At 37.5% G+C, this 140,562-nt stretch overlaps 3 protein-coding genes and 1 long non-coding RNA gene across 6 annotated transcripts; 3 read left to right on the forward strand and 1 right to left on the reverse strand.

Annotated features, from left to right (window-relative positions):
- The first annotated feature begins 4,333 nt into the window (after window positions 1-4,333).
- Window positions 4,334-29,663, forward strand: LOC127976683 (E3 ubiquitin-protein ligase pellino homolog 2). The gene is made up of 6 exons (XM_052581285.1): window positions 4,334-4,691; window positions 11,625-11,754; window positions 23,114-23,215; window positions 23,726-23,923; window positions 24,183-24,371; window positions 26,826-29,663. Exons 1-6 carry the CDS (start codon window positions 4,615-4,617, stop codon window positions 27,414-27,416), a joined length of 1,287 nt encoding a protein of 428 aa, XP_052437245.1. The 5' UTR covers window positions 4,334-4,614; the 3' UTR covers window positions 27,417-29,663.
- Window positions 29,664-39,111: 9,448 nt separating this feature from the next.
- On the forward strand, window positions 39,112-69,347 carry tmem260 (transmembrane protein 260). 2 transcript variants are annotated; one of them, XM_052581286.1, is made up of 16 exons: window positions 39,112-39,697; window positions 44,377-44,408; window positions 46,462-46,613; window positions 58,070-58,247; window positions 58,361-58,474; window positions 58,764-58,943; window positions 59,086-59,126; window positions 60,135-60,221; window positions 61,127-61,235; window positions 61,331-61,503; window positions 63,757-63,928; window positions 64,032-64,171; window positions 65,927-66,103; window positions 67,946-67,999; window positions 68,099-68,183; window positions 68,865-69,347. In XM_052581286.1, exons 1-16 carry the CDS (start codon window positions 39,592-39,594, stop codon window positions 69,117-69,119), a joined length of 2,055 nt encoding a protein of 684 aa, XP_052437246.1. In that variant the 5' UTR covers window positions 39,112-39,591; the 3' UTR covers window positions 69,120-69,347. The 2 variants fall into 2 exon arrangements, with proteins under 2 accessions (XP_052437246.1, XP_052437247.1); XM_052581287.1 differs by having other exon boundaries at window positions 39,125-39,362.
- A 28,676-nt stretch (window positions 69,348-98,023) lies between these two features.
- On the reverse strand, window positions 98,024-103,147 carry otx2b (orthodenticle homeobox 2b). Of its 2 annotated transcripts, none has more exons than XM_052581288.1 (4): window positions 102,991-103,147; window positions 100,763-100,995; window positions 99,979-100,130; window positions 98,024-99,725 (listed from the first exon to the last, which is right to left on the reverse strand). In XM_052581288.1, exons 2-4 carry the CDS (start codon window positions 100,857-100,859, stop codon window positions 99,105-99,107), a joined length of 870 nt encoding a protein of 289 aa, XP_052437248.1. In that variant the 5' UTR covers window positions 100,860-100,995; window positions 102,991-103,147; the 3' UTR covers window positions 98,024-99,104. The 2 variants fall into 2 exon arrangements, with proteins under 2 accessions (XP_052437248.1, XP_052437249.1); XM_052581289.1 differs by lacking the exon at window positions 102,991-103,147 and adding an exon at window positions 102,804-102,967.
- A 403-nt stretch (window positions 103,148-103,550) lies between these two features.
- LOC127976686 (uncharacterized) lies at window positions 103,551-105,117 on the forward strand. The gene is made up of 2 exons (XR_008157908.1): window positions 103,551-103,979; window positions 104,737-105,117. It is a non-coding gene; the product is annotated as an uncharacterized LOC127976686 (long non-coding RNA).
- The last annotated feature ends 35,445 nt before the right edge of the window (window positions 105,118-140,562 follow it).

Raw genomic sequence — 140,562 nt, forward strand, 5'->3', positions numbered from 1 at the left:
ATTTTAGTTTTTCTGGAGTCTTTGATAAGTGGAAAGTTCAGAAAAACAGCACTGATTGATAAAAGTATTTTTTTGTAAAACTCTCGTCACTTAATGCATCCTTGCTGAATAAAAGTAATTTAAAATAATCCTACTGACCACCAAAAACCACTGCCAAAAGCTTTAAAGAGTGCTCTAAATCTTTATTTTTAAACATTTAGCTTTGTATAAATGACATTAGATGTTCTGTAATGAGTTGTACACTACAGCAGGGGGCAGTCATCATGTAATAAACGTCTTCCTAGCGGTCATCTGATGGGGATCTCTTTGGACAGAACTGATTAAAGCTGTGACACATTCCCATCATTTCTCATGATTCTCTATCAAAGACCAAAACAGACAAATAGTTATAACATGAAACTTCATTGCTTCTTTTTAAATTATAAATTATTGATAATTAGCATCTACTTAATCAGTCTCCTATCAGACAAACCAAGAAGGCCTATAATTATTTTTCTTATGGAACATAAAAAATGAGTTCTTTAGCAGAATGTCCAAGCTGCTCCTTTACAATTAAGAACCTGGTAACCGAGTGAAACGTGAGGGTGGTGCATTTTTATTTTTCAGGTGAACTGTCCCTTTAAATGAATCACGTGTGCTTAATGTCCACACGATGCTTTAAATTCAAAGTATCCTACATCACACATTTTCACTTTTGTGTTTCTTCACAAGGCTGCGATGATTTAGACTTTAATGAAGGGTGAAGATCAAATTAAAGGATAACAAGAAAACTTTTGTGAGGCTCTGAGGTCAGCAGACACATTCCAGCCATTCCCTCCTTGTGTCATACTACAGTCAGCTGAACATTTTACCATCACACACTCGCATGGAGGTTAAGTAAGGTGACAAGTAGTGTAGATAAACCCCATATACTGGTGTGTGGACTTCCCCTCATCTTTAGTGTCTTTCTGTCACGTTTGTGTGGACATCTTGATGCTACAGACACTCCAGAGCAGTGGTTTTCAATATGTGCGTTTGCAGAGTGGAAATAGCTGTGCATTGCAAATATTGGAGTGGTGGTGCTTATAAATTCAGTTATGATTTTTTTTTTTTTTTTTTACTGGAGTGCATGATCTAGAAATGTTTATTGCATACAAATAATACTTTATATGAACCATATTCAAATTGAAATATTATAGCAGGACATTAAAAGTAATGGAAAAGAAAAGGACAAAAACATCTAGATATCTAAATTACACATTTTACAAAAAGCGGCCCAGGTCGACATTGAGTATTTATTTAGGTGGATATTAAAAAAGTTTACTCCTATTGTGACCTTTCCAATCCATGGCGATATTATAATACACACTGTATTATACAATATCACAGTTTTCTCTGTTGCACATTGCGCTCTTTTTCAAATGTTTATTTTGCAAAGTATACGCTTGTGTAAAAGATATGGGCTTACTTGTATTAAATGTGCACTTGTAGTGTGTATAAGTACTTAAAAAGAGTACGCTTTCATGATTAAATAATGTCAAATTAACAGTTTTACTCTATTTCACTCTATGCTCTATTTTAAAGACAGCCGAATTATGAAATTATATATAAAATACACTTAGGTCCTACGTGAGGGGGCCAAAAAAATCACTCTGAAGTCGAACTAATTGCATTTTTGTTCAAATTATTTGTTAAAAGTATGCTAAAGTGTACTTCTTTTTTACAATGGCACATCCATACTGCAGATATAGTAAGGATAGTATGGAAATATATCCCATTTATGAGCATAACCATTGATCATCAAACAAGCTTTTCCTACTTTTGGTGTCCATGTTGGAAGTGGTGTAAAATATCACATGAAGACAGAGCGTGACATTACTCCTCTGACCTGAAGCAATAACTTACATGAGTCAACGTCCTCAAAGATCTTCTCGAAGCACTCACAGTCTGATAGACCTACTCAGGTTGAGTAATAGCAACATAATTTACTGACTCTGCTGTTGTATTGTGAGTTCAAACTGTTAGTCAAACACATTCCAAGTCTAACTGGTGACAATGAGTTCTTCAGCGCTTGGGATCTTTGTCTTAGGCCACTAAAAAGCACCTTAAAAGAAAGCAAGAAAGCATAACAACTCCCTGACAGTCACCCACAATATAAACTAGCATTTCAATGTTTTCATCCTGAGTATTGTTTATGCATTATGAAAGAAAACGAAATCATGATTCGGTCCAGGTTTTGACTCTTGTCTAAGTTGCACAATCATTCTCTCATGAGTCATACCTACTTATTTCTCTTTTGTTCATGCACTTATATTATTCTCATAGTACAAAGATGGAAACCAGACACATGCCTTTCAGGAACAGCAGCTCTTTGCATCTGCTCTCTATCAAGATGGAATGAGCAAGCCAGTCTTTGATCCTTCATCCAGGCTCGTGTGAGGAGGGGTGGAGGGTTTGAGAGGGGTTGACTTATTCATAAAAAAAACCCTCTGCCCATACGCAACACACATGCGCTCATAGGACGCTGTCAGCATTCTGGTGAAACTGAGAAATATTCATGTCATCGACACGGCATTGTTATTCATCAACATGTTTGTTTACTCAGAAGTGGCATAATGTAAGAACGATTTTTAACTTAATTCATAGAGGAACGTTTAAAATATGCACTAATGTTCAGCTATTTCTTTCAAAAGCATTTAAAAGTCTTCCTGACCCCAAACTTCTGAACAAGTCATAGAGACATTCTTAAATTCGTCTATGATTTTCGTGCTTACCATTTCTTCTATTTTCTTTGTACTTTATTGTATTTTTTTTTTTTTTTTTGCTATTTTATGGCCCTTTATGCATTGTTGTACTTCAGTAAACTCATGTTGTTTTAAATATTGCTACCGTATGTGGATAAATATGACAGTGGCATTTTAGAAAATCAGTATGGGGTGTAACTGGTGTCCAAATTAAATTTCAAAACATGACCAGTTAAAGTAAGTCAATAAATCACCGCCTTGGAATTATAAGGTTCTATCTGAGTTATTCACATATTTTTATTCTGTGACAACTTTTTTACATAATTTCATGTTTTTTTTTTTTGTTTTTAGTTTTTGTAAATTGTGTACATTTTGGGCCTTTTTTATAGAACATGAACCATCATCATTCATGAGTGTTATGATTCATGATTAAAAATGCTATTAAAAAAAAAAGAAAAAAAGAAAAGAAAAGAGCTATATAAAATATAACAAATGTTCACTGAATAGTTATTTGGAGACCCCCAGAAATGGTCACAAGTGTATATAATTTACCTGATTTATATAACATTTTATTCTTAAACTATGTGGAATATTTTATGGCTGTTGACAGTATTTTGAGATTTATGTAGATATCCAATAAAAAAGATATGATCTTTCTGATATAAAGGGATATCCAAAAACCTCTCCAGTATGTCTAAATAAATAAATATATTTAATAAGTTATTATATATATTTTTTTGATTAGTGATTACATTTCAGAAAACTTGTAATAAAAAACAGTTGGCTGATTGTCCCATGATTAATCAACTGGGGAAGTTTTGTAGTATCTATGAGTTAAAACATTTACTGTTCACCTGTGGTGTCTTGCCTTTAGCATTTTTGGGTGTCCCAAAATGTTTCAAATACAGGTGTGAGAAATCTAAAATACTTATAACAGAAACTCAGTGCGTCTGTGAAGGCATGTGTATGGATGAAAAGCAAACTCCTAGCAAATGGCTCATTCATGTGGACTGAGCTGTTAGAACAGCATGATGTCTGTGATGGACCTGAAGGCATTGATTTACAACAGTTTACATTCTCAGACCCTACTGCCTAATTTACATGTTATGGCTGCACGTGGGCTTTTTGAAAGGCAAAATCATTTATTTGTAAAGGCAGCTCCCATTCAGATCATTACAAAAATGATAGCTGCAATTGAAGTGATAGTTTATTAAGACGTACTATGAAAGCCAAGGGGGACTAATGTTGTCAGGATCACAATGTTCTGCAAAATATCTTTTTTTGTGTTCTACAGAAAAAAAGAAAGCCATTGCACTTTAAATATATCTAAGTTTCTGCTTTTGTTTACATAGTTGAAGGTGCCGCCTCAGACCGCCGTTGTGTTGGATCGAGCCGTTAGAGGGGCGTTTTTCTTTAGCTTAAACAACTTGAAATATTACAGGATCAAACTGTCCATTACAGATTGTGCAGAGGCAACACGGTCTTGAAAAGTTTCCAAGTATAACCAAACAATAATGATCCTTCGAGAATATTCACTATAATATTTGGAAAGTTTCTTCGTGCGCGTCCCCCCGTAAAGTCGCTGTAAGTGAATGGTACGGTCCACCCCCTACTAGTACTGTTTTTCTAACAGCGGATGGAAACACTAAGTTACTCGCTGTTCCTATGATGAAATATGCCCGAGACATAAGGCTTTATTACTATCATCATTATTTCTTAAATCTCTCTCGGATGTAGGATTTCACGGACTTTTTCCTTTTCTGAAAACTCCAACTCAAGATCGGGAGCAGGTAAACGGGAAATATGGCAGTTAGGAGCGACCTTTGAAGTCTCTTCCCTTGTCGTCGCTGGATTGATCGTGTAATTGAGAGGGTGTTGTTTAAAAAGCCTCATGTTTTCACCGAGTCAAGAGGAGCACTGTGTGCCCACCAAAGAGCCAGTAAAGTACGGCGAACTGGTGGTTTTGGGGTGAGTTCCTACGCGCAGCTATTTTTCCTTATGTGTGTCCAATAATATTTTGACGAGTTCACGCGACTTTTGTTCTGTTATTTGCTGTTTCCTAGTTTCCTTTCATAATCTCACAGTAGAAACTCTGGAGCATATTTTTCGAGCCGCTTTTTAGTTTCTAACTGCGTTTTTGGAGTACGGAAATAGTTTGTTTACACACTTGATATCGGCGTGCCCGACCTCCCAGCTCTTCAAATTCACGCACTCACGTTACTGCACAAATTAAACACGTGCGCTGTCTGTAAGCTAGCACGAGCTAGTAAAATAAATAAATTTAGGCACTTATTATTTTTGTGCACGAAAAATAATCCTCCAAAGTGATTTCCCGATGTCTTCGAAACACGATTTTTAATTGCATTTTGCTCATCATGGGGGTGGATTGTGAAGCTGTGATTTGATGTAATCCTCAACGCTCGTATTTTGGCCTCATTGTTTGGGTTTTGATGGGACCTTCTCATCGGGATCGTTCATCATCTGTACGGGAAGTCATAACGAGATGAAGGGCGATGGAGGAATTCGGAAGCAGCCCACTAAAGTTATTTGTTCCCCCTCCTTTTCTGTGACTGGGCAAAGAGGCTGTCTCGTTTTTACAATACCCCCTCCTGGCTCTGCTGGGTTGTAAATCACATGTGTTCAGTGATCTAGAGCAAGGCTTTTCAAACCATTTCGGGAGCACTGCACATGTTGGCTGTCGACCTCATTAGTTAATGATGCTTTGGATGTGTCAGATAAAGGCAATCCAAAAGAAGCAGAATCCTGAACTTATATTGAAAGCATTACAATCAAAACCATCCAACACCGAGAGATGTTTAGCCTTAAGCAGAACTTCAAATATATATATATTTTAACCGATTAAAGCCTACTGTGTCATGTTTTCTACATGCATCTGTAAAGCTTTTAAATTATGAACATGATTTTATGTGTATATATATATATATATATATATATATATATATATATTAGAAAACTCAATGTTAAAATATATAATGCATGATAGATCAGGCTTTATTTCTCTGACATCACTGTTTTCATTGCATTGTTTTCCCTCCATGAAAACTACATAGCTTTGATTAATACATCTAAACACACCTTACTTAGACATATTATTGGGAGCTATAAAGTGACAACTGATATTTATGTGCATTTGAATGTTATAAAGATCTTATTTACATTACGAACTATCACAATTTCTATCAGCATCGTCACTAAATTAAATGCTTTTACTTCGTTTGGGTCTCTGAATATATTTGGTATTTCTTCCTCCTTAAACGTGAGCTCCATATTCCCACTGTGTATGAGCCATAAAAAAAGTTCCATTTCAAATTCCATTTAGATTTCTGATTATTCATATGGTTCAGGGGTACGCATGTTTTTGTTGGAGCAGCTCGTCTAAAAGCACAGAAAGCTTTGTTTTTCCCTCTGGAATTTCCTATGGTTTTTATTTTTATATAATCGTGGTTATACATAAGGGTCTCTGGTTAACAAGACTTGAAAAAAGTGTCATGTTTTCTTTCGTAACAAGTGTTGATTTCACTTTTGGTGGTAGTAGGTCCTTGTTTACCAACCGGTGTTTTAAAACACTGCAGCTTCATAATGCATTTAAAATGCATAATATCATGTAACCTTTTATAGAATAAAACTAAGTTTCTTAGAGTAATAATTTAAGGGTATTATTATAATATTTTTTTTAATGCAGAATATAATTTTAAACATGACAGATATACAGCCTTCGTAAGATTATCAAAGATATCGTAATTGTGAGTTCTGAGCACATGGATGACTGGGCGTCCAGATCTACAAGCATATCATCTCAAGTTCAAGGATTCTCACAAGTTTCCAATTTGTGAAGTTGTAAGTGGTGTGTGGATTTGAGCCCAGGTGATTTTTACCAGGAAGATTTGCTGAAAAGAAGACAAATTAGGTGATAGCCTAAATGAATAATTTTCATCTTTCTGAGTTCAGATTAGTGGTCGATATTAAGAAATATTAAATCATTTGACAATGGATTAAAAAATAAATGTGTAAAAGAATCCAACTTCTACTTTTAGATGACAGTATTTTTCGCAAATAAATATTTAATAAAAGTATAATATAAAGAGAAAGTAAACACAGTAACTATAAGGGCACTCAGTATTATGGGAAGTTTTTGTGCATTGGCAATCATATTTTTCAAATAAAGCCATGGTAACCCTCATTTAACATACAGCACACAGAGAAAATGACATGATATATCGGCCGATATATTGACCTTGGTGATTATTTCGGTCAACCACTAGTTCAGATGTAGTTGTTTAAGTTTATTCGGAATATATTTATTTTTTGTTATGGTTCCATATTATTTTGCCAAATTAAATGCAAGATGTTATCATAAATGTCCGACTCAAGGAATAAGCTTCCCAGGTGCACTTAAAAGGCAACATAATTACAGAATCTCATAAAAGTTAACTTTATTATAAGACACAAACTAGTGTTGTCACTGTACCAAAATTTCAGTATTCAGTACCAATACCAGTGAAAATCCACGGTTTCGGTACCAATTTCGGTACCAAAGCAAAAAACACAAAAATATGCTAATAAAAAAAAACACAACAATGCCTTTCTTTATACTTATTTACAATTGTGTTTAAAGTTTTTCTGCAAGTTATACAATTATGAAAAACAGTACACAAGTTTCACCCAAATTTAATTTGTCTTTTAATTAATTTAATTTAAACACACTTTATTTTTTGGTAAATAAAGGGAATTTGCTATTTAAATTAAAACATGGAAGAAATATTGTGTCACTTGGTACCGAAGTACCGGGTCTTTTGACAACACTAACGCAAGCCATCCCGTTTAACTAAAGCTTTATCAGCGGAAGTTTTAGTTAAGCAGTCTTAGTCTTTATATGTAAAGTGAGTAAAGCTTTATTATGCACCTGTCATAGTACAAAATTAATTGGATGATTTTTGGAATTTGAAGCTCAGCATGAGCCAAACAGATCTATTGTATATCCATTGTATGTTTAAAAAAAATAATTATGGTACCAACTTTCCACTGCCCTGATTCAGGGGGGTTGCCTGGCATTGGCTGCTGGCACACAGAGAGCCGAGGCTGAAAGAGGGTATTATTGATCTGGACACAGGCACATCTGAGCCTCCAGTCCTCCTCTCTCTGTTCATTGTTCTCATTAGACTGACTGAGCTTTTTGATGAGGCTTTGTGGGACACTACAACCCTCGAAAATGCACCTTTTGTAATGGTGTCTTTCCTCTGTGACTGATAGCTGTGATATGGAGATGGATCTCGCTGACTCTAAAGTTTCTGCCAACTCACTGAGATGGCCTTACAATCAGTGTCATTCAAACTCTGACCTCTGAAAGGAAGAGGCGATAAACCTAGAGCGTTGGATAGACGCTAGAGTTATGTAATTAAAATCTTAATTTAAAATGGATTTAATATTCATTTATTTCTTGATTTGTTTTTGTTGTATCATCCATTTCAGATAAATGTGTCCTTAAATGGCACAAACTGTAATTGGTCACTTTTCATACCAGTTAGACATCATCCTGGCTGAAACGGAAAGCTAAAGCAGCTGCCTATGAAGATTTCTTCTAAGGAAACGTTTCAGATAGACTTCCAAGGGACCGTGTCTAATGATCTAGAACAATTCAAATGAGCTTTAGTCACAGAAAAGCAAGCATTTAAGGACTTTTTCTTGGAGTCATGCATCAACTTTCAAATGAGATGCCATTCTTTCCATGAAACTGCTTGTGCAGGATTGTGGCATCTTTAAAATCTGACCAGATAATGACATCTCAGTAGACAGGATGTTATGTATTTAATGGTTCAGACATGCCATGATACTTTCTCTAATTGTTGCATGTCTAGACATCATCGATGGACAGGATGTTGGGGCGTCTCATAAGTGCTGACATCATGCACACTGCTGAGTGTGGATTAGCATTTTACTCTGAATCCTTGTTTTCATGAATGCTGTATGAAAAAGGATCCAGGACACTACCAGGAAAGTCTAATAGAGCAGAACAAAACTGCTGACTGCTTGTACCAGGATGGCATTAAGAGCTGGAGTCAATGAAAAGTCGTCTCTGTATTAAGATGTACATTTAGTCTAAGGTGCCTTAAGCACCATTGTGTGTATAATTGAGTAGCTTGATTAAATAATGTAATCGGTTTAATTAAAATGAGTGTCATTTATGATGCACAATTCTTTTTGTTGCGAATCCGTGATAGAGTTACGTTTTCAGTTTAGGTTTGCATGCATCATTAAAAGGGACCTGCCCAAGGGAAGTAACTTCATGAGAACTACACATGCTTTTATACAAGAGAACATTTACATGTTGAATCATGTTGCTCGTCACGGATGTGTTGGAGTAATTACATGAATGTATGAAAAAATGTATATTTAAATTCAGCCACAACACATCTAATTATTCTTATGAACTTAGTAATGTGGCTGGATGTTGTTAGATATACTGATTTCCTTTTATACACTGATATGGCCTGTTCACACAGAACACTCTTTGCGTCTCAAACGCTAAGGAATGGTTTTAAGTGCAATGCTGAAAATGCCGCCTCTTCCATGTTGCCGTCAAGTAAAGCTGCTATGTAACATGCGAAATCTCGCCATGTGTGACCTGTCTCCAAAGTCTTCTGATTGGTCCACTCTTTCGTAACTGAGTGGAGTTGCTTGTAAAAGTGTAAATTCTTTTAACTTGACACGGACTCTTAATGCTACAGTTGTTGTGAGACGCTGTTGAAGATGCGAGACACAAGCGTAGTGGTCATACACGTTTAGTCTTCTGTAGCTGGACCTTCATACTGACGGCAGAAGGCAAAGCAACCAGTCACTTTCTGTTTTGTTCCGTGTCATGTTTAGGGGTGTGGAAATGTCCCCACATTAACAAACCGGTGTGTAAAACACTTGGACATGTTTGAAAGATTCTATGCAGCATGTTTTTATAGAAAAACATTGCAAAAACAGCATTAAAGAATGAACGGCCCCATAATCTATTGACTTCTGGTATTTTCTGTGCTGATTTTGTTGGAAATCAGAAGTATTTTACTGAACAGTTTGTTGCTAGCATTTTTTTATAATAGCGTTTTTATATATATTAGGGCCGGGACTCGATAAAAAAAAAAAAATCTAATTAATTAGAGGCTTTGTAATTAATTAATCGAAATTAATCGCATTTTAATCGCAGATAAATATTTGATCTGAGAACAGTGCGAAGTAATTTTTTTTCACATGGATTGATAGTATACCATTGAATAATGACTGAATACATAAGCTTAAGCAACAAAATATTGTTTATTTTTGTTCAACCAAGTCTAGCAGACCAGTGCAATTTTTGCCATGAAGTGTAGCAATAGCATATTTAGAAACAATTTAGAAATAGTACATTTCAGAAATTCAGGAAGCTTATAGGTGCTGGAACCTTCTGTAAAGTGTTTTTTTAAGTAAAACACAATACTGTCAATCACATTCAGAACATTGGAAACACTGACTATTAGAAAACATCTCTCTGTTGCTTCAGAGGCCATAACATACTAAGTCCAACTCTCAATAACCTTGGCCAAAACAATAAAGAGTTCAACATAAACTGTTGAACCAACAAAATAATACATAGTTCAACATAAAGTGTAAAGTCCACGCTAGCTGCTATATGTTTTGGGTTGAGGTGATACTTGAGGCTCGATGTGCTGCGTGATATGCGAACGCTAGTTGGTGCTCCAGTATAATCGGTCCGCCGAAACGCATCCAGTGAGAAACGTTCCGCGGTGCAAAAATAAGTTATTAAAAATGCGGGAATTTTTTTGTGTAATTAATTAATCTTAGTTAACGCGTTATTTTTTGTGTAATTAACATATATAAAATGATACCTTGAAGTGGCAGCTCATGTGTTAAATGGAATGTGATTCCTTTTGTCCCCAAATTAATTCCTGCTTTGCTCACATTATGCTGCCAGTAGAAACCACTTGTGCTTTATTTGCATTCACACTCGTTCTCTTTAAAAGATTCAGACCTCAGTCGATTCATTTGTATCTGGACCCATTTTTTGTGGAAAACTGAAGGACAACATTTGGGTTTTTGTTAAAAAAAAAAAAAAAATATATATATATATATGCTTTTCGTTCCAAATGTAGTGACCTCCTGTAGTCCTGCAATGTTTGGTGACAGTACCGTCATGTTTTCTAAATTTGTATATAATAATTTGTGGCAGAAACATTTACAGGTACAGATGTGAAACCACAGTGAACCTGGAGCATTTTGTGTTCACAATAAAAGCAGCACTTCACTTCAGAGACGTGTACGAGATAACAAGAAAAACCTTTTTTGGTAATATTCTGCCCAATAAATGTATAGTTTATTCCGTGCAGCGTGGGGTGTGCGACGTGACAATTTTTGATCGTGGACGATAAAAATGTCTCCCTGATCTGCTTTTGAAGAATTATCGTAGTATAGTGCTACAGCGCACACACCGTCATGCAACTTGCAAAATAGTAAAACCAACATGGACAAAAGAATTGATTTGACATAGTGATATTTCTAATAAAAAAAAAAAAACGTGATATATTTTTTCTGTATCGCCCAACCCTAGTGCAGCGATTTTTCACTTGTATGTATCGGATAAATATTTCAGAGGCAGTTAAAGTTAATAAAATAAATTATAATTGAAAAGTGTAGTGTAGAAGTAATAGAGTATGTTTGCAGTTGTAATGATGACAGTAACACACAAAATATGTGTATGTGTAGTAGATGACAGAACATGTGAAGCACATCTGTGTGGCTTTCTGGTTCTGTGTTAGTCTGCTCATGTGACCGGGATCTTTTTCTTTTTTTAATCTTCCTCATCTAATGTTATCTAATTTTGGCATTTCTCTTCTTGAACAGGTACAATGGTTCACTCCCCAATGGAGACAGAGGGCGAAGGAAAAGCCGTTTTGCCCTTTACAAGAGAGCCAAAGCCAACGGTGTCAAACCCAGCACTGTACACATCCTTAACACGCCACAAGCCAGCAAGGTAATCTCATTACAGAAACCATAATTGGGAAACCTAATCTGTGAGATTTGCATTTCACCACTTCTCCGTGTCTCGTGAGCTGCCTTTTTTTGTTTGTTTGTTTTAATTTTGAATTTACACACATTTCACAGCCAGAATTCCTCTTCACATTATCTTTAAAAAACAAGATCGGAAACTGGGACACTGGGAATAAACTTGACTGTTGTACAGATGTGGGGATGGAGAACATTATGCTGTAGTAATGTATTATTATAAATAATTAGGGCTGCACGGTAAATTGAAATGGAATCGAGATCGCGATTGGACAGAAGCAGCGGTTGTCATGTGATGCACGGTGTTGTGATCCGAAGTAAATCTCCATCCGAAGGCCAGAGGGCGCTCTCCTGCTGAAACTCCAAATTTGCCTCGCATAAGAAAACCAGGAAATGGCTATCACTGCAGCTGAATAAACAGACGATTTCACTGTTTTTATTGATTCAGTGTGACTAAAAAACACTCAATTATGACAATGTTTTATCGGAGTTAATATTATTATCATTATAAGTTTCATTAAAATAAAGTATATTTATAATGCAATGTCTTTATCACCAATTAGAATACTATGAAATCTGTTGCGTGCCGCCTTCTGTGTAAGAAACCCCATCATCTCACAGAAGGATTTATTTCAAACACTCGACTGACGTTATGAAGTGAGTTTGGAGTAAAAATTTTATTAAATGTGGTATTTTCACGTGCTTTCAGATGGAGCAGCATTAAGAGCCGTAGTTCACTGAGAAGCTACGCAGTCAGCTGGCGTTATCGCAAACGATTTATTCGATTTCTTAATCGCGGAATAAAATCATCTATTACTTGTCTTTGAACTACGGCTCTGTGTAGTAAATGCTGCTCCGTCTGAAAGCACATGACGATGATTTCCTGCAGTTTACAGAACTGGCTTTACTGAAAAGATGCGCCTGACAATTGCATTCGATTGATCGTGCAGCCCTATAAATAATCTGACATTTATGACGTGGCCTGCCTTAACGTTACCCTTTTTAAGAGATTGCATTTCATTTTGTAACTTGCAGCAGGGGTGCGTCAACTCTGATTGTGTGCCATGGAGAAAGACTAACTTAAGGGACTGATTTTTGTTTAAAGCATGCAGTTCCCATTCAAGCGCATGATCAACACATGCTCTTCTGAAGCTTGTCAGAATCTACTTTATGCAACAGCAATACATGGAATTTAAAATTCTTTCACCAGACTTTCCAACTCCACATAGCAGAGAGTAGTAGAAGAGGAGTATGTTGGTTTCTTGCCCAGGTGTAAACTGTGCAATGCAGTGTTTGGTTAAGAAAGACCGCACTAGTTCTGATAGCATACCTGACCCCACCTTTCAAACGTCTGCTTGCTGCTGGGACATTCTTCAGGGATTTACAGGTTGGTACTAAACATGATGGGTGGGGTTGAGCTGTAAAAAGTTTATTGTCCTTCAGAGCAGCCTCCGCCAATAAACGAATCTGTGCTAATACTCTGAGCCTCCAGATGTTATTAAAATCCACAGAGACTGTCTTTCCCTCTGATACTTGAGAAGTTTAATGGGTGCTGGAGATCTGTTTGAACACATTTCAGCAGCCAGGCCACAACTTTCAAGTGCAGCCCACATTGTATCTATTAACAATGGTAGTATTTTGATCATAACTTCTGTCCCAGTGACTTTTCTTTTTTCTTTTTTTATTGTGATTGGTGGCTTCTCTGTGATGATTGATTGACTCTTGTTGTTCTGCCACTCTTAGTCAGCTGAAGGCAAACTATGATCAAAGGGATCTGCTCCGTTACTGTGTGTGACTTTAGTTCTGTTCAAAAACCTAGTGATTTGAAAAAAATATTTTTTTCAGACCCAGTCGTTCTCAGGGGAGCAGAGCTCATTACCAATTAAAGGGACGTGTAATAAAACGGGTACAAAGGGTGTTTTTTACATTGCAATTGAGAAATTTTAACTAAAGCATGTTATAGACTTTTCATAAAGACCCTAAAGAATAATTTGTGGAAAATGGGCATCTGGTGACCCCTTTAAGGCATACCTTTAATTGTAGATATGATATTATAGATATTTTTTTTGGTCCGGCTCCAAGACAGCATCTCATGTGTCCTTGATAGAAACAACTTTCTCAATAATTATGATTTTTTTCCACTGAGGTCATAATGTAACACAGTTACATTCAGTATCTTTAAAGGATACTTTTCACAAAAATGTTTAATCTAAAAAAAATAAAAAATGATGATGTGTTGTTGTGCTTTGAGTATAACAATTAATTGTTACTGTTAGCTTAGCAGTGTGCTGACATTTGTTTTATCAATTTTTCCATTTTGTGTAGCACTTTTTTTTTTTATTTTTTTTTTTTTTTTTTTTTTTTACAATTACTTTACAAATCAGTCACATCAGAAACCCCATTTTTGTTTTCATAATTAGCACAGACTTTAATCAGTCTAGTTTTCCCAGTTTTTAAAGCGGTTTGCAGAGGACAGCTCTACCAACTTGAAGGAGGTCACCTACAAGTGGGCAATTGTTCATTTTAATTGTTTAGGCCACGATCAACAGAGCAGAACCCTAAAGCTATGTTAGGTTGCAGGCTGAGAATAGCCATGGCATTGTGCCACCTTACATCCATGATCCTTCTTAACTCCTCAGTCTGTACCTGCCTGATTCTAGCAGGGCTCTGCTTTTCTCTCTCACACTGTCTGAAATGTAGTCCTCAATAGACTTGCCACTATCATAATTTACTCTGGTATCAGTGTTCAAACCGATATTGAAGTTGGTTGGATGTAGAGGTCTGCGCGGGACATTATATTCCATGCCAAGTTATATTTGCGATATATTCACTCTTTGTTCACCCACTGTCTGCTTGGAATAATTGTATTCCGGAAACAACCATTCCCGCTAAATTTAGATAGAATTCCAAAATCTCACATTTAAATTTCCACTGCTGAAAGAGAGCGAGGAAAATATAAAAATGTAGTCTGCGCAAAATGTGTATTTATTTTATTAGTCTAGTCAAGATACTAAATTAATGTAACATTTTGTGATCAACACAGTAAGAAAATGTCGCAGAGAAAAAAAAATATAGGTTGAAGGCTACAAAAAATGTATTTTGTCAAGATACAATTAGTTGTATCTTTCTTTGTAGTTTTCAGCAGAATAGCAAAATGTGTCACAGAGAAAATAAAATGTAGGCTAAGTTGTAAACAAATTTTAGCCTATTTGTTATTTTTATTCATCTTGTCAAAATACAAAATTAGTTAAACATTTTGCTGTTAACAAAGTAGGAAAAGCGTCACAGAGAATAAATACATAAATAGCCTACAACATCTGTCATTTAAAACGATAGGCTAAGCAAAATATGAAAGAAACAGAGTTGAACTTACTTCAAGGACAGCGTCACCACTTCGGGTGTGCATTATTTCTAATAATTCATAGGCCTGTTGTTAGTTATTCTTTACCTATTCAGTTTGTTACAATATTGATATAGGACCTGTTATTGTGACGTAAGTTTCTTTGATAATATTCCTCCCTATAAACCTATATGAACTTTTACAATGCCCCTCATACTGCAAATAATGGTATAACATGCCAAAACTATGTAACTCTTTCACAAAGCATAGATAAACATACAATCATAGTTTGAAACGTATTTCTTTGTGCATTGTGGATGCAATTTGGGAGTTGTAATTTTTTTATTTTTGGTCAGTTGTATTATACAACTGCTTGTGAGCTTTCATTTGGTCCCTCAGACCAGAATCCCTAAATGTTTTTCAGTCACACACTGTAATTTTCTATAGAACTGTGTTTAGTTATTTTTAAATGTAGGCTTGTTTTGTCATTTTAAAAAGGAAGAATGTGATATATTTGTAATATGTTTGTTTTACACAAAAACACAGGCTCCATAATTAAAGTACCATGAACGCAAGGAATGTTTTCTTCTCGCCATGAAACTAGCTGGCATGCTATATTTTTGGGGAGGTTTTGTTACTGTTGGCTGCTTATTATCCATCCGCAGTGCCTCGTCAGAGCTGAAAATAGCCCAGCGCACAGTCATATGTGAATCACGCTGCTCTTTGGGGTCACGGCGCTCTGAGGTGGAAGGCCTTTCATGGCTCCCGGCATGGGTCTGAAAGGGTTAACCCAAAAAAACGACCAGTTCTCCTCTCCAGCAGTGACACAAGTGCAGCTGCATCATTGTAATGTTAAAGTTGAACAAAGAACAGGCTCTGCGACTACTCACAGTGCGTCTACGAGCTCCTTTCAGATAATGGGTCACAAAACTATTTCAAGAACAATATGTGATTGTTCATGGATGTCTGAGAGGTTTCTGCAGAGGTTAGAGTTGTTGCCACTTGCATTGAAGGCTGTCCAGTGCTGATGGAGGGTACAGTTGAATTGGATCCTGTGGCTTGGGGTTGGTGGCCACTGCATCTCATCTCATCGTGTGTTTACAACAAATGCGATGCCCAAGCTGCTCCGGCGTCTCACAGATGGAGCTGCTTCATACACCATGTTGCTCAACGGGTGCGGCTCCACCAGGTCTATTGTTTGGGGGCTTTTCTGTAGCTTTTGTGGCCCACTGTAAAACAGGGGTGGGATGTGGGGGATGGATAGATGGACCCCCTGTTGATATCTGGCAGTGAGCGTGGAGAGCTGCCCACTCTTTGTTCCACTTTACTATGGACACAAATGCGCCACCAACAATAACGTCCCACATTTTAAACTGGAAGCTGGTCATACACGAACTATGTGTCTCGTCACAACAAAATCAAAATAGCTTTGGGACTATATTTGGATGAGATAGATAAAAATGATGCAGTACAGTGATATGCTGTAAAAAAAAAAAAAAAAAAGTGTATATATCCAGACTAGTATGTGTAAGGTCTCTGTTTCTAATGCTAAAATATAATTATTGTTGGTATTTAATGGATTATAAGACAGTCCCTCCAGAAAAACGCGATTATGAGATCGCTTGATTTAATGCATAATCAGCCAAAGGCCGCATATTTATGCGGGGTCGCATTTTTTCAAATACGCCGCTCTTTTGCAGCATAAAATTACCGATTTCAGAAAGCAAAATATGCGGGGCTAGCATGATTTCATAATCCCTGTATTTTCGTTGCAAAAAACTCCCATATATATTAGCAGAAAGTTGAAAAATGTTGCGTTTACTTCACACAAGTAAAGCGCCATTTTCCCCTATTGCCATGGGAACCTTATGAAGTGATATAATTACGTGACTTGAACATCATCTGCAAACCCCGTGGTGAAACCAGTGTGAAACTTGAAGCGCGCAAATCAATCTTATTTGCCAACAAAAATAAGCGCAAAAGAACACGCAAAGCAGTTTCCCGATTTGTTACATGACAGTGGAGCCGAATTATATTGCGAGAACTTGCGAAAACTGCGGTTTGATGAAATGGAGAAAAAAAGGTGATTCACCCAACACCCCCTTCCCACTAGGCAACTAACACTGTTGTAGTTTCATTCAGAAGTTAATTATATTAGTAGTATGTAAAATAATTTACGTTGCAGTAAGAGATTGCAACTTAAATATTCTGGATTTAGTATGCTCGCTTATCATAGGAAGTAGGGGTGTCACGATTTCGATTTTAAATCGAAATCGATCGAAATTAAGTCACAGTCTCGAACTTCGAATTAAAAAATGGAATCGTCGATGCTGCCACGCCCCCATGTTGTATGACGGCAAATCAATGACAGAAATAACCGAGCATTCAACTGATGCTGGCGCGCGCGCTATATGGCTTCTGTGAGAGGAAAACTGAATCTGATGCGAAGAAACGGGAGCCCGCGAGCTCCTTTCAAACTCTGGCATGCTCATTCCCCACATCCTCGTGCTCGATCATCTCACCTCTGCTCGCGCGAACACTTTTATTTTTGTCAGTCGTGGGGCGGGGCTTGCTGTTTTAGTTATCTCAAATGTCATTGGTTATTCCCCTTTTCCTAAAGTCAGTATTCGACGCCTGTTAGAAAATGAGTAATAATTCACTTGACTTGACCCATGACTTCATCAGTGGACCAGATACATGCGAGTAATCATTTCTTTTGCTTGTTTAATTTATTTTTGTCTTTAATGTAATTTAATGTATTGTTTTAGAGTAGATCTTTTGTAGATACTTGATTAACTGGAATTCTTCCTATTGCTAGTGATTGCAGTCTTGTAATAAGAGATACACATATTTTACAGACTGTAATGATGCACACACACACATACTGTACATACATACATAATATATAAATATATATATAAAAATCTAAATGAATGACAGTGAAGTGTTTAACAAGCGTTTTATCTTTAATCTTTTAAATAGATACGTCGTAATATTTGAAGGTTAGTTTAGTCATTTTTTATTGTTTTTGTTTGTTTTGTTATGAACTTGAATGTCATCTTTTGTGACTGCACTTACAAAAGAGAAACTGGATGGCAGTTTATTTTAAGTTTTCAATTGACTAAAGATATAAGTTATTGTTACATTATGTTGTTAATAAAAGTTTTAAATTTGACAGTGTAATGTGGTACATTGCAAACAAAGGTCAGATATTATATTACATAAAAGTCTAGTTTGAAAAATGACAATCTGTGCTTTAAAGAGAATAAATGTAAAAATCGAGAATCGAATCGAACCGTGACCTTAGAATCGAAAATGCAATCGAATCGAGGATTTGGAGAATCGTGACACCCCTAATAGGAAGTAATAAGAAATAACTCTTTACATTAAGGTAGTAGCCTAGTGAGAAAAAGGTGTTGGGGGAATCAACTTTTTTTCTCTTTTTCATCAAACCGCAGTTTTTGCAAGTTCACGCAATTTCATCTCAGAAATTGCAAAAATATCCCGCATATTCCATCGCATTTTTTAAGAAAACGTGCCGCAAAATCAAGGATTTTTGCCCGCAACAATCACAAAAATAATCTGCGTTTTTCTGGAGGGACTGATAAGATAGATCGCACAAAAGTTTAATCAAAAGCAAGTCTTTGGGAACAAATAGAAAAGTATTAAAATCAGTAACAACCGAGACCGTGGAAAAGTACATATAAAGAATGAATACAAGGAAGAATATTTCTGTTTATGAACCATAATTGTATTCATGAAGAATTTCTTTGCTAAATCAAAAATCTATATTTTCAAATACTGTGGATTTTTCCTCCATCACATTCTGTTTTGATGCACACTTGCTCCCTGTATTGTTTGAAGTTTAATGGTGATGTGCAACATATGCATGACTTGCAGTTTGTAAAATAGTAGTGTCAGTTGTAGTTTGTAGTGTTCCTGTGGCTCAAGTGGTAGAGCATTGTGTTAGCAGCACAAGGTTGTGGGTTCGATTCCCAGGGAACACCTTAGGTAAAAAATGTTAGCCTGAATGAACTAAGTCGCTTTGGATAAAAGCGTCTGCTAAATGCATACATTTTTAAAATGTAGAGGATAAGTTGAAAATGTAAGTATATGCACTGAAGAAAACCAATATAAAGGACATTAATTGGTGTACATTTGTAATCTGTCAGCACCTGACGTGGGCAACTAGTTCATCTTAAAGTCTACTTTATGAGTCTCTTTAAAGCATTTAAAAGCACTCCCAAGGCTGGGGGCAACTCACTCATTCATTTGTTCATTTTAATAAATATATATAATATTTTATTTAAACATTTTTAAGCTTGTACAAGTTTATGCTGGGACTTTAAAACATTCTTGATCAACTCAAACCGGTTGTTGAAATTTGATCTTTCACCCATTCATCCGTTAAAACATGGTTCGGAAGAAGTCTCCAATTTGTGGAAATGATCGTACTAATAAAGCACAAAATTAAGCGCATTTTTGAAAAATGATTTCAGTACTCATGTTTATGTACAAACATTAATTTGGATTTTGAGTGCTTTGTGTATATATTGGCTAGTTCTATAACAGACTCACCCAGCATGACGGTTTAGTCTGGGTTATTACAGGACATCTGTGGGGTGTGAAATTTTGGCTTTCCGCTTGCATATGTGAAATGTTTGTGACCTCCGCTGTTATTTAGAACAGTGTTATGTGCATGAGCGTTCACACAGTCCTGTGCTCGCCGTGTGAACAGACACTGAGTTTTAAACAGCATAATGCACTGGGCTATGTTTTACAGATACAAACCACCTTCTTCCTCTCTTGGCTGTGTTTTTCCATTGTTGCACACTAGTGTAGTAACCGTGACCCAGTTTCCACTCCCTCTTGAGCACACGTGATAGAGATGTGGGTAATTTGGAAATCACAGATTAGAGGAGAGAAAGGGTGAATTGGGAAGCGAGAAATAAGCACACTGGGAAATTGACTGCCTTTAAACACTGCAATGCTGTGGTTTGTCTCAAGCCACCATAATAGTGTTCACACACAATGTGTTTGTAGTGAACTCGATTTGTATTGCAATTCAGATCATGTATGCACACGACAGCTAATTTTATTACTTCATTTAGCAGAGCTGATATAGAGTAGTCCTCAAACTATACTCATGTGATGTTTCCTCTTCTTACACTCTTGACATGAATCATGTATGATTTATTTATAACAAGCTGCATATGACAGCTGTCTGAGTAATGAATGTTTGATGGGGCGTGTTTCACATAGACACTAAAACGCTCAAATTGCATGTTTGTTACAGTGGCATTTTAGTTTTGGACAAACTTTATATATATACAAAGGTCAGAGTTATTAGTAGTGCTGCTTTCTAACCTTTTCAAACTTCCGGGTTTAGTGGAGTAAAGGGCATATAATATCATGTGAGGCCATAGCAAATGTTATTGTTGCCTTCCTGTATTGTACATATTAATTAATTTCCAAATAGGAGAGATTGATTATGCCTTTAAGAAGATAGAAAGCTGAACCGGAGACAGTATATACTGCACGTATCTACCTGTAATTTGTGGTTGCTTGTTTTTTCTCATTACCCTTGCAGTCACTTCCTCTGCAGCCGTATTTAAAGGGATAGTTCACTCAAAAAAGAAAATTCTGTCATTAATTACGCTCATGTCGTTCCAAACCCATAAGACATTCATAGCAGAAATTATTATATTTTTGATGCATTCCGAGAGCTCTCTCACCCTCCCATAGACCGCAGGGATCCTTACACCATCAAGTCTCAGAAACATAGCAAGGAGTTTGTTAAAATAATTAATGTGACATCAGTGGTTCAACTGCTACGAGAATACTTATTGTGCACAAAGAAAACAAAAATAACGACTTTATTAAAAAATTAGTCTCCTCCGCGTCACCCTATAGAGCTATTTTGGAGAGTATCACATACATGAACAACATATGTACGCAGATCCCTGCAGTCTATGGGAGCGTGAGAGAGCTCTCGGAATATCTTAGGGTGCTTTCACACCTTCCTCATTTAGTTCGGTTGAATCATACCAGAGTTCGTTTCCCCCTTTGGTGCGGTTCGTTTGGGCAGGTGAGAAAGCAGACCAAACTGCAAAAAGTACTGATCATTTTTGGACTAAACCAGCTGCCGTAGTCCGCTGTGCTGTTCATTATGGGATGAGGAAGTGTTTGTTGACAGTTTGCACTTTAGCATGGCAGCTCGTGGACAAACTTGGAGTAGTGAGGAGGTGCGGAGCCTCATAGAAATTTGGTCAGATGACCACGAGCATGTCAGAGTTAAGAAGAATTAATGCACGCCTCCGCTTGAAGTTACGAGCGTGCCGTTTGCAGTGCATTAGAACGTTGTTTTCAAGCCGCATCCGCTCTTCATTATAGAAATGAGTGTTTGCATTTTGTGGTGTATACAAACAATGTAATCGATTATGGCCAGGGACAAAACCAGCCCGTGCAGTCATCTCTCCATAGTTGTGTTGTGTTGTATCAGTGTTGTTTGCTGGCTTTTCCTCTTATGTTGGAATTTTCCCGCACGTAAATTCTGACCAATCGAAAAGCAGTTTAGGAAATAAATCATGGCCAATGAGTGATGTGGACGTTGTCATGTGACTGCATTTTGGTTCATTTCAACTGGTTCGGACCAAAGCAATCAGTGTGGTCTGAAAAAGAACCAAAAAAGCTGAAAAATGCTACAATGTATAATTGTTTGCCCCTTGGTTCGGACCAAATGAACCGAATTAGAGATGTGAAAGCACCCTTAATTTGTGTTTCGTAAATGAACGGAGATCTTATGGGTTTGGAACGACATGAGGGTGAGTCATTAATGACACAAATTTCATTTATGGGCGAACTAACCGTTTAAAGCCCAATGTAAAGGTGTAAAGCAACAGTGAGTTCTTGTTAAGACTGCTAAACGGTTGTCAAAATGAGTACTTCTCATGCAGTATTAAATCTAAATTAATTATTAAAGCAAACAACTTTTATAGCTAATAAGTAATGGATCCCTCAGCTTACTTGGGTTATGAGCCAAAAATATGTTATATTATATATATAAATAATGTTTCTTTTTTTGCACATTTTCCTTTTACCAGATAAAATGACAGGGATGTCACGAGAACCGATACAATGGTACCAATTTGGTATAAACATTTTAAAATCCTGTTGGTATGCTTTTTTTTCTTTCTTGGTAGGATGCAACAGAGTAGCGACTAGCGAGTCTGTAGTTCTTCTGGAACCTGGAAGTGTTTCAGTCGGTCCTCGAAGGGTTAAGATTAAGAAGAAGAAAAAACGGCTAAAAAACCACACAGAAGAACCACACGTGGAAGACTGCGACGATATGTGAATATGATTGTGTGAGATTTAAATGAGCATGCAGCGCTGAAAACACGAGTGCTGCACATGATCACACACACACACACACACACACAAAGTTTGACCGCTTACCACTGGTTCATTTGTTGTGTATCCATCTGCAAATTATCCTTATCAACATTATTTGCTAATATTATTGGTTTAGATGTTTGTTAATGGTTTCAAAAAATATTTTCAGCCTGCCAGTGTCAGTGAATTTAAACTAATGCTTGCATTCAGAGTATAGATGTGTGTGTGTGTGTTATTTGAAGGCCAAGTGCCACTTATGTTGTGTTTTTGTCATTTGAAATAAGAGTTAATGTTTAAGTATTATTGCTATTTTTTTTTTCCTGTGGTATTGACTTCCACTCGTGGTATCAGTACTGCTAGATTGTTGGTATTGAGACTCTCTAGTAGCAACTTGGCAACAGCATTAAAATCACACTAAAAGCTTTAGGAACTACATATCAATGCCCTGGAATTGTGGCAGCGTGTTTTTCACCGGAAATCATCATTAATGTTTTCATAAAGTGTAAAAATCTAGTAATGTGTTTGAAAAGCGTCCTCTGTGTGCCACTGTAGCAGGAAATCCTTTCTGACAGATGCTTCTGTTGTGTTGTGACAGGCGGTCAACTGTAAGGGCCAGCACAGCATCTCCTACACGCTGTCCAGAAACCAGACGGTGGTGGTGGAGTACAGCCACGACAAAGACACAGACATGTTCCAGGTACCACTTTCAAATCTGAATGTCCACAGATGAGCCTAATTCAGTTTCTGCCTGTTGTCTTTCTCTATATTTTGAGGTCTGATTTCCACCAGAGCTGATCAAGATCCCTGATATGGGACCGTTTTATTGACTCCCCCAGTCACGTGCTCAAGTTTTTCTTTTATGGGGGGTGGGGGAGAGTTCATACGGATTGAAGCAAATAGGAAGAAAAGCAAAAACAGGAACCAGCAGCAACCCACAGGGACAAAACAGAAACTGTCTCTATGAAAAGGAAATCAAGTGGAGACCGTTGCATCTTTATTTCAGTACAAGTATTTATAAACAGGATTTAGTGCAGTGAGCACCTCTCTATTCTTGGGATTTTCCACCCCACTTTTAAAACAAGTCCCAGCACATGCATGACTGTTTTTCATCCTGTTTACTATTGTTTTCTCCTAAAACTGTCATGACATGGAATATAATTTATTATGTAGTTGGCTGAGAAACTTGAATTCTTCTTTTGTACGTCAGATTGGACGATCAACGGAGGGCCCTATTGACTTTGTGGTGACTGACACGGTGTCAGGCGGAGGGGACGGTGAGGACACACCCATCACTCAAAGCACCATCTCCCGCTTCGCCTGCCGGGTGGTGTGTGAACGTAACCCGCCCTACACCGCGCGCATCTACGCTGCAGGCTTCGATACATCCAAGAATATATTTCTGGGAGTAAGTGTGTTTTCTTGCCTGGTCTTGAAATGGAATCGTCACAAGTTCCAAGAGCCTTTATTAAGCTTTCGTTTATATATACTTGTGTATGTGGTGTCTGGGGAAGTATCCACTTCTGCTGATCCAGTGGAACTGATCTAAACTTACCTGGTAAATATAGGTGTGTCTGGCGAACTGGAATGAGTCACCCATGTGTAACTAAAAAGAGAGCGCAGCGCATTAATTTTTGTTTATGTATAGTAATTACGTCTCTCTGTAGGAGAAAGCAGCCAAATGGAAGAATCCAGATGGTCACATGGACGGCCTGACAACCAATGGTGTGCTAGTCATGCACCCGCGGGACGGGTTCACAGAGGAGTCCAAGCCTGGCGTGTGGAGGGAGATATCAGTGTGTGGAGATGTTTACACACTGAGAGAAACACGGTCCGCTCAAACTCGGGGAAAACTGGTTAGTACGTCAGCTGCATCTGCTCAGTGTAGCTCACAGTGAAGCCAATCATCAGCTCACTCACACTTCCTTCAAACTGCAGAACCATCAAGACTTCATTATCTGAACTGCTGATCAGAACTAGGGCTTCAGTCCAGGGTCAGGAAGTTTCTTGAATCTCGTTGAGGTTCCACTCTATATAGATGAAACATGACTAGTGTAGCAGTGAAGCTTCTGGGATGGCAGAAACCAAGAGAAAACATTACTGTCTCCAGCCGCGAGAGTGCTCCTGTAGTCTACACTGAAGACATAGAAGACATAAATTAATTCTTAGCAATGCATATTACTAATCAAAAATTAAGTTGTGATTCTATTTTGGGTAGGAAATTTACAAAATATCATGGAACATGATCTTTACTTTAATATTCTAATTATTTTTGGCATAAAAGAAAAATCAATAATTTTGACCCATAAAATGCTTTTTTAGCTACTGCTAAAAATCTATCCCAGTGATTTCAGGCTGGTTTTGTGGCCCAGGGTCACTTATAATACAAAGTAAAGTCTTATCAATGTGCAAGCATTTAAAAAATCTAAATATAAAAATGATTTTTAATATTCCAGATGCTGATGATTAAGTGTACTGTCGCAGTCTGTGAAAAAGTTTCATATTTACTTTTAACACTTTACTTAAATCCTTATAATAATTTTAATGCATTATGCACCTTATCCATTGTTCAATCTCATTGATAACTGTAACCACAGTTAATACATTATAACACTTACAAATTCCTTGTTAGACTATGCAGTTTAAATTTGGTCATTTATATTACTGAAAGGCACATTATGAATAGTTTTAATGCATCATACCCTTTAATAACCCTTTGTAATGTTTTTTTTTTTTAAGTGTGAAATGTTTGACAGCTAAAAAGAAGGCAAAGCAGTACTAGTTTGGCTACTTAGAACTGTGACACAAGCCCTAAAGTATGTTTGAGTCTTTGAACCTCTAGCTCCTTCTGGAGGACAAATGTGGCTTTGCATGTATTGTTACCACACCATACATTTCTGTTCCACAACAGCTGTTTCGCTAATAAACACTCTTCAAAAAAGGAAATATTAACATATTTAACCAAGTGTGGTTTAATGTACATCTCATTTAAACAAAAGTTTACAGTATTAGAAACTGAAAAACAACATCCATCCACTCATCAAACAGCTTGTCCTCCGTATGATTGCAGAGCCGGTGCTATGAGCGGTTTAGTGTCTCTAGTTCAGCTCTGCATGTATGTCATGAGGATTGTGGGGTAAACTGGACCCAGATGAAACCCACGGAGACACGGGGAGAACATGCAATCACAGATAGTGATTTTCCACTGACCGCGTTCTCAAGTCATTCTGTGCATTTGCACTGCAAGAAAGAGGGCTGTAAAGAAAAGAAGAAGAAAAAACACACAAACAGTGACCTGTACAGATGCATTTATGTAGGAAATCAACTTTATCAGTGAATAGTTAAGGTTGTTGTAACCAAATCAATGTAATGTGTCAGTGACTAGTTATTCAGACGCTATTGGCTACATGCTGCTAACAATTAAGGCAGACTATTACAGCCCATAGCTAATCTATAAACTGTGTAAATAAGACTTTGTGGCCAGCTCAGTGGAAAAATAATCTTAAAATGTCTTTCTGCCTTTCAGGTATTGTTGTTGTAAGGCAAACTGGGTTCAAAGGTCAAGACAGATGTGAGAGCAAGACTTTGTGTTTATTATTTCTGTAATGGGAGCAGTTAACCAGTTTACTGAAAAGCCGTTGAATTTAAAGGGATAGTTCACCCAGTATTAAACATTACCCCATGATTTACTCAACCTCAAGCCATCCTAGGTGTATATGACTTAATTCTTTCAGATAAATACAATCAAAAAAACATAAAGTGCTCTATACTGCTTCTTTTTTTTGGGGGGGGGGGGTTAATGAAGACATTCTGATGCAAATCGACTGCTTTGTGTAAGAAAAATATCCATATTTAAAACTTTCTAAACCGTAATCTCTGGATTCCTGCACTCTTATATTAAAATCCTCCGTCATTTTCCTTTTAAAAATCCTTGTTTTGTACTTCTAAGAGTTTACGCTGCGCCCACATCATCCGCAGGAACGCTACCATCTCGTGAACATGCGTACAACATTTGGCAGAAGCTAGAAATTACCATTTAGAAAGTTTTCAAATGTGGATATTTATCTTATACAAACGCCTCGTTCCCCTTTAGAAGGCCTCTATTAATCCTCTGGAGCCGTGTGGAACACTTATGATGGACAGATACACTTTTTTTTGGGCTTCAAAATCTTGACCACCCTTCCCTGTCACAAACCTGGACTTGTCATTTGTCCAAGGTGTTTTCCCGCCTAAGGCCTCCAGTTTTCCCGCAACCCAACATGGGACATATGTTTCGTAAAATGATTTTGCATTGTTTGTTTTCTGCTCAGGTGGAGAGTGAGAGTAACGTGCTCCAGGACGGCTCTCTGGTTGATCTGTGCGGAGCCACGTTACTCTGGCGCACAGCCGACGGTCTTTTCCACACCCCCACTCAGAAGCACCTGGAGGCGTTGCGCCAGGAGCTGAACGCAGCCCGGCCTCAGTGCCCCGTGGGACTCAACACCCTGGCCTTTCCCAGCATGCAACGCTGCAGCCGTGCCCTGGCCAGTGGCCCCACCCAAGAGGACAAGCAGCCCTGGGTCTATCTTGCTTGTGGCCACGTTCACGGCTACCACGACTGGGGCCACCGTTCTGAACGCGACCCCAATGCTCAAAGAGAGTGTCCCATGTGCAGAACCGTGGGCCCCTACGTGCCACTCTGGCTCGGATGCGAACCAGCCTTTTACGTCGATACCGGCGCACCAACGTACGCCTTCGTACCTTGCGGCCACGTGTGCTCTGAAAAGTCAGCCCGCTATTGGGCGGAGATTCCTTTACCGCACGGCACCCACGCTTTCCACGCCGCCTGCCCCTTCTGCACTACCCAACTCAATCTGACCCAAAAGTGGGCGAAGCTCATCTTTCAGGAGCCTGTAGACTGAGAGTCTGGAGGAGGCGGACAGTGGATTATCGCCTAAATGAAGCAGAATCCAGTATGCTGAAGGACAGTTCGTAGAAGCTGTGACCGCAAGCTGTGAAACTCCCCTTGACTTATTTCATCTACCGGCCTACAAGATGTCAATTCACACCAGCATTACCACATCACTCAGGAGATTGAATTCATTTCTACCCCTGGCTTTATACCCGAGGTGCTCTGTTTGGATCTTTTTTTGGTAATCAACCTTCCTGTGGAGTTCTGTTGCTTTAATAATCCTTCCGGTGCTTTCCAAAGAACGTTAGATTTGGAGCTAAACAGTGCAGGATGGTCGGCGCCCCAGGACCAGGACTGAACATCCATTATTTTAAGTAGTTCAATGTGTGGGAACTCCCAAAGGACAGGATCCCATATCCCAAACTCCACTGTAGGCTTCTATGGGGATCCACTTGTTGGAGCAGTGATCTGGGAAATGCAATACTAAATTGGTTGTTCCCAAAGATGAACAAAAAAAAAATTGTGATTTGTGTTTATACATTACATGAAGTGCTACCAAAACTCCTAAAGGAAAACTAATCGGACACAGTGGAAGCTTCATTTTGGATGGTGCATTATTGATTTCGAGTGATCTGTCAGTTTATCCTAGTCCTCCGTTCACCCACTTCAATGATCTCGAGTATTTGGAAACGAACACATTCTGCTTTCTTTCGGGTCTCAAAGGTTAAGGATTTTAAGGTATTTTTATTCATGTACCAGGGTAACCGGTAACAAGATTAACAAAGGATGTTGCCAAATATTTCTGGAACTGACTATAGAGTTAGTAATTTAAATAGTTCCTGGTGTTATTTTTTTTCCACTTCTTGAAAACTGTGTCCCAGATATTTTGGTACTGCTCATTGCTTGCCACTTGTTCATTTTTCCACATGTTGATATTGGTATACAATCAAAGTGGATGTGAAAATAGCTGACTTCTGCAGTCGGCGTCTAGACTTCTCCTAAATGTGGAAAATTCAATTGAAACGATGACGGTGAAGGTTTATGGTGTAAAGAAGCAGTGATCGCTTGATAACCATTTCTCATTACTCAAAATTCTTCCTATTTCAACTGTTTTAGAAGTTTGTTATGAGATTTTATTCCACTATTTTCCTAACCTTAATACAGAGATAGTTTCTTATGCCTAAAAATAATTTTTACGGGGATGTGAAGAAGATATTTTTGGCGTACTGAAGGGGTATTTTTTTTTAAACGCTTGCATTTACAGAGGCTTTTTACTCACTGAAAAGTATTTTACTACACAATAGCCCATGTACAGTTTGTTTAAAAACAGATACTAATATATTTATTCAAATATGTGCTTTACTGTGTGGTAGGTGTCTGTATGAATGTATCGGCCTGAACAGCAACATCTGCTCATCGCTCCTTTATAAGTGCACGCTGCATCTGGATGCTCAACCTGTGAACAGTCAAGAGTCAGATTTCTTTTATTGATGCTCAAGCCTTTGATCCTTTATCTGGTTATGCTCGTGTTTGCAGAATAACCCAATGTTCCTCCCGCACTCCATGTTAAATTCAGACCTAATATGAAATGTTAAAGGAACACTGTAAAATGAAACTGTATTTGTTAATGAAATGTTTTGTTCTCTCCTTTTTTTTAGATATACAAACAGTACCTGTGGTGTAAACACCTTATGTGTTTATACATGCATTTAGAGGATGTTCCCTAGTGTTTTCTTGAAACCTAACATATCATGGTAAAATGTTCACACCAAAAGCCAAATGAACTCTGGATGGGGAGGATATTTACTTAAGCGAAGCTACTGTTCATTAACAATAATGCCGATGCATGGCTCTTCCATGTGGAGTTAACTCAAATAAGGCCAATCTTTTTTTTTCTTAAAGCACCAAAAATTATTTTGTGAAAAAGCTACTTTTGTATTTTATGTTGAATTCCAGGGAGCACAATTCATGTTTAAACTATTGTATATTTCAGTTGTGCAACATTAGGTACAATAAACATGACACTACAGAGCGTTAGTGTTTTAATCGCAGCTTTGCAAGAATACAGTGTCCCAAAAATAAGCTTTTCACTACAAGTAGATAGTTTAACCCTTATGAAAGATCAACCTCTACACGAAAGAAACAACACTGATGTAATGCTTTTATACATGCACTCAATCTATTTGACATTTATGTATTGGATCATGCATAATACATCTGTTGCTTTTATTACTTCTGAGTCATTTACATTTTCTCTTTAATGTCCATTCAAAGCAGAATTGTTTTTCATGGGTCAAGCAGGAATAATCAAACTAACTCCTTTTGGTTCCACTTTGGAGCAACATGAATGTGTTTTTTCATTGTGTGAAATACAGTACATCACTTATCTGCAGTAATGTAAAAAAAAAATAATAATAATAGAATTTCTGAGTGGCTACCACGTTCCATACATACTTGCTAATGTTAATTTCAGGCCTATAAAGAGTGTGTGTGTGTGTGTGCTTCCTCCTGCGACTCTTTCTTCAGTTGCTCTTGCATTACATCATCAAACCCATTATAAAGCTGAAAGTTCAACATTTAGTTCTCAACAAAATTAACTTTTTTTTTTTTTGAAGATAATGTTCAAAAAATGAAACTGATCTGATGTTGTGAGAGATGAAAATAAATATTTGATAAAGATTATTAAAATTAAGATGATTAAACGCTAGCTTCGTCCGTGTCAGTCACTTTTTTTAGCTGTATGTAGTAATTATTCACAGCCGCAAGAGGGTGCTGTAATCATATTTAATGAACTTGAAATATTGACACTGAATATATTTTCATGATCTGCAGAAACAATATGAATGCATTTATTAATGAAGACAGCATTTAAGAGTACATCAATTAACTGAACGTTTGAACTTTAACATTTTTACTGCAAGTTTTAATTTTTTCCAATAATACATTTAAGAAAAGAGCAGTGCACCTTCATGAAGATATGCCATTCTGATTATAATAACCTTAACAACCTGAATCTGTGTTTTGAAACATACTAAACTACAAATAAATTACATGCTAATTTAAAATGCATAACATAAACATTTAACACCGGCGATAAAAAAGTACCCAATTGAACTACATTGTTTTAGCTGTTCATTTTTAAAGGCTCACCTGCAGCTGTGCATGCTTCCTCTGTTTAAAACTCCCTGTGAATCTGAAAAAATGACACTAAAATCATATAATGGCAGCCGCATTATCCATCAAACAGGGATGACATATTCGTCCCTTTCAAATGCGCTCTCTCTGCAAATAAGGGCATATAAAAGGATTTCGGTTTTGAGCATGCCATTTAGCTGCTCTGAAAGGGAAGATCAGTGGGATGCCATGACTGCTAATTAACATTTCCTCCTGTAGATGCTGGGGAGATGGGATGTGTCTCTACTCTGACAGTCAGCGTAGTAAAGGTGACAGAAAGCTCGTTGGGAAATCTCTGCTTGGCTTGCCCCCCATTTAAGAGGGTTTATTAAAAATGACATAACGTCTGCATTTGTGATGAAGCTTACGGCTTGTCTTTTGTGGTTCCTGTGGAGCGTTATTTTGTATTCTCAAGTGTGATGTAATATTATATGCCTGAAAGGCCACCTCACCACACATCGAATGCATGTCACAAACGGCGTAAATATGTGCACCTGTACTCTGTTCTCTCCTTATTTGAATGATGAAAATAAGATCAAGCCTAGCAGCTGGTCCCTTTCCTGTCTTTGCAGATGCAGTTCAGTAATAGTTTCTCCTGTGAGATCTGTGCATCCACCAAAACTGCTCGAGGCGTGATATGGAAAGCTTAAGCGAGGGCATATTGCACGATCGAGCTCAGAGAGAGAAAGAGAGAAGGTCTTTTTATTTGCTGCCTGCTGCTGTCTCCTTCAGGATGCCTGCCAGCTCAGACAGTCAACTGTTGAAGGATCAAAGCCGCAGAAAATCAAGACACGTCGCTCCGATCAGCAGTGTCAAGATTGTGACATCAAACCAAAATATGGAGAGCCGAGTCCTTTAGAAAAGGTGATTCCAGACAATATTAGCTCTCTTTATCAATCTTTTGTGTACTTCATCTGGAAATTGATGATAATTACTGTGCAGTGAAGTGATCTTGTTCAAATTTGTTATTGTTTACTGTATGTAACATGGATGTTGTAATGTTAGACCAAAGCACCGTTATTATTTTGAGAGCTCTAATTGAGAATGTGAAGCTTTTTTGTCCTCTATTAATTTGTTCAAACTTATTCAGTGATTTGAATGCACCTCTTCTACAACTGTCCTGATATCATAAAAAGTCAGAATAAAATTATTGAAAAGAAATGATTAAATATTATAAAATATATATAAATCAAAAAAAGTTTTTAATATTTTATATTGTACATACACAAAGTCATGTGGTCCAACCAATATTTAGAGAGCAAAAAAAAAAGGAAATTATATCATAGAGAAGACCCTGCAAGGTCAAGAAGTCTAAGGTTATAAAAATTGATTTACTCTTTAAAAAATAAAAAAATAAAAATTTTTTTTTTTTTTTTTTTAATGTATTTGAACTCCAATGTATTAAAAGTGTTAATATATATATATTTACTTTTTATTTACTGGTTACACCACAGAACATGTCATTGAATGTAACTTTTGGAAACCATATGTGACCCTGGGCCACAAAACCAAGTAGCATTTCTTAAAAATAGCCAAATATACATTGTATGGGTCAAAATTATAGATTATTATTTTATGCCAAAAATCATTAAGATCATGTTCCATGAAGATGTTTTGTAAATTTCCTATCATAAACATATCAAAACTTATTTTTTGATTAGTAATATGCATTGCTAAGATCTTCATTTGGACAACCTTAAAGGCGATTTTTTTTTTTGCACCCTCAGATTCCAGATTTTTAAATACCTTTTTTATCTTAATATTGCCCAATCCAATGCAAAGCTTGTTTATTAAGCTTTCAGATGATTCCCTGTATTTTATTTTATTAACCTTTATGACTGGTTTTGTGGTCCAAGGTCACATTTAAAAGCTTGTTAAAACCAAAACAATGAATAAAAAGAGTACAAGGCACACATTTGAGATTTTCTTTATCATGGACACATATTGATACTTTTGGATACACAGTCCTGACCACATGAGGTCTTCTGTGAAGCAGAAAAATATCCCGAGGGAACACTAATGGAGTTTCTATCATAATTTGGAACCAATCCTAAATGGGATAAAACAAGAATCCTCTCAGAATCAAATATGATCCTATTGGATGAACTGAAAATCCTAGTTTTCCATTTATTTTGTCAGAATGTCACTGTATGCAGCAGGAAGCTGGTTTGACCCATGAGCTTCCAGATTGTGACAGATTCCTTCAGGGGGTTTTAAGGGCTAGTGGCGGGTGTCTCGGTACGGAAGGTGTTGACTGTTAAACTCTCTTACTCCTGCGGGGGGAAACAGGTCCAAGCATGCTTCGTCTCTCTGTTCTCCCTGTCCAGCGACCCGGTGAACTGGCAAAGCGATATGTGCCACAGGTGACTGGAGGCTGGAGGCCAAATGATCAATAGGACACTACATTCGGCGGGGTTGGTGTACTTGATATTCACCTCTTTCCCCCAGCGCGAGACCCCGAGAGATGATATGCAGATCATCGCCTGTAAATAAGAGATAGTACACGCGCGCACGCGAACACAACAAGGCGCGCGTTTGTTTCCCCCGCGCTCCTAATTTAGTAAACTTGGCAGTCGTTTTTAATCTCCCGGCAAATTGAAGCGGTAGGGGATCGTGGCAAGTGTTGGATGCATGTTATTAATTCCTCGCTATTTCTGTCTAGCGCAATTAGTCACTGTTTGCCGCTGAAAAAGTCCCATTAATTATCTACGGCCTGTAAGCGGAGCTGCGCTCGTGGCTACTGTCTGAAGAGTCTGGTCCACATTCAGTGTCCTCACCTCTGAGAATGCTTAACGCTTTTAAAATACCTCTTTTATTGCGTTTAAACGCGTGATCTTTGCCTCGGTGTGAAAGAACGGCACGAGTCGTCTCAGTTTGTCTTCTGTTGTCATGATTGTTCACGAGCAGAAGGCGCAGAAGTCGCGTGCACCGCTGTTTCAGTAAAAACGCGTGTGACGTCAGATTAAAGGTCTGAACATAATAACAGAGTTTCATCTGTCATAGGAGCTGTTCCAGGTCATCTGAGAAAAAAATTAAGGTGATACTGGGACTTGTTGTGAGTCCAGTTGCAGAAATGCTTGTTTTTTCGATTATATCCCCGCTATGTTATTATCTATGGCTTTACTTGTTTCCTGGAGGCCCCCAAGGCCCCAACACTGCACATCTCTCATTTGTCTGACACACCCAATTCAGGTCTTGGAGTCTCTTCTAATGAGCTGATGATTTGAAACACTTCTTTACAGGAATATAAAGTGGTGGCCAAAATAATACACTAGTATTTTCATGTGGTTTATGTTTAAACGCACCTGCAAAGCTACAGTGTACTGTTAAAAGTTTTAGGCACTTGTGTAAAAATGCTGTAAAATGATGATGCTGTCAAAAAATAATGTTATAATACATTTTCTTTATAAAGTAACCTCTATTCACTACAATAAATCAACATTTGGTGTTGTCATCCTTTGTGTTTAAAACAGCTACTTGTGCATAGGTTTTCGGGTAGTTTTGCAGGTGGGTTTGTTGAAGCGTCTCGGAGACGTTGTCACAGTTCTTCTGGATCGAGTCTGTCTCTGTTCTGTTTCTTCACGTCTCTCCACACAGACTGATGATGATGAAGAGAGCACTGGCTGCTGTCGGACAAAAATCTCACTGGATTATTATTACAATTCATGGCAAAATGAATGTTTGGAAATGTAAACTGATATTTCACTACAGCAAAAGATAGAAATGACTGACTTAAAAACCATTTTTTAGCTGCTGAAAATATAGTGTTCTAGTAATTTTGGCTAGGCCTGTTGTAAAAATGTTGTAATTTTAAATGATTAATTAAAATAAGAATTATATAAAACAAAAAATATATCATTTTTACTTTGGCTGAATAGTTTTGTGTTTCAGAATTGCTTTACAGATTTAATTTGGCTGAAAACACAATAATTAATTGTGCAATAGTGTTGTGAAAAGTATTTTGGTCACACTTTACTTTAGGGACCGATTCTCACTAAACTCCTAATGTGTTGTTTATTAATAGTTATTAGTGTGGTTGTTAAGTTTAGGTCCTGGGTCAGGTTAAGGGATCTAAAATATGTTCATGCAGAATAAGCTTATAATATGTGCTTTATAAGTACTAATAAACAGCAAATATCCTAGTAATATGCATGCTAATAATAAGCAACTACTTAATAGTGAGAATTGGTCCCTAAACTAAAGTGTTACCAATATTTTACATGCTTGAACATCACTTGATATCCTTAATAATATACTGACCAAGCGTGTTTTCAATTTTATCTCAACAATACCAATTCAAGTTTGCTTCTGCAAAACCATATTTGGATCTTTTACATCTATTTATACAGTTTCTTCCTTTCTTGTCCAATGATGAAACAAGCAGTTAGTCAGAAAGGCAGTGTATTTATAGGTCGAGGGCTCAAACACAAACACATCAGCAGCACTGAGTCCTTCGTCATCCCCCTCCTCGCTTCCCCTCTCTCTCTAATTCACAGCTCTGTGGCAGCAGTGGCATGCTCAGCTCCACAAGAGGACAAATGACTTTAATTACAGAGTAATTGCCGAGCGTTGTGTTAATTAAATCTTGATCAGTTTAAGTAACTGGATTGCTCCCACATCGAGCCCATGCTGTTATGTGCTGTCTCACTCTCCATCGTGCACATCTTCAGTCTCTCACACACACACACACACACACACACACACACACTCTCCTCTACGTGTCTCTGTAACACAGCTCAAACCATTTTGGTGTTTCATTCTTTTCATTCATTTATCTCCATCGTTTTGGTTGGATTACATCAAAATTGGTTAAAACTCAGTTAATAATATATTAGGATTCATAAACTGAAAACATATATATTTTACAGCAGTTATTAATCCAGATGAATGTTATTTCATAAATATGCTATTATTCAATATACACAACCTTTTGAAAGTTTGAGATGCATGTTTTTGAAAGACGTTTCTAATGCTCACCGAGGTTGCATTCATTCTTCAAAACTGTAGTAAAAACTAATATTATTGGAATTGAAAATAACGGTTTTCTACTGTTATCTATTTTAAAATAAAATGTTTTTTTGTGATGACAAAGCTGAATTTTCAGCATGGTTACTTCGGTGTCACATGACACTTCAGAAATCATTCTAATATGCTGATTTAGTGCTCAAGAAGCATTTCTGATTATTATATGTTGAAAACAGTTATGTTGCTTATTTTTACGAGGGAAAAGCATTAACAATGGAAAAAAACAACAACTTAAAAATCTCTAGATGGTATATATCTTCACAATACACTCTTATTTTAATGCTTTCTCAATTAAGAAACCCTATTTTTTCCCCTGTAGGGTTTATTAAAGGGTTTGTTGCAATCGGCTGCAGGTCATTTGCGAAAATGCCATAACAAACATGATAGAAGCAGAATCAAGACTGTGGCATCTACTGCAATTTCAGATACATGCATTATCTTTAGGTTCCTGTTGCTTTGGCCAAATTGAATCCTCTTATTTTAATTGGCCGCCGTTAGGTGTTCTGCTCGAGGCATTTCCAAGCAGCCCTTGCTTTTGTTGTGTCTCATTCTCCAGGCCCCACCAACGAATATTAATCACAATTGTCCTAATCTCTGGGATTTTAATTGGAGTGCTTTGTAAACCACAAGGAGGTAAACAGAAGACAAAGGTGGCCTAAATGCACCTTGAATAGGTTGGTGTGCGCAAGGATCGCCTTTTTTGTTTCGTGTTGGCTTTCGAGAAACCGAAATCCCAATAAACTATATATCATCACATGCTTGTCTCAGAGATTGTAAAAAGCTTGTCTGATAGAGCTGCATGTTAATAAAACAGGGTGTAGTAACACACAGCACACACTACATGAGAGACGTATTGCATTTACCACTGCAATTAATCTGTTTCAGACCGAATCCTTTCATTGCTTTGCATATTTGTGTAGCGAACACAGAGGATCATGGGATTTCTCTCTACAGATTTTAAAGGGCTTTATTGAAAATCCACTTGTTTGCTAGGCTCTTGGGTTTAGATTAAAACAGACTGTCAGTGTACAGTAAGTAAGCAGATAGTAAGCAACAGGCTGGAGCTGAAACATATTGCAATGAGTGGCGGGTTTATCTGTGATTTAGGAAAACCTAATCCAGTTTTCACTGATGCACTGAGTGATTGAATTTATGTGCAGATGTTTATATGTGATGTGTTACCATTTAGCATGATGGCTTTGCTCTTAAAATACTGTGGTTTTCTGGTGTCTTCTCTGCACTGGCTGTAGTCAGCAGGCATTTCCCTAAAAAAACAAAAAACGTACTGTGTAATACTTGGCATAGTAACACTTACTACTCATTACAGTACAGTACTCAGTACTCAGTACAGTCCCTGCTACATTTGAACTATAGCTATTTTGCACATGTTGGTATATATGACTGTTAACATTTTCTGTATCATTGTTTACATTTTGCTAAATGTACATTCTTTGTGTGAATGTGTGCACATCAGTCTGAGAGCAATGTACAATGACAATAAAAAGCTATTCTATTCTATTTGTATTTTGTCGTTGACAACTAAATAAAGTGAATACTTTTTTATTTTTATTTCAATATCAATGATATAATAAAGTAATAAAACACACACACACACACATTTTAGAGATGTAAGTAAAGGGGCAAACTAAATTAAGGAAAAATATAACAGCATTGTTTACTAGTTACCAACGTTTACCTTGACAAAGGCTATTTTGTTTTGCCAAAACAAATTTTTTACTTTATATTAATGATATAAATCCTTTACATAATTTGTATACACTCTGTGATTGTGTAACATAGGGGATTTATAAATTTTTGGGGTGGTATTTTTCTGTATCTTTATCCTGTTAATATTGTAAATGAAGAAAAATGACTCATACTTGCATTAAACCTGGAAAACAAAGCCCTGAACTTCCAGAACAGCAGATTTATCCGTTACAGATTGATGCAGAATTAAGACGCACCAGGAATTACCCAGATTAACCTGTCAAAGAAAAAAAAGACTAAGCCTGCTCCTTTAACATTTCAACCCAAATGAATAATTCTCACATTCCTTGCATTTGAATTGCATGAATACTGCACTCTAATCAACTCTTAGTTTTTATCCTCTCTATATAAATATATCTAGCATAACTTTAGTACTGCAAATGGCTGGTAAAGTATCTACTATTTTTACGGCTCATGTAATTGCCATCAACATTTGTCTCTTTTATTTGGAGCCGTATATTGCAAAAAAATTGATTGTAAATTTAATTATGTGCATGCAATTTCTCGCTTTGCGGCTTAGAGAGAAAACTATATACATTAAAGTCTGCTTTTGTACATTGGTTTAAGATGACAGGGGTGTGTATTATTCAGGAACATTTCCATGTTATGATTTCACGTTCATTATACATATAAGCAATTTAAAATGTTTTGAAAGAGCAATCCATCAGTTTTGCTTTTTGGAAGCTGGCTTGTGTATGTGGAGGGCAGACTGTGTGTGTGTGTGTGTGTGTCAGGTAGGTGGTTGAACCGGTGATTAGACAGTAGGGACGGTAGTAAGGGGGGAGCGTGGAGGATTATGAACTCGGAGGTGCTGACACATCTCTGCCTCTCAGAGCTCTCAATTTAGTCAAGGATCAGACTCACTTTAGATGGTGGAGGATTAATGATCAGTCTAGCATGACATTTTTATGAGGGTAACCTTTCCTCTCGTCAGGCTCTGAAGGGTCTCGTACTACATCCACATCTCCGACTGCCACCAGAAGCACTTTTACTGCAACAAGCTGTACAGATTGTGCAGGACTAATCATTTCAGCTCTGAAGCCTGATTGAAGGCTCAGGAAAATAAAGAGAAAATAATCATTCAAGGTAGCTAATTAAAAGTGTGTGTAAGCATGCAGTCAGGGCAGATGTCTTATTTCATCTGACACTAATTCAAATAACCGACTGAAGTTTTGTCCAATGTATTTTAAATGTTTAATGATCCACATCAAGTTACCAGCTGCAGTTACTGTTATTAAACTAAAATAAAACAAATATATATATATATATATATATATATATATATATATATATATATATATATATATATGCCTTTTTTTGATAATGGTAACGATTAATAATGATTAATAGTAACAGAAACACTTTTTGTAAGAGTATATAGTAAAGAAATCATTAATCATAATCGTAGGCAGAGTTTACACATCACTAGATTATAAAGGGATTAAAACCTAAAACAACTTGCCTAACGTTACCTCACATAAAAAAATAAAATAAAGATAGCAGAAAAACACTATATTAACAAGTCTTCATAGTTAACTTATTAGCTTTTTTCCTCGGAAAGTAAGAAAGAAAAAAATAAAGACAATGAAAACGTATTTGAAAGCTTATATACAGTGTTTAATAGAGATCCCATATTTATTTGTTATGATTTAGCAATTTGCGCTATACAAAAGAACTACAGTAAATATGGTAATTTTGCCGGAAACTACGGTTACTATGGTAATTTTTTTTTAACCAGCACTTCAACAAATCCCGCCCAACCAGGAAGTGAAATCCAGCTCTTTCCTCGAGTCCAGGCGGAAAAAGTCAAAAGATCAACAGTGCAGATGTAGCTTGAATGCAGTCAGCGAGATGTTGTCACGATTGTGTCGCAGCGAAGACTAAATCGAGTTCTGCTGCGATATTAATATCCTTCATATTGGCGCAAACGCCGATGTTAAGAGCAGCATCTGCAATGCTATCGAAATAACTGCTGCCAAAGGGATAGCGGGTAACTTTATAACGATAACGTTGTTATTTTAAAACCTTACCTCGATGATACGGCTTCCGTTTATTGGTTACATCCGATAATAAACATGTAAGTTGTTTACCGGAATATTTTGAGGACGCGCCGTTTGCAAACGAGGCGCGCGAAACGAATGACTCTGGAGACACGTTGAACAAACGTGAAATATGCGTGAAATTTCAAATAGCTAACAGTAACATAGAAGAGGTGTGGAATGTCGTCGGAGAGGTTGAGTTGGACCCTGACGGGAGCGACGGTGGCGTGTGTTTTGGCGGTGTATGTGGCCTCTGCCCCGCGCGCGGTGTCCGGAGGAGACTCAGGTAGGACTGCAGTTAGTCACGTGGGTCTGTGTTTGTGTCACATGCAGCCTATCACAGAACAGCATATTGTAAGATCACACACACCACAAGACATGAAGCTTTTGCAAATATACACTGCATGAGAACTGTTGAGATTGTTATTAATCTTTCTGAACACCTGACTAAATCCAGCACCGCTAGAGGAACCCCAAAAATATTTGGAACTCAAGTCACACCTGATTTATACAGTATGAACATCATATTATAACAACAACAGATTAGACCAAGTGATGCTTATTTTAAAGTAGGATAGCATAAGCTAAACTTTTTGTTAGACACTAGATATTGGATATTTTCTGGATGTGAAATGTATTAAAAAAAAAAAAAAAAAAAAAAAAATATATATATATATATATATATATATATATATTTAAAGGATCATTTACAGATGCGATTATAATATTTTGGAATTATTCACTTCAGACATTATGAACTCAAGGGAAGGTTATCTACTGCTGGGTCAGACTGAAAGAGTGTCAGTCCTTCTCAAAGCTCTCAAGAGAACAGAAATGCTAATCTCTCTGGAATGACGTCAGAGCATTAAACAGGAGAGAGAGATGACTTCTGTACATGATGATATAAATGCTCTGCAGGATTGGAGAAAACATGAAGAGGATTGTGTTCGTGTCAGATGTAATGAATCATGTATAATGAAATAATGTAACTGTTTAGGCAGCTTTTTTATAATTTAGCAGTTTGTGATTAATTATTATATTAAGGTTTTTTTTCTGTTTTGTTAGTCCTCCTATCCTCCCATGTAATTTCTATTAGGAACAGTTATTTCATGCTTGCAATTTGTTTTAAGCAATCCCATTAATGCAAAGGTAGAGTTACTCTTGCAGACATAGTACTGCTAGGTTTTGTTTTTATTATCAGAATTAAGTAAAACAAAAAAAATCATAATGGGGATACAAATCTCCTAATATCATAATGAAGAAAAAACTTAATTAATTGTTTCATTTTTTAAAAGAAGGTTTTATAAGAAAGTTTTCCAAATGTTTTCTAACAATACATGGTTTCATATTTTACTATTATTTTTTTATAAAATGCTTAATAAAAATCTGTAAATGATAGCATAAAGAGGATGCCTGCAGACCCTCATGTTTGTATAATACAAGGTCAAGACGTTTCTTAAAATATCAAATAAAATATAAAAATTTGATATTTTAATAATTTTAAGGCATGGTTCAGGTTGTAAAATGTTCTGTGGCTCCTTAATAATTCATGAATAGGTTAATTAACTTTATAAAGTTAATAATTCATTATACTTATTTTCTTCCTTGAAATTGATAAATGGATAATAATGTTTACACATTATTAATATGTGAATACTCACATGTTTTCACATTGAAAGGAAAATATAATTCAGATTATTATTTATTTTAAAGGTAAATAATATAAAACCTTTCAAAAACCACAAGAACCCAACATGCATACAAAGTGCATTTGTAAGAACTTAGCACACGTGTTTTAAACTAGATTTTTATAAGACTCTTGCTTATCTTTGACGTGTACTCTTATTAACCCATAGACGCATTGCAGCACATTATTTTTTAAAAGATGCCCAATAGCAGCCATATTCAATAATGGGGAGACAAAAAGAAATGTTTTCTTCTGAGGAAGGGGGTGGGTGTGCAAACAACAAGCTGCTGTTCTGTGAGCTTTACAGCATGTGCACGGGCAGGGTGGCTTTTGGAGGCTTTTAGGGGGATGGGGGGCTGCAAGACGCTGTTTGGGGCTTACAGAGAGAGAGAAAAAAAATCAGCCAACCCCTTAAGCGTGGCGTTTCGGGACATTGCAGGATGCCGGCGTGATAGCGCCAGCTGAATGCTCGGCAGAAATTCTCCAGGTCTCCGTCTCGCAGTCCTAATCCCTTTAGGTGTGCTGCGCCCCGGAGAGGCTGAGCGGGCGCCCTGCGGGACCGCTGTTGTCTAGGAATGCGAGTGTGGAAATGATGAGGATTATGAGGGGAAAAAAGACGGCTGTGGGTGCCCGATGCTGTGCTATCACCGAGACGCTTCGCTGTCCTGCACTCAACTGCGTTTGCGCCACTTTCCACGTTTTGCCCTCCCTCTTTGAGACCAGGCTCTGTATAGGGGTCTAGAGACAGCACTGCAGTGTGTGAATGAAATTGGGAATGTATAACAGAGAAATTTTGATTACAGGGAGATCCACATGCTTTGAAATGCGGTAGACCTGGCTTCACCACGTGTGGATCTATTTCTATTCTAAACGAGAGTGTGAAAGCAGAGAAAATTCAACCGCTGAAGTATGAGGGGTCTGCACCTTCAGATAGAGGACTTCCAACATGACAACAAAAACAGACGACCACTAGTGATACGCAGAAAGTGCCAGCTAACAATTGCAAAATTTTCTGATGCACTGAACATTTCATATTGCATCAGAGAGCACAGATTATAGGATTTTACAGTGTTTAGGCAAGTATTGCATCAGGTAGCATTGCTTAGATTTATATAACAGGCCAAAAACATTTGGGATTAGTAGGCGAAAGGTCTTTTTGCCCATTCATTTCTGAACTGCAGTTTAAATACAATTTTTTTTTGGTTTGTAGATTTCTAGATTTTGATCAGTCCTACATTTTTGGCACCCTTAAAGCACTTTTCTCTCCCAAAACTCACTTATTTTTTATGTATGTCCTGTAATGAGCTGGATTACACATCATTTGTAGGCCTGGAAAAGGAATGGAAATGAATAACATTTCAACAAGTCAATAATATACACTGTCATTTAAAAGGCTGCATTTACTTGATCCAAAATACAGTTATATTATTAAATAGTATTACAATTTAAAATAATAATTGTTAATAATAGTTCGTTGTTGTTGTTGTTATTATTACCGTAATTCCTCAAATAAAAGCCGGGGCCTTTATTTACCTGAACTACAGAAGGTAACAGGCCTTTATTTCTAATTCCATCTGTTTGATAAATATTAGCACAGAATCAGTTCAGAATCAATCACCAAAAGAATCAGTTCGGTTCAGACGCGTTCTGTGTGTCAGTCTGCTTCACGCTGAATCACACATGTGCAGTATCATCAGCTCCTTGTTTCTCGAATCAAACACGTCTGACAGAAACAGTTCTCGGTTCAGTGTACTGATGATCCGAAAACCGATGCAACCGGTTCTTGACTCGAAAACGAGAAACGCTCCGGCGGTGGGCGTGTACGTTCGTTATCTGGCTCTGCTGCCTTTATTTAAGACAGGCATTTATTTGGCCCGGCATTTATTTGACTACCGGTTTTTATTTGAGGAATTATGGTATTATTATATTTTAATCTACAGTATTTAAAAATTTCTGATGGTAAAGCTGAATTTTCAGTATCATTACTCCAGTGTCACATGATCCTTCAGAAATCATTCTAATATTCTGATTTGCTGCTCAAGAAACATTCCTAATTTTTTTTATCAATGTTGAAAACCTTTATTATTTTGTGGATTTCAGATTTCATGTATTTACATTTTTTTGTTTACTATTTATTTATTTATTAGAAAGTTCAAAAGAACAGTTTATAAATCTTTTGTAACTTTATAAATGCCTTCTGTCACTTTGATCAATTAAATGCATTGTTGCTGAATAAAAGTTTAATGAATTAATTACATTTATCTTTTATTTAGAAGTGTTTTTTTTTTTTTTTGTGGCTGTCTCTTTAAATGCAAATGAGCTGCTGCTCTCCGCCCCTTTTTCCAGATTAGGGCTGTGCCTTTACAGGTCATACCTGCTGAAAAAACCCCATCTGTTTTGGTTCTGATGATTATCATTTTTATTGCACTGCAATCATGCGTATTAAACAATATGAGTTTAAACTTCTGATATACAGTTTTCTCAGTGTATATATAATGTAATATTATAATGAGATTGCTCCGTCACCAAGGAAGCGAAATCTGACGCGCTCGTTTTTTTCAGTTGCTTGTTGGAAAAGGCCAAAAGAAAGTTACTGGGATAACCTTTTTCACGTTTCCTTGGTTGGTAGACGGACAGGGACCTGACTATAGCACTTAAAACCTGGAAAAGTCAGAGTTTCATGATATTTCACCTAGTTTGATATTGTTAATAAACTACCATTAATGAATGCATTAACACATTTGATTACATGTATAGATATTCAAATTTTTATATTTTGGTTTGCCACTTGATGTGAATTCTAGGTCCTTAAGTCAAACCAGACAATATTTAGCCATATTTCATCTTCACCAACTGTATGCATCAATAATGTTGTGAGAGGAAACACACCGATGTTCTTAAGATCTCAGTCACTGGTAGGGTTTTAGAGGGAGCTTTTTGCATGCGTGTGGCTATGTGTTGAGGGACTCCGTGTACAGCACACAGCGATGGATGGGGCTCTGCGCGTGCACCTTGAGTATTGGAAGATGTGAATACATTAGCCTGTGTATGTGTGCGTCTGTCTGCTCGGGGATCAGGGGAGCCGTGTGCGATGGAAGAGAATGAGCGTGTCGCTTAGGAAATGTCACACTGGGAAGATTTTGCAGGTTTTGATCCAAGCAAATTAATGCAAAACCCAGTGCAAGTATTTGATTTGGGAAAACTTTCAGGAGCGGACTTGTCTCTTAATAATAATTATTGGGTTTACATTAATTTCCCTCTCTGTTTTTCTACCACAGGAGAGCTGATCACTGCTGCTTGTGAGCTGGGGGTAAGCATTAGCTGCATTGTTTAATCAATCCACTCATTAACTCTTATAAGCATTAAGGAAGTTTAATTAAGTATGGGGGGAGAAGAAAGATGATTAATTTACTTTTCAGGCCACAGGTTCTTTTATCCTCCCTTCTTTTCTGTGCACTTCTTTTTTAACTAACTTAGGACGAGAGAATGCTATAATTTGCAACCCTGTTCTTCAAATCCAATTAGACTGAATGGTTAGGCGATGGCTTTTGTAAGCTTCGCCTTATGTACGGTATAAGGCTTATTATACTCAACCCCTCTCCTTTTTGTGCATGCGTGTGTGCGCGTGTGTAAGCCGCAAAGAATGAACTAAATCGGGTTAACAGTTATAATAAGTTTTATTATTTAATAAAGTTTATTACGCCGCCGCGATCCTTTTAGGGAGGCTGTGTCGGTGTCACTACGCCAGTAATCTCTCCCTCTGTCCGTGTGGCCTGTCTGTCTGCGGCTTTCCCCAGGGTCAGAGGGCTCTCTTCGGGCCGCGGGCCCTCCCTTCCTGCTCCCTTGAGCTGTGGATCTTTTTTCCTTTAAACTCCTCTTCGCAGGACTGCCCCCTACCGCGTGTTCTGCCTTCTTCCGGCATGCCACACACGCTTCCAGACCCGGTGACGCCTCGGCGTGCCTTTCCATGCTGTTCGCATTTCAGCGGTGCAGGCATTTCAGCCACACGCGTCACACGTCACTTGCACTGTCACACACCTTGCTGGCACTTCCAAGTGTGCCCTTCGCGCCCCTGCCACCTGCTTACCATACTGTCTCTCTCTCTTTTTTTTGTCCTGTGTCTGTCCCCCCTCCCAGGCCTCTCTGTTCCTCTCTGCCTTGACCTCTCATGCTTGTCTTCAAGCTGTCTGTTCGTTCTGTATTACAGACATTTAGCAGTGTTTGGGGAAGCTATGTAGCTGATGTTAAGCTAAGTGGCTACCAATGCTAGTTGACCAAGTTCCTTTTAACCGATGCCTATTTAGTGTGCAAAATTACAAAATGCATTTTTTTTCCGAAATATGTTTTTGTTCATTCAATTTCCTTTTCATGTTAAATATAGTAAATTGAGAATACATGTTTGGAAATATGGAAATATGATTTATGATCCAGACAAAATCTTTTGTGTGCAAAATAGGCAGGTCACAAAACCCTGAGGAGAACCCTGGTGGCTAAGCAAATGACAAATGTCAGAATTGTGAGATATAAACATGCAGTTCATACATTTGCAAGATGTGAGGAAAAGCACATTTTAAAATGAGTTTAAAAAGCTGTGCAACTATTGACAACACTGACTGCAATGAAATACCCCCCCCCCATAAAGCTATGTGCAAAATGCATTTATGTTGCAACTATATTTTGTTTCCTAAAATTCTTTTTTCATCCTGGAGCTCTTTGCAGCTCCTTAAGGGGCCACAAACCCTAATTTGTAATCCCCTGGATTAGACAATGGATCTAGTTTCTCCTGGGTGTGTTTTTATTTGTCAATAATATATAGTTAAGTGAGTTTTAAGTTACTTTTAGTTAGTTACTTCACGACACTGACTTATCACAGTTCACCAAACCTGTCTTACAAGGACTTCAGCCTTACGAAATTGTTTGGAGGGATCAATTGACTGGGACCCTCTCTTCTGCTTTGATCTTGAACCTCACACAAGCTTTTACACATCCACTTGTCCACCGAGTTTCCAATCCATCCCTCAAACAACCTCTTCTCGGAGACGTTTCCTTGCTCTTCGCTCTAGTGTGCAGCGTTTCTCAGCCTGCTGTGCCTGTGTGTGTTATCAGGCCACTAGGAGTGAGACAGCCTTTAATAGCTCTAGTCCTTATCGCTCCTTAGGGGACTTAGTGCCTAATTGCTGGGAAGGCAAGGAGACAGGGAGGGGGAGGACAGTGTGATGCTGTAACCCACAAAAGTAAGGTCTGCCTTTGAAAGCTGAACTGTATGCTGATGGGTGGTGTGAGAAGGGGAGGGGAGATACTAGATTCTGTTGCTGTTATCAGAGTGTTTATGTGAGTGAGTTTACAGCTGTGTTTTCCCCCAGGTGGCCCATCCTCCAGGATACCCACTCTTCACCATGTTGTCCTCTCTGATGCTCTTGCTGCTGCCTCTCAGCTCTCCGGCACACAGTATCAATGTCCTGTGCGCTGTCTTTGGAGCCGGGGCCAGTGGAGCCCTCTGCTTCACTGTCTGCAGGTAGGCCACTATCAGACTATTAAACCAAATTTATAATATTCATTGCAAATTCTAAAGCATTCCAGGTTTACTTTTTTTTTTTTTAGCTTTTTTTAATGTAACATGTTCAATGTTATTTTATATTAATATTTTACTCATTACTTTAGTGAATAAATATATATATATATATATATATATATATATATATATATATATATATATATATATATATATTAGGGCTGCCCCCTAATAGTCGCTTAGTCATAGAAAAAAAGTCCACAGATAAGGATTTAAAAGCTGGTCTGTGTTAATACAGTACATCAGGCAGGACATACAAACGTTTGCCTATCAGTCAATGACCTCCAATATGGCTTATCTTCTGAAATGATTATTAGCAACAAGTATTGGCCGCTCAATCTAATGTTATCCTTGAAAAACATGCGCTATTCAAGTGTGTGGAAGCTGACCAGTAGCATGTTCACTGCAGGTCAGATGGAGGCGCTGGTGCGGTCACTTGTTTTTAAAATATTTCATCATTTCTGCCCATACAGATAAGAGTAATAGTTATTTTGAGTCTGTAAAGACTCTGTTTATTGGAGTGGGCTCATAATAACAACAAAACATTGCACTTTTGTAAAATAGTGAAAGAAAACAGGATGCGCTTTCTGCCATCTTGATCTGAACTTGAATGCTAAACTCTGTATACTTGCCTACATTCATTAATGTCTACTTTTAAATAGGGATGTGCACGGATAGTCGAACACTCGAATATTCGTTCTGCTTTAATTATTCGTTAAATAAAAGTGATATTCGAATTTCGCCAAAAAAAAAAAGTTCACAATAAAACCTAATTTGGTCACTTTCTGTGATTCTCCACGGCATATTTGAAGATATATGCAAGTAAAAAATAATTAATGAATGAATAAGGGGCCGTTCACATATTGCGCCTAAAAACGTGTGGAAAACGCTAGGCGAGCCGCTTTCACCTTCTTTCCAAAGCACTCGGGCAGAAGCGCTCCTGAGGCATCTGCCAATGACGCGCTCTCTCCATGAAGATGCAGAAATTTCAGGAAAGGATTGCAGCACAAAAAATCGCTTTCAGTAGCCCAGTTTCTTGCGGCATTCTGAAAAGTTGAGATGTTTTTAACTCGATGCTGTGGGGACGCGCCTGGAAAAAATGCTTCCATTATGAGCGTGCATACCGCGCGCCTACATTGGAAATGACGAACTTGAGCATGCAAAAGACGTGGTATGTGAACGACCCCTAAGAACTGCGGTCTTCTACAGTACTTCAAATATGCCGTGGAGAATCACAGAAAGTGACCGAATTCAAGAACATTGTTGCGGTATCTCTCAAGCAACGAATAAACACCACTAACTTGGAGAACGCAGTGAAAACTCCTCTTCTCGCGTCTGCCCTAGACCCCCGACACAAACATCTCAGGTTTTTCGATGAAAACATGAGAAGTAAGAAAAAAAACCTTTTTTGAACATTATCAGAACATTTTCCTTGATGCGGGTGGTGTGGATGCAGCCGCCGCCACCACCAAAGATGAAGAGGATGCAATGCCCACTCGTCGGAAAAGGCTGAGCCAGTTCTTCAGCGATGATTACAGAGAGTCCAGCCGAGACGAGTGGGAACAGTTCTTGCTGGAGACATGTATTCCACCAGATGAGGATCCCATTCAGTGGTGAAACGAAAACACGAAGCACTTCACAAAACTTATTCGCTTAGCACACCTTTATTTGTGAGTTCCGCCAACGTCTGTGCCGTCAGAGCGCGTTTTCTCCGCGGCCAGCCGTATTGTTAACCGACTAAGGAGCCGACTTTCCCCTGATCATGTTTACATGCCTGTGTTACTTAACAAGAACATGTAAAACAATAGAAAAAAAAAGAAAAAAAGATTTGCTGACAGTTTCACAGTTAAGTGTAGGCTACGTTCTACAATAGCCTAATTGCTGCAGGCTGCTTTAAGTTTTTTTTCGTTCACTTTTTTTTTTTTTTTTTTTTGGTTTAATCTGTACTTTTGTTTGTTTGCACGCAGTGTTAAAGGTTTTCAGCTACAAAACACAATGTGTAATGTTCAAGCTTATCGTGTGTAAGCTTGTTCAAAATGACGGAAACAATAAATGTTGCTGAAAAATAACGTCTGTCTCATTAAACTTAATTTAAATAAACGAATATTCGTTTTTTGTGAGCTCATATATTCGAATGTGATATTTGCGGAAAACGCCCATCTAATAGAAATTTGGTTCCCCCAGTGAACTAACTCCCTTATTTTGTGATTAGAGTAAGATGTTCTGACATTAACTGCCATCCTAGTCATGGAGTTCAGTCTGTAGAAAATTGGTCTAAACAGGCAGTAGTTGCTGCATGTATTTTAATGTCTACACGTGACATTTACCAACACATGCCCTCACTCAGCTGAGTTTGTGAGCCAAGCTGACCAAAGATTTGGCTGCAGTTACATGTCCAATGCAACCTCTGCTCTTAAGCCTCAAAGGATTTTGATCCAATTTTGGATTACAGCAACCAAAAAAGTCATTTCCTTTGGCCCCCGCAACCCATCCTCCTCCTGTGGCTGATGGCAATGAGGATTTTGTTGCATACGTACACACACACACACACACACACACACACACACACACACACACACACACACACATTCATACAAACCCTCTTAGCTCTTAAGTTTCAGTATATAATCTATGTTTTCAATTGAAAACATAAGCGTAATAGGTTTTGATGGTTATCTGCCTGGGCTTAGGCTGTGGTTTGGCCTCATGTATGTCTGTTGGGCTCAGAGCAGTAGCTGGCAGGCTTGAGATGCCAGGACTGGGAGGAGGGAGTGTTTTAGGGGTTTCAGAGCTTCCGGCACAGTCTGGGACACCCTTCTGGGTTGGCATTGGGGTCCTTAGGTGCTTCGCCCATGCCCAGTGGTAATGCTGAGGTGGCGTGCCACTCCCAGTAGGAACACTACCGGACAGGCCTGTCCCCAGGCTGCTACCCTGGCACCCAACACCACTCTGAGACTGACCATTTTCTGCCCTATAAGGTCTCTGCTATCTTTAGATTTAAGGAATTTTAGTGTGTGAAGGATTGAATGCCTGTTTGATATATTACTCTGCTGTGTTTTTTTTTTTTTGTGCAATATGTGGGTCAGTGACTGATACTTTTGCATATGTGTATGTATAATGACTGAAGTATATACAAAAATGTCCTGATATCAAAATGAAGAAAAATACTTCAAGTTTTTTGTCATCATTTACTCACTCTCATGCTATTCATAATGCATGGATTTTCTTCTTTTTAAAACAAATATTTTGAAAAATGTTGGTTATAAAACAGTTGCTGCTAGCCATTGACTTAAATTATATGAAAATAAAATACTATGGGAGTCAGTGAGTTTTTTTGTTCAGTAACTGTCAGAACAAAACTCATGCAGGTTTGTAGTCACATGTGAGTAACTGAAGACAGAATTTTTCACATTTTTGGGAGAACTATAAGTAAACAAAGTAAAACCTTAATTAGTTTGAAAAATCTTTAGTATATGACACAAATGTATTCAAGATGTAGTGAAGATATGCTATTGCATTTGACTTAACTGTTAAATGACATTACAATTTTGAAGTCATTTAATCTAACTTTAACAAAACTGTGTAACACCAACATGACAACAAGAGTACATTTTAAAGAACTCAACATCTGTCTTAAACTAGATTTTCCTTCAGTGTTGACACTCTTATACAAAATGTCATTGACTCTATTTATATCTATAATAAATAGATAATAGATCATTCTAAAACACCTGTTGAATTTAGAGAATTCACTATAGTGCTGTCCATTTGACATGTTCATTGAGAAATCTCTTTGATGTTCCAAGTTAAATTAGGAAGACAGACTGTTATAAAACGTGCCTCACTTCCCAGACGTAGCACTTCATTTTCCTTTGATTTGTCAATTACTGATTTTTTTAAATGTCATGGCTTGCCACTTTACTTGATTTTATGTTTCTACTATGCATCTGGGAAAGCCTTTGAGGATAGCTGGCATCAATAATAATCATAATCGTTGACTGCATTACAAGCTAGGAAAAAGTTATTTTGAATGTTCTTAGCATTAAAGGTGTCTCTGTGAACCCTAAAAACAAAAAGTTATGACCAACAGCTGTTGATCATAAATAACAAGAAAGTGAATTAGATGTCAAAGGCGAAACAATATTCGTTTGGTATACGTGCTTTCAAGTTACAAACTGTAAGTAAATATTTTCAATGCTTCAATGCTCAATGACCCCTTTAAAAAATTCCCACCACTCCTTTTGTACAGTCGTAAAGTTGTGTCCTAAAATACCGCCTAGTAAGAACCCATTCGGACCACTTAGCACAATGATTACCTAGCCATTTGTGTAAGTTCATGATGTGGATTACGTAATAGACGTGGCCGTGGGGTCGACGAAGGTGACTCCACCCATCCTCCTCAGTCCTGGGTCCACTGCACCTGTGAGGGTGCACACCAGCCAAGAGCAGACGGGTCCAGTTCTGCATGCACCAGCTCATATCACAGCTGACCGGGCTCCGGTGCCCACCTGTCCCGGTGCTTTTGTGTCCATATAAGGCACTTTACCATATGGCCATGACTGCGCTTTCGTTACTGGACCCTCACTCGCTCTTAGTCACCCTGTGGCTCTCTACGGTGAGCTGTGTTTATTAACAAGACGGTTTCTTCATGAGAGTAGTACCCATGTTAGAATGTGATAGCCTATGCAAATATGAGCATTTAAAGGGACAGTTCAACCAAAAATGAACATTCTGTTATCATTTACTCACCCTCTTTTCGTTCCAAACCTGTGCGGCTTTGTTTTGCAGAATTTTTGGTAACCAGATAGTTTTGACTGTATTGTTTGACTTCTATTGTATGGATCAAAAATGCTTTCTCAGAATATTTTCCTTAATGCTCCAGAAAAAATAAATAAAAGGAATTAAAATTTTCGAGTGAACTAGACTTTACAAAAATGTTTTATTCAAGCCATTGTGTAATGTTGACTTCTCTACATACATGGATTTCAGAACTGAAGCTCAGTATATTTGTCTGTGTATTTGTTTCTGATAAAGACTAAGAAAAAAACGCTGTCGTTTCCCACGTCCCTTGGCTGCCCCCTCCCGCATACCTCTGTTGTCAGGTAAATCACCGACCCAGAAACTACAGCTCCTGGCAGCTTAAGCATATGCTTTATTAGCCAGTCTAATCTCTAAAACGCTCTGGTTTGCAGCCATTCATTTTTGGTAAATATATCTTCTCTTTAGCTATGTCACCCACCCTTTGTTTTTCATGCCAAGAACATTTGTATCTCGGGGGAAAAAAAAGAATATTCTGGATTAAATGCAATTTAAACCCTATTGGCAGCTGCTGCTGATTACCACTGACAATAATAAGGAGTCAGCTGTTAGAAGTCAATGGAGCGGTTGTACAGTACCAGAATAAAGATGGAAAATAATGATAACACTTCAGATTTGGGAACACAATTCACTATTAACTAGATACTTATTAGCATACATATAACTAGCATTTCGGCATTTTATTATACTTATAAAGCACATATTAATGCCTTATTCTCTATGACCTTATTACTTTTTCCTATGCTCTCATTTTCCCTTATTGCCTTCCTGTCCTAGCTTTTACTATTTTGAACAATGACGGAAACCTTGTGTAAATGGCACTTCTCGTGTTCATTGTCATCTTATGTTGATTCGCTTGTTGTATTCATCAGCTGTAAGTCGATTTGAATAAATACGTCTGCCAAATGAATACATTTAAATGTAAATGTATTCTAGATTTTTACACTGTTTAGAAATTATTGCTGTAACATTTAAACATCACTAGTGTTAGACAACTTTACATGTTAAATAATGTTTTTATTTGAAAATAACTACTGAATACTTAACATAAAATTGAATGTGTACTGCTTTTAAACCAAAGAGTGCAATCACGCCATGACCTCCATTACGTTTGCATTACCACAAACACATTTTTCTATAAACTCAGAGTCTTGCCATAGATCTTAAGCTGTATTTAACCTGTAAGTTTCCTTTAAACATCTCCATGCACTACAGGCCTCATATTCTATAACTCAGCATGACCAATGGCACCGTTTAAAGACATGCATTAATATTTCCTTAACAGATGTTTAATGAAGATGTCTAAACCCTCATTACCCCATTCAGAATAGGGGAAATAGGGCCATTTCACTTTAATTTCCCCTTGCCTGGAGGCCTAAGATTGTGTCTGTTGCATCAGAAGTCAATATTGCTATAATATTACATTTCCCAAACTGTCTCCACAGGCGGTTTTAAATGGGAGTCATGCAAGGAGAGGATCAGCCTTTTCCAGAATGCATGCGTTCCATAGGGCCACATAATACTGCAGTCGATTAATGACTTGATTAAAATAATAATACACTAGAAAATAAAATGCATATTTGCTGAATGATATACACAATTTCTTTTTGTCTATTATGTCCACATGACGTGTGTCGATGGGGGATTAAGATGGAATTGGGTGAAATTGTTGTGCCATTGGCTGTATTGTTTGAGGTGGATTGGAGTTATTAGTTTTTAACATGCACTGTCCTGTGGGGAGGGATGTCTAAACCCAGCAGAAACACTGTCCATAGGTACAACACATGCACACAGTAAATCGACCAGAGATTGTATGACAGTAATACTTTGCACAGCTTCCGCTAGAATTCAATTTATAGTCACTCCATAATTGCACCATCAACAAATATTATACCTTATACCCTAAATACCATGCAGCAAGAATCCTACACCATGCACCGTATCCTCACTACATGTCTCAATCTAAACAAGACCTCACATTATAAAACAACAGTTGTGTATAATAGCAACCGGGAATAGTAATATATAGCTTGAATGGGAAAAAAAATCAACCCTGAAGTTATCTGATTCTGTTGTTTAGATTCAGACTGGAACAGTGCCTATTTTTCCCCATATGGAAGATAAAGGGGAAGAAAAAGTGTAAGCCATGCGTCAAAGTGATCGGCTGAGGTGAATCACAACATTACATTACTACTTTGATTTGAAGATTTGAAAATATTTGAAAATTGGCCAGAAAGACAAAGGTTCAAGACTTTGTACTTTGACTGTATTGAGGGGAAAAATTACAGTCCAATGAAGCTTTGTGAATGATATAATAATCAAATAAAAAAATAGAGAAATGTCAAACTATTGATTTATAGGTTCATTGTAAATATAAAAACAATCTATTAATTCAATTCAATTCAATTTAATTAATTAATTCACTATATATATATATATACACACACACACACACACACACACACACATTTTAGAGAATGTAGGAAACTGGTTTGATTGCATCATTCCAGTGCTTTATCGGAGTGGGTGGACGTTCTTTGTGATGTGATTTTATTGTTTCCATTCTCTGATTAATGGAGATTTCTCTGCAGAATCATATAATTATTTTTCACGAGGTGTAGTTTTTAACCAGAATTTCCACTGTTATATTCAAGTATTAAAATAGCATATTTAACCAAATTGTAGCTCTTAGGTCTCTCTTTTAAGTTTCTTAAGATATAGTTGAAAATCAGTTCTTGAATGAAAAATGGGAGTGAGATTTTTACTTCTGGAACCCGATTCATGGTTACTTCATTCATTCCTAAAACTTCTCATTTCTAATAATTCTAATGCTATCATTGTAGTTATGCAAATTTCTTATAATAATAAAACATTTTAAAGGTGCCATAGAATACATCGATACAAGATTTATAATTGTTCTCTGATGTCCCAAGAGTGTATATGTGAAGTTTTATCTCAAAATGAGCCAAACCGTGCAGTTTTTTTGTGTTTGTCCCCTTTAAATGAAAATGAACTGACCCACCTCCCTTTTCAGATGAGTTCGGGGCTTCAAGAGCTCATGCTCACGGGCATACTGGTGTTACAGTTTAACTGGTGGTGACCATGTTACTGACCTCACATTGCTTCCAAATTTTAATTACCACATTCCTATTCACGATCATTCTGGCAGCACGGGAAGGCAGCATTAGTGAAAACAGGCAGAAACAATGGTAGCTTTAGCAACGTTAGCCTTACAGAGAGCCAAGAAGCTCCTTTTACTTACTCTGTCTGGAGTCTTCACGTTTGCACACAAAGCATTGGTATCGGTGTGGAGAGACTGATTATGATTTATTAGAATATTAGATTATAACTCAATGAGTGGGTGGATTTTTACCATTATAGGCCAGTTGTTTTCACCCACTGCGGCCAAACAGCTCTGTTCAAACACCATATAAAAGGGATTTTTGCATTCTATGGTACCTTTAATTAATTTTATGAAATTTTAATGATGAACAAATCAAATTTATCACAGTTACCACATTCATGCCTAAATTCAGTCGCACTTTATTTTAAGGTTGTTATTACAGTGTAATTACACAAAAGTACTAAGTAATATTAAGTAACAACATGTCTGTACTGTAGCGTTAGGTATAAGATTAGTTATTTTTATTTATTTATTTTATTTATTAATTATTCATCATTTACTTTTATTATTGCATTAAGAAGTAAGTACATGTAACATGTCTAACAAGGACACCAAAATAAAATGTAACTGAAAAGTTCTTATTAGAGAATTTTTTTTATTCCTCATTAACACTAAATTACAGTGAGAGCACTGCTTTTTATATAAGAAAGAAGTGCGATAAGCATCTTTAATTTTCTCTGCAATGATGTTATTTTGGAGTCACCCATCTGTTCTGAACTGAAGTACTTCAGAGACACTAACACAGCAGCATCCTGCACAGCGGACAAGCCTCTGATGCTGCACGCAAGTGTCACTCTCTCACCTTGTTACTGAAGAGAGAGAGAGAGAAGGAGACCCAGGTGGTCCTACATGTTCTGGAATGCAGGACGTGTCACATGCCTTCCTTCAAGCAGACAGACACTCCTAAAGAGCTCCGTGTCAAGCCCCCTCAGAGGAATAAAGACAGGAGGAGGACAGTGAGCGACTGTCAGTGCCCCATTGAAGCAATGACAGGGGGAGGATGTGATATTTCGCCTACCTCTGGATAGCACCCCTGCTCTGACCCAGCCGTGGCCCCACAACTGTCGACGTGTGCTGGGGGTTAATTGGGACACAGCAGGAGCGAGTTGAGGATGTGGGGGGTCTGCACCTTCACCAAGCCCCATCCTCGTAGTAAAGAGGACTAGAGAGAAGCTGATATCACCAAGAATCCCCCCCGCCTGCTTTTGACAAGCTATTAGTCCGACCGCGCGCACACGCGCAGCCTCATCTCACACGAGGTGGGAGAAGAAAAGAGAGGAAAGGCAAGTAGTGTGCAAAAAAGCAGGAGAAGAGAAAAGAGAAGTAGTCAGCAAGCGCGAGTTCCACACACACCATCCTTCCTCCTTTCTTCCATCCGTATCCTTCTCTCCGCTCCCCTTTTTCCTGACTTACTTTGCTTTCCCTGCGAAAGCTCCATTGTTCCCCTTCCCCTAAGTCTCATCAGCCTCTTTTGTGGCCGACTATCACAGCGGCAGGCAGAGGCGCGCTGGAAACGTCTAAATGGTATCATGGCTGGTGATTAAGCGCGCGAGCTTCGGCGGTGCCGCCGCTGCTTATGAGTCAGGTCTGATAAGGCAAGGGCCCTGCTCTCTACTCAATTTCAGATACCGTTAATGGAATCTGTCTTGTGCGATTGTAATGTGAGAGCGCCTAATTTGCCATGGAGCTTGAAGCTGTCAGCGGCGAGGGATTGCGGGGTCAGGAGGGAGCTGGCAGCCGCTTGGCCCGCGGCGTGTATCTGTGCCGCTGAATAGAGCAGCTCTCCGCCTGTCACTTAGCTGATAGGCTGATGAGGACTCTAAGCCACTCGGCACAATGAGGAGAGGGCCATACTGCCTCGCTTCCCCCCTCTACCACCCCCCTTTAATTGTCAAGCCCGCTAAAATTTTTTCCAAGCCAGTGTGCTGGAGACCGGGCTGAGATTTTTTTTCCTCTCTCTTTTGCGTCTTCCCAACTTTTTTTTATTCTCCTTGCTTTCCTTCATTTCTGTCTTCTCGGGTCTCCAACAGACAAAGCTGACCTCGCTCGTTCAATCTTTTTGTCCAGCGTTTGCTTTTACCTCGTCCCGGCCATGTGTCCCATCTTATTTTTCCCAGCTGGAGTCCAAGTCTAAGTCAAGTCTCGACTTTGAATTGTGACAAAAGAATAAAGTCTTAAATTATATATGCATTGCAGGTAGATATGAACATTTAGAGATTTTCTCCCAATCATGAATTCATGAGATAAACAGAATTTGTTTTACATCCAGTTACGATTTCTGAGCCTGTTTACCATTTACCAGTATGCGGAGTTGCATTTTCAATCATGCTCTATGTGGTAAAATGTCTACATATAAGCTACATTTTTACACATCTACATTTTTGAACATTGTATAGTATTTATGTTATATATATATATATATATATATATATATATATATATATATATATATATATATATATAGTTATAAAATAAGCGAGAAAACTTTATTTTGCAGTGCCCTTGTTACAAATACTTTCTATGTAATAACAGTAAATTATCCATAATTACAAGAAACTTGAATTGTACTTATTTAGCAATTTCCACAATTGTTTCACATTTTGTTTTAAAATAGTGTTACAGAAAATCATGAAATGTGTAATATCTCCATGTCTTGTCACTTTCATCAGATAAGAGCTGTAAAATAATATAGTTTACATTTTGCGATGGTATAAGCAATCAAGCAGTTGAGATACATGCTACATATTATAGAATTGCTTTATGTGAATTTACTGTATGGACACGGATAAATTTGGACATACTTCGTTATATATCCAAACTTGTCTGTAAAGCTTTATCTGCCCCCTAATCATCTGAATAGTACCACTGGTTTTGGACTCTCTACTGACACCTGTTGGTGTGGATGTAATCGTCATTATTTTGCTGCGATAAAATTAGGGCACCTTAAATTAAAGTGAAAATTTAATTAAATAAATAATTACATTAAATCAAACTTAGTGTTCCTGTAGCTCAAGTGGTAGAGCATTGCGTTAACAAGCCCAAGGTTAGGGGTTCGATTCCCCTGGGAACACATGATAGGTAAAAATTGCTAGCTTGAATGAACTGTAAGTCACTTTGGATAAATGCGTCTGCTAAATGCATACATTTAATTTAATTTAATTTAAATTGAAAAGCGCAATGATTGTTCTGTACCTTCATTTTTATTTGTTATGTAATTAAACTCAGATGCCAGAACTCACAAGCGTTTTTGAATGGTTACAGTTGGTCGGTTGTTGATTTGCTGCTTCATATAGATTTTCTTTTACATACCAGATGTTGCAGCATTAGAGTTTACATAATGTCGAAAAACATTGGAAAACTTTATATAGTCCATCACTCTTGTCTCTTCTGTGCTCAGGGTGGCTGGTCCCGGTCCAGGGGCCGTCCTGGCAGGAGGAGTGTTTGCCGTGTCCAGGCTGGTATGGCAGTGGTCGGTCGTGGCTGAAGTCTTTTCTCTTAACAACTTGTTTGTGGGCGTCCTTTTCTCACTCTCGGCCTGCTTCCACTGTACAGAGAGTGTTCATCACAAGAAGAAGGTACTATAGTCCAAACCATTTGGTATTTATAGGTGACACCAATCATTGTTGGTTTAAAACTGATACATCTTGGTCGTAAGATGCATATTTCTGTATATTTTTGAATTTGTCAGTTTGCTCTGTGGGGGGCGCTCTTCTGTGGGCTGAGCCTGTGTAATCAGCACACACTGGTCTTGTATGTTGTCATCATAATTCCCTGGGCCCTCCTGCACCTCTACACTCATAATGTAAGTATTGATAATCACTCAGGTTTCAACACATCATTTTTCGACATTTTATTACATCACATAGTAAATATACAGCATTACAGGGATTAGTGTTCATAACCCAGTGATTTCTGAAGGTCTTCAGGTACTGGTACTTGCAAATGAAAACAGCGCAATGCAGTAGAGGCAATCGCTCCCATGTAACTGTGGCTTTGTCCAAGTGTTATACTGTTATACTATACAGTATGTAAATTTGAACACTTGACAATGGAAGGATCTGTCAGTAACAAGTGTCATGCGTTGCCCACAGGGTTTGTCCTTCTTTGGTCTGGTGTCTTTGGGGACGTGCTTCCTGGCTGGCTTTATGCCCTACATCTACCTGCCCATTTCCTCCTACCTCAACCGAGCTCGCTGGAGCTGGGGAGACCAGACGTCTCTCCACGGCCTCCTCACACACCTGCTGCGAGCTGAATATGGCACCTTCAGCCTGGTACCAACAGATGCAAAAATTATTCATAGTTTAAAAAACATGCTTTTAAAAATGAAATGAATGTACTCAAATGTGAAGCTATTTCCAAGCTGCATTTATTTTATGAATCTAATGCACTGCATATGGTATTATTTGGTTTCAGGCAAAAACAGATGAAAACTTGAACCTCCTAAAAATGTTATGGTGAGTGTAAGAGAATTGCAAAAAAAAAAGTTAAAGGGATAGTTCATCCAAAAATGAAAATTCTCTCATTGATTACTCAGCCTCATTTCGTTCCAAACCTGTAATACCTTCATTAATCTTTACAGCACAAATGAAGATATTTTTGATCAAACCCGAGAGCTTTCTGACCCTGCATAGACAGCAACGCAACTACCACATTCAGGGCCCAGAAAGGCAGAAAGGACACTGTTAATATAGTCTGTGTGACTTCAGCCATAATTTTATGAATCTACAAGAATCATAAACTTTATTCAACAATTTCTTCTTTTCTGTGTCAGACTCCTTTTAGGAGTACCATGACTTGCATTAAGTGACAGCTTTATTAAAGACTAATGACTCTATTTATACCTCATCCATAGTTAATTCTTGTACTGTAGATCCCCCTTCCCTCCAGAACTGCTTAGCTGAACCTACTAGGAATAACAAATCTGTTGTGTTGCACTGGCTTAGAAATGATCAGAGACACTGGTGTAACACATCATGCGAGACTCGGGTCGTCTCCTCAGCCCACCATCATCAAACGTTTGGGTGTCCCCAGAGAGAGAGCTTATTTTATGTCCCGCTAGCACCAATCAGCCGTTTCCCATCGCCCCCCACAGCTGTCACATAGCGTGATGGACAGGTGAGGGCTAGAGAAGGGAACACAACAAGCATGTCACAGCATAAACCTGCCATAAGGAGCTCAAACGCTCTCTCTCACACACACTCGCTTTCACACGATGCTTAAATAAGCTGTCAGAGAGAGATGGGTATTAAGGCGCAGGCAGGGCACTATCTCTTTCAGCAGGGAAATTGGCCATTGACTGGGTTTGGGAGACGGATAGAGAGAAGCCTGTGACAAGACTGCACTTAATGTTGAAAAAACAACAACATTCAGACACTGACAGCATTTTCAGTTTGAGTCTCTGTCCATCACACAGAGATGCACACATAGTGGATATACTGAGAAGTGTATCTCTTGTGTTTCAGGGCTCAGTGGAATCACTGTGTGAATGATCTGTCTGCTCCAGTTCTAGTGTTGGCTCTTCTAGGCATTTTACTGTCTTTGTGGAACAGGTAAGACATGGCTGCATGAGATCCAATGAAGTGAGGCAAAAGCACACAGTGTAAACACAGTGTAAACGTTTTTCATCCATCACAGTTAATGTTAAGAGGAGACTGTAAATGTAAACACTGGATGTGTGTGAATGTTTTTTTTTTTTTTATAATTTTTTTTTTATGAGCTGTCTAATATGTCCGTTTCTAGCTCAACAAACAGAAACCTGTTGGGAATAATCATATTTCTTGCCATTTATATATATATAAAATACTTTTAATCAATTTAATGCTAATGTGAACATTTTCATTCTTTCAAAAAAAAAATAAAAAAAACGTGCCATGTTTGAATAATATATTTAATGCTGATTTAATTTTTTACATTTCATAAAAAAAAAACAAGAAGATAAACATTTCTGGACTACTAAATCTGATTGGAGAGGTGGTGTTGAAATTTGTTTATACTATTATATTGTTACATATATTACATGTTATTCTTCCATTAACTTATTTGAACTAATTTCATTTCTTAAAATAAATATAAAAAAACCTAATCCTAATTTAAAAGTATTAATTTCTTTAAAAAAAAAAGAATAATAATAAAAATATATATATATCCATATGACCACTAAATCTGATTTGAGAGGAGGCTTTGATAGCTTGAAATTTGAAATATTATCTAATATTATATTTTTACTTAAAACAAATTTTGTGGAAATGATTTTTAATTTAGTTCTTGCAGGAAACATTATTGGCAGTGCAAAAAGCAACAATATTGTGTTTGAAATGTTAATTACTTGATACTCTCTCCTATGCATACTATCATAGTTTTGCCATCATGTTGTATTTCAAATGTAGTTTCAAAGACCTTAAATGCAATATCATCATAAAACTTTTGAACTTAATGGCATATATTTGACCCCTAGACTGCGCTGTGTATTTGTCTGGTTGATCGTCACTATGGTGAGCCTCTACTCCGTGTTCTTCGCCTGGAGAGCAAACCTGAATATTGAGAAGCCTCTTCTGCTGGGAGTGGTGAGTTCTGACAGATATGATTCTTCTGTGATGTAATGTATTTGAGATGGACTTCAGTGAATGTAGCACGTGTGTGTGTGTGTGTGTGTGTGTAGGTGGAGCGCTTCTGGCTGCAGGCTGATGCTGGGGTGTGTGTTCTGGCTGGTCTGGGTCTGAGCTGGGCCGTGTGTTGGCTGAATGGGCGTCTGGGCCGGGGGATGCTGGGGAACACAGGAGCCTGGATACTCACTGCAGGCCTCATCTCACACATGATCAGCTTAAATCACAAGTAAAGCATTCACACACAGTCACACAGACTGGGACGATACTACACTTTTCAAAGTTTAAGGTCACAAACGTCTTGAAATACCTTTGACCAACATTGATAAATATAAGAAAACTTTACAGAGGATTTCTGAAGGATCATGTGACTCTGAAGACTGGAGTAATAATGATTGCTGAAATTGTCATTTTTAAAATTCATTAAAATAGAAAATGCTAGAACTTCATTTGGACTACTTTAAAGCTGAATTTCTCAGTATTTCGATTTTTTTGCACCTTCCGATTCCAAATTTGCAAATAGTTGTTTTTTGGCCAAATATTGTCCGATCCTAGTAAACCATACCTCAATGGAAAGCAGATTTATTTCTATTTCACATATGTGACTGGTTTTGTGGTCCCGGGTCACATATTTCACAATAGTACTATTCACTATATTTTTGGTTTAATAAATGCAGCCTATTAATAAATATGTTTAAATACTGTTCTTTTAGGAAGTAACTAATGGTAAAACATTCCTGAGCTTTCAATTGTACATCAGTTCAGGCATTAGATTTTTTTCATGTTTTAATGTTTGTCCCAAATGATGGTTCCTCCAATCAATCAATCAATCAATCAATCATTTCTACTCAGAATATTGAATATCATCAAAAGGCTACTCTTTGTATATTTGTATAACTGACCACCATAATTTTGTGGTTTTCTGGACCCGCTAAACCAGCAGAGTGTGTGTTTTTTTTCTATATATTTGTGGTTGATCATCCAGACCACGGCAGTCACTCCCAGAATTCCTCATTTCCCCCATGCTTCAGCACACATCAAAGCCTAAGCTCTCTTGCACTCTTCTGCAGCTTTGACTCTCTGCTTGATTAGCCGTCCTGGCCACGCCAGTCATGCAGATTAAAGCAGCCGAGTTCTGTGCTTGATTAGACATCCTAGCCACGGCAGTCGTGTAGATTAGAGCGCTGAGGTTGGGTGCATCGCTTTGATCAGTGGAGAGACTGACACTCTTGTCAGCGCTCATCACACCTGTCCGAGGCTGATTACAGCCGAGAGATGTTCTGCTCACAGGGAAGCAGAGCTACTGACTGCAGAATAGCTGAAAGAAGGACTATGTCACGGATCCTTACACTTTTGTGCAAACTCTTCAAAGTAAACATCACTGCTGATGTGCAGTGAAACCTTTATATCACTTTCAGATCACTTTCGTCTCGCAATCTCTCAGTGTCAAATACTGTCTTTGTAAAGCGTTTACAACAGCCTTTTTTCACTAAAGACTTTTACACGCATGCATTATTAACCTGTTGACCTTTATTGACCTTTGGGATTTTGTTGGCAAGATATCATACAAACATCAAACAAATAAATACAAAAAACTAGTTACCTGTGTTGAACTCTTATATTTAAACCTTATAGTTGACTATTCACCAAAGATATTATGGTTAAGATAATATTTTAAGATCACATTTTAACACTTAAACAATCTGCTTTAGAACAATGACATATTCAATTTAGGAAACAATAGGAAATTGTTTTTTTTTTTTTGCAATGTTACATTAATATATGTAATATTTTGAAGCAATTGATATTTGAATATAATATTACAAATAATAAGTTCTATTTTTCCTCTGAAAATGATCACCGTATTTGGCAGCAGTTATTTAAATATTGTTTGTATACTATTACATTTTTATTTATATTTGAATTAGCTTTTATTTTTAGATTGTAAGTTTTCATTGTATTTTTTTTTATTGTGTTTATATATATATATATATATATATATATATATATATATATATATACATATATATATACATATATATATATATATATATATACATACATACATCACACACACACACACAAAATATATATATATATATATATATATATAAATTATTATTATTATTATTTAGGTTCTTTTTATTTTAGTTTGTTTTCTTTTTATTTACAGTTTCTTTAGTACTTCTAGCTAAAATTATTTGTGTTTGTATTTTTTTTTTTACATTGAGTGTTTCATGTAATATATGTATTTTTCAATTGATTTCAGCTCTATTTAAATCAGCAAAAATGTTTTAATAGTTTTAGTTTAATGATAATAACACTTATTTGAGGTGCTTAGTATAAAACAAAAAAGTAAAACCTGTGGTAATATACAAAACAATTGTGGCCCTGTTTAACCCTTACTCTGCCCCTCAAGAAACACTGCACATACTGTTTTCGTACTGTAGGTATTTTCAGTGTTTTGTCTGTGTGTGGACAGAGAGTGTGATCAGAGCGGTAATGACGTGGTGGACAGGTTTGCTCGTGAGGTTTTGTTGTCTCTGCCGCCGAGCTCCTTGGTTCTGACTCGTGGTGATCTCCCAGGAAACACACTGCGCTACCTGCACTACTGCCAGGGTCTCCGGCCAGACCTCAGCCTCGTTGACCAGGAGGTCCGTAATCCAGCCTGACACATGTCTCATTTATTACAGCCATGAACACGCTACTCTGTCCCCGTTTCAAATGGCTTTTAAAAACCGGTGTTTTATGATGCAGATGATGACTTATAGCTGGTATGTGGCAAAACTTCAGAAGCATTTACCTGGAGTCACGTTTCCTGGGCGCTGGTGGGATCCAATCGACACCAAGGAAAAGAAAACATTCAGCATTGAGCAGTTCCTCAAGCACAATATACAGTAAGAAACACAGACACATTCAAATGCCCTCTTTATATATGCTACATTTAAAATGATAATTTGTGCATATTTTTCATGGAACAATTTGCTGAATGCACTAGAGATAGCAAACCATTACATGTCATCTGTTACCCACAATGCAAGAGCGAAGGAGATTGAGCAGCTATACTGCCTCCCTCCACCAGACGGCAGTATTTCCTCGGTAAAGCCCCCGGCCTCTGAGAGGGGGGCAATAAACACTACAGTCATCTCCCTGGGGAGCAGGACAGAGAGAATAAGAAATAAATACTTGAGCAACCTGCTTCTTTTGTTACGTGAACCAGTTTTTATATATTCCTGCCATGTGTATCCTGTGATTCAGGATTCCATAATAACAGACAGGGTTAAAAGCTTTAACTCCGTTTACTCTAAAATACTATACTTTAAAGATTTTTGTTTGTTTCTAGCTGGATTCTGCAGAGAATGAAAGTATATTGGTAATAATTTTGGTAACACTTTCTATGAAGCCCGTATTTATAATACATTATAAGGGTATTCTTAAGGCATTATAAAGAATCCTTATAATATGTTATATCAACTCATGAATAATCATAACAACAATTATAATACATCTTAATACTTACGTATTTGTGGTTATAAGTTTAAGAGTATGATTATTTATAACACACAATGAACTCCTATTTCATTTTCAGTATAATGGACTGTATCATATCTCATAAAAATGCTATATTTAAATGGTTACATTTTTATTTCCATGGTCCCCTTAATCAATCGACTATAAGCAACTTTGCGATTACATGCTAACTAATTCTCATTAGAGTGTTAATATGCTAAAGAATAGTATATTTTAGTATGGTAGAATAAGCTGAAGTATAGTCAGTTTATCTGTTGGTTGACAATAAAAATAAAGTGTTATAAAGCATATATTTAAATTAGCAGACATACTATACTCCAATGACCGCTAGTCGACATGTAGTCGAAGAGTTACTTATCATCAGCTGTCTGAAGGGTACCATCAAAATAATCAAAATGATGTTACAATAAAAATAGTTAAAAGCAAATGTGTCATATTACACATTCATCTGATCTGATACATGATCTTATGGCTGTTTGAGATAATAATTATTATTTATTATTACTACTTATAAGTGGTATTTGTCCGCTTTAAGTTAAGGAGTATCAGAAAAGTGGGAAGATATGAGACTTATAATACATTATAACTATGAGAAATTTAATCAGGTGTAAAAGTGGATGCAATGTGTTCATTGTGTTATAAATCATCATATTCTTAAAAGCTATAACCACACATAAGTAAATATTATAATTTATTAAAACTGTTCATATGAATATTCCTGAGTTGATATAACATTATAAGGTTTTTAAAAATGCATTATGCATTCATTATAATGTCTTAAGAATACCCTTATAATGTATTATAAATATTACATAGATTCATATGGCATAATTTCATTGGGAGGTTTATTGAAACACGTTGTTCAGTAACAAACAGAAGCAAAACTATTTATAGCAGCATTTTATAATAATGTTCATTTGTAACATTATAACATAACAACATGCAATATTACATTATATAACACAAGTTGTATGTATCTTTTAATACTACATGTATAGGAATCTTAACTTTCTTAAGTTTTCTATTTGAATGTAAAACATAATGACCGTTATGATGAAGATTTACACATTGATTTTAAACCGTACACTGATGCTCAGTCTTTGCTCTGGGTTTGTCTACAGCCGGCCAGTGTTTGCATGTATTGGTCTTACTGAGGGTGACCTCAGCTGGGAGAGGAGCTTCTCTCGTTGGCCTTGGGGCGTCTGTGAGCAGTTAGTACCTGTCAAAGCCCCATTTGACCCTGAAAAATGGGCCCAGAAAACACTTGACCTTTACAACTGGAGCCAGCCACATGACAGGTAGCACGATCACTTATGTTTGTAGTTTACTTAGGGAGTGACATATTGCCTGAATACTTTGTGTTAATATGTGGAATTTAATGTTTTAAGCTGTAATGAACATTAGACTAACAGATGTGTGTTTTTCATACAATTTATGATTAGAGGGGCAAAGTATTGATAAATAAAGACTTGTTTCTTGCACAATACTGTTATGACCTTAAACACCTTTTACAATACTATTGATGGCATTTCTGATGCAGTAAACTTGCTGGAGTGCTCACCTGGTGTAGCATTGCTCTGATTCACGATTCATGACGCTCCACAGAAGAGCACTAGATAGGGTTTAGTGCAGGGGGTACATTCTCTTAAATGTGATTGAGGGTTTCCTTTATAGCACCACTGACTGGACGTTTCGATTCTGTGAAAATTGAACGTGCTATTTTTCACCGGTCATTGGACATTTTACTTTGAAAGTGCAGTGAAACATGCCTCAAACAGCACAGTATCATTTTGCAAACATGCACCCACAAGCATGTTTTTTTCGTGACACTGGGCCAGTGGTTCTCTCAGATTATTTTATGCCAAATATTTGGCTCTCCAAGTACTGTCATAATGATTAACATTAAAATACAGTAGCGTAGTAGGCCAAACTATTCAGATACAGCTCTGCACAGTTAAAAAAAACGATGCAGTTTTATTCCTAATAAGAATTTTTTTTGTTGTCAGCCACTTGAGCATTATAAATACACAGTTTCAACATGAACACTGCACTGCGCTTACATCCAAGTAAATACAAAACAGTGCTTAAACGTAAAATTGTTTGTTGAAAAAAAACATTTTTTCTAATGCAAACAAAATTCAATTCTCTAATAATACGACAATGGTGAACAGTACATTTTCCAGTTAAAGTCAGATCATTATTGAGTGAATGACGTCAACATCCAGCTCAGTTCAGTTCTGTCTGTGCATTAAATTTGACAATATTGCCAAGCCAAGAGGCGTCAGAGACAACGAACTCAAAGTCTGTCGGTGTGCCAAATGAAATAAACGTACATGTAAATAAATGTTTGAGATGGTACTAGTCAGTGTAGCTTTAGGTTCATCACTGGTCCTAGCACCCTCACCAGGTGCACTCCAGCACTCTTTCACACCTCGTGCAACCCATTGAAGGGTTTCGGTCTTTGCTGATATTAAAGTGCAGTTAAACACTGCTCTGACTTCATGCTGTGCAGACAGCCTCCGTTTCCATCTTCAAAGTCGTTATTAGTCCGCTGACCCCACCCTAATGACTTTCTAAACTGCGGCGTGTCAATATCTGTGTATAAAGTGAAATTAGTTCTAGTCTCCGGCACTGAGGCTCTCTGCAGCCGGCTGGTATTCAGCAAGTTAATCGGGGTTGAATGGTGTGACATTACTCTCCTCTCACTCACTACAAGCGTGTCCATCCCTGCCTGCCAGCCAAATATTAGCGGGGAAGTCACACGCTAAAATATTCCTTTGAAGGAGAGGCCACGCGTTTATGAGCGATGTAGTGGAAAGGGAGAAATGCAGAAATATATGGGTCGTTCACCGCAGAGGGAGCTTCCAAGAGACAGGCGAGGTTGAAGATCAGCTGTTGTATGGTTTGAAGATATGCAGAATATGATTCGCTGGATTACTGGCTGCTTTTAAACTTGTATTTCAAGTCCGTACTCAACAAGACTGCTTTGATGCCATCCAAAGTTTTTTTTCTTTGCATATCATCAACTATGCATACTATCAATTATTTTTTTGAAATTACACCGTTATGAAAGTAAGAGCTACTAGCTACTCCCAGCTAATTAAATGACATTATGATGTTTGTTTATTCCACCGTGTCAGCTTCCACCCTGGCTCCTGGGAGAGAGTTGCTAATGAGGAGATGTGGCAGGCCAGGTAATACACAGCTCATGCTTCTCATCACTGTATCTACACCAAACCTCAGAATACAGCGACAGAGGTAACCTTGGGTGCTTTTAATCCATCACTTTTTAGGATGAAGACCGCTTTTTTCCTGTTTGACCTGGCTGAGAACATGGAGAAGGAACAGCAGGCCCGTCTCTATGAGCTTTCTTACTATGTGAGTAGGAAATGACATCATATATTAGCTTTTTTTTATTTTATTTCTGTGCTTCCAATAATATCAGTGTTTTTAAATGAATCTCTTGAATGAATGATTCAAAGACAAATACACTGACTTTATTATTAACAGTTTTTTTTTGTAATTAATTATTTAAACGTACTCTTTGTTTAGATACTCTAAGCTCAGTCTTAATTGTGCTATTTTATTTAATCAATTTAAGTTTGAATATCTTAAATATCTTATTGGCATGCTATTACAGAATTTTCACTTCCGACAGCAATTTGCATGGTGAATTTTTTCATGTTTTTAATAACAAAAAAAAAAACAAGATGCACAGTGAGCATCATTAGCAAAGCAGCTCAAATGCCACATTATACACAGAATCAAAGCTAAAACCAAAGCTTACCGAAAACCTTTAAAACTTTGTTTTGCTACCTTGCAAGCTCTGCTATTTCTTTAAGGAAATGCAAATCTAGTTTGTCATTTGAAATTGTTTGTAGAACGAATACATTTCCTTAATATCACAGCTGATGTTTTCTATCATTTATATTGTGTTTCTAAAAACCTTTTATAAACCTATTTTAAAAAGTCTCTTTTAAAGGTTATGAAATATGAATATTGTCTATTATACAAATATTTAAAGCTATGTGGTCTTTTTTTTTTTTTTTTTATTGACAGCTGTATTGTCACATAGTGGATACCCAGGTAGACTACCCAGCAAACTGGGATAAGAACCTGGCTCTTTCGGCAGAACGTCTGCTGCGGTCAGGGGGCAGAGGTCATGGTCTGGATTCCCTCCTGAGTCGCAGCATCCACCACTTCAGCCGCTACCTTCAGAAAGATCCCACCGATCCCCAGAGCAAAGCCATCCGCTCCATCATCACACATCTCAAGAAGGAGCGCGAGAAACTCCGAGACAGACAGAAGGCTTGAGACAGGAAGTGACAGAAAGTGTCTAAAACAACACACACAGAGAGCCCCCAAAACACATCTACAACACTACATAGGTGCAGATAGCACAATAAGGTAAGAGGGAGGGTTGTAAATATGAAGAAAGCTGTAAAGACAGTGCAGGTGTGACTGAAGACTGTAACTGATGTTTAATGTCTATTTTACCAACACACAGATTAATCTCAAAGTAATTTGGACTCAAAATGCTAATTCTGAGATAATTCCCACTGTGAAAGTAAAGGGACACAATTGTCTTATTTGTGTGGTTCTTTGCATCTGTTTTGTAATAAAATTTTCTCACTTTCAACATGTTGATATGAATTGAGTTGATGATCAAAGGTGTCCTGAACCACTCATTCCACCTCTCCCCTTCTCTCCTTTTGAATAATTGTCATTTGCCCCTCGCTGTCATGCATCTCTCTCTCTCACTTTAGGATCCCAAAGGTCTCAGATTGAGATTGAGGGGGGTGGGGGGTGAATTTGGGCACAGCCATGAGAGATTAAGAATGACCATTAATCTGGGACAAATTTGAAAAAACTGCATCCTTTTCCCTGTCTCGTTTTTTTCTGCTTTGTCTATCTCTCAAAACAGCTTCGAGTCTTCAACAGAAGAGACATGACTGCTAGCGACCCCGCCAACTACTGTTGATTTTAAAATGATATATTCTGATAGAAATTTTATGTTTTGTGGTCACTTGATGATCAATGTAAAATGTGGGTCCTAAGAGAAGCCGGTTGAAGAATGATTTCATCCTAAATTCAGGATGTCAGCTACACCTTATCACAACATAAAACGTCTCCCCTTCTCGTGTACATTCATCTCTTCTTCCACTGAGCTGCTTTCTCTCCCTGTTTTTGCCTCTCTCTCATCTGAGGCATTGTGTGGACCCATGGAATCGCCATGACCGTGATGCAGGCAGGAAGCCACGTCAACACTGGAATGTGGGGTGCCTGAACAGATAAGAGCCGAGAACCCAGCCAGGGAAAGAGAGCAAAGACAAGCAAGTGAGAAGTCATAAGTACATAGGATGGTGTATATGGCACGATAGAACAGAGTTAGACAGGAAGTGCTAGAAAGAGGCGAATGGACACTGACAAGACAGAAACGAAATCGCAACACAGGGACTTGGAGACAAAAGAGGGAAGGTAAGAGAGAGGCCCATGAATGGTAATCCTTGAGAAAGAGCCAAAGAGAACAGTGCAGTTGCACACACACACACACACACACACACACACACACTCATAACATGGGAAGCCAGCCTTATTCCTCTTTGCATTTCATTTACATCCCTGGCTGTATCGACCAGTCGGATTGGGAGCAAAGCCCGAGGCTTAGGAGGGGAATAAAAAGACAAAAATGCCTTCGCTGCTCTCATCCTTCTCTGATAATACCCCCTGTGTTTCTCCTTTCTCCTCTGCACCCGGAGAGAAGTAGATACTGTCCGAAATGCCATAGCAGAAGTGACACCTCCGCTCCCTGTGCTTTGCCGATAGACCTCGCCAGCGGCAGGCCTGAAAAAGGGGCTTTAGCTGTGGGGCCAATCTCCTCTACTTCCTCCTGCTGAGGGAGTGGAGGGAGGGATGGAGGACCGCGGAGGAGGGTGGAAGGGATACAGACACAATATGTGAAATTGGCGTGCCACATTACAGACTGGAGAAAATGAAACTGGTCCAGTGTGGAAGATCACTCTCTGTTTAGACAGAAGAGCATGCTTTTCTAAAACTGTGTCTAAAACAGAAGTCAGCTGCCTTGCAGCTGCTCAATAAGTCAGTGACTTAACAGATACCTTTTCTGTATAAAGTTATGAGGAGTATTAGGGCTGTCCAGTTTTGCTCCTAAGCTCAAACATGCTCTAACACACCTGCTGGTAGTTTCTGGATACCATTAACACCTTAAAAATACCTTAACTGGCTAGTTTAGATGTGTTTGATTAGGGTTGGTGGAAGTGTCCCTTCTGGAGCAGGACGGGGCATTCCCTGTTCTAAGGTAACTCAAAAAAAGTCTTAGAAATGGTACAGAAACTATTTGTGTCGAAGAACACCACTGTTACAGCCTGGCCCTCATCATCTCCATTGTGACCCTTTAGTTTTTGATCCACAAACAAGCCTTTAAAATCGCCAAGACGTGTCATATGCTACAACATCTCACCGTCATCATAAAGTCTGCTTTCTCCATCTCTTTCTCCTTCATCCCTGTATTTAAACCTCTGAACAATGCAAGGATATATGAGAGGGATTAGGCAGAGGCAGGGATTGTCTCCATTTCTCTGGATTGATTCTTGAACCTTTATTTAATCCCTGGCCCTGGACCCACATAGCCAAGATTGACTGCCTCAGGTGGGTTGTTGGAAGCTGGTTGAGGGGTGTAGAGATGAAAACTCTGGCTGCTGTACTGAGGGGCTCATGTCTGTGGTGGTCCCAGTGTCTTTGGGAAGCCCTGATTAGATATAAGATGTAATCTGGAGTGCTTCTAGACAGAAGGTTGGGTCCTTTGATGATTTAAAGTGTTATTTCGCCCAAAAAATGAAAATCAGCCCATGTTTTACTCACCATCAAGGCACCCTAGGTGTACATGACTTTCTTCATTCAGATGAATCCAATCAGAGTTATTTTAACAAATTGTCCTTGCTCTTCCAAGTTTTATAATTGCATGGGCATGTGTTTTTGTTCAACTGTCCAAAAGTAGTGAAATAAAGCGCATCAATCCATATTAAAACATGACTCACAGAGCTCCGGGGGCTTAATAAAGGCGTCCTACAGCGAATCAATGTGTTTTTGTTAAAAAAATAAATAAAATGCCGCCAGACGTAGACATATAGCGCATTAATGTTTGGGTCTCGCGAAAACCAACATTTGTTTACAGGAGCAAAGGAGGCTGTTTATAACATTTTAAATATGTATATATATATAAAAAAAACACCCACATCAATTTGCTACAGGAGGGCTTTATTCACCCCCCAGAGCCATGTGAGGTACGTTTTAATATGGATGGATGCATTTTGTTTGACTACTTTTGGACTGTTAAAAAAAAAAAAAACACCCATGCCATTATAAAGACTGAAAGAGCAAGGAAAATGTTTAATATGACTCTGGTTGGATTCCTCTGAAAGAAGAAAGTCATATACACCTACTGTAGGATGCCTTGAGGGTAAGACATTGACTTATTTTCATTTTTAGGTGAATTAACCCTATAAATGTAGGTGATGTGTTTGAGTGAGGTTGAATGTTTTAGGCCACCTGAACTCTTAATCAAATTCTGAACATGTAGAGTTTGATCACTTCAATTTAACTCCCAAAAACACCCCAGAATTTCAATTAAATCTGCATAGTGTGTGGACATCCAAACCAAGGTACGTCTTGTGTTGACTCATTCATCAATTTTGATACTTTGTCTCTCCACCACTAGCTGCTCTCACCAGCACTGAAGAGGAGGCCCATAACTTAAGTTTACAGGTCCTAGGACAATGATTGTACACTATACTGAGGTTTGGTCCTTCTCCCTGTTGCCCAAAGAATAGACCAGAGTTTTTAAACACCTGGGGGCTACATGGACACACAGAGATTTGCTTGGAAGTTTCTAGTAAGTCTGAATACCTCGATTGGCTGGTTCAGGTGTGTGTACGTGGGGCTGGAACTAAACTCTGCAGGACCGTGGTCTCTCCTCAGTGAACAGGTTTGGAAACCCCTGTTTTAGAATAATCCTGAAGACCTTGATCAGGTGTGTTTGATTAGGGTTGGAGTTAAAGTCTGCAGGACAGTGGCTCTCAAAGGAGTAGGGTTGAACATAGAAGATCTTCTTTGGACCTCCTAGTAACAAGACTAGATCTGCCAAAACATGGCTACCATGGAAATCTTGGGATTGATGTATTGCATACACGTGTAGAACGGTTTAGGAACTTGTATTTTGGAATTTATATCACTTCCACACTAACTGAGCAACAGACCTCACTGTGATAAGACCATTGTGATCCTTTTGGAATATCAAAAGAGACTAAAGACACTATGACCAACAGCCGTTTCATAAAAGATCCTTTAGCTTTGCAGCTTACCAACCTAGAATAGCCTCATTTTCTGATGCTTGTGTAGATCTATTTAAATAACGGTGAGGTAAACTCACAAATTAAACACCTTTATGAATGCCCACGGGCTCTGAAAAAGGATGTCTTATTGTACAGAAGAAACCCTCAGAAAGGGTGAGATGATATCTTACCTTTCATGTGATGAGTTGCTCTAAGTGAGTGGATGTGTGTTTGTGTATGCGCCCAGAGCAGTGTTTCCAATTAAACTGACCTGTCTTCCTTCTCCCTCCGGTTCTAATTTTGTGCCACATTAAAGGACTGCGACGCCATTGAGGACACAGAGCCACATTTTCATAATTTGCCGCCTCAATGTGCTTGCATCCCCTTGCATCTGTGGCTGTGAATACATGCCTGGGGAAGAGCCACAGCCACCATCCACTGAGAAAGAGAAACAATATTCACATGTAGATGCAATATCAAGTATGTTTTCTTTTATTTACTGGTATATAATGCATTAAAAATTTCTATTTATAAGTCATGTAGTAGCACCTTTCTAACTTTTACCAAATTATTGGATCTTGAAGGGTTAGTTCACCTAAAATTCCCAGAAGAGCAACACTACAAACGTATTCAAAGAGAACCAATGGATTTGATGTTTCCTTAGTTCTAATAACAGTACAAATGAGCGCTGCAAGTCTCAAGCCACATGATAACTTTTTGTGAAGAACAGACTGCGATTTCTGTGTATAACAAGTGTCAGTTTCGGAAGATTTTTTTATTTTTGGGTGAATTATTCCTAGAACCTCTCAGAATATCAAATCATGTTCGGATCCAAACAGCATGTTTTTAATAAAATACCAGCTTGTTCATTACAGCCTCATTGATGGTCAATCAATGGATTAACTTGGAAGGTTACTGCATACTGTAGTTTCATTGGTTACAATTCATTTACAAATGGAAATCCCAGGATCCAATTGGGCTAATGAAGAGAGTTGAGCGGGATAATGCGATGTGCTGTAATGCTGTGTAAGAGGCCTGTAATGTTGTGTTGGTGGTGAAGCCTGTGTGCTATGAGTTGTGTGACTGACTGGAGAGACTTCCAGAGCCCGAAGGCCTGGCTGCGGCTCTCAGCACCTGCCTCAAGAGACCTCTTCCTGGTAAGATCTGTCTTCCTCCTCCTCCAGAAGGGTGAGAGAATTCGGCATGCTGAAGTGGTGCAGAATGGACTCTCCTCTGATCTCTTGCCCCATCCGTTCCTACTGTTCTCCATCTGTTTTTCAGTTTCAGACGTGGGTTCGAACAGAAAATGAGCTGAATGAGTCTTTCTTTATGTCTTGCTCTCGCTGTTGCTCTGCTTGCACTTGCTTCTTTAGTAATATATTGCGTTGACCGTAATGGAATTACATGGTAATAGCATGCTAGGGTATGCTAAAAAAATATTTTTTGAACAGCACATTTTGAGATGATCCTAACTAGTGCTGTCAAAGGATTAATCGCATACAAAAGTTTTTGTTTTGTTTGCGTGTGCTATGTGTATATGTATTATGGATATATAAATACACAGCGTATATATTTAGAAAATATTTATATGCATTTATTTATATATATATGTGTATATGTATATGTGTATATATATATATATATGTATATGTGTATATATATATATATATATGTATATGTGTATATATATATATATATATGTATATGTGTATATATATATATATGTATATGTGTATATATATATATATGTATATGTGTATATATATATATATATGTATATGTGTATATATATATATATGTATATGTGTATATATATATATATGTATATGTGTATATATATATATATATATATGTATATGTGTGTATATATATATGTATATGTGTATATATATATATATATGTATATGTGTATATATATATATATATATATATATGTATATGTGTATATATATATGTATATGTGTATATATATATATATATGTATATGTGTATATGTATATATGTGTATATAATACTAGCATATATTATGGTGGATGACACGTACAATATTCATTTTTGTTATTGTTATATTATAATGTTAACATCAATATTTAGGTTTATGAACATTTATTAATTTGTTTTCATAATTTTTAAAGGGGACATATGATGCTGATAAAAAGAACATTATTTTATGTATTTGGTGTAATGAAATGTGTTTATGCGGTTTAAGGTTCAAAAAACAAATTCCACATGTTGTACATTATTGTTTCTCATCTATGCCCTGCCTTCTGAAATGTGACGATTTTTACAAAACTCATCGTTGTAAAAAGCGAGGTGTGCTGTGATTGGCCAGCTATCCAGTGCATTGTGATAGGCTGAATACCTCAAAAAAAAAAACGTTTCTCAAACATTTCTAAAATGGGAACGTTATAAAAACTTTCTTAGAAGATACTTTTGATAACTGAGATGGTAGCAAGTATTCCAGAGTTGTTTGGTTTATCAAGTTTCGTCAGCTATTTTGAATTTCCCCTGTCAAAAAAACATGGAATACCCCGTAAACAGAAAAATCATATAGAATTATGGGTAAAGGTTGTTCATGGTGGTTTGAATGTAGCATTAGACTGTGATGGGAAAAAAAATGCTTTTTAAGTCTTGTAATAGACCTCTTGCATTAGAGGGTTAACTACTATTAACTGAATGATTATTATGATGTTGTAACATGGTACTGGTATCTCATATAAAGGTATTACCTGTTGTACATGTCCACAAAACATGATAATACTATATATTACAATTGTACCATGCCCAAAATAGTGCGCCCTCTCTTCTAATACCTGTTTCCTTTTTACCCCTTGTTGTCAGTCGTTTTCACCAACGATGGCCCCTCCCCCTTCTCTCGTGCAGTGGCTCTCGCAGATGTGCACAAACAAGAAGAGATTAAAGCAAAATGAATCTAAACAGACAAACGGAATTAGACTGACGGGTGTTGGTGGCCTGGGTTGGAATGATAAACACAGCGATGCTGAGTGTGTGTGTCTGCATGCGTGTGTGTTTGTGTTTGTGCATGTGTGTGCTTTCTAGTGTCTAGAGGATTAACAGTGGTTAGGTGTGTATGCTGGGTTGATTGCTTTTGGGTACTGCAAAGTGTTTGTATAATGCATTCTGTTTTTGTAATTGTTTCTTTTTAATTTCTATGTGACATCAGCCTGAACCTAGTATTTTCACTACCACAAATATGTATACAAATGTAAAAAAATGTAAGCTTATATATGTATATATATGTATATGTGTATATATGTAAATGTATATGTATACATGTATGTATGTATATATGTGTGTATATGTGTATATGTGTGTATATGTGTATATGTATGTATATGTGTATATATATATATGTATATGTGTATATATATATATGTATATGTGTATATATATATATGTATATGTGTATATATATATATGTATATGTGTATATATATATATATATGTATATGTGTATATATATATATATATGTATATGTGTATATATATATATATATATGTATATGTGTATATATATATATATGTATATGTATATGTGTATATATATATATATATATGTATATGTGTGTATATATATGTATATGTGTATATATATATATATATATATATATATGTATATGTGTATATATATATATATATATATATGTATATGTGTATATATATATATATATGTATATGTGTATATATATATATATGTATATGTGTATATATATATATATATGTATATGTGTATATATATATATATATATATGTATATGTGTATATATATATGTATATGTGTATGTGTATATATATATGTATATGTGTATATATATATATATATGTATATGTGTATATATATATATATGTATATGTGTATATATATATATATGTATATGTGTATATATATATATATGTATATGTGTATATATATATATATGTATATGTGTATATATATATATATATATGTATATGTGTATATATATATATATATATATGTATATGTGTATATATATATATATATATATGTATATGTGTATATATATATATATATATATGTATATGTGTATATATATATATATATATATGTATATGTGTATATATATATATATATATGTATATGTGTATATATATATATATATATGTATATGTGTATATATATATATATATGTATATGTGTATATATATATATATATATATATATATATATATATATATATGTATATGTGTATATATATATATATATATATATATATATATATATATATATATATGTATATGTGTATATATATATATATGTATATGTGTATATATATATATATATATGTATATGTGTATATATATATGTATATGTGTATATATATATATATATGTATATGTGTATATATATATATATATGTATATGTGTATATATATATATATATGTATATGTGTATATATATATATATATGTATATGTGTATATATATATATATGTATATGTGTATATATATATATATGTATATGTGTATATATATATATATATGTATATGTGTATATATATATATATGTATATGTGTATATATATATATATATGTATATGTGTATATATATATATATATGTATATGTGTATATATATATATATATGTATATGTGTATATATATATATATATATATGTATATGTGTATATATATATATATATATATATGTATATGTGTATATATATATATATATATATGTATATGTGTATATATATATATATATGTATATGTGTATATGTATATATGTGTATATAATACTAGCATATATTATGGTGGATGACACGTACAATATTCATTTTTGTTATTGTTATATTATAATGTTAACATCAATATTTAGGTTTATGAACATTTATTAATTTGTTTTCATAATTTTTAAAGGGGACATATGATGCTGATAAAAAGAACATTATTTTATGTATTTGGTGTAATGAAATGTGTTTATGCGGTTTAAGGTTCAAAAAACAAATTCCACATGTTGTACATTATTGTTTCTCATCTATGCCCTGCCTTCTGAAATGTGACGATTTTTACAAAACTCATCGTTGTAAAAAGCGAGGTGTGCTGTGATTGGCCAGCTATCCAGTGCATTGTGATAGGCTGAATACCTCAAGCGTGTGACAGAAATGTTACGCCCCTTTACACTGTGATGCCCTGTCCGGCCAGAGCAACGAGACATAAAACTCATTATAAACATGATATAAACATGATTTCTAGTCATGTCCTCTTTTGGAAGGCCAAACAAAGTAGTGTTGCTTACTCAACGAAACCTCGTCACACACCGCAGCCTTGAGTGAGCGGAGGCCAGAGTCCTAGACTGAGAATGGCGCGTCAAAAATTGAAATCGCATCACATGACATAATGGTTCATTTTAAAACTAAACTATATTTTAAAAGTACAAATATTCTCTAAATGTGAGGTTAATTTGCATGCTTAATATATGTAAATGTTTTATTTATTTAAAATAGCTTTAGTTGTGCCATTTCTAAAACTGTTCATGTCATCTTCCCACTTATTGGCAAAATATGAGATAATAGTTCAGCAAAAACACTACTATTCTTCCACATTGAATTCAACAGAAACACACTTGCATCTAGAGTCACTGCAGAGCCTTGATGCAAGTCTTCAAAGTGTCTCATGCTCGATGTGTGTGTGCCCAGTCAGCAGGCATAAGTGTGTCTGAAGGTGAGAGTGTGTCAACGGCCACTAATGGGTTGTTTTGATCACCTGTCTGTGTCTGATTTCAAAGCTGCAGGGTATAATTCCATAGGAGATGGAGTGTGTGTGTGTGTATGTTAGCAAGCGTGTGGAACATTGGTCTGACAGACACATTTTAGATCAGATGTGCTGGTGACCACCTGGTTTCTATATATCTACGCTTACAGAATTGCCAATCATTTTAAAAGCTTAAACTATTTAAAGATGCAGTGTGTAATTTCTTCACCAGTACCGACACTAAAATAACATTTTCAAACAGTTTTCCCCATTTTCAGTTGTTCTTACAAATGGACAGTGCTATACTCAATGCCATTGCTTAGATTAGAAACTGACTCGTCAGCATAAAACAGAGTAGTGCTGGGCGGTATACCAGTTCATACCGAATACCAGTAAATATACATTTACTGTGTTTTTTACTGGTACATTTACCTTATTTTTCTTAGGAATTAAAAAAAATACTTCAATACCGGTATCGTTTAAATAATGTTTGGAACGCATTTGTTGCACTGTGGCGAGGACACAACTGTATGTGTTACTAGTGTGGAAGTTCAGAAACTGAAGCTGTAGAACGTGATGACACAGAAGAACTCGTCCACAATATCCACTGACCGCCACACACGCCGTGTCGTCTTTCGGTGTCTGTTCTGTGCAGTGAGCGGCAGAGAAGCATCACTTTCAGCTGGCCGAAAATTTGCAATATTCCCTCATCATAACATTATAAAATAGGGCATTCTAATAGCCTATTTCCTCTCTCAATCAGTAGAAAATGTGGTTTACACCCGGTCATGAATGAAAAAATAAAAATACCGTCACATACTGTGAAACCGGTATAATTGTGAAAAATACCATGATATAAATTTTTGGTCATACCGCCCACCACTAAAACAGAGCAAATTAAAGCCAGAATACAGTCAGGACAAGCTGATGCTACAGTAGTTGCTGAAGGTCAGAGCCAGTCTTCAGGTTTGAGTTGAAAGATTGCATAGAAAAATTTGTAGTGTATGATCAAAGACTTTTTTTTTGCTTCAGACAATTTTTTTCCTTCAATCAGAGGATAACAAACATGCTTGATTTTTTGAGCAGATTTTAGAACACATTGTTTTTGTTTGTCACGTGTAAAGCAACAAGTCACATGTTTCTGTTGTGTTCAGAAAGACTTGAAAGTCTGGTAGCATGTGATCCTCAGTCATTTGTGATGGCCAGTCTTTCCTCTGTAACTATTTACCAAGTTGGCATATGTATACGCTACCTAGTTTTTGAAAATCTGTTCAGATTTTATCAAAGAAGAAAAAAAAAATAAGACTGTTCCTCGTATTATACGTCAGTTCTTCTTTGGATGGAGGAAGTGGTGCAAGGTTTAAATTAAGATTTTGATTAAAGGGCTAGTTCATCCAAAAATTCTCTCATTAATCACTCACCCTCATATCGCTCCAAACCAGCAAGACCTTCGTTCATCTTCAGAACACAAATTAAGATAATTTGGATGAAATCTTTGACCCTGAATAGACAGCAAGGGTACTACCACAGTCAAGGCATGGAAAGGTAGTAAGGACATTTTTTAAATAGTCCATGTGAAATCAGTGGTTCAACTTTAATTTTACAAAGCTACAAGAATACTTTTTGTGCACAAAGAAAACCATTATAATGACTTTTTTTTCAATGATTTCTTCTCTTTTGTGTCAGACTTCAACGCGTGCTCATGAGAGAACAAGAATATGAAAACTGACATGGAAGAGAAGAGTTGTTGAAAAAGTTGTTCATTCATAGGATTCAAAAACCAGTAAGATAAGGTACCGGCATCACCTACTACATCTGCAGAGGTTTTCAAGAGCGCATTCAGTGGACACTTTACTGTCCCATGAGGCCACAGGAGAGGATTTATGAATGGCAGTGAAGCGACACAACCTAGGCTAGTAGGTGACAGTAACAACATGGTGGACATAGTGCATCCAAATTTAATTTCTACTACTCATATTCATACTATACAGAATTTCTTTTTTAATGCTCATGAAGTAAGTTCAAATTTTAAGAGTACTTATTCAGATGGTATATGATTTCAGATGTGTCTCTTCCCTAGTCTCCATGTATTGTGATCTCTGTATAAATCCTTTCTTCGGTATTCTTTGGAGCAAGTTTAATTGCAAACTTGTACTGTATATACATCTCTCCTTGCGCATTCATGTCTTTACCACGAATGTAAAGGACTTGAGCAATGAAGTTCAGTAGCCTGCTTAGGGTAGGAACAATAGCACTAGAAATGTTTGTCGTGACCAGCACTATTAATTGTGCAGTTCTTCAGTAACTGAATGCAACAGGCCTCTGTCCCACCTGGGACAAGCGTTCCCAACCCTCCACTCAATCTCCTCCCAAATACCAGCAAGCAGATTACATGGCAGTCTACAGACCAACAAAAGATTACAGACTGTAGACATCCTCAGCCCAGTGCCCTTTAACCAGGCTGCTGAAGTACAATCCAGTCTTATTCCATCTCTCTCGCCCCTCCCTCCGCCGCGCTGCCTGTTGCTCTGTTGGGGTGAAGGGATCGTTTCTGCTGTGAAACACGCTGGAAAAGGTATTCTCCTAATGACACTGTTTCACACCAATGCCCTATCTGCTCAACCGGTATTAGTTAGGCTTTGGGGTTCAAGTGACTAAGGGGGGTTTAGAAATGGATTTAAAAGGAGAAGAGGAGAGAGTGAAGAAAGAGAGAAAGTCTCTCTGTTGTTCTTGAAAAGCTGTATTTATCCAGGATTAGAGACACCAACATGTTAATAATTGTTTCTCAGAGAACTGCGAAGAAGCACTTCCCCTGTAATCCCCTAATCAGACATTACACCTCTGAGCATGCCCGCGACAGAGGCGCGCTCCCGCTCACTCGCTTTCCCAGCATCCCACCCGTCTGTGGCGTAAGTGACGCCCAAAAGACTGCGCAGACGCCAGGAGTTAATGCGCAGAACGAAGCAGTGATGCTGTAACAGGCCTCTCAGAATGAGCCTGTGATGAAGGTAACAACAATCAACCAATGGCTAGAATTCGATTTTGTGTTATTTCGGGCCATGTCATCATATTTCCAGAAGCATTCTGGGTTTGTATATAGTCCAATGAGAAAAGAGCCCCTGAAGACTGGGACAAACAGTGTTGTAGTAGACTAACTCTCAAAACGTACAATACTCAGATTTATTCAAGTGGCAAAAAGTTCTTCAACTAAAAATGACAATTCCTTATTTATTTATTATCTTTTATTCACTCAGATGCCGTGTCAGATTTCTTTTTTGGGTGAACAAAGCTTTTAACTTTTAATATCTTCGTTCTAATTTTATAAGAGCTGAATGAAACACGAATTAACTTGATAACATGCTTCAAAGGTCCTCCATGACAAATTATATATTACTGCTGTTTAACTTCTCAGAGACCGTAAGTATCAAACCAGTGAGGGCTGTCGTATACGTGGAGAAGGTTAAACATGATGGTTCCCCTCGTCTCAGTGACAGTTGCTCTGCTGACACCTGTGTGACCTACAGCAAGACCTTGCACATAGACCGTCCCAGAAACATATTTAAAGCCAATCACCTGAGCCATAAATGCCATGCAACTGTTTACACCAAAGCTGCTGGAAAATAATGTCTGGACAATCACACAACACAGCTTTTGGATGTCCGTTAATGGAGACAGATGCTTTCTGGACGTATATAGCATCTTCCCTCAGGGGAGAACTGCTTAAGCTAACCCGTCAAACTCTGAGGTCCTGTATAAAACATAAATAAAAGATTTGGTAGCACTTCAGTTTAGGGACCAATTCTCTGTTATTAACTAGTTGCTTATTAGCATGCATGTGACTACGTAGTATATTTGTTGTTTATTAGTCTTTATAAACCACATATGAATGCCTTATTCTGCATGACCGTATTTTAGATCCCTTAATCATACCACAACTACCTTTACTAATTGTTAATAAGCAGTAAATTAGGAGTTTACTGAGGCAAACGTCCTAGTTAATAGTTAGTTATTAATGAGAACTGGTCCACTGTATCAATGCTTTCCTATTATCTGTTGATTTTGATTTATTTGACTGTTTTTTTTTAACAGCATGTTTTGCGTTTTTATTCGATTTGATTCAGACGAATCAGTATAATTTTAAAGTGTAAGAACAGGTTATTTTATACAAATAAAAAAAAAATACATAAAATAGTTGGTTCTTCGGAGCCCTAACCAGAACGAACAATAATTTATTCCTTTTGGCATTTTATTAAGCGGCTCACTGTGCATTCAAGCTATACGTTTTATCAACATGCTCCATCAAACCCAGAGCTTTGGTGTTGTTAGCTCCAGTTAAGCTACACAAATACTACCATCATTTTACCCAATTTAGGCACTGTTAAAACGTCCCACTCCAGTGGACTGATAAGTTTTGCTGTAGGCCATGTAATAAAGTCAGAGGGTCATGTAGATATTGTGTAAAAGGTCAAAGAGGTCGTCCAAACACCATTCCTCACTGTCTGGGCGGTCTAGAGGGCAATGGACCTATGTGAGTTCATTAGCAGTGCATGCTGGGAGAATGACAGACTGACGGCCTCGCTCTCTCTGGGCCGGGTGGAGGGTCTCGGACCACCGGCTGTGCTGGAGGTGAAATGTTAGTGTTTTTGATTATGAGGGGGCCTTTATAGTGCCTTTCATGGTGTGTCAGGACCGCGGTATTTAAAAATTGACATTTAATTATCAGCATTTATGGTGAGCAAAATCAAATTTCATTCAAAGCATCCCATTAAACAGAACAATAGTAATTTAAAAGGGAAAAGATCTAAACCTCAATACCCAACTCAGGTGATTAATACTAGAAAAGGAAAAACTGTCGCCTGCGTGTGTCTTCATTGTTAACGCTTAAAACAATGGTAGACTTGTTTAGAGCAGCAGGTGTACGTTGTTGTTGTTGTTTTTATCATCTGCCTCGAATTTGTTTTTTGCGTTCCGTTGTCATAACAATGGTATCTCAACCCAATGGCCCATTGTTTACTTAATTTCACCCACTGTATTTCTCTTTGTTTTTCATGTTTGACTATTTTTTTGTTGCCATTGTTAATGATGAATGTTGATTGTTTGTCCCCCGTCTCTCTCCTCCCCCTGGTTTGGGATGGAGAGTGAGTAGCGGGGACACAGAGGGATTAACCTGGCAGAATTTAATTAGTGGGGCTGTTGTCTCTGCCCTTAACCATCCAATCTCCTCCAGCAACAGCTTGGCCTGTGATGGACAGACCCCGTGTTTAGGAGGGGGGGGGGGGGGGTGCAGCAAATGCCTGGGACAGTTTGGGACAGTCAGCCCGTTGTATTATATTTGAAGAACAACATGTAGTCTTTAATATTATGCTTTTTGCTCGTGTCCCCTGACCCCTCCCTCCGTCCCCCGGCGGGTCGTATTGAACGTGTGGTCCAGCGCGTGGGCTTGGGGGCAATCATTGGCAGATCTGAAGCTGACACTGGTGCATTGTAATCTTGATGCTAAGCTTCCCATTAACCCATCTGGGGTCCCAACGCCCTGCATAACCTCTCCAAACACACATGCACACGCGCTTTTGATGCTGGTCATGTGCGGGAAGTGTGCCTGTACACATAAACACCTGCTGAGCATTACAGAATAATTAATACTCGCATGTTCCCAAAAACAATGGCAAATGCTCAACGAAAAAAGCCTGTTCTTAGACGTACACGAGGAACCCAATGAAGTTTTCACAGATGGAAAAAGCGTTGTTTTCTGAAACATCTGACATTTTAAATGTACATACAAGACAACATAGGGTTTGATATAGTTAAATATTTATCAAATAGTTTTGGATCAGTAAGACTTTTAATGAATACTTTTATTCAGCAAGGATGCAATAAATTGATCAAAAGGGTCAACTGTTACAATTGAATTTTTCTTTTTCTTTACATTCTGTTTATAAAAGAAGAAAAATTAAAACCTCGTCATTGCAGGAATAAAATACATTGGTTATACTTTATTTTGATAGTCCACTTTAGACATTCAACTAACAGTAAGTAACTTTACACCTTCATGTCTACTATCTCTCAGAGTAGACTCTTGGGTTAGGTTTAGGGTTAGGGTTAATAAGTTGACATATACTTGCACAGTTTCTTAAAGTCAGTTTGTTGTTTGTTGTTTGTTGTGGATCTGTCAAAATATATTAAGCGGACAGTCTACTAATACTCTAATGACTGCTAGTTGACATGTAGTTGCAATGTTACTGTAAGTGCACAATCAAAATAAAGTGTTACCTTAATTGTATAAATGTAGAAAACACTTTTATCCAAAGTGACCTGAGATTATTGGGGAATGTATGTTGTCATTCATAAATAGATAAATAAATAAAAAAAGTGAACGGTCAGGTACAGTTAAAAGATCACACCCTGAATGTAAAATAAAATGTTTTATATATATATATATGGATATGCCACTGTAGTGGACACAATGATAATTAATATAATGGTTATTTTATTCCTTCAGCATTTATGTAAGATTAAAATGGACTTGGAACATGTAAAATGAATCCATTCTTTCACCATTTAATTATAATACGGCTTCCAAATAATTAGCTTTTTGCAAATAAGAGTTTCTTTCCTTTCTCAGTGACTTTGAGAAACTAAGCTTCTTTAAACCTCTGTAACGGTCTCACAAACAAACACACGCACCCCACACTAATTAGAGGCTCGTTAGAAAACTATGGAGGCTTTATGTTTCACTGTCCTAAAGCTCAACAGTTCACTCAAGCTGACTGTGATATATGACGTCAAACACTATTCATATTTAACAAACTTAGAAGTTTATGGCTGTTCTAGTAAATGTTTTGCTTATGTAACCTGAGTATATTTCTCTTTTAAATGATTCAAGTGAGATTTCTCTTACTATTTGCTATATGCACACACTTTTAGCACATAACTTTTGTTTGTTAGTAGTGTATATAAATTCCAGTGAATAATAAAGTGTTTTTTGCGTTTTGCACCAATAGCCAAACTGCAGTCCCTTTAACAATAGTCTTATTGGCTCTGTTCTATATGTGTGTCTTTATTAACATGAAAATAACAGCTAGGAAAGAGAATAAATAGATGCGTTGTTTGTTAGAAACTAGGCCAAACGACTGCTGGCAAACAGAAGGGTCACAGTCTCGACGCGGAAGCACCAAAGCCACGACAAAGGAAACAATAAACAAAAACAACTCTCACAACTCTAATGCGGAAAGTCGTGATGTAGAAAAGTCTAGACAATGCGTCATAATGTGAGCTCAGAATGCCTTTTTCATTAAATTAGAAATCAGTTATACCACAGAATTTGGATCGCATTTGTATTGACAGAAGTATGTATGATAAATACTGTTTATGTTTTTGTATGTTTCTTTATTTGTTTCTTATAATCTCCGGATAATGGTAAAATAAAATAAAAACCAGTATCAAGAAACAGTTTGATATAGACCTCCATTCATAACCCTGGCCTAGAACGTGAGGTGTCATAACAAAGTGTTGTAAGAGGTTAAAAGCACTGCCCTCCTTCGGGGCTCCAATTTGACCCCCATGATCCTTAGCTGCCCGTCCCATGGGAGTGAGGATTCAATAAAAATGCTATTGAGTACAATCAATTGGACAATCAACCAAATCTGTGTATATTCACACTGGACTTTTTACCTGCTGTTTTTTCTCATCAGTATATTTTCTAAGCTTGTAACAAAGAAACTACATCCTAGTTTAGCAAATGCTTATGCAGTAATGTCTTAAAGGCCATATGGGTCAAGATGATCTTGACTCTAAAAGTATTCACAAAAACAACTAATGTCCTAATCTGAACATGTACATGGAAAATGGGTTCTTAAATAAAGGTTTAATTCAATGTTCGATGTATGATTTAGCTCGGAAACCTTAGAAAACACAGACTTATTACCCGCATATAAACAAGCACAAACAGCTGCTCCTAATAGCTCACCAAGAGGCCTGGCCAGGGACTCTAAACCCCATAATGCCCTTACCCCCACCCCTCAAGTTCTACATTCTGCCCTTGGTTGTGTGGCCCAGCCTAAATAGACCTTTTGTCTTGACTGGGACAAAAAAACAACAGTGGTTGAGTGTCTGGTGTGGCACGTGCTTTGCTTTGTGCCACTCTGCGCACTGAACAGGTGCGCACAGACACCGCAAAGGAGAGGACGAATGTAATAATGGACAAAAACAGAGAGAAGTTAATGCTGTCAATCACCCTGGTTACTTAGCAACTCTTTGATGACATCATTCCAGCATCAGCCTTAGACGCCCAATCATGGGATCAGATGTGCTGTATCTTTACCATGCTGTTTCTTTCAGATTAACCCAGAACCCATGGGTGGCTTATTGCTATGGGAACTGTTGAGGTAACTAAGAGCAGGTTACTCATGATTGACTCATTTGAACTTTCAAACAACGCCTGATGATCTCACTGGGATTTGTACCTCATCCCAAAAGTACATAACCAGTATACATAACACCACTGTAGTGTCTCAAAGATCACAATAAGAAACACATTAAGAGGAGCTGAAGTCAGTTATTAGAATATTTTTTCAAGTTTCATTCATTACGGAAATCAGCTCATATACTGCTACTAATAAATCCAAATGTTTCTCGGTTTATGTTCTCCATTTATTGTTGGCAACATATTTTTATATGTATGATATTTATTTAAATCAATATAATTTACAAAATATTTTTTCTTTCATGCTTTCATAGACTCAATATTACAAATGAAAGGGGAAGAAGGTATAGTTCACCCAAAAATGAAAATGCTGCCATCATTTACTGAACTTCATTTACTTTTTCCATTTGTTCCAAACCAAAGAGTTGCTAGTAACCATTGACTTTCATGGTAGGGGAAAATACAATGGATGTCAATGGCATCCAGCAACCGTTTTTTAATTTTATAACCAACACTCTTCAAGATATCTTATTTTGTGCTCAACAGCAGAAAGATACTGCTACGGAATTTTCTGTTATTCAAGTGAATGATATACACAGTAAGGTGTTTGTTTTTTACTCGTTATATAATCTAATGAATCTGAATTATTGATTCACTAATGGAAACACTGGGTAGTAATACCTGAAGCAAAGTTGAGTGGCACTAAGGTCAATGGTGCAGCCGCTCATAAAGAGCAGTTACTGAGCTCTCAAAAGCACGATCAAGTCCTCTGATTTCTCCAGCCTTTGATTAGGATAATGAAGTATTCCCAAGTGCAAATCACCTCTTTATCCTCAAACAATTAGGAGCCCTTGGAGGACTAATTACCCTGCTTAGGAAAGGGACCTGGAAGATGATGGAAGAAGAAGAAGAAAATAAACTATAGAAATAGCACGATTGCCAGGTCTGTGTAACAAATGTCACCTTATTATGCTGAACAATTTTCAACTATATAGTAGTAATCATAAAGACTGTTTTAATAAAAAACAGGGGAAGGACAGTGTCCTTCCCTGCAAATACATGCATTTAATTTAAATAATTCATGCAATATGTCGATTGCAATATTGTAATTTATGCAATATGTTAAAGGGGGGGTGAAATGCTATTTCATGCATACTGAGTTTTTTACACTGTTAAAGAGTTGGATTCCCATGCTAAACATGGACAAAGTTTCAAAAATTAAGTTGTACGTTTGAAGGAGTATTTTTGTTCCAAAAAAACCTCTTCCGGTTTGTCACAAGTTTCGGAAAGTTTTTTTCGAGTATGGCTCTGTGTGACGTTAGATGGAGCGGAATTTCCTTACATGGGTCCTGAGGCACTTCTGCCGGAAGAGCGCGCGCTCCCGTATAGCAGAGCACTGAGAGCACAGGCATTCACTGATCAGAGCGAGAGCGTCGCCAAATGTCACAAAAGAAGTGTATTTTTAGTTGCCAGGGCAAGACAACCCTGCACAGATTACCAAAAGAGAAACAGCATTAAGGGACCAGTGGATGGAGTTTATTTTTACAGAGCATCAACGGAGTTGTGCAAGTGTTTGTGTTTGTTCCCTGCATTTCGAAGATGCTTGTTTTACAAACAAGGCCCAGTTTGACGCTGGATTTGCACATCGTTTATTTCTTAAGGATAATGCAGTCCCAACGAAAAAGGGTCACGATCATGTGTTGGAACCGCAGGCGGTGAGTAAAACTGCTTCAAATATCTCTGTGTTGTTCACTTAGCTATCGGCGCGTGAGCACATCAAGTAAACAACATGCGATGTTGTCATCAAACTGCACTTTCCACAAAAAAATTTTCCGGGAAAAATCGGTACAGACTATCTTTCTCTTATGAATATAATAAACTTAAAGACTTTTTGGAGTTATGAAGGATGCAGTACTACTCTATAGGTACTCAAGATTAACAGGATATTGAGTGAAAACGAGCATTTCGCCCCCCCTTTAAAAAAAGTAATCATCGTCCCTAGTAAGCCAGTAGTTGGCAAGCTAGTCAGTTTAGTGAAATTTTTCCCTTACACAAAATTTCCAATTCCCTGAATTCCTATTGTAATGACTGGATTTATATCTGGACTTATATCCAGTTTTTGAATGATGAATACAGACTACTGCCACCTTTGGTTTGGATCTTTATTTCCTCTCACACAGGTGAACAACTAGAAGTTTCTGCATTGTGTTTTTGACGAACACAGGCAATCTGAGGCGCTTCTGTTTCCTCTAGTTCTTTGACGACATGGTGTATCACGGCCTTCACAGGCTATATTCACACCACTACTGTACTCTCCACCTTGTATGTCATTGGCCATATGGATCAAGTGGTCAGTGCTAAACACAGAAAATAGGTTTTTCAAAGTTTTGTGATTGGATCCTTGAAATTGCCTATAGACAAATGGCAAAAACTCATGTAACTACATTGCATTTATAGTGGAAATGCTATCAGTTTTGAATGGATCCCGAAGCAGTGAAACACCACCTACTTGCCGCTCACCCACTTAACACATCATAGGATGTATTCGACCCAGTTAATGATGCTTTTTATAAGGAACGCAGTTACGCCGAGCACACATTGCATGATTTTCAAAGTAATCTGAACACTATTGATTTCAACTCTGCATGACTCTCTGTTGTAGCATTCAGTTGCTGTGGTGTTCACATTGCATGACGGATCGGCGACAAGAGGCTTCACACTGCATGACTTTACAATAGGAATAATCACTGACAACTCTGTCCGACAATTCCCCGAACTTCCCACTGCTCTGTATCTTGCTCTCTCGTTGGCTGTAGGTCATCGCCAATGTATTTTTTTTTTAATCAGAACTCATTTCACACAGCAGGATTTTGAATCTGATTCTCTCAGATAATGTCTTTGACAATTCACACTGGGTGATTGTCACTCGCTTGAACGAACAATGATTCGCTGATTTCGGCATTTGTCAGTGATTCCCCAAACCCTGTTGGCGAGTGAATATCAGGGCTAAAACTGCGCAGTGTGAAGTCAGCATTACAAATAATACTGTGCTAGGTATTCTGAGGAAACGTATTAACCAAGAAATTCAAACAAATTTGCATTGTACTAAAACACACAAACTAAGATATAAACCCCATCTGTGCTCCTTTATATCTATATAAATCCTATATAAAAAGTGCTCACAGGAGAGGTGTTTGAGACGCATGTTACTATCAGGTGGACAGAGTTATGGTTCATCGCTGACCACTTGTGATCAGATCACCTAAATTGCTTAATAGTAGAATAGTAGATAAAAACTAACTGATGTCAATTTTTTTTTTTCAGTTCTCAGTTGCTGTAAATATCACCTCTGATGACAATATTGACTGCAAACCTGCTTTTCCACCATCCAGCTGAATGGTTTACACAAGACAAATATCTGATAATCCTCCAATTCCCCAATAGTTACGAATTACTGGAGTTCTTGCTCAAGACTGGTTTCTGCCAGTTAAAAGTGGTAACCCACAAGAAGATTGGGTAACACTTTAGAATAAGGTTCCATTAGTTAATGTTAGTTAACTACTTTCGTTAACATGAACTAAGCAAGAACAATCCTTCTAAAGCATTTATAAGTCTTAGTTCATGTTAATTTCAACATTTACTAATGCATTATTTAAATCAAAAGTTGTGCTTGTTAACATTAGTTAATGCACTGTGAATTACCATGAACTAACAATGAATAACTGTATTTTCATTAACTAACATTAACGAAGATGAATAAATACAGTAATAAATTTATTATTCATTGTTTGTTCATGTTAATTAATACATTAACTAACATTAACTAATGGAACCTTATTCTAAAGTGTTACCGAAGATTGCATTACAAGTTGCCTGTGTCAACTGATTCGCAACAACAACAACAAAAAAAGATGGAAAATGGAGAGATGGTTGCTTGCAGAAGCCATATTTGCTGAAGTTCTGTTGCAAGTCTATGACTCCTCCCCCTGAACATTTACTTTGCGTTACATCCATGCTCTCTTATTGGCTGTATGTAATCATAGCTGATGTAATTTCCAGTCAAAATGCATTTCACACTGCAGAACTAACTAGAATACAGTTTATTAGCTAATAATTGCTGAATGAATAAAAGGCAATTTAGGCTGTCTGAATTGACCTGTAGGGACTGATAGGATAACAAATCCTGTCTTTTTCCACTAATATACAGGCTCAGCGTCAAGTACAGTTCATCCAGGAGAGTCTCAAAGCAATAATCTCATGGTTTTCGTCTAATTAATTAGTGGTCTCCAATACTCCTTCTAACAAGTGCACCTTATTTGTGAGAGATTAAGAGCAAGACCTCCTCTGTGCACCTGCTTTATTGAGCTAATTATGGACCCCAGAGGGTTTGCGGTTTAGAGAACTACAAAGCGTTTCACCACGATGAGTTCTGGCCAATGTAAAGCACAAAGACTAAACATAAAGAACAATTGCACAAAAGGTTAGCAGTAGTAAACCATGCACCACATAAAATAAACTAAACAGACATTTATGAATGTCACTTGCGCCAGTTTAGATGAATCGTAAATTCCTGTTGACCAAGTTCTGGGAATGACTGTTCGTGTTTGGGATTATCGGTTTGCTCTTAACGCTGTCTGTTCATGTAGGACATTTAAAAACATTGCCATTAGAGTCTGAATAATCCGCTGTGAAAGTATTTCCATTTGTCCCTTTAAGGAGATTTTTCATTAATGGGCTACAGGCCTAACAGAGGAAATAGGCTAGATGTTGGGGAGCTGTGCCATCCGGCATAATCCACAACTTTAGTCTCATGGGGGCCTAAATGGACTCTGAATGTGGACCTCGGGTGTGCATTAGCTAAATAGGTATTAACTTGACCAGTAGACGCTGCTGTGACACAGAGTTTCAGCACAGCATATGTTGAGACTTCATAATCAGCTTATACATTTTAGTTTTAGTTCTTTCTCCTCTGCCATGCCAAATGACCAAATATTGCTCTGTTTAATCTCGCTTGTTCACTTGCACTGTAGTGGTAGTTAATGCCAGGATCAAAGACCATACAGGAGGCCGAGGCTCGGAATGACAGTGTCTGAAGTTCTAGCCAGTAAGCTCAGAGTGTAACTCAACATACTTTCTTTATGCCGTTTGCACCCTTTGCATTTTTCTTCTGAGCCTAACATCAGAATTTATTATTTCGAATCAGTGTTTAAAGGAAAAAGCAAGGAATCTATAAAACCGTTCTGTTCTGTGTACGCACGCGTGTGGTCTGCACATTACCAGGCATCCAGACTTGTCAGGCTGTTAGTACTATCATCAGTTTCAGATCTCCACAAATCCACAGATTTATGCAAGCAGTCAGAGAAATTAAAATCAGATGCTTTTTGGTGCTCTTATAATCCAATCCCTTTAGACTTCATTTTTAAAACATCTAAATCTGTTATTACTGGCACAAACCCCTTTTAATTTAATCTTTGACAAGATTATCAGATTCACTGATGATGTCACAAACTTAAATAAATGGTGTAAAAAGCACAGAGTGAGCTTGGACTGGATGAGCAGGACAGAATAGATCCCCCGCTGCTCCATTGATTAGCCTCATGGCCTCATCATCCTCATCATTATTATTTACCAAAGTAAGTCATTTAATGGTAGTAGATGTGGATCTTAACGATCTAAAATAATTGAAAGGTAAATTTGGGAAAAGCTTTATTTCTTAAATGCATAGTTAAATAATTCACTTTACTGGATAACAAGCTTTTATGCACATGCAATTCATAACATTTATATTTATTAATGTGCGTAACCCCGTAGGCTATGTTTGCAGTTGTTATTATTAGTGATGTCTGATGTGGTAAAGCAGCTAGTTATTCGGGGGGCTAAGCGACTGTCATGCGTTGTGTGTCCAATGACGCACAGGTTTGGCAAGGGTCGAGAGACCAGTAAACTACCATCTCTTGCTATCCCAAGCGCCAAGGCAACCTGTGCGCATAAGAAGCCTCTGGCTCGTGAATGGTTAAAGAGAGCCCATTGTTTAGCCTAACATCGACCAACGCGGGGTGCGGATTAGAACGGCGTCTGCCCGTCCCATATGTTACTCCAGGACTGCGTTGCCCGTAATTAAAAAAGAAAGATGCGCTCTGCAGGAATGGAGGCCCTTGGTTTTGCTCGTGAACGTCAAGGCGTCTGATCTTTCAGTGACTTGTGCACTATTAAAACAACACCGAATTCGAAGTTACAACCCCTGGGAGCATCCTACTGTGTGGCAGAGCATGCCTGTACACATATGAAACCGACTGTAACAGCATTGTTAAAAGTCAGTAGCATGTGCACAGGAGTTGTTGGCTTCCTTCACGCCCTGTTTATCGGTAAATAAACAGTGAGTCGCTCCAAACATCACGGACGAAACTGGTTTATAACCATACTGTAGCCAGGCTGTAAACAACTTTGGCGCCTAATATTTATTCGGACTTCTTTCAGAGAGCGAATAAATAGGCTATTTCAGCGCATTAATGTTGGCCATATAGTCCACATTTAAACACAGGCTGAGTTTCTAAAGCATTCAGTAGAACTGTTACACTTTGCTCTACGACACTTTTCCCAAAGATATCGTTATCCAAGTACCAAGCACCCGTGTGGACATGAGCGAAAGTTTACGTGCACATTGAAGAATCGTTCTCATTGTTTTTACAGTTGATCGTTTCTCATAGAAAAAAATAAGTGTCGTTTAATAAATAACAGGCTGTTATGGAATAAAAAGAATAAAAAGATATAGTTAAAATCGCATTTAAAACTATCTATATACTCTGCGCGTCATGTGGTAGTCTACGCGTAATCACACAGCCTAACAGAAACAGCTTAGTTTTTAGTTTAGGCCTATTTTTGAAGCATAAGTAACGAATTGCAATGAATGGAAATTATAGAAGATTATTATTATCAACAATGATTAACAAGAAAATATGCGACCATATTTATTTATTTATTTGACTAAATAAATGAAATCAAATAGTGGTAATCTCTTCCTCTTCATTGCTCCTTTCAGTACGAATGTCTCTATCGATATATATGTATATATGTATGAGAGAGCGAGAGAGAGAGAGAGAAAGAGAGAGAGAGAGCATATATATATATATATATATATATATATATATAAAACCTTCCACCGCTGATGTCCGTCGTTGTAATGCTGTTCTCCGTGCATCTGTTAAATTTAAAAGGAGCTCAACTGTAGGCTAAATAATAGCTGTGCAAAGCCCCTTAAAATGCTCAGCATCGGAAATCCCATTAAATGTGTTTATCTTTCATCACTTTCACTTATCTCTATGAAGTTGAGCATCAATATTTCCGAAACCCTGCCTTAACAAAGCCATAATCATTTCTTTAATTATTTTTATTTTTATTTTTATTTTTAGAAATGTTCAATAACTCCCAGTTTCTCGACAAACTGAAGTGCATTCCCACGTTTGGCAGCATTGTTTTTTTTTTTTGTTGGGAGACAAACTCTCGAACAGTCTGCCTTATATCATCACCTGGTGATATGCAACTCTAAGAAAACCCCAAAATATAAATTGGCGATTTATTAGACATAATACTGAAAATGATGTTCATATTGTACTTTCACAATAATACACAATCCAAATAATATAATCCATGCTTTCCCCCCTCAGCATTATTTGAATGTGTCTACATCTCTAGAGGCTAGAGGAAGGGCTATTCTCAAAGGCTGTATTGAACAGTTGAAGCCGTGACACACAGAAATATGACAGCACACGTGATGACGTATGTATAGAGCATCAGCTGAGATGGAGAGTTATTGACAGAGATATATCAGGAATCAAAAAGAGCAGTGAATCCGTTTATACCTGTTATAGAAGTTATTTCTTGTGACTGACCCCCCTGGGTGTTGGGGTGGGTGGCAATGGCGTCACGTTTCTCCTAACTGAAGCTCAAAATTCAATTAACTGTCGCTGCAACTGGCACGTCTGTCCTCGACAATGGCAGTAACTGTCATAATTGACCTACTTAGCTCAAGTATTTTCTCACTTCAGGCGTACACACATGACGGTTGGATGAAAATGGCGATTAGAATTAGGATGTGTTTTATTACGATAAACGAAGTCCATATCGTTGTAATGTGATATAATGGTAGGCATGCACAAACAATCGTATGTTTTATGTGAGTATTTTAGAACAAAAATATATTTCTGCAGCGATGTATAGCCTAGCTACTTAATGAATTGATTTTTATGTAGATTTCGCCCATTATTCATATTTCTTATATAGCCTAGTTAATAAATGAAGTCCTTTAAAATATTATTAGCAAGCAACTTAAGTGATTACTTTATCAATAGGCCTAAAATATATTTCTCCAGTTGTACTACTCTTTTTCGACAAGTTGTTTTTGCATTTACATTGCACATTTTACGTGATTAATATTGTGCTTTTTATATCGTGTAGCCTATAGTTTAAATATGCATATTATTGCTTATATTATTTAATATTGACATCATTTAATTTGTTCTCTGTGTGTCAGAGAATAACAATAACATCTTAATCTCCTAACTTCAAGGAGGTTTTATTTTAGGCAGTAGGCCTAGCTCTAGAGACAGAAGATGACTGAGATCTATTATATGTTTTTATGAGAACATCCTGTGTTCTTGAATGGTGCATATTGTACATTTTAAACAACACCAACAAACGACAAGCAAAATATTCAGGCTACTGGATTCTAGGTCCGGTCAAGGTCATTTTAGAAGTCAAAACCATCAGTTGTTTTATTTATTTATTTATTTTTGGAAGAAAAAAAAGAAAAAAAACACCTGGACAGCGTAGTCGTTGGTGGTCTAGAGAGGAAAATACCGCTCTCTAATCGTTAGAGACTAAGAATATTAATTTAAATAAATAGTCAATAGTATGAATTAGTATGAAAATTGAGCTTCTCCAGATACATTTTCTACAAAAATAGATTCTAGCCTATTTGAATAATGAATTAATTAATGAATGAAATTCTTCAATATTTATAAAAAAGAATAAAAAATAAATAAATAAATACTTTTCCTATGGAAGAGTTTACAAGGTCGCTCAGATATTCAGTCATTCAGATTTATTTCATGTAGGCTAGCCATTTTTACGCGGGGTGTTTTAACTGTTTCGTGCTTGTTTTATTTGTCTAGCTTGTCACAGCTTTAGACAGTGTTGTGTGTAACGCCTCGACTGCATGATTTTTAACGGGGGTTTTTTTTTTACCTTCATCTCGCTGTTTGACAGTCTGTGTAAAAGTAAAAATAAAGAAAGAAAGAAATTACAGAGCAAATTTCTCACAACTATAATTTAGTAGGCTAATGTTAATTTTGTTCCAAATTCATTTGGAAACGGTTTAAATTTCCTACATTTCGCACCATTTTTAAAATTGTCTTTATAGTGAGGATGTGAATGAAAAGATTATTTGCCAATGTCAAGGACGATAATTGAATGTTCCACTGCTCGCAATTATGATGGAAGAATTTAAAGATTCGATTCTGACTCCCTGCCTCCAAGTGAAATAGTGTAATTATGAGATGTCGCTCAAGTCGGGCCTTCACAATAGAATTATTCCAGGACCCGACGGTGAAGTCCTCAGTTCGCTCTCTAGCCCTCCTTTACCGAGGGGACTCTTCCTGAAAGTTTTCCATTCAGTCACAGAGGACTCCGGGGTGTTAGCTTTATCCTCAACTGTCTAAATCAAAATTGGAATTAAAGTAGTGACTTTGTCATTTATCTTTCTTCTCTTTAATATATTTTTATTTAGTGTTGATTTTTAAGTGTAATTGTTTTTTTCCCGCTGAATTCGGGTCATGAGAATTCAGCACAACAATATTGTTTCAACGTCTGTAGAATTGTTACGGCATGCATACATACACACAAAGCTTTTATATTGTGAAATGTCATCCCGTTGTTGCAATACAGACCAAAAATAGTGCTGTTCTGCATTCAGAAAAGGCGGTCTTTAAAGAAGGCTTTGAGTTGCGTTTGGATTGCCCTCTGCCCTAAAGAAACCCCGCCAGTGAAATATTGGGATTAGCTGGTCTTTGAGGCGCGGATTAGCGCGACTTTCCCAAGCCGCACATTCCTGGTGCCATGTCTCTTAAAACGAAAGGGCCGGAAACCCGGTGGGGAAAATTAGAAATAATTAAAATTTGCTCACGCCTTGCAGTTCCAAAGATACATTTTCTTTAAGTGTCCCGGTGTTTAATAGCCAAATTACAAGACGCGTACAAGCCAGTACTTTTCAAGTTTAACCTTTAATTTACATTGAGTGAGCCTGTTACCTTATCAAAGACTATCCCTTTATAAACCACTTGTTGACGCACACTTAATTAAGAATTGATTGGAATGCCGTGTTCAGTTGAGGTGGGCAATTAAATCAGCCAACCAGGAGAACGCTATTAATATTTAATGTGGATTTTTTGATTGTGATTAAGAAAATAAATAAAATAAGTCACATTTAGAGCGCTTTTAAATAGCCAGTTTACCTGATAAATAAACAGCTAAAATAGTTTACGGTAGGCTACACGGCTTCTGTTTATTGATACGTCATAATTTTCGCACAAAATCGATTATATTTTGCTGGTTCGGTTAGCCTCTTTTTTCTTTCTTTTCATAAACCGGGCCTCTCCGACATTTTTATAAGCCTTTGCATTTCAAGCTATTGTTATTAAAACACAAGCAAACACACATTCAATTCAGAATACATTTTAATAACTCGTCCAGACGTAATAACTTTAAATATGGTGTCAGATTTGAAATTGTTTATTAATATTGTCTGTGGCGGGACCACATTACCACTCCAGACAAGTTTAAGATCCACGTGGGTGGTATATCAGTTATGACCAATGGAGATCAATGAAAGGGGACAGACAGTTCCTCTCTTACACATTCTCCCCGGTCCCTGTATTTTCGAGATCGCTTCTCTCTTGAAATTAACCCAAAAGTAATCATGTGACTAGTATTATTTACCGTCGTGTTTCCTTAAAAAAAAAATCTATTCAAATCACAGCCGAGTCTTCGCAGATGCGACGGAGCTCACAAATTGCATACAGTTACAACAGATCACAGTTTCGAAGGCTAGCACAGATAAAAAAACAAAAACAAATGTACCATTTATATAAGACACACACACTGATTGTCTTTTAAAAACTACATATTGATTCCTTATAAACACCTTTTCTTAAATAAAGTAGTGCATCCAGGTCGCCACGGGGGCGTTCAGCGCACACACACACACACACACACGTACACACACACTCGCACACATCCTCTCTATCATCCTCCTGATGGAAGTGTCTCTCGTCTTGCCAACACTGAAATAGGTCGGCGTGCTGTAAGAGGCTTAGAGAAAGCCTGCCCATTCCAAGCACTTAACCAAAAGATTGGCTCCTTTTGCCGTGTTTTTTTCTTCTTCTTCTTTTCCTCTTTCTTGTGTAAGGATTGTTTCGTGGCTTTGACCTAACTTTTTACAAATTCACTTAGATTCCCTGCACCTTAACAACAGGTTGTAGTGAAATGGCCTATGTTTATACGCATTCACGACCCTTCAAATACTACTTTGCAGGCCACGAGGAGTGCGTGTGGCTCAAATAGATATTTCATGTCAAAGACGAACTTCAAAAGCGCTGTCGGGCACAATGCAACCCATCCATCTCGGAGAGTTCGCGTGTCACGGAACACTTCTGTTTTTGGAAGGATGGCAGGTCTACAAGGTTTATTTTATGGTCTTTTAGTGTGTTGATTGGACAGAATGGCAGACTTTTGTTCGTTTCACAACACCTGGAATTTCCAGGAGGAAGTCTGATCTTTGTAATCCAAGCAGTCAGCATTGAAGTTCAGTTTCCACGAGGAGGCTTGGTCCTTATAATCCAAGCAATCCGCGGCGGAGTTGAAGCCGAGCCCCGAGGCACCGTAACCTTGCGTGGGGAGGGACGCGGGAGACTGGTTCAGGTGACTGGTGACAGCGTTGCTGCTCATGGGGCTCAAAGTGGATCCTGGCCCGGTCAGCTGATGGTGCATGGGCGTCAAGTAAGAGCCGCAGTCCATGCCCCCAAAGTAGGATGTGGAACCAGCGTAGCCCTGGCTGTATCCAGACGCTTGAGTATAGGTCATGGGGTAGGACCGCTGCATGCAGGAGGAGGAGGTAGAGAGTGGGTCTGACAGCGGGGAGATGGAGGCCGGGCTCCAAATGGACACCGGCGCGGTTGTGGTGGAGATGGCCGGGACTGAAGTGCTGGAGGGCGGGGTGAACTGGCCACTCGCCCCGCTCTCAGAACTGGCCTCCCGCGCTGGAGAGCTCTTCTTTTTGGCAGGTCGCACCTTGTTCTGGCCTCCGTTTTGTTGTTGCTGCTGCTGCTGGCGACACTTTGCCCTTCGGTTTTTGAACCAAACCTGACGTTTTAAAAAAATAAAAAACAAAATAAAAAACTTTTTATTAATATTTACGGTGTGAACCAACTTCAGTTGTGGGATAGCGCTGTATCCTATAGATATCTTCGTTTTGTCTTTGCAAACCACAAAAATTATTATAGTAGATATTTTAGTATTATAGTGCGCCTCTCGGTTCATGACCATGTCTACGGATTTTAGATGGCTTCATTTCTAAATTGGTTTTAAGTCTTGGATGACTTGAAATGATACGTACCTGTACACGGGACTCCGGTAAGTTGATTTTCAAGGCCACCTCCTCTCGCATGAAAATATCCGGGTAGCGCGTTTTCGCGAATAAAGCCTCCAGCACGTCTAGTTGTGCTCTAGTAAATGTTGTCCTTTCCCGCCTCTGCTTTCGAGGAGTCGCTGTTTTAAATAAACAAATGCATCACAAGGTTGTATCTCCCGGAAAGCTTTCATGCATATATATATATATTTATAAATATTAATGTATGGTACCAAAATATCACTAGGCCTATAACATATCAATATATCTAAAACGCTTGATGTAATTTATTTTGTAAAAAATTTTAAACATTTCCTCGTTTGATAATGGCATCATTAGTGCAATAAAACAAAGTAGGCCTAATAAATATGTCAGAAATAATAGATACATATTTACATTTTTTATTTTAATTCACCAGCTGGCGCATGTTTCTAAATTCCTACGATTTACAAGGCATATGCATTGTATTGTGTGAGATTGTGGATTTCCAAAAGGTTGTGAACTTCTTTAAAATGCATAACTGCATTATAACTCTTCAATTTGATTATGCATAAACGCTGAATAATAAGAAGATCATCTCAAGAAGCCTGTAATTATGAGACTAGAAAACATAAATCAAATAGCAGGCCTACTATTTACATTTAAGCACCTACGGGAAAAAGTGTAACTATATATTTATGAATACGTAAATGACATCTCAATATCGTTGTGTGCATGCATTCCAAGCATCTTTGACATAAAATGCTTAATAATTCGAGAGCCTGTCTCTCACCTGGGTATCCCACGGAAGGGTGCAGAAGGTCCATGCCGGAGGTAGTTAAACTCAGTCCGTTGACCGTGTAAGGTGGTTGCTTGAGATACGACATCATGCTAAAGATGGTTGTGGGGGGTTAAAGTTGGAGAAAATTCGGAAGGCTGAACACCGGCCCCTTTAATCTTTTCTTAGCCTTATTTCTGCTTCTAGCTTGTTCGGGGTCTTCAGTGGTGGAGGTGCAACCAAAAACCCTGTTTTCAAAAAAACGACAAAGATAAACAGAGAAGTTCACTTATATGCGACGACGGAGGATGTTGTTTCAACGTCTGTCATTAGAAACAGTGTTCCTCTAGCTGCGATGACTTATAGGCGAATAAAGCATGTCCACACCACGACGTGCTCTTAAAGCCGCTCCAGACCTCCAGCTGTCCTCATGAGATGAACGAAGCTCATCTTGACAAACGCCCCCCGCCCCTCCCCTTCCTCCCCTCTCCCCACCAACCCCTAAAAGTAACATCTATTAATTGCAACAAGTCTTCACAAAGACAAAACTCAGTCGTTCAAATGTGCACACAAGCCCGAAACACAATTTGCATAGGAACCCGGCTAATTGTCTCAGGCATAAGAGCACTGATTGGGAGCTATTGGTGGAAACAAAGGCCACTGTTACCCTGCTAACTAATGCTGATGACAAAAGGGACAAAAGTAACCACCTTCTTTCCCCACTCAGAGCAGTCAAAAGAGTAGGCTATACATTTATACGTGCTTTAGTATTTTTCAGAAATAACATCTGTTAATTCTGACTATGTTGAAAAGAGTAACAATATATCGCCTTTAATCTTTTCGATGCTCCATTAAATATTTTGTTGCCAGATAGATTGTTTGGAGTAGAGTTTATACGTTCATTTTATTAGTTTGGATATTAGTTTATTAGAATTTAAAAATAGGCTAATTCGACTCAAACGAACAGATGAGACTATTCGCCAATACGTTTTTTGGGGCCAAAATGAAAAAAAAAAAAGTTTCTTATAATAGCCTATTGTGTTACCAAGCAAAACTCCAAATTAACCGAAGTTCACCGTCATCCAAATCGCAATCCTGTCTGAATAGGCTACATGATGAAATTATTAAACAAAAACTTCAACTTTATTATGCAAAAAAAGCATTTTTTTTAATCCAACGGTTTTACCCCTCAATCTGTCACTTAAAACAGTCCTCGTCTACCAGTTGCGCAGCCGCTCAATACTAATTACCTCATCCAAGAATTAATTATGATAAATGTTGTTGTTGATAAATTAACGAGATAATCCGTGTGGCACGCGCTCCCCTAATTACTGGACGCTACCTCTTCAGCTGGACGTTTGGCCTCATTGATTCTGTGCATGACTACAATAAAAAAATCACACGCGTGCGCGCTCGCACACACAGGACACTTCAATGCAACGGTGTCTCGGACGTGACACAGAACAAACTATAGAAATAAAAACGAAGTCCTGAGACTATAATCATCAGATGTTCACCTGTTCAAGAAGGAGGAAAATATATCAAGCGGTATGCAACGACGAAATAGCTATAAAATGCATGTTGTGTACTCCTTGTTCATTTGTAGGCTATTCGTATTATCAGAAATAAGAGCAGTGTGCCGAATCATGTCACTCGTTTGTTGTTCGCTTTTTTTTATCGCTTTGCACCCAAATGGTTAAAATGAGCTAGAAAACCAAAATCAGTTAGTAAACGTTGATTTAAATGAATGTGAAAGGCGATTCAGTGTACTACCACAAGTCAAGATGTGTACTAGTAAATATCGATGCGTATTTGTTCTTTTTAAAGACCGCGTCGAGCGGTTAATTGTATGGCTTTCTCAAAATACAAGAACGCATCAAACGAAAAGAACGTCTGAGCTATAAAAAGATAAACAGACTGATTCATTAAGCCTACATTTCACAATAACGATAGACTATAATTATTAATAATAAAAATAATAACAACATTGTTCGCAAAATCTTAATAGGCTACAGAAAAATATATTGAACACTCCTCAATAAGGCGGGCTACTTACTGAATAACTGGATTCACTTCGAAGTCCGTTAAAGTTTTATGTCCAATAGCGAATATACGTCTAAATGATTAAAACATTTTTTTTGAAGACATCAAGATAAAATCCGTTTCATCACACCGTGAAGCAAACTAGTTCTGATAAAGCCTCAACAGCTAAACGCGAAGAATAGAGAGATTAAAGCACATACGGTTATGATTCGCTGCTCTTTTGGGTTGAAGTTGCTGGAGTCTGATTTGTACAGCACGCTGGCCAATGAAGAGCTCTGGACTGGAGTCTGGTTCTCTCGCAGGGCCCTTTGCAGGGAAACAAACGTCGACAGCTACTTTTTGATGCAAACTCTCCAGCCAATGAGAGCGAGGCCCTAGCGGAGCACATTCTCATCTCGGAGAATCAAAGGAATGTCATTTTAAGTTGTTACATTAACTCATAGCGTTATGAGTAAAGTTGAAAGAAATTCATTTTTTGTTGTTTTTAAACTCCTATCTTAAAAAACTAAAAAATGCATTTGTTTGCATGGCTGATCTGTTTTAAATACTTTTTTAATTTATCTGCGGTGGCCCTTAGTGAGCGTGCGCTAATATAATTATATTCTTATAGCTACCACTTCGAAAAAAGGTTGCAAAGGAAACAATAGTATAATTTAGATAATGTCGAGCATGATTATTAATAACGAGTGAAACCAGCAGACGCAGTTTTATAATTCGTATAATATGACAGCGAGGTTAAAGCGGAGAAAACAAATGGTGAATGCGGAGACCTCTTGCATTTCTGTTGCGTAGCTGGAGGGATTTACGGGGACTTAATTCCTTAAAACTGTCCTCTCGTCCACATGACGCTCAAATGCAAGTGCTCAAGCTGATCTAGCCGAATGTATCAAGAGATGAGTGCATCTCATTGCCATGGGGCTAGATTAGGGCCTTTTATAAGACATGTAGAAAACACGTGAAACCAGTGCGGAGTAACGCAACGAGGAGGTGAATTAGCTAGCTTCAAAAATGATAAAAACAACATGTTGCCAATATCCACTTCGAGACATGTCTTTCGGGATTCTTCTGTGTGGGAGGAAAGCCGACTGTATCATAACAGCTTTAAGTCTATACATTTGAAGATATCCTGAGAAGAGGAGAAGCTGTCAAGCGCCTGGGTGACTCGACATGCACGGACAAATGAACAACGGTGAGCAACATCTTAAAGTGCACTCCTATTTAACGCATGTTTCTTTTTCTTTTATTGGATCCGGCTCAGATATGTTTAAATGAAATGCATCTTTTTCTAAATAAAATATTTTATGAATGCATTCTACCTATTGTTAGAATTACTATTATTATTACTAATAGCTACTGTTATTGTTGTTGTTTGTCATTACAATCAGATTTAATTCTTATTAATGCAAACTAGAATTTCCAATCCATAGAATCAGTCATAAGGATCGGTACGTTCTATTTTTTTTTTCTGTTTAAATATTTAAAAAAAAATATATTATTGAATCATAAACTATAGCAAATGTTGGTACATTTTTATTATTAATATTATTATTATTTTTTAAGATAAGGGTGTTTTCCTGTTTACTAACAAACTATACAAACAACAACAACAATTTATAATAATAATAATAATAATAATAATAATAATAATAATAATAATAATAATAATAATCAGATTTTTCATGATGGCTGGATTTTATCAATGAGATTTGATTTTAATCATCCTTTGATTTTACTTGCACTGGATGATGCCGTTTTAAGAAAGTAAAAGCAAAGACCATTTAAAAACATGAGTAATAAAAAGTTCCTATTGTGTAATTCCAATTAGAATCTGATCTATCTAAACAAAAAAAAAGTAGACTATAGGCTATTAATATGTTATTTTATATTACATATAGATCTAGGAATGGCGTCGCATTAATCGAGTGTGATCTTTCTTTGAGTTACAGATGCAGTAAAAAAAACTTTTAACACTTCAAGACAGGATGGAAAGCTTCAGTTGTGCACCTGCTTTTGTGGAATGCCCTGGAGACGATGACAGCCACCATTATCCTGGTGATTTAGCTGTTAATATTTCCCCACATCCACCTGCCACGTACTGTTAGGAAAATCTATAAACAATGTCTTTCACTTCAAGCGCTTTCGGAGTTCTTTTGTGTCCCAAAATCAATGAAAAATGAATCTTTCAACGCAAATCGCCGTTTCTTCTCTGAACTCATTCGCCTGATGAAATTACATGGAGGGGAGAAAACTGCGGGTCGCTACATGTAAAGGATGAACCAAAATGATAAGCACTGCGAAAACCTCTAAATAAACAACATACAAAAACATGGAGTTGTGCAGTTCTTCATTTTAAAGTTTTTTCAAACTGAACTAAAAACACTTGAAAAGTTCACATCTACAGATTTTTAGACTGTAGAATTGAGGAGCGCGTGTTTGATATATTATATTAACGCGCTGTGTAATTTCTTTAGTAGCACGCGAGTCACAGCTATGAGAAATAAACGATGTTCCCCGCGCGCCTCTATCGCTGGGATCTCGCCCAGCGTTGCCTCTCGCTGTTTAAACTGTTAAATTATTTATCAAATTCTAAACGCCCCGTGTCCGGAGGGAACTCTCGTCTTTAAAGGAACTGTGGATAGTCAAAGTGAAAAAGAGCAATGCGTGTTCGCGCCTGTGGCCACAACAGCGCAGTCCCACTAAACGACACCCTTCCCTTTAATCTCCACTTTGGTTCAATGGCGAGTTGCAATATTAATCGTTTATTTAGGTTCCAATGCTGAGCATGTAACAGTATCTAGTATATTATTATGATTTTTTTTAATTGACTGAATAGTCTATTGCATTTACAATTACATACCTGCATTAAAATAGACAAAGAAAAATACAGTATAGTATAATATAGCCTAGTCTACAATAAAATTGTTTAAATAAATAATATTTAATTTACATAAAATATAACAGCCAGCTCTGTTATTTTATTATTTATAACAATATCAATTTCTACTTCTACAAAAACATATATAAAAGTATTAATTGAAGTACTATTCTCTCTTTCTGACTCCCTTGCAGGTCCACATGTTTTGCAAGCACTGAATGGCGGGGTAGCTAATGCAAAGTGGACATCATCTGATGTTATCTTATGTGAATGTTTGGAGGAGCACAGTAGGAAATGATCAGTTTCTTCACAGTTTTATTAAGATTAGAACATCTTTAGTGGCTTTTCAATTATGACACCATGTTGCACTTACTCTAAAATTATTGGACTGATAATAAAATGACTTAAATTAATATTTAACTTGACTGTATCTTCTGGTGTTACATATTGTGATGGTTTTTTCTTTGTAAGGTTCTGAGTTTAGAGATTAGATCAAAATTCTAGACATGGCTGAATGGGCATAATTTAGCATGATACATTACAAATGAACTTGCCTTAATATTCTCCCAAATGTTTCTGTGATTTGACATAATTGTGACAGTGTTTAAATGCGATAACAGTCCATTTTTAATGAGAGGAACACTTGAACGTGAAGGTATATTTGCACAAAGTAATTACAATGAATAAAAGAGCTTGTTTGATCTTTATTGACATTCATAATTTCCCGTGTGTGCCACATCTTGCCGTAAGGTACAGCAAACTTAAATAGGGTTAAATGTTATGCGTCACGGTCCAAGAAAATAAGGATGTCAGATTGGAAGGGTGGGGAGAAACGGAGGATGATTGCACACTACATTTCAAGAGATCACTAAGGTTACAGCGATCTACATCTAGAAACAGACGGGGGATAATAAGAAGGTATGATAGAGAGAACATTACAATTCCTTTGTACAGTTACTCACACTGCAACAATATTGCACAACACCACATTTTTTTTGTAAGTCTATGTATAATTGTGTTTACACTTATTAAAAAAAACATTTGCATATTAATTTATTTTCAATAAAATAGACATTTTAAGTTTTAAAATATGAGTTTGTTGAACATAAACACACTTTAAAATCTCCAACTAGAGCAAAAAAAGGCACAAAACCGAAACCGAATTCTGTGCACATGCATGATGCATTTAGTATTTTCTGAAAATATTTAACGGTTATTAATCACTACTGTAATTGTTTGTCTGCTGTTTACACAGGGGCCAAGCAGCAAACAAATGGATTCAATTAAAACCGATTCTTCCCTTCAAGTCATCAATATGAGGCAAAGTAAGCCCTCCACCATACTGACAAGGACAAACAAGTGCACACAAGGGGACACTAAACGTTCTTTCAGTCATGCATAAACATGCTTTTCTCTCTACGCTCTTGCTCTCTCACTTTCACACACACACACACACACACACACACACACACAATACAAAGCCCTCAAGGTGAACTTGGTGAAAGATCCACGAACTCAGATCTTCAAAGAACTTGCAACGCAAATGTGTCAGATTCACTTTTCCAAACGAATAGCGATAACACTCTGTATCTTTATTACATGGATCTAGTTGAGAAAAGCAAAAATGGCATGAGGTGTACAGTGGAACCTGCCCTGCAGTGTGGGCTTCACTTCTCTCGCCTCTCTCCGAGTTCAAAGGCACAGGAACAGAGAGGGTCGGATTTATTCAGGCTTTATGTGCTAAATGCTCGGATGTCTTTCTTGTAGTCTGCAAGGCCCTAAGATCACATTTAGGAAATGTTCTTTTGTGAGGTTGGCTGTGAAATCCCCATAATAAATTCCCCAAACAGGCACAAGCAATGGCTATTTATGATCGTGGCCATTTTTTCCTTTCTATCTTGCCTTCCAGGTAAAGGTGTGTCTGTTTATGCATCACTTTTAGACTCAAACATGGACTTGAACAGATCAATGATCATAAAATATACAATATACATTCAAATAATCTCTTATTGAAAGGTTCAATACAAACGGTGGTTTATTATGGGTTTGTGACACTAAAGGGAGAGTTAACGCTCATGAAGGAAAATTGTCATCATTTACTCACCCTCATGATATTACTTATGTTATTCTAGATATTTTGGAAAATATTTCTAACGTTGTTTCCAACCCCCCTGATTTTCTCTGTATGGGCACAAACAGTGGAAACATTTTTCAAAATATCTGCAAAAGAAAAAAAAAATCATTCAGGTTTGGAATGACACAGGGGTGAGTAAAAGACAGTGTTTTCACTTTTGGGTGATCTATCCCTTTAAGAAGTGATATAACAGTTATTTGTGTTTTGTCCCCAAGCCAAATAGTGAGCACCATCCTCAAATACGCACGTTAACATTACTGAATCTTTAATTATGTGATATAATTAACCCTGCACCCAGTTTGAAAGGCATGTGAGTCGAGGACGAGCCCCCATATGGGGTGAGCATTCCTTGCTTGTGCCCCGTCCAAACCCCACTTTGTTTTGAGTGACATTCTGGCACTCTTGTTCATACACCAGCACTCAGACTTCACACTGTACCGTCTTGCTGTCTTATACACTGCCAGTTCACACGCATCTCTCTCCCCTTTTCTATCTTTAATGCTCTCGCACAAAAGCTTTTCTTTATGTTTTATGCAAATATATTTTTTAATCTTCCTCTGGAAATCTTACACTTTCCTTTTCTTTTCTAGTGTCTGTGCCTCTTAACTGTTCATATCTCTTTTGGAAAAGTGGAGGCTGTCTATTGGGACTCTCAGAATTCTGTCAGTTGGATGTTTCCATTACGTTCTCATCACGTTCCTGCCATGTTCTTGTCCCGGCTCCAGCCTGTAGTCAGCTACCCTTCCAGCCACAGGCTAGGCTGGCAGCTGTTTTTTTTTTTTTTTTTTTTTTTTTTTGCAATTGTGTATCTCTAAGGGCTTGTCTGTCAACTGGAACCCTCCCCTCCAATTAGGAGTGTAAACACAAGACCCGTCTGTGTGTGTGTGCTTATGAGAAGTTCACAAACTGTCCCCTAAAACTCTCCTTCCAAAACAATGCGTGGGGTTTCCAAAACTGCAAATGATGCAGGAGAAATATTTGCAGTTACATATTTCACCCTTCTTTTTAAATTAGTATTTATATAGGCTGCATCTTATTTTGACTTATATATGGTAATACTGAAAAGAACAAATTATGACTTAAACTGTATATTTGAAAAAGATAAAGGTATTTATATTTAAATTTATTTGACTGCACTGATATACTGTAAAGTCATTTATATTGTAGACATTTATACTGACAGATTTTTCTGTGGAAGTATTTAATGCGTCGTCATATATTAAAACACTGAACTGGATGTGTTTCATTTAAAAAGTGTTTATTTTCGACATTAACATGACAGGTCACCACTCGCCGCTCTCCTGGTTACCACAGAGAACCAATACTGCTGAAAAGAATGTAGAGTCTTCCAGAGTTGCAGACTGGGACAGGACAGGCAGTGTGTGTGTGTGTGTGTGTGTGTGTGTGTGTGTGTGTGCTGGGGGTGGGAACACCCCAGTGGTTACCGCCTTGCGGCTGGCAATAGGGATGCAGGAATTTCACTAGACCTACTGCCCGGAAAATGCCAGGTGGGAGACGAGGAGCGGACGGAGGGTGTGGAGCAGTCACATTAATTGCTGGCAGAGGAGCTGGTGGATAGGTAGCGCAGGAACTGACAGAAGCTCAAGAGAAAAATAGAGCGGTCAAATCAATTGCAGCCCGATGTATTTACTGTCATTTTAACGTTATTTGCAGAATGAGCATTTCTCTTGAAAGCTAGAATGCAAACTAATCATTTTAAGGAAAACTATTTCTTCGGAAATGCACATTCTTGCCTTAGACTAAGTGATGCTTTGAATTTGCAATGCTTTCAGTATTTGTTTAGACTTACAGACAAATAAGAATCAACATCACTTCTCGAAAGGCTAATGTAAAATGCCATTAAAAATAAAAAATCTTTATAGTGACATAATGAACAGTAACACTTTATTTAAAGGACCGATTCTCACTATTAACTAGCACGAATATTACTAGAATATTTACTAGAACATATAAAGCACATATTCTGCATGACCATATTTTAGATTCCTTAATTCTGAATACCAAAACTTAACAATTACATTAATTACTGTTAATAATCATCAAATTAGAAGTTTACCGAGGAAAATATCTTAGTTAATGGACCTTAAAATAAAGTGTGATCTAATGAGTATATTTAATCAAATTATATTATCATGCTGATATTATTGCAACCAAGACAGTAATTTTCATTAAAAATCTTCCAAATCTTTGTTCAAGGGAATATTTAGATTTTGGAATGGAAAAAAATAAAAAAAGGGCAAAATTTCATTCAAAATAATTTTTATGTAATGCAATCAAAATATAAAATAATCTTATCTTTTAATAAAAAACCCACTTACTTTTTTTTTATCATTAAACTATACTGGATTTTGTGTAATAAACATATTTGGGATAGACCTTGTGGGTATTATGGTATCACTTTCCCACGATTCTCAAAACCTAATGCAACTCATATGGAGTCATAAACATATAAAACGACATCTACAAATGCGGCAAGGGGAAGAAGAGCTCAGTTGCTCTGAAATCAATGTGGTCTCTGCTGCGGAGCTTCTGGGGCACAGTTCAATAAAGCAGCAGCATAATGGTCAGCACCATGGTGGAGCCATCGAGTCATGGAGCAACATCATGCTCCGCAGCAGGGGAAGACATCGGGCAGATGGGTCCAGTGTAGCGGTACAACTCCATCCCTCCTCCTCTCCCTTCTATACTTCTCTCTTTCTAGCTTTCTGTCCCACATTGCCATTGGTCAGAGGCTGATGAATGGGTCGAAATCAACAAAGTGCAGTACGACGTATTAATTCTGCATGTGCCATTGGTGATTGGCGAATCAATTACATGGAAATGAATGTTATTTTAAATGACTGATAGAGAGGCCAGATACTCAAGAGTGGTAGGAAGAGCGAACAAGTCGCAGATAAAGACGGAGAAGCAGCAAGGGAAAAGGAGGGAGAGAGAGCAAGGGCAAAAGTGTGATTGAAAGCGAGAGGGCAGGCATATCCCTTTGAAATGCCCACTCAGGGGTAGGAGCCTGGGGGAGCAGGCTGGAGCGTCCCAGCGCCTGGACAGACAGGCAGTCACCACTCTGGGCCAGGGTCCAGCACCCCTCCGCCATTCCCACCAGCCTCTCCTCCTCGCCCAGGCCAGACTGGCTATGTCCCCCCCTCTGTCCATCAGTCAGCCAGCCTCCAGTGGACCAACTGGAGCCTCGCAACCTCACCTTGCCAACAAACCCCCCTACTTCCAACCCCCACCCAACTGTATGGCTCAAGCCCAGACTGATTCACCCATCAGAGCAACCTCTGTAGTGTGAGGGACTGACTGATCACTCCATAAGCTCAGCACACTGTGCCTGACGTGTTTTTATTGGGAGCATGTGACACGATGTCTGTCAGAACTTGTTATTACCTACCAACTTCGACTTGGAGATCTTTGCCACACAAACTGACAAGTCCAAATGAAGTCTTAAGCCTGCTGTATCATATCAAAAAGTAATATTGTTCTAATATTTCAATTTGAAAACTTATTGGAGTGAAGCAAGTAAGGTTTACTTGAGTTAACATACATCATTTAGAAAAGTTACTGAGTAAAGTTTATTTGTATATCTCTCAATCATCAATCTGCAATCTGCTTAGATTTTAGAGACTCTCAATGTTTCAAGGTTCAATAAACTGTTCGCTAAATTATTTGAGTTTACCAAAACTAATTCACATTTAATTGAAAATTCACTTTGAAATGACTTATGTCAATATTTACTTGCTCTAAGGTTCGTTAAAACATGTAAGATGTCCTTTTTGCTGCAGAACAAAAAATATTGTTTTTTGCTTAATTTGTCCTACAATGAAAGTCAATGGCATCATCGAAAATCATCTTGTCTTCCACGAAAGATAGAAAGCCACACATAAGATGTCATAAGAGTAAATGATAGTAAAATTTCAATTCATGGTTGAACGAACATCATTACAGAACTCATTTTCTAGTCTTTTTTATGCCCAAAAGACATACAGATAAACAGCTATTATCTTTATTGAATATATATTTGCAGTAGTTTCCACAGTCTTTGTAGGCTACTTGATGTCAAATTACACATCTTAACACTACACTGTGGATTTTGAAACAAATGTAATTTGTAGCAGATTAAAGTAGAGAAAAAAATATATAGTTTCAAATATTAATGCATTAATTCAAAAAGGGTCTCCAGTCTCGGCTAAAAGTAGACACAAAGACTTCTGCTGTCCACAGGGATCAGGTCAAGTGTCAAGTCAACAACTTAAGTGCAACTCAAGTTTGACTCTCAAACGTAAGCGTCATCTGTTTTCTGCCTCTTTGTCTCTCTGTTATTGACTGTTTGTGCTTGTCGGAGCCATTGTCTGTTTGTCAGTTGGTGGTTTTGCTTTGCCAAGTCCACAATGTCTTTCCCAAACTTGTCTGCCAGAAATTGTTCAGTGCATTCCTCCATTGTTTCTTTCCGAGATATCATCTGATGCGTCATCTCGCCATTATTGTCTGCTCTGCCTACTGTCAGGGATGACAACCCCAATCTCTCCACCACCCCCAGGTCTGAGGCAAGGTTACCATGTCCCCATGGCAACAGCAGCAGGCCCACATGATTCGGCACAATGTGAGTGGGACTCTTGCCAAAGACTGGGAATTTGGGTGAGATGTAGGCATTGTGGATAACAGGTTCAGCCCCAGTGGAAGCACATGGGTCACATGAGGATTGAAGAGCATTAGATCACAAGGATACCTCAGTTAACAGCCACTGTCAATGTCTTTAATGAAATACTGTGGTACTATTAAGATTGGAAATGGTTTGGCTTTTTTAATAATAGTAAAACGAGCTTGTATCCAGTTGCTGTGAAGTTTCCCTCACTATCATTCATTCTCTCTCTGACTCACTCAGCTTGGCTGTGTGTACTGGTGCGATCTACCCAGTGTTTATTTTGTTGTTCTCGTTACAGACCATAAACACCACTTATGCCGATGTTTGGGGTTGGAGTTGAGTGTGTGTGAGGCATGTGCTATATTTGCTGATAACAGGATTTGCTTGTGTTACAAATCACCAAACGAGAAAGGTTAATTGTCAACGCGAGCTCCAAAATGGCAGCACACTTTAATCTTTAGTGTGCGGATGCTTTAATATTTATCTTGAGTAATTAGAAATAAACAGGCTTTAGCTCAGCATTTCCATGTGGTGTCAAACCGCATTTTGGTTTTTTTGGACATCCTTTAAATATAAAACCGAAGCAAAATAAGTAAATCATGTACATTGTAAAGTATTTAGTGAGTAATACAACTACTTCAATTACTCATCAATTACTCACCCTCATGTTTTCTAACTGAAAATGTTTTTTCGTATTCAAATGTATTTTTCTAAATCCATACGATGTTGTCTTGGGCTCCAATGACTTTCAATGTAGGACAAAAACTGTTGAAACTGCGCATAATCAAAGAAGTCATACAGGCTTGGAACAAGATGAGGATTGAGGAGTAAATCAGAAGTAGTTGTATTACTCACTTAATACTTTATGATGCACATTATTTACAATTTACAAGTTCAACTAAAAAATGGCATAACTAAAGGATGTCCAAGAAAGCAAAATACAATTTGACACAACATGGAATCGCTGATCTAAAAAAGCTTAAGGCCTCTAAATTGGTCAAAAGTCAGACACTTCACTTGTGTGTGAGTGGTTGGCTGGTTGCCAAGCACGAGGATTGACTGGGATAAGTCAAGACTGAGAGGTAGGTAGAGAGAGAATAAGGGGGTGGGGAGGTGGTCATGTTTTCCACTGGCACGTCGTTAACCTCCTGGGTCTGTGGGGAGAATCGGAGCTGCTGTGGGAGCTTAGAGCATAGAGCATTTGTTTGTGGGACCCCCGGGGGGAGGCAGACCCCATGCCTGAAAATGGGCTTCCAAAACAGCAGTGGGTTGACGAGAGAGGAGGGACTGGATCAGAAGAGGGAGGAGGAGAGGGGGAGACTTAAACAAAAACACCCCGAGGGTCGGGGGTCCCCCTCGGGCTGAGGCCTACAACTTTGTCCCCTAAAGAGTGATCCGGAGGTGCTAAAACAAGAGTTTTTTATTACTGGTACTTTGTGTTCAGTGGCTGCGCTATCATAGATGTATGTATAGACAAGTCTTTGCACATGGAGTTGAATTATTATGGTAATCTTGACCAAGAGTTGGACTAATCTGCTCCTCTAAATTCAGACTCGGAGATAAAAGTCTGTATAACAGTAAATAACTTACATAACAATAACCAAACATATACAATATTAATAGAGCACTAGTTTTCCACTGAAGCAGGCACTTTTGGCCAGACCCTCTAACATTGCACAACTCTTAACAAACACTAAATGTGTTCAAACGCATTAATCCTCTGAACCAGGAATTTTTAAACCTCAAGACAAAATATTAGAATCTTTCAAAAATATTATATTATATTATATTAAAGAAAATGACAAAATGATTTTTTCAACATAATGTACTGCTAAAGAAGGTATAAAGACGATTTCAAATTAAATCACCTATGCGGGTCTGGTGTGATTATGCAAAATTAGATTATATATTATACTATTTTATTATTTTCATGCTCACAAAGGCTGCATTTATTTGATAAAAATACAGTAAAACAGTAATATTATGCCATTTTGAAATAACTATTTTAACAGTTAAAATATTATATTTTAATATAAATTTCAGTTTTAATATATATTTGAAATGTATTTTATTTCTGTCACGGCGAAGTCACATTTTTAAGCAGATTCAGTGTTCAGAAATTATTCGAATATGCTAATTTGATGCTCAGGAAACAATTTTTTTTATTATCATCAATATGGAAAACATTCCTTAAAATTCTGTGGAAACTATGATACATTTATTCTATCTTCAGGATTATATATATTTTTTTACTCTCACTTTTTACAGTGTTATGTGTCCTTGCTGAAAAAAATATTATGAAAAACATTTTTTTTTTATTATTCCTTTCAAAATGTATAGTGCACGAAACTGCAGAAAAGGGTAGTTACAAATATTCCAGAGGTACTCTGAGTTTCACTAATTTCGTCAGCCTTTTTGAAGTTATATAATATTTAAAAGATAAATGACATAAATAAAAAGTGTAATAGAAAAAGTGATATAGCTGTAACATCACATGCTAAATGATTAAAAACGGCCTACGTTCTGTCTCCTTTATTGAGTATCATGTATCAAAGGGTTAAAGCATCAAAACATAAGGGTTTCTCTCTCTTGCAACATATCAGATATGTCTAATACAGTGAAAGAATTTAGTTACAGTGAACAGATTTTTCTATATTTCACACGTCATCAGTTGTGTCCTGAAGTGTAGTGTTTCAAATATATTAGTGATCTGAGTGCCTTTGAAACTGTATTGACCCCCGCTGCTCTTTTTAGTGGAAGAGGGTGAGCTAGGACAATGATGACGGCCTAATACTGGCTACAAGACACTGAATCCGCCAATACCATACACTGCTGAGCTAGTAAATACTCTTACAATCAGTGTATTTTCAACCAACCTTTCACCCCCTTCTCTTTCTTTCCCACCCAACAGTGCCCCTCTATTTTCCTACCTCTTTATCCCTTTTAATTAGAAGGCAAATTCTGCTGGGTTGGAGAGATCCAACTAATCCTCCGCCACCCAACAATGCACAGAGTTTGCTTTGAACAACCGACCTGCGGCCCTCCACCACAAACCCCCGGCTCACCGCTGGCCCCTCCTCTCTCTGCTACCTAGCCCTCACACAGCAACTGATCTGGGAACAGCGGCACTGGTGTCCTCAGAATGGTCCCATACAGGGATTAGAGGGGGGTCATCTTCTGAGGTCAAACACAGAATTCTAGTTTAAACAGTAATAGTTAACTTTTCTTTAATGGCGTGGTCCAGAAGGAAAAGTCTTGGCATAAACAAACGTCTTCTCTCAATAAACGTGTCGCAGGGCCCATGTGCAAAATAAATAAATGAATGAGACATTTAGTATTCATTTTGCTTTGTTTGAGTCTTTATTACTTCTTTTTTTTTCTCCCAAGATAGTTTGAGTATAAACACACCAATTCCGAAGGAGGAAGTACGAACGAATCGGAGTTAGACATTAGATGGAGAGAGAGAGAGAGAGAGAGAGAGAAAGCGCTATAGCAATGACAGCCTGTTCCTCTGCTAATTTACATATATATTAATGTTCTTCATTGTACATAGAGGATCTCATTAGTCTGTGTGATTTTCAGTCAAGATGCAGTTGGTGGATATTCATAAAACTCATCATTACATATACATAGACACATATGTGTTTATGTGCTGCGGATGCACATTTGCATTTTGTTGTTTGTGAACGACATTAGTTGATATGGAGGTCTGTCAGTGCAGATAGTTTCGCAAAACAAAGAAACAAAGATAAGGTTATGCAAAATTATACTTTTAAACATGCAACTGTATAACAATGCATAATTCCATGTATGTTATAACGTTGCATTCTTGTACAGTGTACATCTCAATATTTGCAGAAAACTCTTTCACGGCGTTAACCGACAAACAAGAGAGGGTAAATATTTTAATGTACATGCAGTTTTTAATTAGTATTCCTAGTTAAGGTTTCCCATTAGCTTGTGTTAAAGCACATTTTCTGTATCTTTATGTCAGGATTTTTTCTTTTTAATTTCAGGCGGGCTACTCTTGGTCCATTCAATTAGCTGACCTTTCTTCATGGCTCTGTACTTTGAATTGGCCAATTACACTGGCTGAAGTGATCATTTTAAAGAGCGTAAAATGGAAGTGATATTCACGCTGTCCTCAAAGCAGTCCGGCTCTCAAATGTCCTGACACCAGGGTGCTGAGGTCATCAGATATGGCCAAAATGTGCAAGAATAAAAAAATGTTCATGAAAGATAATGACCATATTACATAGTTTTTGTACTGGTTTATTTAAAGTGGTTAGTGCATGTGATCAAAATACACTATGCGATTTTGTGACATCATATAACGGTTTATTTCATTGGCATATTATATTGCAACTAAATTATCAATTTCCATTTTTGGTATGCATATCTAGGTTGAAGGCTAAAGGATGAGTAATGTTTTTACAAAAGTAAATTAATATTTTTTAATCGGTGCGTTTTTTTCCTAGCATTTTTATTACATATAACATATTCATTTACACGGCTATTTACACTGCATGCTTCTGTGTATTATCTTTAACAAATGAGGCGAATTAGACTAAATGCAACCCTGCTGCAATGAGTAATGCTGCACACTCTGCTAATATTTGTGTATATTAAGCCTTGCCATTACATAATTATTACTTTGATCTAATGTTAATGTACTCTGATCGTAAGTCTCTGCCTCGGGGGAGTGTGCGGTGTGTATAGGTGATATTTCTCGATGTATCACACAGATGGGAGGCCACAGGGGAAGACCGTCCACGGAATTCGGTGAATGATTGCGCACCACGATGGCTCCCCTTGTACAGTTTTGTAGCCTAAATATTTTACAGACTTAATTGGCATTCTCGAGGGAGGGCTGCCAGCTGCCTGCCTGATGGCATGGATGTTTAATTACCAGACTGTCTGCAGAGACAGTGAAGCAGGAACAGAGAGGATGCCAAACATGTACAGTATCAAGAACTAGAATCCTTCACCTAAGTTACTGGTTTTAAAATAATTGTGGAAAGGTGCTCAGTTTTGATTGTTAGCTTAGCAACATGCTAAGAGCCAACGACTGGAATCAGTCGTGAGTTAAGTGTCCCGTTCTGAGCGCTTTTGTGCATAGATGCTGCTTATGTAACACATTCAAAATCAGTCACATGTGAGGTGCATCTCTGCCTTAGAAGGTAGCTTCCCATGTAGGTAGAAGGCAATGTGTCAGGAACAGACCAGGTGTTTTAATAAAGAGAGGCAGAAGGTGTCACTGGGACATTATAGATCAAGTTTACTAAAAGCTGCAATTGACCGGTAAGCCACGCCCCCCTTAGTTACTGTTGCTCCCTCGGACAAACAAACTGAGTTGCCCATAATGTCTTTCAATGTCAGCTGTAAGTGTGAAAACATTGTCCGAAGATGTTTTTGATCAATTTTGGACACAGAAGGACACAAATATGCCATGGAGGGATATATAAATGATTAAAAAATAAATATGGTAGGAAACGATTCATTCTGAAGTGAGGGTTTACAGATCAAAATACAAATGGGAGAAGCCATGTTACGGTCGTCAATATGGCACTGTTCATGTTTTGCAGTGTAATGGGGCGGTCACACTGCACTTTTCATTCCATTGACTTCCATTCATATGCATGCGAATGCGTCAGACCGGAAACGCAAGCTCATGCTAAAAATGTTGCATCTCGTTGCGTTCCAAAGTTCAAGTTTGGTGAACTCTGACCTGCGAATTTGCATCATGTGAAGATGTGGGACTAGTAGAAGATCAATACGTCACTGTGTGACCTCTCTGTAGGCTACACAAATTCAAAAATGAAGGAAACTTTAGCTGTAGCGCAGCGTCCTATATTATATAGTACATATTTAAAAGATTATAAAAATAAAATACAAAAGAAGCTGCATGGTTCGCAGTGTCAGTGGAAACAGGAACAGATGGTACATTTTAATGAGGACATGTTCTATAATTTTTTATTGCTTAGGGAGAGATACAGAGAGTACAATATAATAAGACGCTTTCTACGCCGTCGCAAAAGACACAGTGCAAGCACAGATTAATCCATGTTGTGATAACTGAGGGGAAACCGTTATATCTTGCTCCCGCCCATATTCGCAGCATGGTCCGAAATAATTTTGCATGTTCAAAGTCTAATGTGACCGCCCCTTAAGATTGATTAATTTACATTTAACCAGTTTAATATGAGGAACTGAAATGTAGACCTTCGTTTATGTGTTTCTGATGTGAGAATAGTTAGCTGTTATATCTGTACGTTAGCTTGGACTCATTAAATTTAACGTTAGCAAGTTTTAGCCAGAGATACTAATGATATTAACAGACAATGAGCAGATGAAAAAAAGTAATTAAATGAGAGTATGAAAACCAGAAAATGAACGTTGAATAATAAAATAAATTCCAGGATTCTCAGGATACATGGTATCAGTGTTACAAGAATCCCAGGAACATTCTTTTATTCTTTTTCTAGCATAAACACCATCAAACTGACGAGCGCTTCGGATCTTCCAGTGTTTCTCTATGGCACTGAAACCTCAAGATGTCAGAGTACCAGTCACTGTGCAAATCATACTGGTTGGGGAGGAGCCTAATCATCCAGTCAGTCAGTCATCACTCCGATCGCACATAAGTAGCAGTCATTGCTCCGGTCCAGTGACCATTCTTTCAGCATCCCTCCACCTTTTTTCTCCACACTGTGTCATTATAGGGGCTTCTTACTCGGAGCTCAAGCCAAGCCTTGGGTTCGAGCTTCCATTGTGGACAGCAAGCTGTTAGGGTTATGTTTAGTTCTTGTTCTGTTTTCTCTATTCACCTGTTTCTCCATGACCTAGTTTTACTCCTAATTATAATTTAGTTCACCTGTGTTTGATTAATTAACTCAGTTCTTTTGTTCAAATACTCTCAGTTCTCCCCTTAGCCTTTGTCCGTTCTACTTTAAGTTGAGTTGTGTATGTCTTGTGGTTCTTAGAATTATAATACAATTATTGGTTTTGCAACCATTTGCCTTCATCTACCTTCCTTTGACACGACCGTAACACAAGCCAAGTTCATTTTCCATTATCTGGCAGGACTGAATGGCCAGGGAACTCATGAAATAAATAATAAGTTAACATTTTTTTAAATACAAATGGATAAGACATAAGATTTACTTTAACGCATATTTCTTTTAAGTAACACTGACAAACAAACTTTTTCTCAGGCTTTACTGAGCCGCCGTAGCACTGTTACTTTGACTATCTCCCAAAAGTCATTTCAAAAAGTTGTTTTATAATAAATCATATGAACTATGGATATATTCCACTCACACTTGACAACCAGAAAGTGTTATTTCTTGGAAGAGATCCAAGTTATTGTATAACTTTAAAATAACCTGACAGTTACCCTAATTCAGAAATAAATGGTTATAGTCATAAAATTAAAACACTGCATGATATTAACTTCTGCAGGAGGTTTCGTTAAGTCCTCTTGTAAGTAGCTGGAGAATTTAGATAGAATGTGCTTGTCTCTGATAAACGGAAACTCTCAGAAAGGTTTTTCCTTTATTTCCTTTTCCTATTTGACTTAGATAAAAGCAGACACATTAACATTTCCATTGCTTATTAGAATCAAGGACTTGAGAATATATATATAGTAAGTGTCAAAGCACCAAATCTTTCTCTTTTGTTAATTTCCTGCAGTAAGACTAAAACTGAGGCAGATCTCTGTTGTAAAGAGAAAAGTATTAAGAGTGCCCTGGCTATCTAATTTTATTTATGTTTTATTTCATAATTTGCAAATACTTTAGTAAAGGGACCAGTTCTCACTATTAAGTAGGTGCTTATTAGTATGCCTATAATTAACATATTGCCTGTTTATTTGTATACAAAATTATAAAGAACATATTCTAATCCTATCCATCACCTAATCTTAACAGCTACCTTACTAAGTATTAATAAGCAGCAGCTTAGGAGTTTACTGAGGCAAAAGTCATAGTCAATGGCTTGTTAATAGCAAGAATTTGACCTTAAAGTGTGACCCATCATTTTTGTTACACTCATATTTATTTTATTTCCATATATTAGGTACACCTGTTCAACTACTCATTAATGCAAATATCTAATCAGCCAATCACACGGCAGCACCTCAATGCATCTCGGCATGTAGACATCCTCAAGACAATCTGCTGAAGTTTAAACATCAGAATGGGGAAGAAAGGTGATTTAAGAGACTTTGACTGTGGCATGGTTGTTGATGCCAGACAGCATTTCAGAAACTACTGGTCTACTGCAATTACAGAGAAAGGTCTGAAAAAGATAAATATCCAGTCAGTGCAATTCTGTGGGTGAAAATGTCTTGTTGATGGCAGTGGCCAGACTGGTTCAAGCAGACAGAAAGTCAACAGAAACTCAAATAGCCTGTCTTGAACATGACAATAAGTCCACAACACTAATATGGCCTTCTCAGTCACCAGATCTCAATGCAGTTGAGCAGGTTTGGGATGTGTAGCTGTCAAATCTGCAGCAACTGCATGGTGCTATCATATCAATATGGACCAAAATCACTAAAGAAGGTTTCAGCACCTTGCTGAATCTATGCCATAAAAACTTAAAGCAGTTATGGAGCGGTCCAAACAGGTACTAGAAAGATATACATAATAAAGTGGCCAGTGAGTGTATGCATTACTATAAAAAGCAAATTATTCCAGATTCTGATTCCAGATTTTCAAATAGTTGTATCTCGACCAAATATTGTCCTATCCTAACAAACCACACATCAATGGAAATCGTATTTATGCAGCTTTTAGATGATGCATAAATCTCAATTTCGAAATACTGAGACTTCAGACTGGTATTGTGGTCCAGGTTCACATATGTTTTATAAATCTGGTACTGTGTCTATTACGGAGACAGAGGTACGCATATATGGGATGTCCATGTCCCTAAAGGAGACCGAAGAATTTGAGTGTTGGCTTGAACCAGCCAGCGGTGTTTGGACGGTAGGACATGTTGACTCAACACATCTCATTACGGGTCCATGTGTCTGCATAGTCATGCTGGATAATGGGCCCGCGGCGGTGGCACGCCAACAGGAAATGTAAAAGTGACTGGCTTTCAAGGGTAAACAGGCTCTTTGTTCAAAAAACAAGAAGCCCATGTTATTGATGATATCGTTTTAGACTAGGACAATAGAAGCCAGTGACCTTTGGATAGACTAGACATATTTGGACTTTTTTTGTTTTGATAGAAGACACGTTGGTAACACTTTGCAATAAGGTCCCATTAGGTAACATTAATTAATACATTAACTTACATTAACAATTAGCATGACATTTTTGTTAACACTATTTCAAGGTGTTCTTGTTACACGTTACATGTACTTATTATTATACTTACTATTATAATTACAATAAATTATGCATAATTACATGCATGTAACATTACATGCATTTTAGGTTACTAAATGTTATATAACTATGTTAACATAATGGAAAAATTGAACAAAGTGTATATTGTTACTTAAATATATTATGATTGGGGTTTTATGAAGTGCCATCATTAGAGGTGTAAGCTGTGTGCTGTGTTCTGCATTTATATTTTTAGATGCATTTGCAACATTAAAGTATATCGATATAAATGTTACTTTCCTAAATTTTGTTTGAAAATATATTGATATACTGCAGAAACAGAGTATCGGAAAGTGTTCTGCACAAACAGAAGTTTACATGTGCAATGGTTAGAACAACGCTGGGTAACACTTTATTTTAAGGTCTAGATCTCACTATTACCTAATTGCTTATTCACATGCATAACACTAGCATATTCACTGTTTATTAGTACTTATAAAGCACATATTAATGCCTTATTTTGCATGGCCATATTCTAGATCCCTTAATCGTACCCTATGCCTAAACAGCAATTTCGCTAACTATTAAAAAGCAGTTTACTAAGTTTACTAAGGCAAAAGTCATATAGTTAATATAGAGAATTGGTCCCTAAACTAAAGTGTGACTCAACACAGTATTCGTCTGGTACATACAATATACTGAAACTTTTTTTTGTTGTTGTTGTAAGAATACGTATACCATTACACCCCTAGCCATCATCAATTTGGGAAACACAGAGATGCAGATGTGGGTACGTTAAGATGAAGACAATGACTTCATTTTCATTTTAGAAGTAGTTGAGAGACTGGAAACCTATCCTCTGAGTTACATAACATGGCAAAAATAAAGTTATTATCATAAAAAAACTGGCATTGTAAATATCTGAAGATTTTATATAATTAGCTACTACATGACATTCACCTTTATATTTTAGACCATTATAAAAATGTTTTTAACACTTTAGTACAGAGACCCATTCTCATTAATGTGCTAAAATCTAACTAATTGCTTATGAGCATGCCTGTTATTAACATATTGGCAGTTTATTAGTATTTATAAAGCACATATTCTGCATGACCATATTCTACAGCCCTAATCATATCCAACACCTAAACTTAACAACTACCTTACTAACTATTAATAAGCAGCAACTTAGGAGTTTATTGAAGCAAAGTTCATGGTTTATGGCTAGTTAATAATGAGAACTGGTCCTTAAAATACAGTAAAAAGTAAAGTAAAAAACATACAATAAAACAACATGCATTAATAGCACAGTAATTACACACTAACTAAGGTTATTACTTAGTGCTTATAGATTATGATTATTTTTTGGCAGCTGTTCCCCAGTGACCCACATTCTAACAGCATCCACCGCTCAACTTTTGGTATCTGTGTGGTGTCACCGATGACTAGCGCACGCATCTCGTTTTCTTAATCCCAGTGTTTTGTGTGCAGCAGGACTCTGTCAGGACCCTGTGAAGCAGGCAGACTTCTGTTCTGCAGGGTAATCATGTTTGGAGGCTAATCTCTCCACCAGCCTGTAATATGGAGCCCGAGTGGCCACTGATATGTGCCACCACTCGTAAATTAAGCTACTTAATAATCTTATTAGAGTACAGTCATCCTTTACCGCACCTTTCATATGACTTCAGAAGTCCAAACAACTAGCTGTTCCTCTGTCTTTCCCCCAGACCAGAGGATCACAGCCAGTCTAATTAACAAACTCCCTCATCCGCTGCCCTTCCCACAGTCCTCTTCTTCAGCCGCCCCCCTCCCACAAGTCTTTGGTACCAGAAGCCTTCTCCAAAATGTCTTTGGTGTATCTTTACCACTAGTTTGACATTGCTATCTCTGTTTTTTCTCTCTCATGTTTGTTTCAGCAGTGAATATCACGAGTGTTGGGGGAGTAGGCTAACTGACGAAAAGTAGCGATGCTGCTAGCACAGTGGCGTGACAGGAGCTCAGCTGTTTTCAAAATAGAGTAGTTTTTCCAGTAAAGAGCTACTTTTTCCAATACATAGGGTGTAGCTGAATGATACAGCACTGCAGCCTTACAGCTGAGAAAACTGAGGCAATAATTCAGCTAAATAATTCAAAGAAAACACAGTACTATTGTGAAATATTAATGCAATTACTACTATTGAAATCTACATTGAAATATAATTAATTTCTCTGACACAGTGCTGAATTTTCAGCATTATTACTCAGTTTTCAGTGTCACATGACCCTTCAGAAATCATTATAATATGCTGATTTATAATCAGTGTTGAAACTGTTGTGCTCCTTAAAGGGGGGGGGGGGTGAAATGCTATTTCATGCATACTGAGTTTTTTACACTGTTAAAGAGTTGGATTCCCATGCTAAACATGGACAAAGTTTCAAAAATTAAGTTGTACGTTTGAAGGAGTATTTCTGTTCCAAAAATACTCCTTCTGGTTTGTCACAAGTTTCGGAAAGTTTTTTTCGAGTATGGCTCTGTGTGACGTTAGATGGAGCGGAATTTCCTTATATGGGTCCTAAGACACTTCTGCCGGAAGAGCGCGCGCTCCTGTATAGCAGAGCACTGAGAGAACAACAGGCATTCGCTGATCAGAGCGAGAGCGTCGCAAAATGTCACAAAAGAAGTGTGTTTTTGGTTGCCAGGGCAAGACAACCCTGCACAGATTACCAAAAGAAAAACAGCATTAAGGGACCAGTGGATGGAGTTTATTTTTACAGAGCATCATCGGAGTTGTGTAAGTGTTTGTGTTTGTTCCCTGCATTTCGAAGATGCTTGTTTTACAAACAAGGCCCAGGTTGACGCTGGATTTGCACATCGTTTATTTCTTAAACATAATGCAGTCCCAACGAAAAAGGGTCACGATCGTGTGTTGGAACCGCAGGCGGTGAGTAAAACTGCTTCAAATATCTCTGTGTTATTAACTTAGCTATCGGCACGTAAGCACATCAAGTAAACCTTGTACACCTTTAAAGAAGAAAAAAAAGACGACATAAAGTGGAACTTAGTCATTTTCCAAAACCGCTAAGCAAATATATACAGTTTCAGTACATACCACATAGAGACGTCGTTGCTGCTGCTGCTCTTGTTAAATTTCAGCCTCTGGATCTGATTCTAGATCATAAATATACGCTGAATCTGACTGTTAGTCATGGTTTGTTTTGGTTGGTTTTGTCCTCATGGTGTCACAGCTTCCAAATGCTCTCAACGCAAAAGCCTACCAGCTCTCGTGATTCTTTAGCCCCGCCCACACATCACGCCTCCAGCCGGTCGTGTTTTTCCGAAAAAAAATTGGCACAGACTATTTTTCTCTTATAAATATAATAAAAATAAAGACTTTTTGGAGTTATGAAGGATGCAGAACTACTCTATAGGTACTCAAGATTAACAGGATATTGAGTGAAAACGAGCATTTCACCCCCCCCCCCCCCCTTTAATATTTTTTTTGGAACTGGGATACTTTTTTCTTTGATTATTTAAATTATTCAAATAGAAATATTTTGTAACAATATTAGTATTCTTTTCAACTTTTTATATATCAAAGGATAAAAAAAAAACCCCACCGTTCTCAAAAATATTAAGCAGCACATCTGTTTCAACATAGATAATAAATCAGCATATTAGAATGATTTCTGAAGGATCATGTGACACTGAAGACTGGAGTAATGATGCTGAAAATACAGCGTCGCATGAATAAATAATATTTTAAAGTATATTAAGATAGAAAACTATGATTTTAAATTGCAATAATATTTCACAAATTTTTTGTTGATCAACTAAATGCAGCACTGATGAGCATAAGCAACTTCTTTAAAAACATTAAACATTTTACTGACTATCTTTTAAATGGCATTGTATATATATACACAAGCTTCCATCTCAATGTAGGTTCCTCAACAACCTTCAGTCTCTTTTATTAAAGAAATCATCCCAAAATTTGGAGCTGCTGTTTGTCTAAGATGGTCCAGATTTTCCCAGGCTGTGATTTCTCCACACTTCACTGCTTGCAGAGAGTGTGTGTGCGTGGACAGGTTCATTTGCTCTGTGAAGAGTCATGCTCAGGGTAGATGAAAGACTTCATGTCTTCACTTCAGCAGGTCAAGCTGAGCAGCACTCATCCGTGAACAGACTTGCACTAAACTGCCCTTTAAGTTATATTCTCACTCTCCCATCTCTTACTTTTTTTCACTCCTTTATTTAATCCATTGCTTCTCTCCCAGATGATAAGCTTCAGATGTCAAAAGTGCTACTCTCCATTTATATTAAAGTGAGTGGGGTTTATCATTAATGCAAAACTACAAATTATTCATATAAGACAAACAAGTAAGACTTATTAATTCACTGTTATTTCATTGTTTGAGCTATAACGTTAGAGTTCAAATAACACTGATATTTACTAAAAATATTATAATAAAAATGTTTACACAGCTGCTTTTTAAACTCTCTAGAATGCTACGCTGCTTTATTTATAAGAGTTACCATGGATAGAACGTTTTGTGGTAATCGACATTCATGCCACAAGTCCTGACAGTACTCAAAACGATTATTTTATGTCACAACGGCACACGTTCACCTTTCACAGAGCCTGTGTTTTTGAAGCACAACCCTAACAGACTCTTTTCCACCATCATGTCGAACGGAAACCAGGCCGTTGCTGTTGCAGGCCAGCTACCGTACGTTTGTGGTTTCTTATTAACAGCATTGGGCCCAATTTTCCAGACTTCTCCAGTTTACTAGAAAACCATCATCGGGTCACTAGAAGCATTAGCTAACCGTGCTGAGAAATCCATTGAAACACTTTGTAAATAAACCATGCCAGGCTCGGCAATCGCATTTATCTTTTAGTCTACTCTCTAGATAGTTTTCTTCAAAAATGTTGAGAAACAAGCATAATGAAATTAGAGTACAAGGGCCATCAAAGCGCCCACACGAATGAAAAACACAAACTTTATCTCAGAACGACTTTGCTAGTCGCTGGACCCTTCACCTTGAAGCTCAGCTACCTGTGTTGAACAAGCCGCTCTCAGTCAAACGCAATTTCCCACTGCAAATGTCTCTACATGCGTTTCGCAGAGTAAACAGCATGAACTAGGAGACTTCAGAAAGGACAACATCAGGCTGTTGTTTGTTCCGGAAAACAAAAGGGAATTTCGCTGCTATCAAACTGCCATTAGATACGGGGAATTGAGCGCACGGCTCTCTCAGTGCTCCAAACGCTGGGGTGATAACACTCAGCAAAGACCGGCCAGCCTGCTAATTGCACACCGAATATTTATAGACCAGACAATTAGCTACTGCCTTTTATATGCAAACAAACAGCAGCGGCAAGGCAACACGGATGGACGAGAGGAAGTAATTAAGATGCTGAAAACAGGACACGGACATGCTGTCTGTTGTACAGTGATTTGTGGCAAACAAACACAATAATTAGCCTGTCATTGTGGGATAATGAAATTGCTGGTGTCTTTCGCTCTCTGCCAAGTGCCATTCGGCACAAGGACGTTTTACAGAGTCCTCAGCCATATGGCGAGGAGAGGGAGCGTGAGGTTTTGTCTCGCAGAGTTCAAAGGTGACCATGTGTGGCGTGGCTCTCAGGAGCGGGGACAGAGACGATGAGGAGGAGGTGATTTTTCATGCCGCTGTAGCAACAGAAAATAGTTTCGAGCGGCTGCGTGTTGGCGTGTGAGTTGTAAAAACAGTCACGCTCCTCCACTCCTACTTTGTTGAACCACAAACAGCTGGTATCAAATACTTTATGACACATTCACAGAATGATTGATTTATATATTATTCATTTGCTTAGGGAAAATGAATAGGAAAAGGAAATTCATCAAGAACATTTATTCAATTCAGAATCCTGCAGTCAAGGATTGGAAGCCAGTGCTCTAAATGGCTTAATTAAAAAGTAATTATTCTATACATTTTTTTTGTATATGCTAAACATTTAATTGAATTGCGAGTATTGTTTTATATTTTTATTATGTAATTTTGTATAATCTAAACATGGTTGTATAGTTTTTTTAAAGCCTCTTGTGCTCATCAAAGCTGCATTTATTTGATAAAAAATGGATTCAAAACAGGATCATTATGAAAAATTATTAGTTTAAAATAACAGATTTCAAAAGCTGAATTTTCAGTATCATTACTACATTCTTCAGTGTCACACGATTCTTTAGAAATCAGTCTGATGTACCAATTTGGTGCTGCGGTAACATTTATTATGGCTTTTTCAGTGTTGAAAACCAAAATTTTTCAGGAAACAGTCTTTTTTTATTCATTTATTATTCTTCGATAAATACAAATTTGAAAGTAAGAATTTATTTGTTAAATTCTTTTTTTAACAACGAAGTCTTTACTGTTGTTTTTGATTAATTTAATGCATCTTTGATGAGTAAAATTTAGATTTTCTCTAAAAAAAAAAAATTTAAATTAAGTGACTTAATCCTTTTATAAAAGGGAGGCAATAGGCAAAAAAAAAAAAAAACCTTAATATCATGCTCAATGTTCAACATTTCTAAAAGTGAATAGTTATTATAAACAACTAAAAAAAATAGACTTTAATGTATAATTCAGTTGATGTGCCTCCCTGGTGTATGTACTGGCTATTTAATAACTTTTTAAGTTTTACCGTTTCAAATGTGGCCCATTCAATCATAGCCTGTTTCATAATGCCATTTCGATGCATAATTGCGCAGCGTCTCCATAACATACATATAGGAAATATTTCAAAGTCCCATCACCCGCTTATTCAGACGGGACTGTTCGGTCTCATTGAGTTTTTCTGACATCTCATTTTCTCGCATTCCGTATCAGCTTTGTGGAATTCCTTTCATATTCACTGCATTGTGCTGAAAGACAGAGACACAGTACTGCACTGCAGTATGAAGAGGAATGAAACCAGAGACGTCTCGCTGTTTGGGGAGAGAGCAACGTTCCCTTATCAGCATGTATTTGGATGTGTGTGTGTGTGTAAGTGCTTTCTTATCAGCTTGTATGTAGTGCATGGAGGTGTGTGAGACTGGGGCCACAGGTTCAGCAAACCTCCGCTTCTGCTGGGCAGGATCATTCGGAGAGAGCTGATTTGATATTTGGCTCTGATAGGGCCCATAAGAGCGCCTTTGTTGCGCACTATTGTTGCAGGGCTTAAGCTCAAACCCTCTTCATCTTCCTGACTGGCTGGGTTAATAACACTGATAAAGCATCACTTTGATAGAATCATCTCTCTTTTCCTGCACATTCACTCGCCTGTCTATCATATCTCTGTCTCTCTGTGCATCCGTCATGAATACCGTCATCTCTTACCGTATTCATCCTCTCGCCTCTTCCTCTGTTTTCCTCGCGCTCTTTCTCCGCAGCTAATACCTGTCAGTCAAGAGAGAAGAACCTGATGAGGGTGTGTATGTGGTGTTTTTTTAGAAGATGCTTTTTCCAAAGGCAGCTGGATTGGGATGCTTTTGGTGTGCTTGTACTTGTTTGTGAAACACATGCTAGGAAAATAAGGGTTTATAAAGCTCTTGGGAGAAGACAGTGTCATTTGCGAAGGGGACAATTGAGAATCATGGAATACTTAGATTTGTTGTTCTTACAAGAAAATGTTTTAATGATTTTGACATACGCAGGACATCTCTAATTTAGTCCACTTGCATCAAACACTTGCAAGCTTGCATTCATCCGCCTCTATTTCACATCTCAATATCAAATCAACAACCAATGCACTGAACCAAGTCTCTGCCCTACATTTGTATGTTTTGTATCAGATTAGGTGCTTATCTGGGGCAATTGCTGAATCTCTTCTACATAACCTGTAGACAAACAAACATCAATTGAGTAATATGGTTTTTAAATCATTTAAATCTGAATCCTTATTTGATCATGGGCTGCTCTTGGTCCAATGGTCCAATGAAATCAACCCAGGCTTATTGGAAAAATGTACTTGTGCCAATACTGCTGCAAAATTATATTATGTTGCTTCTTGCACTCTTTGTGACCCTTCCAAAAAGTGAAATGTCCAGTGAGTTATGTCAAAGTTATGCACTATGGTAAAAGTGTTTTTAAGCCATATCAATGTAGAAGAATAATACAGGTTGAGGCATGTTTTTTTCCTGTGATTAATAAAATTCATAGAAATCAATTCAGACATATAATATTTCAGTCAATGACTTTTTCTGACATGGATATCTCTACTATGAAAAGTCAGGTTCTGATGTAAAAAAGAAAATTTTTCTGTTAGTTTGCCATTATCTCTTACAGTTGTTTCTTAGAAATAAATAAATAGCAAAACCACGTCACTGGTTATTTATATTAGAAAAAAACATTTGTTCATGCTATGCAACTAAAATGCAAAAAACATTTAAAATTAAGACCCCTGTAGACCCTGATTACCCCTGTAAACCCATTACATATAAGTCAATAAGTCTTGTAAATTGACCTTTTTATGACAAGGCAACGTCAGTTGAAGTTTTTAAAGGACATGTGGTGCAACTCCCTATAAACCTTTTATATTAAAAATATTATTACCACGACTACTACTAATAATTTTATTTCAGGTGATTTTATATCAAACAGAGGAATAGTATCAGATCTGCCATCTGGATTTTGATTCGTATCATTTCAATTTGCTTGAAATGTTGTGTTGTAATAGTCATTTTTGTAGTGTATTTGGTGAGAAATGGACAATATTTGACAACAGTACTGGTCAATCAGGATGCACATTTGTCCTCATCTTGGATAGAGACATTGGGAACGGCTCCAGATTGGTCTCAGGCTCCATCAGTGACACACACTCTCTCTCTCTCTAATAGGACAGTGTGTGTGTATTGGCTGTGCACTGGCTGTAGAGAAATGATGGTTGAATGAAGTTTATGTACAATCCTCAAATTCTCACCGTATACTTCATTCAGAAACCTTCTGTGTGATATAACAGTATGTTTGTGATCTTTGATCACAGGGACACTAATGTAACACACGCACACAAGTGCACACGGTTAACCTCCCGGCTACGGTCAGCCATTAATTTGATTTCATATCCTCTCTCGGTGTCGCTCTTTCTCTCACCCTCTCCCTTTCCCCCTTTCCTAATCTCTGCAGGTATTTCTCTCTTCTGCATTATTAGAATGCAGCCAATGCTCTCTATTGATGCATGTCAGAGCTCATTCTTTCATCTCCAACATTTAATTTACCATCCTGTTGTGTGGCTAATCCCGTGTCGTGCCATTTCCTCCACTCCTCAGATTGCTCTCTCAAAGCCCCTTCTTTTGGCCAGATAAAGGGGAAGGTAATCGCCATTGTCAGCCACAGATACACCGCCGTGGCCCTCCCCTCGCCCCCCCACCCGGGCTCAAATGAAAGGGGCTGCGCTGGCCTTCCGCCCCACTAATCACTGGCCTGCCTCTCGGTAAGAGTGGAACCAGCGGCTAGTGCACTTTCATCGTGAGAGAGAGAGAGAGAGTGAGTGCGGAAGAAAGGGAATCGAAACAGAGGGAGAGAGAGAGAGAGCAGTCTTTAAAAAAATCTACTGTGTACCTGGGTCTATAATTAACTTTTGGCCACACATTCAAGTAGCAGATGAATTGAAAAAAATTCTAACAGACACGTGTGACGCTGAACCACGAAACAAGTCTTAAGCATCAATTTTTCAAAATTGAGATGTAAAATTCGCTGAAAGATAAATAAGCTTTCCATTGATGTATGGTTTGAATTGTTAGGATAGAACAATATTTGGCTGAAATCTGGAATCTGAGGGTGCAAAAATATCTAAATATTTAAGATAATCACCTTTGAAGTTGTCCAAATGAATTCTTAGCAATGCATATTACTAAACAAAAATGAAGTTTTGATATATTTAGGGTTGGGATTCTGCTAAATATCTTCATGTAATCTGATCTTTACTTAATATCCTAATGATTTTGGCATAAAAGAATAATCAATAATTTTGACCCATACTATGTTTTTTGGTTATTGCTACAAATATACCCCAGTGACTTAAGACTGGTTTTGTGCTCCAGGGTCAAACATATGTGTGTGTGTGTGTTTATTTATACATACATACATACATACTATATCTATATCAACATTCAATATTTAAAGATTTTTTATGTTTTTAAAGACATTTCTTAAACTCATCAAGGCTGCATTTATTTGATAAAGAATACAGAAGAAACAGTCATATTGTAAAATTATAAAAATTTAAAATAACAGTTTTCTATCTTAATATACCTTAAATATATTTTATTCTTGTGCCGCACGCTGAATTTTATCAGCCATTACTCCAGTCGTCAGTGTCACATGATCCTTCAGAAATCAGTCTGATTTATTTACAATAAGATGACTTATTATTAATGTTGGAAACAGTCGTGCTGCTAAATTTGTTAATTTTAGGAACCTCTGATACTTTTTCAGTATACTTTGATGAAAATAAAGTTAATAGGAACAGCATTTATTACAAATAGAAAACATCAGCATATTGTTAATAAGGCAGAATGATTTTGAAGGATATTGAGACACATTCAGCACTGCATCACAGGAATGAAATACATTTAAGGTATATTAAAATAGTAAACCATTATTTTATATTACAATAATATTGCACAACATTACTGTTATTTTCTGTATCAAGTGATATCACACACCTAATAAAAATCTCCTTGATGGCTGCTGGTTAAAAGTAACTGCTCAGAAATGTTACCATTTTAGCATTATTTGTTTGCAAAAGCTACTTTTCTGGTTGTTGTTATCTAATGCATTCTAGAAGACATCCATACATTTTAAACATCCATCGGTGTCCAATTAATTCTCGGTACTTATACTGTATTGAATAATTACACAAATCACAGATTTACATGTTCAAGCTACTTCAGGGTTAAATTGATAATATATATAAAAAAAATGTTTTCCTAAATATTATTTTATATAACTAATATCATTAGTTAAAAGTCACTTAACTAGCAGCTAATTTCTCATTTACACAGAACATCATTACGGAGTGATTTTAGACTCGGCCCTCAATAAATTCAATTGCCTCTCGACTTCAAAATGCACCCGTAAACATCTGTTAACCCGAGGAAGGCCACACTAAATGCAGGGCTCTTCGCGTGTGTCTGACACTAAAAGCAATCACCTCTCTCTGACATGTCTCATTACAGCGTCTGCCTGAGAGTGGGAAATCCTCTTTGACTCAAGTTAAGGGTCTGCTTAATATACAAGGCAAATTAATGGACAACACAGGCTGATGCTGCACTGGTACTTGGGGACGGTGGAGGTGGGGAGATGATTGCCTGTGATGTGGCCCTAGCTTAGGGTTGTAATCCCTGGCCAACAGATTCTCTCTGTCTCTCTTCGCCCGCACGTAGACCCTCGGCCAAGGATCGCTCCGAGCTTAATTAGAGAGAGAGGGAGCGAGACAGAGGAAGAGAGGGAGGAGTGCATGCGAGAGAGAAATCAAATGGAGGTGTAGCTAATTAAGATCATAGCTAGGGCTGAAATGCTCTAAATTGCAGCGCTGCAGGAGATGAGTCCCTGGGGAAAGAGATGGGAGGGAGGATCAAGCGAGACTGGGAATATTCTTTTCCCATATAGTCCGAGATACGGGCCTGGGTCAGGGATTAGGTTCTGACTGGGAGTCAGCGGGTCGAGGGGATGAATTACTCTATCGTTTCCTTATCTTGCAGTCATACACTCAATAAAGAGGCACTGGTTGGATTATGCCAGGTTTCTTCATCTGTTCTTCATTGATATAGTTATTACTTGATATCGAGGCTGAGTGGTGGAAAGGGTTAATGCCTCGCAGGCAGCGTGTGTAGATAGGAAAACCACAAAACGACACCAAATCAGACGGAAAGGTGAGAGCCAACATCTCTTTGATGCACAAAAATGGACTTATGAAATGACAGTGCCATTTTTCTGCAAGAATAATTATATAAAATTCTCTCTTATTGTAATTACTGCAACAAAAAAATCCTCCCAACTGCTATATTGGATCATTTATCAACTCTGACAAGGAGTTATACCAATTAAACTAACACAGACAGTAATGTCTGAACATATGCAATGTTTTCTGGTGTTGCTGTGGCCGTAATGAGTTACCTTCAAATCTATGGAAACGTTACAGTTTAACTAAATTATACTTGCTCTGATTTTCTATAAACTGCTGCTCTTCAATAACAATACTTGTTGGCCTTTTTGTTCGCAAAGAAAACAAAAATAAAGACTTTTTTTCAATAATTTCTTGTCAATCCATAAAAATCAAGTACTTGCATTCATTAACTTGCATAAAGCATGTTTCAGGCTCAACGAATCTGCATATTGATGCTAATGAGCGTGACTTAACTTTAAGTTCAAGTTTAAATCCAGACTACAAAATGTCCTAATTATTCCACAATAATTCCCTGTTCTGCCTCGGCTGTTTCTCTAAAATCTGTTCATATAATGCACAAATGTCCAACATATACACAGTACTACCTTTCAAATGTTTGGGCTTGGTTTTTCAAATTTATTTTATAAAAAACACAGTAAAAACATTGTGACATATAATAAAAACTTACAATGCAATTTATTTTACAATGCAATTTATTCCTTTCTCTAGTCTTCAGTGTCACATGATCCTTCAGAAATCATTTTAATATGCTTATTTGCTGCTCAAGAAAATGTATTATTATTATTACTATTATTAATAATGTGAAAAATAATTATTCTGCTGAACATTTTTTTGTGCAGACAGAATGTTTTTTTTTTTCAGGATTATTTGATGAAAGTTCACACCAACAGAAATGAAAAAAAAAAATATATATATATAAACATTACGTCTTTACTGTCACATTTGATCAATTCAATGCATCTTTGATGAGAAAAAAAGTATTATTATTCTTATTTATTTATAATCTTACTATATGGTAGTATGTAAGACCAATGAGTGGTTCTATATAATTCAAGGCAAATATTTTTTTTAAATATTTTTTGCCCTATTTAAACTTTATTTTAACATTTTGTGGCATCCAGCCCATTACACATTTCCAATGACATTCAACCAGGTAAACAATTACAATGTTATTAATAATATTCCCTATAATGCCACACAGAGTACAGTTTATGCAACTAAGCTGCTATTGACACAATGTGTGAGAGGTGAAAGAGCCCGTGGCTATGACAGCCCGGTGTAAGTGTGTAAGTGTGTGTGTGTTTCTCAGATGGGTTTTCCTCAGGCAGTGTTGATCCTGACTCCCACGCTATGTCATTACTTAATTGGCTCCTTTAACTAGACACGTAGTTTTGATTGTTATATACCCTCTGGCATTTTAGACAGGCTTCTAAACCCACAGTTTTATGTCTTGGATGTTACATTTATGAGCCATGTTTTAGGGAACACCTTTGACAGATGTAAGGAATTGCTGGGGTTAAAAATAAAAAAGGAAAAGAAATCTAGAAAAGAAAAACGTAAGCAGAATAACTGTTAATAAGCTGAAATTAGCATGCACTGACACACTGAGTTATAGTGCTCACTCTGGAGAAATGGGTTTGAATCTGACTCGCGTCAGTCCTTAATTTTGTTACCCTATTTTCTCCCCATTGTTTACAGTCATCATTTTATTCTTACTAGAGAATATCAGAAGGTTGGAAATAAAAGAACTACACAAAAACATCCATCAATCCATTCAACAAAACAACTACTAAAATAAAATAAAAATTCAACTAAAAAAAGACCAAATAATGCAATAAAATAGCTAGCCAAAAAAAAAACAATTATGCAAAATTATAGTAATTCTTATAAAATATAATTATAATGTCAATAAAATAATACAACCTAAATACCTAAACATCTCTTTCTGAAGTCAAAATATTAGACATTGTGTGTTTAGACATAGCAATGCATACAGTGCTCCTGCATAATGAGCGAATATTAAACACTCTCTCAGTTAATAAAGAAGATATCTATTACTTTGAGGGTCAGCGCTGTGTCGTCTTTGGGGTAAAAATCATTTAGCCAGTTAAACACATTCACTATTTTTCTTCCCCACTCAATTCCTCTCTCCTCAGAAACTTGACCTTTGCTCGAGGAGGATTTTTTTTTATATGGGTGAACCCCTCCTCTTCCAGTTCAGTATCTGAATGTAGCAGGAGAGCTATTATAGTACAGCCCCCCGCTCCCCCTCCACCCCCCCCCCCCCCAGCACCTCTCACCTTTAAATCTGTCTTTTCATATTCCTCTCAAAGCCCCTTGTCTGGGAGAAAAGACACACTAAACAGGATCTCTGGGCAAACAAGAGACGAGGGACGGAGAGGGTGAGAGTGGAGGGTGGGAGCTATAGTAGACATTGTGAAAGGATTCTTAGACCAAGAAGTAAAAAAGTGAAGAAATAACTGCTCTTTTTTCTGCCGTACATACATCCAGTGTTATTTTCTGATGTTTGAATAGAAACCTAGAAGTAAAAGGCGCTATACTGATGAGGTAAGCAACGACTTACCAGTGGAAAATAAATGAAGCCAGTGTCTAAAACCATTCTGACACTCGTCACACCGAAAAAAAAAAAACTAATTTTGAAAGATGAAACATGCAAAAGGAAAAGAACAGTGGCGTTACAGAAAGTCAAAGTTAAACAAGTATGTGAGTGAATAACGCACTTCCACACAGGACTGCATTTGATGTATTTCAATTTGGAGATTAACAGCAACTCGCGACCAACAGGCAACATGGCGAGACAAATGAAAGTGGTAATGAGGCTATATGAGGCAATCCAGCAGACTGGCCCGGCAGCCATAGCTGTGACTATGCCGTTTAAAGAAACAGTCAAACGGTAATCACGCAGCCGTGAATCATAAGCCTTAGGTAAGCTATGTAATGCTGGTAAGACGGTGAGCTGTGTTTTATTGGTGCAGAAAGAAATCCCTCGCACCATTCAGAGAAAGAATCACAACAGTAATACCATTAACTTGCACCAGGGATCTCCAAATGGCATTTAATTGCCAATAGCAGGCCTATTGTTTGGTGCGGGTAAACACAGACTTGGCGAGAGGGGGGTTCAAGTTGAAGGAGTGTCAGACTCTGGGCGTCTGGCGACCAGTGCCCCTTCTCCCGGTCCCTAAAACACCAAGAGGGATTTATACACACACACACACACTAGCGTAGCCCCTCATCTCCACCTAAGCTCCAGAGTAACTAGCTTAACTAAAGTCTTCAGAGACGGTAAATTGGGGCAAAGTCTTCTCTTCCTCTTCTTAATACCAGATTTGTTCGACAATGTGATTTGAGGCTTGTCTATTCAAGGCCTTTTTGGGTTCTGAGCAAAGGGCTTGAGGCTCAAGGCCATTTTATCCCACTCATATTATAGACCCATTTTCATTTGTGTGTACACGTGGATTTGTGTGTCTGCGTGCCTGTTTTATGGAGATGTTATGTTTATATTTGTGATTGATTTTGCTGTGCATTGCGGGTGCGAGGCAGCGCTGTAAGCAGGGGGCCGTAATGTTGTTATTTAGCGAAGTTGTATCGGTTTCTCTCTTATAAATTTCTCTCTAATGTCGAACAATGGTTTGAGCGAAAGTGGTGAATGTTTATGCGGTAAATACTTGTCTTTGGGGTTTTGTCCACTGTTCTCTGATGGGCTTGTTTTAAGTGAGCCGTGATTGGCTGCGAGCGCAATGCAGTATGTGTGTGCGCTGTGGCTCACAGCAAACTCTTTTGTCCACAACTAGAGTCTGGCCAATGAACAGCCATCAGCAGTCCTCGCCACTGATTGAGTTTGACAGCGCTTCAGGAGGAGGCAAGCAAAACCTTTTTTTTTTTTTTTTTTTTGCCCTTTCATTTGAAAATAAAAAGATTTTTCTTTCTTTCTTTTATTTTTTTAGAGGCCTTCTTTCTTACCTCACTCACCCCTCCTTTCCCAGCACCCTCTGTTCCTCTGTTCTTCTGTCTGACCGGGAGGTTAAATGATGGAGAGTGGGACTTAAAATAGCCCAAGTCATTAACGGTAGTTGGAGTTTTAATCTAGTTTGTTTCCTTGTCAAGAGATGCCAGACAGCTACAGCTGATTTACGTCTATTTATGATGTGTTTTTTTTTCTCAGAACTCAAACCCTGCTGAAAAGACCCGCATAGCTGGTCACCAGCATATGTTGTGTTTTGTATGCTGGTCCATAGCATGCGATGCTGGTGGACCAGTGAGCTTCCCAACTAACTTAACCAGCATGGCTATTTTGTGTTAAAGAATGAACATTATGTCTATGCTGGTCCATCATTTAGACCAGCATCAAAACTAATAAGTACAAACCAACCTGGATCGGCATAAACATCTATGCTGGGTAAATCTGGGAAAGAAATAGCAGTTTCAAATCCTTCACATTTTTTTTTTCAGTGTAAATGCAAAACTTTTGCCATTTAAAGATATGTTTGATATTATGAAGGAGGCATTTCTTTATATAAATAAAAAAAGCATTATTATATAAATGGAGACAATTTAGCTAACTAGTTTTCTAGGGTCAAGTGAATACAATTGTTAGCAAAAGAGAAAGAAAAGAAAATTTTCCTATTTTACGTGATACAGAACAGTTGATTACACATGTTTGAATCACACGTGTGTTGACTTTAACACACAGCGAATGAAACCCATAGCGCGTTGTGATTTCCTTCCAGCTCCAATACAAATCAGGCAGGCAGTGTCCCCAATGCCCCACGCTCCTTATTTAATGCAAATGACTGTCATTTAGAATCCAGTGCATTTCTCATGGCAGCACATTGCCTAATCAATGTGAAGAGCCGTGTAAAAAAAAACATTGGATCTCTGTAATAGTTGTTTTTGACCGAGTCAAGTGTGGCTGCTAGAAGTAATATTAACCTGAGATTCAATTATTATGCCTGACTAAGCAAAAGCAGAAGGAAGGCAGGATTGAAACGAAGAGGTATGTATGTGTGGAAGTCATAGGTGCCGAAATACAAAAGGCATTTTTTTGTTGTTGTTGCAAGCTATGTTGCAAGCCAAATTCAAACACAGATCATCCATTTGAGCATCACAGCTCAGTGCGGCAGAACATGTGCACCATGGCTCAGATGTTCAAAATAATCTAATCAGAGATCATCAATTTACCCATTTAGTATGAATCCTTTTAGTGCTTTGGGATTAAAAAGAGTGTTTTAAGGAACTGGTGTTACTGCAACTAAATCAATGTATTTCTATTCTAGTCAATAGCTGAATATTAATTTGCTGTGTTTCCTTTTCTGCAGTGGCAGCACAGGATGAGTCTGCTGGCATCAGGCCTCTGGTGGCAATTCACAGTCAGCTGGTGTCAGATGGCCTGGATCGTGCATGGCTTACAAAAGAGGCATGTGGCAAATTTTAGCTCAAAATCTCATTGTCACCTTTTTAATAACAAGCTCCCAGTCTACTTTCCAAATGCAGTGTTTGGGAAAAAAATAAAATAGACCGGAAAGGGAGGGTGATTGCAGAACATCCATGACACCATTCTCACATGCTCCGGAAATTAATATTTATTGTTATTGTCTGCTGATAGGAATGGTTAAGCATAGACGGTAGAGACCCATTAGGGAATCACTATATCCATGTTATATGTGCAGATTTGTCGATCTAAAAAAATCTGCATAATGCATAGTGTCAATTATGATCATCAGCAATGCAACAAATGAGTATAGTTTTAATTTCAGCACATGAGAAGAGGTTCAAACCCTTGAGACTAAATGACTTTGAGCTGATCTTTTCAAAAAAAGAGAGAGAGGAAAGGAGATAGGTTGCAATAGAGGAGAGATTGGTGAAAGGACAGCATGAACTGAATAAACATGTTATGAAGTGGATCTTCTTGTCTTTCCCAAGGACATTTGGAGTGAGTTTCTCTCTCTCTACTTCTTTCTCTTTTTCTCCTTTCTCATTCTTCCTAAAATACGACAGTGGGCTAATGACAGCAACATAAACACAAAAAAGGCAATTTAGCTTCTTCTTGTAGAACTTCTTTGAAAATAAGGGAATTTTAATTATGGTGCACAATGAAAAAGAAAAAAAGATGGGGGGGGGGTAAAAACACTCACGCACAGTAAACAAAGCTGAAACAATTATCTTCTGGTGACCAGTGTGTGTTTTTAGAACACTCATTTAATCTTTTATTTACTGCGGAGAGAGTTAGAGCGAGGGAGGGAGAAAACATGCCTGTTTGAAAGTGGGAGCGAGAGAGAGGAACTGAGAGATAGGAGGGGAGGGGTGAGAGAGAGGCTAGGGTGAAAAGAACAAGATAATGTGCAAACATTTTGCATATCCTCGCCCTAATAAGTAAAAGATGCATTTTTATGAGGCAAATCATTCAGCTTGTATCGTGTGTGAAAGGCTGTCATTTGTTGTTGAAGGCCAACGTTCACCACCCCCAGCAAAACAACTCTAGGTTACCAATTATCAGTGCATGTTAATGGATTGACATTGAACAACTGGGATGGACTTGGAAACAACATGGTGCAAAGCGATCTCCAAATCAATCGGTTTGCCCCCCAGTTGGCCGTCTGAGACTGAACTGTTAAAATGGCTTTAAAATGTGACAGATTAAAAATGAAAATTCTGTCATTAATTACTCACCCTCATGTCGTTCCAAACCCGTAAGCCTTTTGAGTATCCTTGGAATGCAAATTAACATATTTTGATGAAATCCGAGAGCTTTCTGGCCCTGCATAGACCACTACCACTACCACGCAAAAGGAAGTAGGCTAAGGACATCATTCAAATATATCAATGCGACATCAGTGGT

The sequence above is a fragment of the Carassius gibelio genome, chromosome B17 (assembly GCF_023724105.1).
Source record: "Carassius gibelio isolate Cgi1373 ecotype wild population from Czech Republic chromosome B17, carGib1.2-hapl.c, whole genome shotgun sequence".
In the NCBI taxonomy this organism is placed as follows: Eukaryota; Metazoa; Chordata; class Actinopteri; order Cypriniformes; family Cyprinidae; genus Carassius; species Carassius gibelio.

Coding starts and splice junctions, on each gene's coding strand:
- LOC127976683 (XM_052581285.1), top strand. CDS start 4,615: ATGTTTTCACCGAGTCAAGAGGAGCACTGTGTGCCCACCAAAGAGCCA. Junction 11,755..23,113: donor ACACGCCACAAGCCAGCAAG/GTAATCTCATTA, acceptor GTGTTGTGACAG/GCGGTCAACTGTAAGGGCCA. Junction 23,216..23,725: donor AAGACACAGACATGTTCCAG/GTACCACTTTCA, acceptor TTTGTACGTCAG/ATTGGACGATCAACGGAGGG.
- tmem260 (XM_052581286.1), top strand. CDS start 39,592: ATGTCGTCGGAGAGGTTGAGTTGGACCCTGACGGGAGCGACGGTGGCG. Junction 59,127..60,134: donor AACCTCCTAAAAATGTTATG/GTGAGTGTAAGA, acceptor CTTGTGTTTCAG/GGCTCAGTGGAATCACTGTG. Junction 66,104..67,945: donor TGGAGCCAGCCACATGACAG/GTAGCACGATCA, acceptor CCACCGTGTCAG/CTTCCACCCTGGCTCCTGGG.
- otx2b (XM_052581288.1), bottom strand. CDS start 100,859: ATGATGTCGTATCTCAAGCAACCACCTTACACGGTCAACGGACTGAGT. Junction 100,131..100,762: donor CCCTTCCGTGGGATACCCAG/GTGAGAGACAGG, acceptor TATTTAAAACAG/CGACTCCTCGAAAGCAGAGG. Junction 99,726..99,978: donor TACCGGAGTCCCGTGTACAG/GTACGTATCATT, acceptor TTAAAACGTCAG/GTTTGGTTCAAAAACCGAAG.